Source organism: Gouania willdenowi, chromosome 9 (genome assembly GCF_900634775.1).
Source record: "Gouania willdenowi chromosome 9, fGouWil2.1, whole genome shotgun sequence".
Taxonomy (NCBI): Eukaryota; Metazoa; Chordata; class Actinopteri; order Blenniiformes; family Gobiesocidae; genus Gouania; species Gouania willdenowi.
Genome location: NC_041052.1, coordinates 4,814,043 through 4,920,020, shown reverse-complemented (window position 1 = coordinate 4,920,020; position 105,978 = coordinate 4,814,043). Strand labels below are relative to the sequence as shown.

At 37.6% G+C, this 105,978-nt stretch overlaps 5 protein-coding genes and 1 long non-coding RNA gene across 15 annotated transcripts; 3 read left to right on the top strand and 3 right to left on the bottom strand.

Moving 5' to 3' along the window:
• The first annotated feature begins 6,687 nt into the window (after positions 1–6,687).
• On the top strand, positions 6,688–43,370 carry loxhd1b (lipoxygenase homology PLAT domains 1b). 4 transcript variants are annotated; one of them, XM_028458274.1, is made up of 44 exons: positions 6,688–7,074; positions 9,549–9,663; positions 9,840–9,851; positions 10,895–10,975; positions 11,058–11,242; positions 11,340–11,438; positions 11,522–11,670; positions 13,461–13,584; positions 14,389–14,498; positions 14,666–14,806; positions 14,924–15,059; positions 16,434–16,594; positions 16,680–16,766; positions 17,950–18,085; positions 18,176–18,330; positions 18,966–19,126; positions 20,456–20,532; positions 20,611–20,807; positions 22,059–22,251; positions 22,701–22,861; positions 22,935–23,256; positions 26,530–26,681; positions 27,228–27,361; positions 27,492–27,640; positions 28,303–28,407; positions 28,487–28,615; positions 28,700–28,864; positions 30,007–30,188; positions 30,261–30,377; positions 30,505–30,667; positions 33,092–33,246; positions 33,339–33,548; positions 33,619–33,745; positions 35,195–35,403; positions 35,614–35,707; positions 35,937–36,045; positions 37,002–37,119; positions 38,101–38,278; positions 38,381–38,566; positions 40,297–40,467; positions 40,546–40,678; positions 40,802–40,834; positions 40,926–41,081; positions 42,476–43,370. In XM_028458274.1, exons 1-44 carry the CDS (start codon positions 6,837–6,839, stop codon positions 42,954–42,956), a joined length of 6,696 nt encoding a protein of 2,231 aa, XP_028314075.1. In that variant the 5' UTR covers positions 6,688–6,836; the 3' UTR covers positions 42,957–43,370. The 4 variants fall into 4 exon arrangements, with proteins under 4 accessions (XP_028314075.1, XP_028314073.1, XP_028314076.1 ...); XM_028458272.1 differs by having other exon boundaries at positions 35,614–35,799; positions 35,918–36,045; XM_028458275.1 differs by having other exon boundaries at positions 35,614–35,799; positions 35,918–36,045; positions 40,776–40,834; positions 42,476–42,616.
• Positions 43,371–49,606: 6,236 nt separating this feature from the next.
• ark2cb (arkadia (RNF111) C-terminal like ring finger ubiquitin ligase 2Cb) lies at positions 49,607–64,319 on the bottom strand. Of its 4 annotated transcripts, none has more exons than XM_028456596.1 (8): positions 64,079–64,319; positions 58,144–58,468; positions 57,127–57,255; positions 56,317–56,446; positions 56,088–56,192; positions 54,709–54,804; positions 54,186–54,289; positions 49,607–50,604 (listed from the first exon to the last, which is right to left on the bottom strand). In XM_028456596.1, exons 1-8 carry the CDS (start codon positions 64,137–64,139, stop codon positions 50,487–50,489), a joined length of 1,068 nt encoding a protein of 355 aa, XP_028312397.1. In that variant the 5' UTR covers positions 64,140–64,319; the 3' UTR covers positions 49,607–50,486. The 4 variants fall into 4 exon arrangements, 3 of the variants coding, with proteins under 3 accessions (XP_028312397.1, XP_028312398.1, XP_028312399.1); XM_028456597.1 differs by having other exon boundaries at positions 54,709–54,792; XM_028456598.1 differs by lacking the exon at positions 64,079–64,319 and adding an exon at positions 58,599–59,232.
• Positions 52,664–54,544, top strand: LOC114469272 (uncharacterized). The gene is made up of 3 exons (XR_003674748.1): positions 52,664–52,765; positions 52,865–52,928; positions 54,209–54,544. It is a non-coding gene; the product is annotated as an uncharacterized LOC114469272 (long non-coding RNA).
• A 3,295-nt stretch (positions 64,320–67,614) lies between the features above and the next one.
• Positions 67,615–76,213, top strand: LOC114469270 (ATP synthase subunit alpha, mitochondrial-like). Its single transcript, XM_028456595.1, has 11 exons — positions 67,615–67,770; positions 68,208–68,283; positions 69,185–69,354; positions 70,183–70,356; positions 70,439–70,605; positions 71,679–71,979; positions 73,047–73,271; positions 73,351–73,458; positions 74,865–75,009; positions 75,753–75,903; positions 75,993–76,213. Exons 1-11 carry the CDS (start codon positions 67,711–67,713, stop codon positions 76,069–76,071), a joined length of 1,656 nt encoding a protein of 551 aa, XP_028312396.1. The 5' UTR covers positions 67,615–67,710; the 3' UTR covers positions 76,072–76,213.
• Positions 76,214–79,241: 3,028 nt separating this feature from the next.
• On the bottom strand, positions 79,242–86,327 carry LOC114469772 (phospholipid phosphatase 1-like). Its single transcript, XM_028457573.1, has 6 exons — positions 85,893–86,327; positions 83,161–83,312; positions 82,601–82,881; positions 82,455–82,512; positions 81,441–81,617; positions 79,242–80,289 (listed from the first exon to the last, which is right to left on the bottom strand). The coding sequence occupies exons 1-6, from the start codon at positions 85,948–85,950 to the stop codon at positions 80,164–80,166; spliced, it is 852 nt and encodes a 283-aa protein (XP_028313374.1). The 5' UTR covers positions 85,951–86,327; the 3' UTR covers positions 79,242–80,163.
• A 6,290-nt stretch (positions 86,328–92,617) lies between these two features.
• On the bottom strand, positions 92,618–104,471 carry LOC114469759 (chondroitin sulfate N-acetylgalactosaminyltransferase 1-like). Of its 4 annotated transcripts, XM_028457550.1 has the most exons (11): positions 104,137–104,471; positions 103,880–103,928; positions 100,877–101,482; positions 100,130–100,230; positions 98,434–98,612; positions 97,254–97,470; positions 97,083–97,184; positions 95,690–95,871; positions 95,495–95,589; positions 94,277–94,358; positions 92,618–92,901 (listed from the first exon to the last, which is right to left on the bottom strand). In XM_028457550.1, the coding sequence occupies exons 3-11, from the start codon at positions 101,237–101,239 to the stop codon at positions 92,618–92,620; spliced, it is 1,605 nt and encodes a 534-aa protein (XP_028313351.1). In that variant the 5' UTR covers positions 101,240–101,482; positions 103,880–103,928; positions 104,137–104,471. The 4 variants fall into 4 exon arrangements, with proteins under 4 accessions (XP_028313351.1, XP_028313353.1, XP_028313355.1 ...); XM_028457552.1 differs by lacking the exon at positions 103,880–103,928 and having other exon boundaries at positions 104,137–104,187; XM_028457554.1 differs by lacking the exons at positions 103,880–103,928; positions 104,137–104,471 and adding an exon at positions 103,546–103,640.
• Between the last annotated feature and the right edge of the window lie 1,507 nt (positions 104,472–105,978).

Below are 105,978 nucleotides of genomic sequence, written 5' to 3'. Positions count from 1 at the left end.
GATATGCTTTGATCTGTATCTTATACAACAAGTATATAGGAAAAATCTAACTATATGAGATGACCATTAATAACTGATGTGTGTGTTTGTGTACATGTGAGTGCGTGTGTGCGTGTGTGTGTGTGAGGGTCATATTTAGCACAGAATTTTCCAGTCCACCCAGGGTCATTTCTGCTGGTTCCCTGGGTTCACTGAGTCACTTTTAACCATTCATTTACAGTTATTAGCACTCATAGACCACCCAGGGAAGTTATCATTGCTTATACAAATCACACTTCCTGAGGAAATGGGCTGTAGAGGGTCAAAATGTAACTTCTTTCATTCATTTTGTTAAACTCGTAATGATCCCACCAGCCTCACAGACATTCATTCTTACACTGAAAGGTATCACCCATCAGGATAACCATTAGAGTAGACATGGGCAACTGGCGGCCCAGGGGCCACATGCGGCCCTCAGCCTAATTTTATGCGGCCTCCAAAGTGAAATTCCAACTTGACAAAAAAAAATACACAAAACAAAAGCAAGAATTCATAAAAAAAAAATACAAAGAATTACAGCATTGCATGAAAATACAGTAAGAGATGAGAAAAACACAGAAAATACTCCAAAAACACAAAAATAAACAAAACACAAATACACAAAACTACTCAAAACAACAGTAATAAATGAAATTACTCTAAATAACACCAAATGACAACAAAAATACACAAAATAACTAAAAAAAATACAAAATTACAAAAGGTAAGAAGACAAGAAAAACTCATAAAATGACCGCAAACCCACAGTACTAACAAACAAGCAACAAGCAAAAATATTTAAAGCTGCCGGCAATGATCCAATCACATCTGTTAACACAAATAAAGACAGTGTAGGCCTTAAAGATCAATAAATCACAGGTTTTTCTTCTGCTAAATGGGAGAATTAACTCACAAACAAATGTTGAAGGTTGAAATTGTTGCTCTAAGATAGTTTTTTGCCTTCATCACAAACATTGGCTTCTAAATATCACACTAGCATACTACTCATACTAAGTAGTATGTAGTGTGTTCACATTAGATAGTATGAAAAGATTGAGTAGGTGAGAAATACCCGGATGTATACAATATGGGGTCATTTTTTAAGTATACACGGTGAGCACATTAGTCATACTCAACAGCCCCATGATGCATTGCGAGTGATCTGATCTGCTTCTGACCAATGACAAACACTATTACAGAATAAATCAATTGTATAAAACTAGAAGCTGGTAAATTGGAAAATATTTGTCTTTGCACTTTATTGCTTTTCTACTACGAAACAGATTTTGTGTAAAACTTTGATTTTCCCTTAAAACAATATAATGTACTTTGTGCTCTCATCAAAAACATCAACAAACTCTTGTATTCAGGGTAAGAACATGGACTTGGAGAGTTCTTGTTTTCATAAAAACAATGCAGACTTTTTTTCCTGTGCTGCTGTGTAGAAAGTAGCTTTAATTATCAGCATAAAAATAACAGGAAGCCTGTGGAAAATTGAAAGTATGAAAAATATACTGATGCTTACGTAACTCTGGGCTGAGGCTTTTTTTTTTTCACATTTTCACCAGTGTGAACCTAAAACCATCTACATTATGGTGTTACAGTGACAACAAAGTGACTCTGTGAGGGTGGAATATGGAAGGATTTAAAGTGAACATTCTCACAAAAGAAAAACAATACAAACTGATGTTGTGTTTTTATGAAGAAACTGGAATATTACAACAGAGAGAGTTTCAACTCATCATAAACAATATAAATCAGTCCTTTACAGCAGTTTTATTGCTTTGTTTTTCTCATTATACAATTCAATTATACATAAAACCTTAAATAATTGTACTTAAAACATTATTTTGCACTTCTACTGGATTCCATGCAAAACATGAGGGTGTTTCTCTAGTAGGGAGTAATTAAAGGTTTCATAAATAATGTTTTTGAACCATATCACACTATTTTCCTGTAATTTTTCATCTTAAAAGATAGGCTGAGGGTTAGCAGTGAGGCTGATGTCGCTCTAGCAACGCAATCTCACGTGATTTAGTGTAACATTACCTTTTTATAAATCATCTGAGGAGTTGAAAATGTAAACTTATTATTGAGTATTTGACCCTATTAATCATATTATTTACCATGTTTGGTACGATTTGATGAAGTTTACTAGTCTGTAAAGTCATGTAAACAGGGAAAGATGATGAAACAGGAAACAAAAGGGAAAAGAGTAAACTAAAAGTGATGTAAAATGACTTTTTAGAAATGTACCTTTATTTTTTGAAGGCTTTACTTTGATGTTAAACTGTAATAGACATGATGGGTGAGTCGTAAACCAAACCAGTTAAGATCCCATAATGTAGCCCATTCATATCTTTGAGAAGTGGGAAAAGGGAAGATACTTTCCTCCAACAGTTCAAGCGTTTACTACAGTCCAAAACATAAGTAATTGATGAATTAAAGTCTAATTTTTTATGTAATGGAAGGAGCAACAGCCTGTCTAGGGCGTGGCAGGTCTGTATACTGATGGGAGTAGTGGTTCCTCTCATGATTCATGTGTTTAGTAGAGTTTATTAGAGAAAGAATGGGCCCAACTATTCAAATCCAGTTTCTAATAGAATTTTTTTTTATTATACTTTATTTTTGCATCAGTGAGGACTCAGGACTCAGATGTTCTTGGTCACATGACCTTCTGAGCCAATTTGTGTCCTTGTATTTCCTTCCTGCCTGAACTGTCAGGTCCTTCCATGTGTTTGTTTGGTGTGTCTTCACTGAGTGTCTTCATGCCATGAATCCACAGAGTTCCTCCCCTGGGACAAGATAGAAAATAAACAGTTGTCGTGTGAGAAGCCAATTATGCTTCCATAGGGAGGGATCTGAAGTCAGCATCTCACAACTTTAGTCCTTAATCTTTCATCTCCAGGTCAATGAGTTCAAGTCTAAAGTATTATGTCATATTTAGTCCACATATGAAAAAGAACTCTTCAAAATTTTATGTAACTACTGATATTAGATTATTCTGGTCTATTAGGCAATAAATTATTCAAATTTTGGTAACATTTTTGAAGTCATTTTGTGTATTTTTGTTGCCGTTTTGTGTGTCAATGGAGTTGTTTTGTGTTTATTGTTGTTCAGTTTATTTTTCTACCATTTTTGTGTGTCTCTCAGAGTTTATTTCAACAAACAACTCTCTAGTGTTGAGAGATATAGGAATAGTTCTATACAGTCCTCAATGTATACCCACGAAATGACAAAGAAAACGCTCAAAATTACAACAAAAACATATAAAATGAGAGGAAAATTAACAAAATGTCCAAAAACACGCAAATTACTCCAAAAAACAAAAAATTACAACAAAAAATATGCTATAGGATAAAAGAAAACCTCACACAAAAACACACAACATCATACTAAGAAAGATTTCTTCCTGTTAGAAGGGAGTTGTTTCTTCCTTTTTATTACAATTTTATATTTTTTTATATTTTGATAGCACTTTGAGATAACTTTTGTTGTAATTAGCGCTACATAAATAAAGTTGAATTGAATTTAAAATGAATGTAAAACACATGGAAGTAAAAATTTACAAATTGCAACAAAAACCACACAAACTATTTCAAGAATGAAAATTTTGACAAAAATACACAATAGGACAACAAAAAAACAACATGACACACAAATAAACTCCAAAAACACACAAAGCCACACGCTAATGCAAATCTGTCAGCATGTGTGTATTTTTGTTGCTGTTTTGTGTGTTTATAGAGTTGTTTTGTGTATGTTTCTGTCATTTCTTTGTGTTTTTGGGGTCAGTTCAGATATTTCAGATGCATGTGGCCCCCGCGCCATCAGTTGCCCATGTCTTATTCACGACATCTGTAAACTGTTAATTCAACTTTCATTGACTTCAGGATCCGTTTGACTTCAAATCATTAAAGCTTCCAACAGAAACTTTGATCATTTGCTTTTGTGATTTCAGAATAATTTGTGATAATGTGTTGAACTGCAGCTTTGGGGACTCTTTGAATCTATGTTCAAAGAAAGTCTAGATAAAGTCAACCGTCTGATCTCTACAGTATAAACTCACTCCCTCTCTAACAGAACTTCACTGATGTACAGCAAACTTCTACAAAAGAACAGATTGTATCACTTTAATATCACACAAATCAAGTTATGTAACAACAGTTTCTGATAATCAACCCAGACATTGCTCGTATTCTTTGATTCTATATTTGTTTTTAATATTCAACATTCATCCATATTTGCATGTGAATTACAACGTCTGCTGTCCAAGCAAAGCTTATGACAGTATCAACAGACAGGACCTTTCAAAGTGGCTTTAGCAGAATATAATCTTATATTGTGTCTTATTTGTTGTGTATGTAACATGATGTTAATTTACCTCTTTGTTAAACACAAGGAAGTTTAAAGCCACTGATCTCAACCTAACTTTAGTTCAGGAGGCCACAAACAGCTCGGTTAAAATAATCACATTTTAATAGGAAAAAACTTATTTGGCCCAGTTTAAAAACTTTAATTTGTTAACATATGTATGTATATTACTTAGGATTTTTGCATGTATCAAACATTCAGTGACATATATCTAGAACTCAAAAAACAGTATGGTGACAGTATGGTGATTATTTATTCTAATGATTGAAAATCACAGATATGATTTTTAACTCCAAAATGAGAAGATGGGCCATCGGCTGGACCAACGAAACACACACATGAACGAACGACAGCGAAGCGAGCTAGCGAGCGAGCGATGCGAGCGATCGAGCTAGCGAGCGACGCGAGGCGAGAGAGACACACACACCCACACACACACACACAACACACCACACACACACACACACACACACACAACACAACAATGAACTAACAACAACACTATCTATCTATCTATCTATCTATCTCTATAAAACACACACACACACACACACACCACACACAATGAACTAACAAACATCTATTCTATCTATCTATCTATCTATCTATCGATATCATCTATATAGATATATATATATATATATATATTATATATATAATGTAAATATGAAAAAAAAAAAAAACAAAAAAAAACACGTACTGTATTTGCGTCGGTCACTCAATCAATGATGTCATAAAACGAGCAGCGGGAAAGTGTCATGGAGGCCGAGCGGAGCCAGAACCGGTAAGAATGTGTTTGTTGAGAGGATGTATACAGATAACGCCTTGAAAAAACTTGCTTCGTCTGGAAATAATTTCCGCCTGAGGAGAGTGACAAAGTTTTTATAAACTTTCTGGGTATTTCAACCAGACTGAACCTCATTAAACAGCAGAGTGGTCACTGTTAGCATGCTAATGTTAGCTTCGCTTTTACATTGGGTGTCGATTTTGTTAATTCGATCAGTTCAATTCAATTCAGCTTTGTGGCCACGAAATACTAAATTGTGGCATTAATATCTATATATATATATATATATATATATATTATATATATATATATATTAACCATGTCATGTCTAGAGCTCCGTACATATTGATGTCAAGGCAGACAGACAGATAAACAAACAATGTATTTACAATAGTTCTCTTTAATATTCTTGTTAATTATGGTCACATTCATACAATTCAATGTGGAAGTAATCAAAGAAATCAGATTACAGTGCTCAGATTGATTAATGTAAGGGATTACATTACAAATTACATTTTCGGGCATTTGACCTGTAACTGATTACATTTTGAAAGTAACCTTCCCTAACATTGTATGCACTGCATTGTCACAGCTCTACTTTATATTTATATTGTGAATTATTTCATGTTACTTTTGACCAGATTTACAGCAATATTTGTGAAATTTGTGATTTTGTTTTCCTCGTAAAAATATGTCAATGTTAAATGTAAATCTTAAATGTTAAATCTAAATAGCTAAATTTTTGCTTTCAACCCGTGATATTTAGATTTAACATGTAACATTTAGATTTCAATTTAACATTTAGATTTAACATTGACATTATGTTTTTACGAGAGAGAAAAAAATCACAAATATTGCTGTAAATCTGGTCAAAAGTAACATTAAAAAAAATCACATAAATTTTTTAAACATGGTTTGTTGCTAAAATGTTGCGAAAAGTTGCTTTTTATTTTAACGTGGAACTTTACAACCAGCGCCCCATATCAATCTTTTCTTTCCACCATCCTTTTTGTTTTACTTCTTTTTTTTTTTTCTCACCAATCTTCTTCACACATAATGTTGCAGGTCTCTTGATGGTTTCCCCCTCGAGTCATGTGACAGATCCTAATTGCACTCTAAGGTTTAGCAGAGGAGGGCATTCCCATGCCCCCATCATCAGTATGTCAGCTGTGAATATAAACCTGTCCTGTGCTGCCAGCAGGTCACTCCTGCACAGTCGTGGGTCACATTAATCAAGTGTCACTGGAACTGCAGCAGTCGGTTACAGTTACAGGGCTGGGAATGAATTAAAGATGCCAACAAAGAAGAAAAAAAGCAGCAGAAGCCAAAGAGGTTGATGAGGAGGAGTCTGAGGATCAGGAATCAAAGATCGAGAAGAAGAAAAGAAGAAGAAGAAAGAATCAGGAGAGTGGGACAGGTGAGGCTGGTAGATTAAAGAATCTGAGAGAAGACAGCGATGAAGAGGAGGAATATTCTGACACTTCATCGCCTAATGTGAGGAGCGTCAAGAAAAGGGTGAGACGTCGACACAAGGTCAAAGGACGGAGGGATTAAGACAAAGAGGAGAGTGGGGGATGAGAGTGAAGATAACAATAATGAGCTGAAGGCTGAACATGTGATTGACACCAGCTCACAGAAGGTTTCAGTCAAAAGCAAAATGGGAAAAAAGGATAAAACATCCAAAAAGGACTCGGAGGATGAAGAGGAAGGGAAAAAGAAGAAGAAAGAAAAGAAAAAGAAAAGTTCAGTGAGGAGAGGAAGTGATGAAGATACCAAGAAGACAAAAGGCAAAAAGAAGAAAATCGAGAACTACGTAGAAATTTATGAGAACGAGCTTCGAAACTATGAGCCGGAGAAAGTGGAAAACTACGAGGACGAGTACCACAAAAAGAAAGGTGAGTTAAACACAGAAATATAAAGTGAGAGTGAAAATTATTGGGAAAGAATAATAATTATAGGACAACAAAATACACAAAATGACTCCAAAAACATAATACATTTGAGAAAATTAAACAAAATGACAACAAAAATATAAATTGAGAACAAAACTACTCAAAAGACATACACAAAATGACTCCAAATACACACAATATTGGAGAAAAATACACAAAACAACAACAAACTATAGACAAAATGACTCAAAAACACAAAACATCAACAGAATTACACTACATTAAGAACGCAAAAAATGTATTCCAAAAACACACAAACATTGTTTCAAAAGTATAAAACAACACAAAATACATAAATGAACAACAAACTATACAAAATTACAACAAAAATTGTTAAAAAAACAAAAAAAGTATCAAAAATACACAAAATGACTCCAAAATCATATTATATTTGAGAAAATTATACAAAATGACAACAAAAATACTTAAAATGTGAGACGAAATATACAAATTTACAACAAAAATGCACAAAACAAAATATATACAACAAAAGCACACAAAATGATAAAAAAAAAATACAAAAACCTCTTTTTCTTTTTTCCCCCTGCAGTGTATTAACACTCAGAGTGGTCATTTTTCTAAATGCTGACATCAATGTTGATAATGTGGCCCTCAGATTAGACTATCACATTTTTGTGGGCCTCGCTGTGATAAAAGTTGACCATCAAATACAGATAATTCAAAGTGCTTTAAATGTTTTAAAAATCCTACAATAAACTGAAATTTTAGAATCAAGAACAACAACAACAGTAACTAATGATTAAGTATCGACGATGAGGAACTCCTTCATAGAGCTGTGGTAGTTATGTTACAGTAACTGGGTCTGAGTGAGTGACAGGTTTCATATAACTGTAGGAAAACTCATGGTACATGGATAGCAGCTCCTCAGTGTAACGTTACTGTGAGCATTAAACTAACACATGACTGCGTGACTGCACAGTAACTGTTCAGTGTCCTCCATCAGCGCTTAAACACCACGTTACTCTGTGTTTTAATTACAAAGAGGAAAAAACAACTCAATGAGTTCTTTAGTTATTTTTAGGCCGGGCTACCGGACTCAAAACGCCACTCACTTCTTGTTGTGTACACTAGTTAAAATCACTACTCCTCTGTTATTCCTAAATGGATCGGGTTGAAATTTGTTAGGTATAATCTATGGATGTGTACGCAACAACGCTCTGAGCCCAATTTTTAATTTAGGGCCCCAAAAGGAAAAAAAAAACGAAACTCAAATATTACGACGGTTGGTGGTACTAAATCATTGGCACATACCAATATATAAATGTGGCCCATTACCCCATACATGTCACGGGGGCACCAGAGGGCAGTTTGATATAAATACTCTATGAATGAATATGATGAGACGCTCTGAGCACTTTTTTTTATTGGGGCCCGGGGTTCCACTCCCCATTTCTGGTAATTTCCAAATTTATGCGAACATAATCGTGTGATATATCGTTATTAAGGTATTCAACGTAGATTACGATTATGCCTCGCACAATTCAATTAGGGAATTAGGGACCCCCCCCCTTTTTTTGGTAATTTCCATCAAAGTCATTTTCTCATTTATTTGTGAGTCAAATATTGTGACAGTTGGTGGCACCAAATCATTGACACATACCAATATTTGAATGGGGCTAATTTCTCCGTAACAGCCTCAAGGAGACCTTTTCTGGTAATTTCTAAATTTATCATAACATTGTTGTGTGATATATGGTTTCAAATGCAATTGAACGTAGATTCCGATTTTACGTTGCACAATTTCATTTGTTTTACTCGGTGGAACCAAGTCATTTCACTGAATTCCCAGGAGCGTAATACATGCTAATCAGCACGGGCCGCGGGCCAGGCTGTAGTTCAGTAGTAGTTTTTTACTTGGATTTTGTTTTAAATGGAAATAAAATGCACAAAGGCATGAATTAAATCATAGTTATTTAAAGATATGTTTGTTTTTTCTGATATTCAAATTCAATAATGAAAATAAACAGCAATTTATTTTGGTTCATGACCAAAAAGTTGAAAAAGCTTTGTTTTCACCATCAATTCATCCATCTTCTATAGGATCAGAATCTCGTGCAGAGATGGGCAAAGAGTTGAATGTTTTTGTGTATTTATGAAAACATGTATTGTGTTTTTGGACTGATTTTGTCTTTTTGTTATTATTTGGTGTATTTTTATTGTCCGTTAGTGTGTTTTTCTGTTGTTTTGTGGGATTTTTTGAGTAAATTGTGGAGCTTTTTTAAACTAATTTGTGTTTTTTTTGTTGTTTTTTGGTGTATCTTTGTTGAGTTTTTTTCCCCCTGAGGTTTTATGTATTTTTACAAAGTTTTATGAAATCATTTTGTGTGGTTCTCTTTTATTATTGTGTGTATTTTGTTGTCGTTATCATTAGATTTTATATTTTTTTCATCTGTCAGTGTTTGAAGTGGTGACCATCACAGGTGATGAGAGAGGAGCAGGAACTGATGCCAACGTGTTTATCACCATGTTCGGGGACTACGGCATCACACCTAAAGTCCACCTGACCAGCAAGTGAGTCCAATTATAAAGGTCCCCAAAAAAATCTTTAAACTTCATTTAACAGAAAAAAAGAAACTCCTAAAATGTACCTTGTTTACAGTCAAAAGCCTGAGTTATAATAAAATCAGGCCAAACTTATGTCGCTTTTGAAATCAAACTGAAAACATGTTTTTTCTCCATTTTCACAGCACCGAGAAGAGGTACGTTTATTAATTTACTCGTGTTGTTGACCAGCATGGTGTTTCTGAAATTTTCATACTTTATTTTAAAAAAGAAAATTGTGTAACTTTGAGGATTTTTTGTTTCTTTTTCAAGGCTTTAAAAATATAATAGTGAAAGAAGGATTGAATTAACTTTATATTTCTTAACATGTATAGAAAATATAAGAAAGAAAAGATAATGTAAACAAATATTAACAAATCACAAGTTCGAAAAAGGAGTAGGGCGAAGTATACACGTAATAGTATGAGATTAAACTTGTAATATTACAAGAATAAAATAGTAACTTATGATAATATGAGAATAAAGTCGTAATATTAATTCAATTCCATTAAACTTTATTTATATGGTGCAAATTACAACAATAGTCATTTCGAAGCACTTATCAAAATGTAAAATTCTTTAGAAAAAAACCAACAAATCCAAAGTAACATGCATCAGCTATAGTAGGGAGAACAATTACAACAGAATTACTAAAATTCTAAAATTACTGAAATTCTGTTGTAATTATAAAAAGCTCCAAGTCTGTGCAGTTCTTCCTTCCTATAGACACTTTTTCCCATGCCTTCTTATTAAAGTTCTGATACTGATGATAATGTGATGCTGATCGGCCAAAAGATTAAGTATTTTCTTATTAGTAAAACTTTTACTAAAGTTTACAATTTACTGGATGTCTTATAAAATCATGACTTTATTTTCAGAAAATTTGGATTATCTTCTTGTAGTATTATTACCTTATTCTTCTAATAATATGGCTTTAATCTCATAATATTATAACTGTATCTTTGTAATATTGCCAGGTTTTTCTTCCCCATAAAATTATGACTTCTTCATTGTAGTATTATGATTTTTTTTTCTTGTGACTGGAGGACATTATGAATATTTTTAACAATAAATTTAGACATTATTGTTGAAGTCAACTTTCATTTTTTTTCTCAATGTGAGTTTGACGATAATAACCTGCTTGTTTTGATGAGGATCTTCATCTGTGTATGACTAATTAATTTTTATTATCCTTCTATAGGAGCCGCACAGCCTTTGAGCGAGCCAAAACTGATGTGTTTAGGATCAGAACGCACAACGTTGGACCTCTGAAAAAAATCAGGTATGTTGGTCTCCAACGTTACCACATCCTACCTGATAGGTCCCTTTGAAAACTTCCTTTTTCTCTTTTTCTGTCACTCCAGGATTGAACATGACAACACAGGTCTGAGTGCCAGCTGGTTTCTGGACAGGGTGGTGGTGACGGATGTGATCCGGCCTCACCTGAGGTATTATTTTGCTTGTAATAACTGGCTGAGTAAAGTGGAGGGAGACGGGCTTTATGTCAGGGACCTGCTGGGCTCCCTGGACGCCATGGAAATCCCTAAATGTAGGTTTTTATGTGTCCAGGGGATAAAAGCTGTGATTCAAAGGGCTGTAACACATTCACATTTCTTTTAAACTAACTTCCAACTCTTGTTTTTCAGATAATAAGTATGTTGTGAGTGTTTTCACTGCAGATGTAAAAGGCAGTGGAACCGATGCAGATGTGTTTATTAATTTATTTGGAGAGTTTGGAGATACAGGTGAATACAGAAGAGCTCGGCTATGTTGTCGGATTCACGGTATCATAGTGTATAATGTGAGATTATTTTTGTACTAATTCCAGCGGAGAGGCGCCTCGAAAGTGATAAAAACAATTTTGAAAAGGGCACAGAGGATAAGTTCACCCTGGACGCTCCAAACCTGGGAAAAATCAGGAAAATCACCATCGGCCATAATAACAAAGGCTCCTCAGCAGGATGGTTTGCAGACAAGGTGAGAGAGAGAAGCTTAAACTATGCTGAGGTCAGCAACACTATCACTGCAAGTTTGAATTACAACTGATTCAAAAAGTAAGTATAAGAAAAAATGATTATGGACGATGCACAGGCTTCATCCTTTTCTGCATTAGATCAGCGATGAGCCACTCTTATCATGGTGTGATTGTCTGTTCAGAGGGCCACATTTTTAGATTCCATTTCAGAATTTAGAATAATCACCAATCTTAGCATTAATATACGAAAAATACAATGAGTTTTGTGTATTCTGTTTGTTGTTTTGTGTTTTCTTGGCGTCATTTTGTGTCATTTTCTTGTAATTTTGTGTGTATTTATTTGCATTTGCATTTGTTTTTGGAGTCTATTTTGTTGTCTTTTTGTTTATTTTTTTCTGATTTTGTGTGTTTATGGAATCATTTTGTCTATTTTTGTTGCTTTGTATATTTTTTTTTGTGTTCTGGAGTCATTTTGTTCTCATTTCATTTATTTTTCTCTATGTTTGTAGTCGTCCTGTGTATTTTTTGAGTAAATGTATGTATTTCTGTTGTCGCTTCGGGCAATTCCTGTAATTTTGTTATTATTTTTTAATATTATTATTGTCTTTTTGTGTGTTTGTAGTCGTCATATGTGTTTTTTTTTAGTAGATTTGTATATTTCTGTTGTCCCTTTGTGCAATTTTGTCTGTTTTTGTTTTGTGGAATAATTTTGTAAACGTTTGCTGTCTTTTTTTAAGTCATTTTGTCTATTTTTTATTTTATGTTCTGGCATCATTTTGTTCTTATTTTATTATTTTTCCGTTTTGTACATGTTTGTACAATTTCTTTATTATTATTAAAATTGATTTTGTATGTTTACTGTCTTTTTTATGTCATTTTGTGTTTTTTTGAATTTGTTTTATTAGTTTAATTTGGGGGCACACAAAATTAGACCAAAGGCCACAAGTGGCCCCCAGGCTGCCAGTTTCCCATGTCTGCATTAGAGGACAAAATGGTGTTGACTTTATGATGTCATACTCTATGTTCCCTCGAATGTTACTGTCATGCTGAAACCAAACCCTGTTGCGTCCCGCCTTAGTTACTTGGTTAGTTAAGACATGTGAGCCTCTTCTCATCTCGTCACTTTACCCTAGATGTAAAGGAAAACCTTTGCCTCATTAAGGGATTAGTTTACAACAGACGGAGAACCTGTTGGATTTGTACAAAGAAAGAAGTAGCGACAGAAGTAATGAATTGTGCTGCTGTCAAAGATCTCATGAAACAAGAGAATTCTGAACTTTTATCTGCAGGATGGAACCCAATTAATGCATTTGAATGGGTTTCTTTCTTTTATTAATGAAATCAGATGATATGAATATTTCAGGAAGAAAATGTCACGTGAAATTAAGTTTTACAGTAAAAACAGGTTCATACAGAGTTTATAGAACAAGTTCAAGTAGCAGAAATTCATAAAAGTAAAGCGACGGCTTCCTCAATGCCTCAGGCTCCAGAGTTTCTGTTTCTGCCGATTTCTCCTGAAACTTCTTTTTTTAACCCTCCTAAACATTTGTGTTACATTATACGCTGCAATTCTCAAAAAAACAACAAATCATTTTTGTTCTGCACTGAAACAAAATCAAAACAAATGATAAGAGATGCATTTTAAACCCGTTGAACTGCTCAAAAAGCCATTCAGCATTCTGTTTGATGACCAACCTGCACACTTTAAACTTAAATCCAGGCAGGGAATAAACACAAAAAGCCTTTGTTTGTTCTTTTCCTTTTGTAAGTCGTGTTGTTGTTTTTCATGCAGGTGGTTGTGGAGGATCTAGGAAACAAAACAGTCTACGACTTTCCCATCAATCGCTGGTTTGCCATTGATGAAGATGATGGAAAGATCCAGAGAGATGTTTTGGTGGGCGGGAATCAGCCAACAGGTGAGAAACAAGATTAGAAATTATATCAATTACGCTTTGCAGCTATTACACCGTCTCACACATCAGTCAAAAACTCAAGTCATACAATTACACTCGCAGGGTTTAATGATATGGACATGTATCCCTCGGTCTAATTTTGTGCTCCCTCCAAGCTAAGAACAAAACATTACTTTAAAAAATATAAAAAACATCAAGAAAATACACAAAATGAAACAGAAAAGGCATAAAATAACTAGATACACAAAATTTCTCCCAACACACATTTTAATAACAAAATAATAAAAATGATTTTAAAAACACACAAAATGACAATAAGAACACACACAAAACAACTCCAAAAACACACAAAATGACAAAAAGGACACAAAAAAACAGCAAAATAAGAGAAACATACAAAAAAATAGTAAAAAAGAAAAAAAAGAAAGAACAATACACAAAACAACAATGAAAATATGCAAAATGACTTCAAAAATACACCAATTGCCAGGCAGAAAATCACCAAATAAATCCAAAATCAAAACAACACAGCAACATCACACAAAAAGAGAGAATAATATACAAAATTGAAACTTAAATACATTAAATGACTCCATAAGAACACAAAACAACAATAAACCTCTGTTCTTTTCTGTGTTAATGCTCAGATTGGTTATTACTAAATGCTGACATAAAAATGGTGAAATACAATATTGTGTCCCTTGGATCAGATACAATCACATTTTTGTGGCCCGTTATGACAAAAGTTGTTCATCTTTGATCTAGTTCCACCTTTGTCTCTCTCTAACACCCTACGTTATTTATCAGGTATTGTGTACAACGTCCATGTTGTGACAGGAAACGTTCCAGGTGCAGGAACCAATTCTAAAATTCACATTGTGATGCACGGTACGAAAGGCCTGAAGAACAGTGGAAAGGTAACGAAGTGACACATTCAGCAGCTCATCAGCTGCTGTTTGTGTGCAGCTGTGATGATAAACCCAGTCCTTTGATTGATTTCATCATCAGTCGCTCACAAATTAAATCTGTCCAAGTAAACAAATCTTCTAAATTGTCACGGGGACTGTTAATTTTGCGTGATCAGGTGTTTTTGGAGGGAGGGCATTTCGAGCGAGGCCTCACCGACATCTTTAAAGTGGAGATCGCAGCCCTCCTCAGTCCTCTCAGCAGAGTCACCATCGGACACGATAACGGAGGCCTCAGTGCCGGATGGTTCTGTGAAAAGGTACATTAGTATTCAGCGACAGAAGCATCCCAAAGTGCTGCAGCCTGCTCATTTTCTGAGAAATGTTGTGGCTGAATGGATGTTTTTTATTTCATTTTATATTTTTATTCTGTGCAGGTGGTTGTGTATTGTCCATTCACGGGGATAGAGCAGAGTTTCCCCTGCAGTAAATGGATGGATGAGAAAGAGGGAGATGGTCTGGTTGAGAGAGAACTCTTTGAGATGGTGTCGCTTCGACAGAAGAGACAGAAAAGTGAGCGGAAAATTACGAGGACAAGATAATTATTGACAGCCGGAGGTGTAGAGAGTACTGATATATCCTACTCAAGTAGAAGCATAGGCAGAGTTTGAGATTCTTGCCAGGGGGGCAAAAGAAAAAATAGAATTAAATATATAGACCCCTATTGAGATTCGCTCAAATCCACAATGTGTGTGACATATACAACAATGCAAAAAGAATGAGTAATATAATTGATATTGTTGACTGCAAAAATGTGCGTCAACGCATTGTTTAGTGTTGTAAATTTATGACAAAATTGCAGAAAACGTATACTACACACCTGAGGTAGAACTAACAGTAATATGTTAGAATCAAAGCAGCAGAAAACTATTTTATAAAAAAAAATTCTTTACCTCTAAGGGGGGGGGGTATAATTACCTATAGCCTTCCTCTGATTTTTGGTGTTTTTCATTACTATAGACTTACCGTTAAAAAAAAAGCAATGCAAAATGTTAGAATTGCATGTCTTACTATAGCCTTACCTGGATTTGTTGGGTTTTATTCCTTTTTATTACAGATTTTATATTTTGAAAGCGCTTTGCGATGACTTTTGTTGTAATTGGCGTTACATAAATAAAGTTGAATTTAATTGAATTACCTTTAAAAAAATATATTTTTTTCAAAATGTTTCAATTTTTATGCCTTACTTTGTAGCCTTTCCTCCTATTTTTGTCATATTTTTGCAATTTTTATGCATTACTATCAAGCGGGTCTGAAAATGGATGTCTGATGCCTTACTATAGCCTCAAAAAAAAATCTTCTGTGGCACCTGTAATTCTCAGTTGTCTCCCATTGAAGTACTAACCAGCCCTGGCCCTGATCAGCTTCTGAGATCTGATGAGATCAGGCAATGACAGGCAGGTATGGCCACTTATGGCTATACAGTATGTCAGAAATTTGGGTGTTTTTCACATTTTTCATGCCTTAATGCATTTTCACCGCAGTTTAAGTGTGCTCATCATATTTGAATTAGTTTTAGGGTCTTTTCATAGCCTTATCTCAGAAAAAAACTACCATATTTTTTGCCATTTTTATGCGTTACTGTAGCCTTATCTCAAAAAATTAATTCTAAATGTTTCCATTTTTATGCCTTACTTACTATATACTGTAGCTTACTTCTGATTTTTGGTGGTTGTCATTAAAAGCCATTCAAAGCAGCATGAAAAGAATGTGGAAATCGTGTTGGATCCTATGAAACAATATATTAATAATAGTGACGTGTGTCCATGCTGACTATATGGAAGACATGCATACTGTATATGGTTTAAAGTGTTTGCATTTGCACTGTGTATGCTGGTGATAATGTCCCAAAGCAGATATTTTAAGTCTTCTTCTGGTTGTCTTTAGAGTACCCCTGGTCCCTTTGGATCTGGACGTCAGACATTCCCAGCGCAGGAACCGACGCAGCAATCTTCTTCCAGGTGTACGGAGAAAAGGGAAAGTCTGACGAGATAAAGCTGGACAACAGATCCGATAACTTTGAGCAGGGTCAGATCGACAGGTTTGTGGTACGTGTCTCACAGCGCTGTACCATCAGTCATAGGTACATGTTCATAATATAGCAGCTCTGTTTCTACTGCGCTCATCTTTCAGGTTGAGTTACCAGATTTTGGAACTTTAACCAAACTTCGTATCTGGCATGAGAAGAGGAGTCCTTTCGCAGGATGGCACCTCAGCAAGGTGAAAACTAAATGACAGAAAAACAATTACTGCTATAATCATGTTTAATTAAAATTCAACAATAATTTGAACAATGCATTAAATATTGTCTTTTCAACCCACTGATTTAATGCAAAATATTTTTCTATTTTTTTGCCAAGGATGTGATATTTTCACCTGCATTTATTCATTTGTTTGCAGTATTACTTTAAAAATCCCACATAGATTTTATCAAAATTTTAACCAAAGATAAATGTTACGCCACCTAAAATTCCATAAAATTTTGGAGAAGATCCAGATCAGTATACTGATTCTGTATTCAATTCAATTCAGAATACTCAAATTCAGTTTCAGTTACATCCAAGAAAACATTAAAAGACAATCACAAATAACATGGAAGTACAGGAGCGGGAGTACTGTGGGTCACAAGCCACAAGTCAGGTCCCAAACTATGCTTTTAGTGAGGGGGCACAGTGTGGGATTGGGAAAAAAATACTCCCCAGCATATAGAAGCACAGAAAAACACAATTACAACAAAATTCGAAGACATAGCACATATGGGTGGAGGGGGGAGAGGATTGTGGATAGCAGGATTGCAGCCAGCTGCTGGGGGGGCGGGCAAGCAGCTGAGGCGCATCGCCTCACCCCTCCTGCTGTCATTACGTGGGAGGGAGGGGGAGTGGGGGGCCAAAGAAGGCGTTGAGTCGTGATCCCGTTCGCTCTGCACAGTTCTCACAGTCCGTCGTCTGTATCAATTCAAAAAATCCCTATCACCCGTTCTTCATGAAAGAAACTTAATGTCTCGATTTGTAATTGACTGATTTTTATTTAACCCAATTATGTTGGGTTGGTTCCTCAATTACTCCACCAAGTTTCTTATGGATTGGATCCGGATTGCACATCTAGATTTTTCTCAAAAAAAATGGAATTGCCCATACATTTGGACCTACTGTGTGGTTATTAATGGGATATGCATTTCTTCCAAGATTTTGATGTGAATGATCATGGTACCATGATCATGATCATTGATCCAGATAACTGTTGTGATGTATTAAGTGCTGCATATTGTGCTATTAAAAGTTATATACTCTTTTGAATGAAGAGTGCTTTTGTTAATTCATATCACTTCTCAGAATAAATGGTTAAATGACACATTTTAGATCTTATTGATCCATTTCAGTCACATTCTCCTTCAAACACGTAGGTCACAATGCTGAAGACTTTGACAAAGGACAAGTATAAGTTTCACTGTGGGCGGTGGCTGGATACCAATGAAGATGACAACGAGGTTGTGAGGGAGCTTCCAGCTTCTGGGGATCTCATCTCTGAGCCTCTGCTTTGTATGTTCTCATGTTTAATTTCACTAAATAGAAACAAATCCAAACCTGAAGACCAAATACCAAAGACCCTTTTTTTCTGTGTCTCTGCAGTGGTAAAATACAGAGTGACCATCTGCACAGGGACCGTCGGCGGCAGCGGCACTGATGCATCAGTGTTTTTAAATCTGATCGGAGACCTTGGAGACACCGGGGACCGGCAGCTGGTCAATTGTAAAAACAATGCCAACAAGTTTGAGAAAGGAAATGTGGGTACATCTGGGCACCTAATTCATAATAAAATATATGTGTGAAACTCAAGGCCTGGGGGCAAAACCCGGCCCTTTAGAGCATCCAATTCGGCCTGCAAAAGAAAGTAAAAGTGACAGAGAAAACATGAATTATTGTGTAAATTACCAAATTCAACAATTTAATGAAACTCTACATAACAGTATTTATAGGGGCATGCATTTTTCCTTTGTTTCCTTAATTGCAAATTGTGAAAAGAACTCTAATTTTTTCCACAAATCTTGCAATTTCTCACAAACAATTCAACAAAATTCCTCTAATTACACAACAAATTGGTAACAAAATCAAGAATCCCTACTAAAACAAGCAGAGCATCATCAAAAGCAGTATTTTGCTTTAAGACACTCATGTGAACCTCCAATGTGTTATGTTTATTGATTCATATATAATTGATTGTTGTACAAAATTGAAGGTTCAACTTTCAAATATACATAGATATAATAATATAATTTTATTATATATTAATATAATTATTAATAGTCATTTGAAAATAATTGGGTTTAAATAAAAACATACATTGAAAGATTTTAAAATGTGAATAAATGTGTTTTCTTGTTCTGACAGTTTGTTTAATTGAGTTTTTTCCTATTTCCAGTTGGATGAGTTCATAATCGAGGCTGTGAACATTGGACGCATCCGCAGGGTGAGAATCGGACACAACGGTAAAGGAGGAGGCTGTGGATGGTTCCTGGATAAGGTCTTGGTCAGGGAGGAGGGACAGGCTGAGATTCAGGCCTACGAGTTCCCCTGCGGCAGGTAACTTAAACAAAGAAAGGTCTTGTGTTCTCAAACAACTAAGAAAATCTTTACATTTCCCTTTCTGAGAATAAACAAGGGATGTCCTATGTGTTGAGAAGCTTTAATTCAAAGCATCAGTAAATACCTAAAGTAATTGCAAAGAAAGGTGTCTGCTGTAAAATACATATTTTCAATCATATTTTGATGTAGACTTGTATTTGTATCCACCTAATTCACAGGAATGCTCATTTCTGATGATGGTGCAATCTTCTATGGCAGGGGTGTTCAAACTCATTTTAGTTCAGGGGCCAAATGCGGAACAGTTTGATCTCAAGTGTTCCACAGATTTTATGCAGGAAAACTAGTAATTTCAACATTATTGTGCTCTAGTTTGCACTTCTACATATACATACAATGCTAAATATGTAAGAAACCGACAATATCCAAACAAATAAGTAACAGATATCGGTCCCAACTGGATCTTCATTTTAAATTTCCTAGATTTTGTGACAAATTTCTATTCAATTAAGGAAATTATTTTCTCAAAATTTAAGGAAAGTTTAAGGATTTTGTAAGAATTTTAAGGTTTTTTAACAGTTTCACATAAAAAATAACAGCAATCATGTGATATAAGCACCGGGAAAACTGAGCACCTGCAAATATTGTGGAGTTTCATTTAATTAATGATTCATGTTTTCTTTGTCATTTTTTCTTTCACCCGTGAGCCAAATAGGATGCCTCAAAGGGCCGGATTTGGCCCCCTGGCCATGAGTTTGGCACAAGTTCTATGGGAAAGTGTGTTGCACCTAAAACATCCAGCATTTCACAATTACAGTCTTGTCTCCGACTATAATGAATTAATATTTTATTATTTATTTTCTATATATTTCTTTCAACTCAAACCCCTTCTCTTTTATTTTTTGAAATAATCACATTCATTATTATTTAGCCAGTTGCCAGCAGTTAATGTGTCTATAATCATTAGTATGGTAACCCTAAAGGGATAAGGCAGTACTGAAAGGCTTTTATATCTTTAATGCAATTAACATTTGGCAGCCTTTCTGTAGTTCTATAGAGGACACACTCTGGTTGTAACTATTATGAGTAAAAATTAGAAGAATCACAAATAGTTCAATGCAACATTCAGTTATTTTATAGTTTTCCCAAAACCGGTAAAGCTTGAAAGAAATAAAAGATTGAAAGGAATTAAATGTAATGAATGTAAAGTTAAAGAATTTCACGATAAGACATTTAAACAGCATGATCGTGTACTTTAAACTACTGCTTCATGACTAGCTGATGAGGTAAAAATGACAAATGCGTGTTTCACTCACTGTGTTTTTTCAGGTGGTTGGACCGAAACGAGGATGATGGACAGATTGTTCGAGAGTTAGTGCCATTTGTAGAAGGACAACGTCTCTACAGTGAGTCAGAGGAAGATTTCGTTATCACTGCTTTCATATTAACACCATTTCATGTCTGCATCTGTGTGTGTGTGCCAGACGTGAACTATCACATCGCAGTGAAAACCGGAAACATCTCTGGGGGCAGCTCAGACTCCAACGTGTTTGTCAAGCTCTACGGTGAGAAAGGCGACACCGGCAAGATGATGCTGCTGGTCTCTGCCAACAACTTGGGAAACTACTTTGAGACGGGACGCATTGACATCTTTACTGTGGATACCTTTGATATTGGACAGGTTGGTGCTGTGCTGGTGGATCAGCAGCTTTAAAGTGTTATGGCCTGATGTCAATTTAATTCCAGGAAGATTGGTAATCAAAGATATAGTCTAATTAGAAATGCACGATAATGGATTTTTGGCCAAAAACCGACACCGATATTTCCCCTTCACATTAATTGCAGAGATGATCTAGTTTCTGTAGTAGAATTTACATACAGAACTATGCTGTAAACTCTTTTATCATGTTGGCAAACACAGACATAAGACAATGTAATCATTCCATGTGCAAAATAAGAAAAACACTTTTTTATAAACTTCATATTTATTCATCACAATTGTTTTTAAACAAAACAGTAAAGACAGTTTCAAAGACTGTCTCTTGTTTTGAAGTTAACCGGAAGTTTTGTCAGTAGCACAATGGAGGGTCTGCGAAAATCTCTGAAATGTCAGAATGTAATGTGTTTCTGCGAGTTTTATGAGCACATGTTGATATTCTACTTGGTCACTTTCTCTCTAAAAATGTTTTCAGAACTTTCAAAGGTGGAGAATCAACAGAGATATTTATCCTCAGTGTGAATCTGGTTTTTGTCGTTGTAGGTTCCAAATGCATCTTGGGAAACTTGGAAGTATACTTCAGTGGGAACGCTCATCATCCTAATCATACTTATAGTATATAGTAGACAGTGTATACACTTGAGTTTGAAGTGTGTAGTACGTTTGTGTGCAATTTCCAACACAGCCATAGTGTTGGCCTCTTAGATCACTAAATCAAAGATCATTCGCTTAACAAAAAATAGATGTAAAATGATGAAATTGCCTCTCAAAATTTTTTTTTGATCTATTCAATCTATAATTCTACTTTTATGTTGAGGCAATATACAGTATATGATGTCTACGAGTTGATCAAGGAAGCAAAGCCTGTTATTTTGTCGGTATATCGGCCCATGTCTAATACTAATTAGACTAATAACGTGCCTATAATATCGTGCATCACTAATTCTGATATGATGTTTTTATACTGAATTATCCAAAGGTATATGATAAATAAAATTTACAAGACAAGGCAATTCAATGTGCTTTACATGATTAAAAAGTGTAACAGAAAACATTGAGCAGAATAAAACATTTATTACAGGAATTTACAGGAAGAAGTGGGTTCATGAAATTAAAGTAAAGTCTTTTACTCACAAATCTGTTGCGAAATAATGTTTCGAATGTGTTTAGTAATAATTGATAACTGTCAACATTAACACCTCTGTTTTGATCCAGATCAACCGCCTGATGATTGGACACACAAACGAAGGCATGCGAGCTGGTTGGTTCTTGGACAGCGTTCAGATTACGGTTCCTCTTCAAGGGAAGCAATACATGTTCCCCAGTCATCGTTGGCTGGATGAAGACGAGGCTGACGGAAAGACAGAAGTGGAGATTTACCCCAGTGAGATCCTGGACACTGAACAATGTAGGCGGCACTTCCAGGGATGGATGGATGTATCAATAGATGTAATCAGGGCCAGTTGTAGGCAGGCATATATGAGGGGGCAGTCAGAAATGTGAAGGGGGCATCATATGTACACATCATGTTCCAGCACTTTGTTTCCCCTGTGCTTATAGTAACAGTGTTTTCTACATTGAATTGGGTTGTAAGCTACAGTATGTGTCCAACCCCAACTTAGAGAAGTGGATTGGACTTTGTCAGGCCTCTCCCTTTAGACTTGCTAATACACGTGTAAAAACGAGCAAGAACAGAGTGTAATAGATGCGTCGCTTGTGAAAACTGAGCATGGAGTGAGGAATCATAATCTTTGATTTGAGGGGACACTGCCCCCTCTTGCCCCTGCATAGAGCCGGCCCTGGATGTAATGCCGCCTCTGGTGATTTAATTTATTGTATTAATCTCCTTTCATTCAGTGGTCAACTATGAGATTACCGTGGTGACCGGAGATTTGGCCTTTGCCGGAACCAATGCCAGAGTTTTCATCCAGATTTATGGGGACAATGGGAAGACGGAGGTCATTACACTCGAGAGCCGATCCAACAACTTTGAGCGAGACACCATTGAAGTGTTTAAGGTACCAATGAGAAAGTTTTACCTGAAAATGTTCCAATAATGTTTTACTTCAATTTACTGCCACTGTTTACCAGATAGAGGTCAAAGATGTGGGGAAAATCTTCAAGATACGCATCGGTCACGACGGTTCTGGCCTGGCATCTGGCTGGTTCCTGGAGACGGTAGATGTCAAACGCCTGATTATGGCCTGGGTGCCCAAGGAAAATAAAAAGGTCGACAAGAAGAAGAAGAAGAAAAAGAAGAAAGATGAGGAGGAGGAAGAGGAGGAGGAAGGAGAGGTGATGCAGGAGGTGGTGCTGACGTACCATTTTCCTTGTTCGCGCTGGTTGGCTAGTGGAGAGGAGGATGGGGAGCTGGTGGTGGAGCTACTGCCTGAGGGCGCAGAAGAACTGGAAGGTAAAATAGAGATTTTACCAAAACTCACACCAACACTCTGGGTGATCAATCGACACACAACAAAGTCACGGTTTTTTTAACGATACTAAGGCCTAGATTTTCTGTGATCACAGAAAACGGAATTCACTTTCAAAAAAATCAATCTGACCTATCCTTTCTCTCTTTCTTTAAAATTTGGCCCCCAACATGACACAGAATTGCCTCACATGCAAGTTCTGGGACAATATCCCACATTTATATGCTTTTTTTCATCAGAAAATTGATTGAATGTCTAGAAAGTGTGTCAAAACAAACTAATGTGTCCAATTCCGCACATGATCACGTTCAAATCTCGAAACATATATTACAGTTAATCTTGTGATCATGTTATCCTGTGATTGACAATTTTTTTAAAGCTTCATCTGAAGTGTTTTTTTTAATGTGCTGTGATGAAGAAGCATTTCAGATTATTATGACTGCATTCAAATCTGAAAAGGCTCGGGTTTAGCTGTTGGTGTATTAGCTGAACTTGTGATCATTTTACCTGGTGACACGTCACAGTAGAAGCATCTACAATCACGCGGCTGCGCGGGGTTTCATGAAAAACACGAGGGTGATTCGTAAATAAAGATTTCACAAATAATGTTTTGGGACCAAATCACGCATTTCCATGCTAAATGCTTCCTGTTAAATGGGTGGCTGAGGGATTAGCGGTGTTGCTAGTGTCGCTCTTGTGGCGTAATCCCATTATTTCAGTGTTAATAAACTGGCTCCCGTAAATAATCCCATTTTACGTTAATGACAGTAGTTGACTCTATTAACATGTTTGTTATTAGCCAGTTAAGTCTTCGAAACAGGGAAAGATGATGAAACGGCAACTAAACGGAAAAGTGTAAAACCTGACATGAAATTTGTGAAATTTTGAAACAGAAAAATACTTATTTTTACCAAGACATTGTAACTGGGGGGAAAATCTAATAGAAAAAGACACATGCGCACTTTAAGCCATTTGTAATGCTATAAACTATTCATCAATACAACTATATAGTTATATTAAAACAGCTTTGTATGAGATAAATGTAATTGTAATTTGGATTCCATTTTTTTCTTTCTATGAAATGTAAATATGTTTTAATGATATGACTTATCAATAAACCGGTGTATTTTCCTCCTCTTAGTTACTCTACACTTCTTTTTATGTTCTATTACAAAACCAGCAACAATATCTCTGATAAAATTTACTCAAAGAAAGTAAACAATGGTCACACCTCTGACCAGCCTCACTCCAACACCTTCACCCCCCACATCAAAGCTACAGTTTCACCCCAGCTGCCTACGGAGGCTCTCTCCCCTATCTTCCCCCCCTCCTCCCCCCCCTCCTACAGAGACACCTTTCTCCATCAAAGAGAGAGATGTGAATAGACTTTTCAGGAGACAAAACCCCCGTAAGGCTTGTGGACCGGACTCTGTCTCTCCCTCTACCTTGAAGCACTGTGCTGATCAGCTGTCTCCAGTGTTCACAGACATTTTTAACACCTCACTGGAGACATGCACCGTACCAGCCTGTTTTAAGGCCTCCACCATCGTTCCTGTCCCTAAAAAGCTGAGGATCACAGGACTTAATGACTACAGACCCATCGCTCTGACATCTGTGGTCATGAAGTCCTTTGAACGCCTCATGCTCTCCCACATCAAGGACATCACCGACCCCCACCTGGACCCCCTGCAGTTTGCCTATAGATCCAACAGGTCAGTAGACGATGCTGTAAACCTGGCTCTCCACTTCATCCTCCAGCACCTGGACTCCCCAGGCTCCTACGCCAGGATCCTGTTTGTGGACTTCAGCTCTGCTTTTAATACAATAATCCCAGCTCTCCTTCAGGACAAGCTTTCCCAGCTGAACGTGCCAGACTCCACCTGCAGGTGGATCACAGACTTCCTGTCTGACAGGAAGCAGCACGTGAAGCTGGGAAAAACCATCTCTGCTCCCCGGACCATCAGCACTGGATCTCCTCAGGGCTGTGTTCTTTCTCCTCTGCTCTTCTCCCTGTACACCAACAGCTGCACCTCCTCTCACCAGTCGGTCAAACTCCTGAAGTTTGCAGACGACACGACCATCATCGGTCTCATCGCTGATGGAGACGAGTCCGACTACAGGTGGGAGACAGACCGGCTGGTGTCCTGGTGCAGCCAGAACAACCTGGAGCTCGATGCTTTAAAGACAGTGGAGATGATAGCAGACTTCAGGAAGAACCCAGCCCCCCTCACCCCCCTCACCCTGGGAGACTCTACAGTGAGCTCTGTAGAGTACTTCTGCTTCCTGGGGACCATCATCACTCAGGACCTCAAGTGGGAGCTGAACATCAGCTCCCTTATCAAAAAAGCTCAGCAGAGGATGTACTTTTTGCGGCAGCTGAAGAAGTTCAGTCTGCCAACAAAGATGATGGTGAACTTCTACAGCTCCATCATCCAGTCCATCCTCTGCTCCTCCATCACCATCTGGTACGCTGCAGCTACGGCCAAGGACAAGGCCAGACTGCAGCGTATCATCCACTCTGCAGAGAAGGTCATCGGCTGCAATCTGCCCTCCCTCCAGGACCTGTACGCCTCCAGGATTTTGAGGCGTGCAGGAAAGATTGTGGCCGACCCCTCCCACCCCGGTCATAAACTGTTTCAATCTCTCCCTTCTGGTAGGAGGTTTCGGTCCATCAGGACCAGAACCTCCAGACACAAAAACAGCTTCTTTCCCTCTGCCACCATCCACATGAACACACCCCAAGTCACCCACTGAACCCCCCCCCCCCCCCCCACCCGATCACCACCTCCACCAGCTTGATACCTGCTGCACTGTATATATATATATTTATATTTATATTTATCCTATTTATCCTTTATTCTCTATCTATCCTTTATTTATCCCTCATCCTTTATATTTATCATTATTATTATTATTATTGTTGCTGGGTTGTGCTTTGTTGTTCTGTTTTTATTTCTTTTATTTCTTTTTGTTGCTTGTTTTGTGCACCAACCACCAAGTCAAATTCCTTGTACTGTCCTCAAAACTGTACATGGCAAATAAAACATTTCTGATTCTGATTCTGATTCAATCTAACACTTTTTACCTAAAGATTATTCACTCACTCTGACCATTTATTCATGATTCATGTTAACAGTTGGGTTATCTCGATAGATATTGTTGCTTATTCAATGGGACTGTGTCATGCTTTGTTTAAATTGATACATGCAACAAGTTAAAGAGTTGTTGGTAATTGATCCTTCTGTGTTGTCTGACAGTCAACACCTACGAAGTGTGCGTCTTCACTGGTCAGATGGCTGGAGCTGGAACTGACGCCAAAGTCTTCATTAATATTTATGGTGAAAACGGAGACACGGGCGAGCGATACCTGAAGAACTCAGACAACGTCAACAAATTTGAGCAGGGGCAGGTGGGACCAAAAGCCCCAAAGCACCGTCATCTTAGATTCAAGCAAAGAGGAAGACTTTTATTCTATTTTATCAAAAATAAGTGAAATATTTGTGTCACAGGATTCAGGCACCTGAGTTAAATGCTCAAATGCATGTAACATCCAAACACTTAACATGACTATTGTGTTTTTATCATAGACGTTTTTGTCTATAGGCAGACTATGCAGTTGCATAGGGTTGCTATTGGCTGAGAACGAGATTCTTGGAACATCTTGCATCACAAACAAGCACTGTTGGCACCGCCAGCTGCACTATGCATAGCATACTGTATATTTTTCTTTGGTGATTGTCTTAATTGCTCCAGAAGCCCCGCCCATAATCAAGGTATTTTTTTTTTTATTTCCCCTAGTGGCAGGTCAGCAGAAATCAGGGGGTTTAGTTCTTTTTTACCAGGATTTCTTGTGTTTCTTTGTCAGTCAGAGAACACAGTGATTGGATTATTCAGGTTTGTTTTTTGGTTTTCCCAGTGATATCGTTAGGGTCTCCAATGACTGTGTGTGTTGCAGGAGGATGTTTTCACAGTGACGGCCGTTGATCTCGGCCCGCTGAAGAAGCTACGGATCCGTCATGACAACAGCAATTCGCACTCAACCTGGTACCTTGATCGTGTGGAGATTGTGGACATAAAGGAGGATATGACGTAAGTTAAAAAAACAAGACTTTTAAGGCTTTGCTCTACTGTTCAACCTAAAGAAAGTCTTCAATCTACACCACATGAAATAATTGCGGAGTACAGAGCTTATTGATTTGTGATGTAATTGTTTCGCTAGGTACTACTTCCCTTGTAACCGCTGGTTGGCAGTGGATGAGGACGATGGGCAGATAGCCAGAGAGTTGGTTCCTGTGGACGAGGCCTTCATGAAGAAAGATGAAGAGGATGAGGAGGGGGCGGGACCTACTTTAGGACTTGAACAAAAATGTAACGTCTCTCTTTATCTGTGGAGCAAGATGGACATTTTAGACTATCCTTAGGTCTCATAGTGAGATATCAGGTATCAGGAAAACCTCTGTAATTTCTCAGACCAAACGCCATCAAATGAAACGTCTTCAGGCTTCAAATAAAAGTCATCAGACTAAATGCCCTCAAGTATAACCGCCTCAACACAACATGGCATATATTGAAGAAACCGGAAATACACGTGACGTCATCAATATGTGCCGCTTCGGATACAAGAGTAAAGTTGAAAGCTGTTATTTTCTATTTTTTTTTCTAATCAGCTTTTTATTGAACTATGTATTTATGTATTTATCAAACAGTACGTTGATATATTCTAACTTAAAAAATAAAACGAAACAACAGCTTTTCAACTTCTGATAAATTTCTACTTCTTCGTTGAGTCTGATGACTTTTATTTTGAAGCCTGAGGAAGTTTCATTTAACAGTGTTTAGTTTGAAAAGTGATGTTTCATTTGACTGACGTTTTGCTGAGTCATGAGTCAGTTTGGTCTGACAAATGACAGAGGTTTTTCTGATACCTCACTCTGATACTTTAAGGATGTCCTAAAATGTACAATGTAGTGGAGGATTGGGGTTGCGACGGTAAAGGTGTTAAAATGTGACCTGTTTAATGTATCTTGCAGCCATGTCGACTACGTACAACCTGAAAATTAAAACAGGAGAGAAAAAGAACGCGGGGACCGACGCCAACGTGTTTGCCATCTTGTTTGGTGAAAATGACGACACAGGTGTGAAAAGTCACAGATAATCCTACCCATACCCCACCTGTCTTTTTCTGATAGAAAACCTAAAATTGTGAATCATTAGGGCTCATCAACCTAAAGGCTTGTAAGACGCACAAGAACAAATTTGAGCAAGGAATGATCAATGAGTTCACTGTGGAAGCCGTGGATTTGGGCGACCTGGAGAAGCTCCGGATTGGCCACGACAACTCGGGTAGGATGAAGAACGACCAAACATCAACATGAGCAAAGCATTAAACTGACTGATATTGACTGATTATCGTCCACGCGCTGTAAGGTGGAGCCCCCGGCTGGTTCTTGGACTGGGTTGAGATTGACGCTCCATCACAGGGTCAAAGAATTACTTTTCCTTGTGGCCGATGGCTTGACAAAGCCGAGGATGACGGTGCGATTGTGAGAAACCTTTACCCCGCTGAGCTACAGACTGAATTCTACATGCCATGTGAGTAGAAACCATGGAAAGTGACAACCACCTGTACAGACATGTAAATGAACTAAGAAGCTACTCAACAAATTATGTGAAGGAAAAGTGGCAAAAGGAATTGGTAACCGCTGAAGAGAATGTGGTAACAATATGGCAGACCAACATTTTGGGCTTTGCCCAGTTATTAGACCCTTTTGGGATGATGTCCATAATACAGTTACAAGTATTTTGGCAACAATTTTGTATTCTCCTTCATAAATTTTTACTTACTTACTAGACTAAAAACACAGAATTTGCAGAGGGAATGGGGGGGCATTGCCCCCCGTAGTGGTCAAGTTTTCATTACAGTTTTCCCAAATTCATTTAAGAAAATACAATTCTCATTATTTTATTATTCTTGCCGGGGGGGGACAAAATAAAAAAAACTGAATTAAATATATAGATCATCTTGAGATTTGCTACAACCACAATGTGTGTAACATATAGAATAATGCAAAAATGATTAGTAACATTAATAATGTTGACTCCAAAAGCTTGTGTTGGCGCATCGTTAAATGTTATAAATTCAAGATAAAATCAGGCCAGCGGCCGCTTCCTGTTTCATTTATGCTGCAGTACCATACATGAACTGCTGGGTGCAGTGTCGTTTCAGCATTTACATTGTGAAGAAGAATTGCGCAACAGAAGAAGAACCAACCTAAAGTCTCAAAAGTTTCACTGAAAACTTATAATACACACCTGAGGTAGAACTAACATCTGTGTCATGAAACTAACAGTAATATGTTCAAATCAAAGCAGCAGAAAACTATGTTATGAAAACAAATCTTTTTTCAATGAATTTGGGAAAACTGTAATGAGAACTTTTAACCACTTGGGATGGTGGGGGGGGCAATGCTGCCTCTGCCCCCTGCAAAATAATATTTGTGAAGTAGAGCGTGTGCATTTCAGAATTTATATTACAAATTTGCATAAAATATATATTTACGAAACAGATTATGTGCATTTGTGAATTTGAAATACAACTGCGAAACAAAGCATGTGAAAAACGTGTAAAAGCACGTGAAAAACCCTGCAAGAGTTCATTCATTACGATACGATTCTGATTCTATACATAAATGATGGTGTAAACATATCGTGCTAATTTCACCTAATTTTTGCAGTCGTGCCCTATGAAATAAAGATCTACACCAGTGACGAGTTTGGCGCTGGGACGGACGCAGACGTGTTCATTGTGTTGTATGGATGTAAAGGTGTGTGCACACAGCAGAAACACCTGTGTGTCAACAAGCGAGAGCGACGTCTGTACTTTGAAAGAGGTGCTGAGGACATGTTTATAGTGGAGGTAAGTGTGTGTTTACTGCACATCCTACAGAAGTGTAGCTGCTGATGTGGAAAGAGTGAGTTTTCTCCCCAGCTAGAGGACATCGGGGACATTATTGAAAAAATCCGAATAGGGCATGACAACAAGGGCATCAACCCAGGCTGGCACCTTGACAGAGTGGAGATCAGGCGACAGCTCAGGAACGGAAAGGTAACCAACATCTAAGACTCTCTGTGCTGTAGTGAAATGAGAAGATGAACAATTAAACATCCTTTGGCTCACACCCCTCCTCTGTGAGCTGAGCCAGGCTCATGATTGGTTTGTGTTTTCACGCTAGGGTTCGGAAACCACTATTTTCCCATGTGAGTGTTGGCTGGCTAAGTCTGAAGATGATGGCGAGACGGTGAGGGAGCTGGTCCCCTCAGACATTATCACACAGAAACTCCTCAGGGGAGGGACGCTGAAAACCACAGAGACTGAGGTGGAGGATGCTTTGGAAAGTAGGTTCGCAATGATTTACAGTATGTGGGGGATTGTAAGCACGAGCATGCCTTTATTTATTCTGCAGATATCACTTTATAGAGTTCAACTGAGAGCCAGTACGAAAATAATACTTTCATTTTTCAAACAACGGTTATTCTAAAAGATAACTTCACACTAGGGATGGGTACCTTTCATTTGAACCGATACTCTATACCTGTGAATCGGTATCGGTACTCAACAGTACCAATTTTGAGTACTTTTGTTTGGTAATAAAATTTTAAATAATGAAATCTTAAACTGTTCCAATTTATCATTTTTTTTGTCATGATGATAATAATAACTAAATAAACATTAACAAATATATCAAACCAACATCCATTTGTTTGTATTGCAGCAATATTTGTTTCACAAATTTATTCATCATGAAAACCCTTAGCTACAACTACAGAGTGTTTTAAAATTACACAAAAAAACTATTGCAATGCAAAATTAAAAAAGTACTGTTTACATACCTGTCAAAATAAGACATTTATTACTAAAGAGAAACTCTGGTAAACCAACTCACCACTTCAGTTTACCAGTTCACCAGCAGAACCTTGACCTCCCAGCCAAGGTGGATAAAAGGAGAAGCTTCAGTTCTCCTTCAGTAATTCAATTTAAAAAGTGACACAGACATATAAGGAATAGATGTATAGATTTGTTACAGATGTATAAAGAATATATCTGGTTCTGTCATTTTTCACAGACGTATAAAGAAGCTTCATACATTATTATTATTATTTCACATTGTGATAAACTACCTACATGTTTGATCCGTCAATACCAAGATCACATTGTAGTTGAACGTTGCACATTGTTACTTTTGTACTTCATAGTCGGGACTAATGTAACACTATGAAACGCACTGTAATTTTAAATAAACTAAATAAACATATTTTTAGTTAAAGAAAAAAAAAGTCTTGGCTAATAAACCTTGCACTCTTTTTCATTGCTTCAAACATTAAAAAAGTAGCAACAAAGTATGAACTTGTTTTTTATAATTTTGTTTCATTTATTCATTCATTTATTTATTAATTATTTTTTAACATCCTTCACAACAGGAAATTATTTTTAACTTTTAAAACATTTCAGGAAGACTTTTATTTTTGTCCCGACAGTCACGTAAGACAATGATAACAGGATTGTTTCCAAACTGAAAGATTCAAACTTCGGGATGTGTTAAATCATCATGAATATGATACATCGCACTCTGGACATGCGGGTTCACCAAGCAGGACGTTTGTGGCTGGATATGCACTTGACCCTTGGAACAAGTGCCGAGTTGTTTGTCTGTCGATTCTTTCCGTGGAAGACGTGGAGGACATCTACATAATTGGAATAATGGTAGGAGGCATGCTGCTGATCAGAGCTGGTGGCTTCCTAAGTTGGAGGCCTGGCTTGGAAGTTAGGCCACTCATTGGATTACAGCAGAGAGACCCAGGACAGAAGGCTATTGAAAATTGACATAGCCTGTATCAAAAACACATTGCTTATCTCCTTTTCGGCTCCCCAGCCAGCCATGGCTAAAGCCAAGGTTGACTCATCTCTTACCGCCAGGATGTTTCTGCAGAGCTCTTACCCCCCACTCCCTCCCCCTGCTCCTTCACTACATTCCCACCTGGAACTGTTGATGCTGAACTGTTGCCACACGTCATCTGGCTGTTGTCAGTAGCGCAGCTACAGGTCTTCAATTTCAGATGCCTTCATTGGCCATCTTCCCGCCACCCCCCCTCCCATCCGTGCTACATGGAGGCGTGGTAGCAGCGCCCATCGGCAGCACGCCCATGTCCCCAAATGGCTAGAATCTTTTCTTCTTCCCACCCGACCCCCTCCCCCAGCCCACCTCCTACCCAACCCTACCCACGTGCCTTGTCTTGTGTTCTTTGACTGTGTCCTGCTTAAATTTATGTTTGCAGAGGCGTTTTTTTTCCTGGTTTTACACTGCCTTCTCTGTTTAGGGAAACCATTCTCAAACTGGCTGTTTTCCCCTCACCTCTCCTCCTGTTGTTTATCCCTTTTTCACCTAAATATGTGGGCACCGCAAATGGCTGCTCCGGTGTGTTGATGTGTGGTCTTTCGCTGCAACTACCAAGTCAAATTCCTAGCATTGTTCTAAACTGTACCTAAAGCATTCTGAATCTGAATCTGAACATTTTTCGTGTTGATCAGTAAGTTATTTGCCATTCATTCAAACCTATTGATGACACACAAAGTTGCACAGTTTGAGTTCCAATTGTTCCAGCCCACACTAGATTATAGAATATGCAGTAACATCTAGCAACTATGTTAAAATTACAAATGCAAATGCACCAAACTACTGCACACCCAGATAAGAGGTCTAACTTTTTCATGTGTGCATACTTTATACTTGTATTCACTTTAGTGTCTTTCTTCTCTCACAGTTCACACGTACAAAGTGTCTGTGCGTACAGGTGATATGAACGGAGCAGGAACCGATGCCAATGTCTTTCTCACTATCTATGGAGACCTGGGAGACACCGGAGAGCGCAAGCTTTCCAAATCTGAGAAAAACAAGAACAAGTTTAGTCGAGGGCAAGTAAGTGTGTCAAAGCGTGACTGCATCGACTGCCAAACTTGTGTCTTTTTCCTCCTGCTATTTAAAACTATTTAAGACTATGTTCTCTTTAGGTGGATAAATTCACTGTTGAGGCCGTGGACTTGGGCCAGGTGTTCAAGATCCGTCTCCGTCATGATAACTCGTTGATGGGAGCTGACTGGTACTTGGACCAGGTGGAGGTGATGGATGTGGACACAGATGAGGTTTACATGTTCCTATGTGAACGCTGGCTGTCAATGAAGAAGGAGGACAGGCGGATAGAAAGGACTTTCTATGTCAAGGTGAAGCCTGGTTAAGTTATTATTTTTCACATTTCACCTCCATATTTTCAAAATCCGTTTTTGATTTTAGGGTTATGAGGGCGAAAGAAATCTAGATCCCTATTCCAAGAAGATGGCTCAGGCCAAACTGGGATTGGACCGGAATGCCAACAAGAAGAAGAAAAAGAAAAAGGCGGCAGTGGTAGAAGAAGGTCCAAGTAAGGCTACAATTATAAATATGAATAAGATAATCCAGACATGGGACACTTTAATCAAGTGTTTCTCAAAGTGCGTGGTGTGCCCCCACTGGTGGGGAGCGGAGACATGACAGGTGGGGTGTGACAAACAGGAGGACATTTTCTTTTTCGTGCCAATCTTCTTAAATGCCTTTCTTCATTGAAAATAAAGATCATTAACACTAAACCAAATGCCTACACTCAAAGAAAGTAATAATAAGAAGCCTAAAAATGTAGCAGAAATTAGAAGATGATTAAACTATTAGACTGCATTAGATATAGACCGGGAACAAAATGTAATGTGGAACTAACGTGCAAAAATAATGATTTACGTCGACATGTACTTCACATGAAGTGGAAAAATAAACAAACTTTTAATAGCTGACTTAAGAAAATGTATTTAATTTATTGTTTTTTTAAAGGTATTGTGGACGATGTTATTTTGGCTTCAACTTCCGGGTGGATCATCTTAACTATTGGTCCTCCTAATTTTCAATCATTCTGTTAATATGTTTACATAAGGCAGACGTACGTGCTCGTGCCCAGTGAGCATTGGGTCCTTTGAAAATTGATTTTCACTGACTGGTGGCGAGTCTGACATAGTGGGAAAAGTGCAAGGTAAGCTGAACCGGCAGCTTGTATGAGCGATGCCGACTCCAACTTGTAAACAGAGCTGTGCACGCTCTCTCGCACACGTAGGCATTTCCTCTTGGAAGCAGGTTGAGGGTTGTGCATGTGCAGAGGGCGTTTCTTTTCTAAACTTTGGGAAAATCATCCTTTATACCTTTAAGCTTTTAGGCACAGATTATAAATAGGTTTTTGAGTTTTGATTTATTTATAAAACATGATATTACTCGATCCCTGTTAGTTCATTTCATTCGCATTCACATTCTTAAGCTTTTTGGCACAGTTTGCAAGCAATGTGTCATTATGACCTGTATATGTTACTACTGCATTTTTAAGTTCGTTTTTATGCTGGTGATTAGTTTTATTTTGTTCAATTCATTTGAAAGTGTGTTATTTGTCAGGATTATTTGGGGCAATGGGCACAGGTAGGGCTTGTAAGTTTGTGAACCACTGCTTTAATCACAGCAAGTTAGAAAAATGACCAATGAGCGTCATTTTGCCTTTTCTTTCTATCATTTATTCCCTGTTTTTGGAGTCTTGTGCAACTTTTGGTTGATTTTGTGTATTTCGGTTGTTTGATGTTTTGTTTATATTTCTTTAAGATTTGTCATTTTGTTTGTAAACTTTTGGAGCTGCACAAAATCCGACCGAGAGCCACATTGACCTTTAGCTAATTTAGGATGAATGGTGATAAAATGCAATAGACAGTCGGGAATCTTGACAGTCTATCATTGCCCTGAAATAGAATCAGATTAAACCGTAATCAAAAATCTGATCTTTACTTGGTCTCTGTCCTTTTCTCAGTCATCCCCTATCACTTCACCCTGTCCACGGGGGTGGACCGTGAAGCCAGCACAACAGCCAGAGCCTACGTCATCATCATCGGTCCCAACGATGTGGAGACAGACCGGTTGTGGCTGGACTTGCCGGATGGGAAGAAATCCTTTGCAGTCGGATCCATGGAGCACTTTGTGTGTTATGGAACTGACGTAGGAGAGATGAAGAGGGTGGAAGTGAGAATCAGAGAGAGATTGCCTGACATAAATCTGTGAAAGTGTCTTCCCTCTTCAGAATCCTTTGATTGCACTCACTATAACGCACTGAAGTTAGAAATTCAAATTAAGCAACTCCAGCTCTGTAATATTTCATTTGAGTTGAATTTTTGGTATAACATGAATTTAAAAAAAAATGTCCAAACACATATCCACTCCCTGTTCTCTCAGCTCGGCCATAATGGTGCCACCCCAGAGAGCTGCTGGTTGGTGGATGAACTGTCGGTTGCCGTGCCAACCAAAGGCATCAAGTACATCTTTCCATGTAAGTGCTGGCTGGCTAAAGACCGGGGAGACGGTCTGACGGCCAGACTCTTCAACGTGCTGGACTCCAGCACCATCGGCATTAACCGCAAAGTGAGTGACCATGTGACCACGTGGTAGAGTGACGTGTTGGACAACCTTCACTACTGTTTTAGTGAGAGTCAGAATTCTCCCTCACTCTATTTTTAGATGACATGCTTTGCTTTTTAAGGTTGTTTACTCCGTCACAGTTGCCACAGGTGACACTCAGTCAGCGGGAACGGACACCAACATCTTCCTCACAGTGTTTGGAGCCAATGGGAGCACAGAGGAAATGCTGCTGCAGAAAAATGAGGACAGGTTTGTTGCTCAGAAACCAGTTCAGTCAACATCCGTGAAAACACCAAACACTGAATGGTAGGGATGTAATGATTAATCGTAAGGCAGTTAAAAATTGATTCATAGGTATCACGGTTCACATCGATGCTCTGAAAATTGAATCGCAGTACTTATTTTTTTACAGCAGAGGGCGCTATATATCCTCGTTCAAAAGTGTAGGCGGGAGGCATCTGCTACTACTTTCTTTCTGATTGCCTTCTACGCTTGAACATGTTCATAAATGATTAATTACCACTTTAGCACCAAAAGAATATCTGTAATATTACGTGAATATCTGTAAAAGTCACGTTTTTCTATTAGGTCTGTCTGCTAGCATAGCATCTCTTCTTCATGCCAACCGACCACTGGGTTACCAGCGCCCTCTGCTGGTCCAAACAAATATCTGACGTAAATACAGTGCAGACCGGTTTTTTGTTTTTTTTTTAAGTCCAATTGTTAAGACACAAAATACATTTTCTGTTTTACTTTTAAAAAGATAAGGAACTATTATGTAGTTTTGCATTGTTTACTATAGAACCAGAATTTAAATTAGTAGGCTTCTTCTTCATTTGTGTTATTCCTTTTCTTATTTCATTCAAGATTTATTTTTAGTTAAATTGCATTGTTTTGATTAGTTTATCAAGGGATTCTTTTGACAATGAAAAATAAAATGAAAATAGTACAGTATTTTCTAGTTTTTTTTCCTCAAAAAAATAAAAGAATATTTTTTCAGTCATCATTTGTCTACACTCCCATTTCGTAAAATAAATCGTGAAAGAATTGTACCGTGAATCAAATCGTATCGAGTTGAGTGAATCGTTACATCCCTACTGAATGGACAGAATATGAATTTTTCATTGGAGTTTCCAATGGTTATGTTTTCAACCTGGCCAGAGAGGTAAACTCAAACTAATACAGATTAACTTTGTTCACTCTAGATTTGAAAGAGGGCAAGAAGACACTTTTAGTCTGGAGATTGATGACATTGCTCCCCTCAAGAAGATCCGACTTCGAATTGATGGCAGCGGATGTCGACCTGACTGGTTTCTTGATAGGGTAACATAACTAGTGCTGTCAAGAGATCAAGAAAATTTGTGTGATCAATTAATTATGCTCTGTAATTACTTCATCTAATTAATCTCGTTTTTAATCTTACCTAAAATTGCTTAGAAAAGCCCTCAGCTTGAGGTATTTTACATTATTGTGGCAGATCAAAAGATTGATATATAACAAAGTGGTTTTATAAAGTCATTTATTGTTTTTAACAGATATTTCAACAACATTGTGCAGTGTGTGAGACTAGTCCCAAAGACTGCTGCCACCTTTAGTTTCGACCATCAATGGGATATATTGTTGTGTACTGTTGTCAAATAATGGAAAATATAAATGAAATAAAACATCAGGTCCATGTGTAGTGCTATAAGTTAGCACATCATAAACATTAAAAACACTATTCTGAGCCATACAGTTATTGAACACCAAACGTGTTGCTTTTTCTCACCTTCAGATAATAATAGTTATCCAGTTACTTTGTTCATTTGTCACTCATGAACTTGTTCATTTTGGCTCTGAACCCTGTAATCTTGTCCAGTGTGGATTGGGGACACGACATGCTCACAGCATGTTGCAGCTAGTATTGTCCGGCTGTCCGTGCTAGCTGCTACGTGTTTAGCATTGAGGTGGTAGCGGAGGCTGCAAAAGCTCCGGTGATCCACAAACTCGTTTTGCTAAATTTGCACACAACTGGGCTTTTGTTCTTTATCCAGTGTTTTTATTTAAGCCAAAATTAACTCCAACAAAGCTGAGAAGCTCCGCAGTCTCCTGTCTTGTTATTGTATCTTGTTTTTTTCCCTATAATTAATTAATCTTAAATTAATGCGTTAAAGTGACAGCCCTAAACACAAGAACCGCAGAAAACACAATCCAATTTGTACAAACAGATGATTTAAGTTCTTTCTGGAGCACAGAATAACTTTATCATTTCTGATAACTACGATCAAGAACATCCACTAAAAAAAGACCACTAATTACTTTCAGATGATAATGCGAAACCTAAACACAGACGAGGTGTTCGAGTTCTCCTATGAGGACTGGCTGTCCAGGACCAAGGGGACGAGGAGGACTATGAAATGTGAGCTGGCAGCTGTGGTGGATGAAGAAGAGATGGTGGAGAAAACCACCTACATCATCCAAGTCAAGACCAGCGATGTTGGAGGTGTGTATAATTCAAAAATGCAAGGAAGGAAGAACATGTTTGTGTTTAAACTGTTTTATTTTATTGACGCTGGCACTGCACATAAATGTGATGATATTACAGGTGGTGGAACCGATGCCAACGTGTTTCTGATCCTGTTTGGGGAGTTTGGGGACACGGGGTCGCTGTCTTTGAAGGAGAGCACCAACAGGAACAAGTTTGAGCGCAATATGAAAGACGTGTTCCGTTTTCCTGACATGCTCAGTCTGGGCGAGCTGTCTAAAGTCAGAGTGTGGCACGACAACAAAGGTCTGTTGCATCTTCACTCGATTCAAATGTTGCGGCTTCTTATGTTAGGTCTGTTTAAGCAGAGGTGTAAAGAGTACTGCTATATCCTACTCAAGTACAAGTACTGTTACCTGATTGAAATTGTACTCAAGTACAAGTATGTTAAGTTGGAGTTTTTCTGGAAATTTCATTATTCAGGGGTAGATAAAAATTTCTTGAAAAACTATCTGGAGTTTCTGAGAAATCTGTTTATATATAATTTTTTTTGAAGTTTTAAAAAATAGCTAACTAGTCTTTTTCTATGGTCTACTGTAGGTAGTCATTCATATACAGTAGTCTCTCGTTTATCGCGGGGGTTACGTTCTAAAAATAGGCAAAATCCGCGAAGTAGTCAGCTTTATCTTTTTACAATTATTATACATGTTTTAAGGGTGTAAAACCCCTCATCACACACTTTACACACTTTTCTCAGACAGGAATTAACATTTCTCTCTTGTTTAAACACTCAAAGTTCAAACCTTCGTAGATTTTATAACGTAAACCTGTTTTCAAACATACAGCGCTTCAGAGTCACACTGCTAGTGATCAGACATTGATGCCGAACGCATTCAGTCTTTGTTGACGATGACGTCAGGTCGTCAACACAGACACAGGTCTGTCCACCCATTCAACCATGGAATAGAAGCTTTGTGTGACCACCTGGAGCTGTATGATATGGCCTTTATAACCAGGACCGGACTAGGAAGGATTAGGCGAGGAGGAGGTTGTAGCAGGTAAAAGTTCTCTCTGTAGCACTGAGCTAGGATAGCATTAGCCGCTAATCACACCGGCTTTTTTCACCGGTGGTTTATGTTTATGAGAGAAGAAAAAGGTGTGCAGCTTCTCGCTTCAGCAGGCAGTGAAACTCACCGAGTTGGATGTGTCGCTGGTGGGTGAAAGCAGCATTTGCCAATCAGGACACAAAACAAAATGCGCGTTCATACACTGTAAAAAAATGCATTCAAATTTGCACTGTAAAAAAATCAGCGAAACACTGAGGCTGCAAAAGAACCCCGTTATAGTGAGGGACTACTGTACATCAATGTATACAAGACCCACCTTCATCCTATAGACCCCTATAAAATCCCTATAAATGGAAACGAGCGCCTAGTTTGCCCAGCTAACAGGCTTCGACTTCCTGGAGCGGACTCTGTCAATCAAAGGGAATGTGTGTGTAAACTGTGCACGGAAATGAGGACGCATGTCACAACAGCAAACATATATCACTGAGCAGCATAGTGTCATGGAGGAGCGCTCCCAAGCTCTTCCCTCAGAAATGTCCATCGCCACGATGACCCATAGACCTATATCAATGCGTCCCGATGCGACCGTGTGTTTCGCGAAGCACGTGCACAAACGTAGAGGTGGGGCTTCTGGTAGATTGCAGAGGCAGGGGGAGGAAGAGGAGCTGTTGAGTGCGGGACATCGAGACGTACTCTCAGAAACTCTGGATTTCAGCTTTAATATACTGTTAAAAAAAAAGACAAAATTAATCTTGCTGGAACAAGTACAAGTAAGTAATACATAAAATGTTCAAGTAAAAGTAAAAAGTAGCTCAATTAAATAGCACTCAAGGTCAAAGTTACAAGTTACTTTCAAAAGCTACTCAATTGCAGTGTTGTGAGTACTTGTAATTAGTTACTTTCACCTCTGTGTTTAAGGCTGTCGGAATGCTTTTCTTTCTGAAAGCAAAGAGTACTCTTTCTAAACAGGTCCGGCCCCTGGTTGGCACCTGGAGTACATCGAGGTAAAAGACGAGATCATGGATGAGACCTTCAAGTTCCCCTGTGACCGTTGGTTAGCTAAAAATGAGGATGACAGGCAGATCATTAGGGAGCTGGCTTGTGCCAACAATGACAATATCGACCTCAGTGAAAAAACTAGTGAGTAGCAAAGAAAGACTTTACACACTCAGTCGATTGCAGCGGGTGTGAAACATCTGTCTCTCTGTTGCGGTACAGAATACGACATTGCCATAACAACTGCAAACACAGACAATGCCTCAACATCGGAAAATGTCTGGATCGTGTTAGAAGGAAGGAAAGCTCGATCTAAAGAGTTTCTTCTTGAGAATAAGAAAAAGAAGTTCCTCTGGTAGGTCTTTGAAGAGACTCTCTACGCCCCGTGGCTCATTGTTAACCATAGTGCTATGGTCCTAGAAATTCTCTGCCCCACATGTTTTGTTTTTCAGTCTCTTCTATCATATCTTTCTTCAAGTCTCTGCTCTCCTGAGAGAGATTCCCACGAGACGTACGATAGGAAACACTCTGAGGCAGACAAATGATTTCAACCCTATACTGTTCAGAATCTAAACACTATGACAAACTGCCTGTTTTTGCAGTGGTGCAACCGATTCCTTTGAGTTCTCGTCCAAACACTTGGGAGAGATTGCCGGCATCTGCATTGGTCACATCACGAAAGACGGCAAAAAGGTTAAGGGTAAATCTTTCTGGCACGTTATGGAGGTAGTGGTGACAGAAAAGGAACTAGGAAACAAGTGAGTAGAATCTGTTGTAAGCTACATGTCATTTAACCAGAGGTGTAAAGAGTACTGATACATCCTACCCAAGTAGAAGTACTGTTACTTGATTTAAATTGTACACAAGTACAAGTAAGTCATACATAAAAGGTAGTGGCTATCCATACGGTTGTCATATCGATATACCGACATTCTGTCGTACGCAGCGCCCCTCATTGACCAGTTTAGGTCATGTGACTAAGACTAAACCTAACTGTAAACCTACCCCTAAAAAATGTTGCAATAGAGGGTTGTAACCTAACCCTAAGAGGCTACGTACGTGTACTTTGGTAAACGTACCAGTAGCACCAGAGGTTGTCCGTACGACAACCGTACGAATAGACACTTTCTACATAAAATACTGAAGTACAAGTAAAAAGTAGCTCAATTAAATAGTACTCAAAGTAAAAGTTACGAGTTACTTTTACCTCCCACGTTTATTTTTGGTATTAAATCTTGCCACTGTGCCCTTGCATACAGTAAACATCTCATGTATAAACTTAAAACTTTAAAAATTCATGTATTTTTCTTAACGACATCTGTATAAAATAAAAGGTTTGGCAAAATGTAAAATTCTTTTTAAAATAAAATAACACCAATGAATGAATTTGAAAATCATACTTAGGAGAAAAAAAACAATTTGTCAAAATACAGATTCTTATTCTTTCATTTAAATTGTCAAGATTTTTCAACTAATGTATTTTCTTCTTATAACCTTCTTACAAATTGTTTGAACTGTTTGAGCTCTGTATTTTCTTCAGAGGTGCAAAGATTACGGATATATCCTACTCAAGTAGTACTTTTACTTCATTGAAATTTCACTCAAGTACAAGTACATGTAAGTCATGCATAAAATACTCAAGTACAGGTAAAAAGTAGCTCAATTAAATACTAACCAAAGTAAAAGTTACTAGTTACGTTCACCCCCCCCCCCCCCCCCCATGTTTATTTTTGCTAATAAATCTTGCCACGGTTCCCTTGCATACAGTAAACATCTCGTGTATAAACTTAAAAAGGAAGACACCAAATCTTGCACAATTGGAACTTAATTTCTTTTCCACAAAGGCATCTGTATAAAATAAGGGTTTGTCAAAATGTACAATTCTATTAAAAATAAGATAATATCAATGAATTGAATTGAAAATGAAAAAATATCAGGCTCTATGTATAAATAAATTTATTAAATTAAAAAAATGGTGTAGTGCATTACGTTTGCTCTGGTTGGTCGCCTATGATGCGATGCATTTGTTGTCTGGTCATTTAATTTTTTGTAGTTTCACAATGTCCGTTGATCATTTTAAAACAACAAATAATAATTTACTCAGTAACTGTTGGGTGTAGGAATGTAACAAAATCTTTCTCATCCTGTCCAGGTATTTTTTCAACTGCAATGCACAAATCCCCCTGGCAGCCAAAAAAGATCAGTTCTCAACATTTGAGTGCTACAAGTCAGTGGAGAGTTTTGCCAGCAAAGTTCGCAACTTGGTTCCCATCAAATATGAAATCATCATCATCACGGGAGACGTCAAAGGAGGCGGTACGGACGCAAACGTTTTCATCACCATTTACGGCGTCAACGGGGACTCCGGAAAGCGACACCTGCAGCAAAGGTTTCGCAATCTTTTCGAGCGGGGGCAGACAGACCGCTTCGTGGTGGAGATGCTGGACCTGGGGGAGCTGCTAAAGGTCAAAGTGGAGCACGACGCCAGCAGCTCAAGCTCTGGGTGGTTCCTGGAGTTCGTGGAGGTAACGAACACGGCCAACTCAGTGACCACCATCTTCCACTGTGGGAAGTGGTTGGACAAATGTAAAGCTGATGGACAGATTTACAGAGTCCTTTACCCCAGATACTAAGAGGACACATTAACCCCCTGTGTCGGTGAGCATGAGGTTCTCCTTTCGAACACTTGTTTTTCTACCATGTATAATTTATACAGAAAATGTTACAGAACAAAACTGAATGAAAAGTTGTCAGTTTTACAGGTAAAATTGTGTTTTTTAAGTTTGTGCCATCGGTTTATTCTGCTTCAGTTTAAGATCCAGAGTGGAAATCCAGGCGTCTGTATCTTGTAAACGTTTAAAGAGTGACTAAACCTAGAAGTTTATGTTGATTTTAGTCTAGGCTGAAAAATTAAAAATGCCTTGATTATGGGCGGGGCTCCTGGAGCAGTTAAAACATGCGTAGTCTTTACAATAGAATCTCCAATAGAACAATCTATGCTATGCTAACAAGTAAGGGTGTAAGAAAAAATCAATTTGGTAATATATTGCGACATTTCACCGCGTAATTATTATTGCGATTGAAAAAATGTCCAAAAAACATTTAACTTGAATTACAGTTAGTTACCTTTTACTTGTTCTTGTAAGTATAAAAAAATAAATAAATAAATTGCATTCCCTACCGATATGTACTTGTACAGGTGAAATTTGTAATTATTTATATTGCGATGTATCGCTGTGTATATTGTATTGTTTAGTATCTGGAAATATTGTATCGTGACATGCAAATTGTGTATCGTATTGTCAGATTCATGTGCACACCTCTACTGCTCAGTACTCACTATTCCTCTCTATTCACAATTCTCTCACTCCATTCAACTCGCTCCGGATTAGTCGACAGATGCTTGTTTTTATTGAAGGGGCGGGGCCAACAGTGGTCACCAAAACATGACAAACCACCATTCTCAGCCAATAGTGAAATTCAATTGTAATAGCCGGGATTCAACCCATAGAGGGCAGTCACTTTTATAATGCGCAAAATAGAAATACTTTGACTAAAATGTCAAGAGTTGGACAATAATTCATCAGCAACACTACTTCATACTAAATACATTTGTTTTTAGCAGACTTGTTAAAGTGACGGCAGAACTTTTTATTCTACGAAGTTTTATGAATCCATAAATTCTCATCCTTCGTAAAGTTTTTTATTTGATTTCTTTGATTTCCGATAGAAACCACAAATATGTTGGGTTTTTTTCTCAGCATTTTAGGCGGTTTATTTGAAAAACACATACAAAAAGATCATATACAAGACAATAAATAAAAAAGAGACAGAACAGTTTGGGTTAAGCTATGCAAATTTTTGCATCATCATTAGTAATAAATACAGTACAAAATCCACCCAGAGTGAATCTAAAGATTTTCCACAATATTCACTGATCATTGTTATTCTTCATTATGATTTAGCTATTGCTTTCATATTATTGATACATACTTCTACTTTTCTATAAAATACTCAAGATCATAAAACATTGCGCGGTTACAGCAAAACAGCAGTGTGTTGTACAAAGATGGCCACTTCCCTTTTTCACTGGCAGGTTAATAATATTTTTTTTTTTCAGCAGCAAAGAAACATCTGAAATATTCAAGAAGGTACAGCATCATATTAAACACATCTACAGAGCTACTCCCACATACACATAGGAAAACCTGAGAAGGACATGCATTAAAAAGCTTGTGCTTTAAGTTCTACTGTTCATTCCGGTTCATCAGCTTGAGTTAATACTATGGCTACTGTCCAGTTCGCTCTGGAGTTATGGGGGTTTACACTGTGAGGGCCAGTGAGAGCACGAAATAAAATCAGAATAGGAGTAAGACCAGCCAGCTTTGTTTCAATCCAGTACATGTTATAGTAAGAATTTGCAGGATTAGTAGAGTATTAAGAAGAAATGCACACCGAAAACGTAGTTAGCTTATTATACCCAGGTGTAAAACATCTATATTGTAGAACCACAGTACACCAGAAGTTTGCTCAATAAAGATCAATGGCTCAAGTTAGCATGTTAGATACGTCCCGATTTCCCCACACAAAAGCAAATGCCAGCAGTACATTAAGAACAAATAATATTAATAATACAGCTCGTCAAGCGGGTCCTAGTACGTACGTACGCGCACAAATTCAGATTCAGATACGGTGGATAATCGTAAAAGATGTGATCACACGTGGAGAAAAATGAACCCAAACGTGACTGGGTATGTTTTAGTTTTTATGTTCAGAAATGGAAATCCAAAAACAAAAAAACAGTGGTTATTTGATTTTTGTTTTCAAATTGAAAAACTAAAATTGGAAATCAAGGCGTATTTCTTTATCAGGGTCAAGAAGGGATAAATAAACATTTAAAAATCAGTTGATTTTTTTTGAAAAACAGAAATACCTGAGGACAGAAACAAAAAAATGCCCGTTTTTCTTTATGGTGAGAACGGAAGTTGTTCTTTTCAAAATAAGAGCACACATATGAGGACGCTGCTATTTTTCTGGCCTCAAAATATATGAAGTTAACTCTATATTTTCCCTGCTGTTTAAAATGTCTTTGGAACCGTACTCCGAAATTATTTTTGAAATGACAAAACAAGGCTCGTCATTTGCAGAAATCGCTGCAAATATATCGCACCAAAGTGGGAGTGGCAGAGGTTTTTCAGCAAGATTTTGCACAGAAATAGGTTCAACGCGACTCACTGATGCACATTTGGAGTTCGATGTGGCAAAATCCATAAATGAGGTATGAACCTGAATCTCCATTTTGCTAAGTGTGTGTTTTCATAGGAAGACAAGGAATCTTTAGCAACTTTAACTCGTAACTATGTGCATTAATGACAATTATCAATTATAATTTAACAAAATCTGTATTTCTAGTGGCCATTTCAAACCTCACTATAAAGACAAATCCCATATTTCAACACAATGCATATATATGCGTGTGTGTGTATATATATATATATATCAGTGAGTCACATTAAACTATTTTCTGTGTAAAATCTCCCACTTTGATGCAATATATTTGCAGCGATTTCTGCAGATGACAAGCCGTGTTTTGCCATTACAAAAATGATTTCAGAGTATGGGAAAATATAAAGATAAAAGTCCTCATATGTGCTCTTTTGAAAATAATAACTTTCAGTCTTCAGCGTTTTTTTGTTTTTCTCCTCTGGTATTTCTGTTTTGTTTTTTTTGTTTTAGAAACAAAAATTGAAAATCAAACAATTTTTAAACGTTTGTTTATCCCTTCTTAACCCTGATAAATAAATACGCCAACGAAAATCAAATAACCACTGGTTTTTTTGTTTTTGGATTTCCATTCCTGAACGTAAAATTCAATGACCAAAACATGCACTGACCAGAAAGTAAGGGTTGTGCCCACAAATCTGCTTTTTAGGACAAAGTGGGAGGATGTTTGAAAGCGTAATGAAGTCAAACGAAGGAGACGACATAAGTGGAATGTGATCAAATCCACAGCACCATGCTGGCTAGAAATGTATTAGGAGAGACACTCCCAGTCAAATTCTCAACAAGAATCATTTTTTCTTCTTCTTTGTAAAAGAAAACACAGACGCATGCACAAGCATCCCCACCTACCAATGCATAATGAGGTATCATTTTTTTGTAATATTTTGTCTTATTTTAAATAAATATATTGATTAAATTGCAAAGTTATGAGATAGACACATTGAATATTCCACCACAATAGCTAGCTAGCTACAGTTAGTAATAAATAATGATTGTTAAATACTTAAGGCATCTTTAAATCACAGCATTCTATGTGAACTAGCAAGCCTCCATTTTTCATCCATCGGTAGTTTTTTGGATGGAGGATTCATACAAACAAACAAACAAAAAGAAAAAAAAGAAATAAAATGCAACACAAACAGTCAAGTTACCCTCCAATAGTACACAAGGAAGCATGGGAATACTTAGAAATGAGTAAGAAAAACACAAAACCAAGGACAAGAACCCACACCACCAAACCAAAAATAAAAATAAAATCAGGCAACTCCATATTATAGTGCATTTACAAAACACAAGCTACATTAGAACGACAATAAATACGTTTTTTTGCAGCACTGCAGCTTTTTCTTCACCATGGTTTGAAACGGACAAGGACTGGGCATATTAGTACCACGTCCAGATTGGCAAATGAGCAGAAAAACAACAAACAAACATTTAATTTAAATAAAGAACACAAATGTATAGGAAAGGGGAGGGTGGGGGTCAAACAAAACAAAAAACCTGGTGAAATCAATTAAATGTTGACAACAATTGTTTGGTATTTTTCAAATGGATGGCTTTTTCTCCCTTTCACCCTCCTTCAAGTGAACTAACGCCAACATGGTTTCATGCATGATATAGAGAAAACAGCTTCTACCACTGAAAAGCATCACAGTTGTTCTAGCAATACCATACACGGGCTAACCATGGGAGAGACAATCATACACATTCTAGCACTTATCACAGGCAAACTAGTTTGGGTTCTCCCTGTTCAAAAACAAGACAGTCATATATTTATCTTCTTTTTTTTTTTTTTCCACCTGTGGGGAGCAAACGTGAAATGATATGAACCCGATAACACGACGGAGGCGATTTATAGAGTAATACGGGAAATCGCGTGTGCTTGTTCAGATAGGCAATAAGGTTCTGGTTAAAAAGTAAATACAAATGTCAGGTTTGTATTTGCTCGGATGGCATGACTCAGGCACTGCGTCCTGGAGCCCATGCTTGGCCGCTCACCGTCGCCATCATGCCACGAGCGCGAGGCCACAGAGGAGGAGGAGGAGGAGTTGCTGTTAGACATGAACCCCGTGTTGGGAATCGTGAAATGCTACACGGTGTTTGAGATTGATGTCTAAGGACAACTTTGGTCGACAGGAGATGAGTGGGTTAAGTGCGTTCTCATCTAGGGCTGGGCAACATATCGAGACTCAAAATAGCTTGTTTAGTATTAAAATACTTTTTAGGAGTTTCACTTCTTGCATGAAAAGCACAGTTAGATGGATTTCTGAGTGTGTCCTAACCCATAACTTCCTCTAAACAAGCCACACTACAGAACTCACTCACACGTGCTGTCCCTTATAGAGAAATAAAGCCAAAGGTGGCATTTTGCATCAGCAAATTTAACCCAGAATTTTTTCAAATTGTTCATTTGAATTAAAAATATCAATATTTATATCGTATTGGCAGCATTTTGAGAAAAAAATATTGAGATATGAGTTTTGGTCCATATCGCCCAGCCCTATTGCGTTCTCATCTCGGGCTGGGCAATATATCGAGATTCAAGATATATCGAGTTTTCTATTTAGGCGATACAAAAATTTACAATGTCGCCTATATCGATATTTTTTTTATAGTTAATTTAGTAGTAAAATACTCGTTTTACTTCTTGCATGAAAAGCACAGTTAGATGTTTCTGTGTGCGTCCTAACCCATAACTTCCTCTAAACAAGCCACACTACAGAACTCACTCACACATGCTGTCCCTTAGAGGGAAAAAAAAGCCAAAAGTGGCACATGTACAGCTGTGTGGCATTTTGCATCAGCAAATTTAACCCTGAATTGTTATTCTGGTCTGACTTTTTTTTAATTAAAAATATGGAGATTTATATCGTACTTCTGCATTTTTTGAAAAAATATCAAGATTTTGGTCCATATTGCCCAGCCCTATTCTCATCTGCGTTATAATAATAACGCTCCACATGCACAGACACACAACAGTCCCTGTTTCTACGGTTCCATAACAGTAACGACACAGCCCAAGCCTGCAACACAGCATGCACATCTGAGGCCTCGGCTCTAGATCGCAGAGGCCCCACTACGACACTAGTACACACATCACTGGAAGCCATGCCTGCAGCTAGCGAGGGCAGTAACTAAAACCCCATGGCATCTACGCACTCACTGCAAACCCAAAAACCATGTTAGACACACGAGAGCAATTTTTGGCCTTTTGTTTTTCAAAGTAGCACTTTCTCTGGTCACCTATGACAGGGGTTCTCAACCTTTTTAGCCCATGACCCCCAAAATAAAGGTTCCAGAGACTGGGGACCCCCACTGTACCTGAAGGTGGTTGAACACAGACATGAACATTGAAGAGCAGTCATGTGGAGACAGGACCATCTATAAGGGGGAATAAAGGGGAGATATTTTTGGGGTCCATCCATAAAGTCAGCAAAATGATGGTCCTTTGTTCTATGAATCTGTGATAACCACATTTATTTATTTATCTGAATAATATCTACTGTTATCCAGAAGATTTTGAATTATTTGGGTCATAATATATCGTCATCTTAAAGATCTAAAGCCTTGTTTTAATCAGAAATAAAATGGGTTAGACGTGACCAAAAATGGTGGAAACGGTGGTGAAATTGGATTTCAAAAACCACAGAAATTGGTTAAAAGATGCAAATTAGAGTGGCCAAAAAACAGACAGAAAAAAGGGTTCAAAGCGTCAATATTGGAACAATTGATAGGATCGATTAGTTTAAACTGGCAAATGAATGTGATTAAATTGGCAAAACTAAGCATGAAATATGGTGAAAAGAGGTTAAATAACAATAACGGGTCAATATGTGTGGAAAGTGTTGGAAAGGGTTTATAAGTGCCAAAAGTGTTTTGAAAATGGAAAAAAAAGTGCAGAAATGGAATTGAAATTTGATGAAGTAGTGGCAGAAATGGGAGTAATGTAGTAAAAATATGACCAGAAATAGTGATGAAAACAGGTTAAAAATATGGCAAGTTGGGTGCAGAAATAAACAAAAATGTCCTTACATTGTCCAAAAAATATTCTTAGCTTGTTGAAGGAATCTGGCGACCCCCCCTCCCAGTGTCTCATGGCCCCAAGGTTGAGAACCCCTGACCTATGATCACACACATGGACCGTTAAAGAGCTTCCGTCTCCCTCTGCGTGGGGGACGATTTTCACACAAACATATTCTCAAAAAGGCGTCTGCTTTGCTACACAACACTGTTACTCTTTTAAATACTCGAGCACTAACACTCCATCACACCACAAGCGTTCAGCTACGAGAGTTCACAGCAAACAGCCTCATGCTAATCGTTTTCATAATGTTCTGTACAGATGTGCTGAGGGCTCGGGCAGAGTGCAGCTGGGAGGTTTTTCACAGGCCTGGGGGGGGATGAGGGGTTGGTTTGCACATGGTAGCAGAGGACCGTAGTGCATTACACTGAGCTGTGAGGGCGGGGGTGGGGGGAGGAGGAGGGTTAGGGGGTGTCTACTCCTCGCTCTTATTAGTCGACGTATGGAGAAATGCACACAAAGAGGTGTGAAGCCTTCATCACATCTGTCCATACACGCCCACGCTTTAACGTTTACATCCAACAAAAGTCCGATCACGCCTAGCTGCAGTCCAACCACCTGTTTGGTGCATCCGATCCCCCCCCCCCCCATCCCTCGTCGTGTTGTAGGAGTGTGTGCTTTTGTTGTTCCCTCTGTCACAGTTGTCTCAGAAGGCAGGCAGGCTCGTGGGGTGGTGCAGAGGAGAAAAAGGGTGTTTGGCAGAGACCCTCCCCCACCCCCCCAGTACCAAAGGGAGGCGGAGGAGGAGAAGAAGTAACGAGACCAGATCCAGAAGCTGCAGGAGTGACAGAAGGCGCTATCAACTGTCTGTGGTTAGCTGGGTCTCAATGTCCACTCTGCAGATGGGGCACTTCCTGCTGGTGGCCAACCACTGGTCCACACACGCCTGATGGAAGAGGTGCATGCAGGGTAATCTCCTGGAAACACACACGAGAGAAAAGTCAGAATCTGAGGGATGAATTTTGTGCATTTTCTCAAGAATTCAGTAGAGTCGCATCGTCACAAGCAGCTTAATCAGATTTAGTTTACATGTTAAAAGCTGGAGACAAAGATTTTTTTTATCAGATAAAGACATTGTGTCAAACTTAAAGTTCAGAGGTAGGCAACTTTTATTACACCAGGGCCGAAAAAAATGTGTTGTTTGATCAGAGGGTCACATTATCAACATCAGTGATCTGAGCATTAATACAGGAAAGAACAAAGAGTTTCTATAGTAAATCTGTGTGTTTTTCTTTCATTCTGTGTATGTTTGTTTTTTTTTGTGTATTTTTCCTGTAAAGTATATGTTTTATGGAGTCATATTGTGTATTTGTGTGTGTGTCATTTTGTGTGTTTTTTTTTTTTTGAGTATTTCTGTTGTTTTGCTTATTTGTTAGTAGTGTGGGTTTGCTGTCATTTTTTGCATTTTTCTTGTCTTTTTGTATACTTTTGTTGTCATTTTCTGTAATTTTGTATATTTTTTGGAGTAATTTTGTGTATTTCTGTTGTCGTTTTGTTCATTTCTGTAGTAGTTTTGTGTGGTTTTGGAGTGTTTTTATCTTGTCCTTTACTGTATTTTCCTGCAACGTTGTAATTCTTTGTATTTTTTAATGTATTCTTGCTCATGTTTTGTGTATATTTCTGTCATTTTGTACATTTACTTTGGGGCCGCATGTGGCCCCCGGGTCGCCAGTTGCCTATGTCTGTTATAGATCAATAAATCCAAGATCGTTTGCTTAAAAAATGATATGAGGTTAAAATTGTAGCTCAAATGTTTGTTTTGCTCTCCACTGTAAACATTCCCTTGTTGACATTTTCTGAAAGTTTTGAGCATTGCATTGTGGGATGTGGAGTCCTGTAGGCGAACATTTGTAAATGTGTTTAGATTTAAAGATGAGAAGATTGTCTGAGAAGGACACTTTACAGTTTACACTAATGAGCAGCATTTCTCCAGATTACAGCATTGTTGAGGCTTACAGTAAAAAAAAAACAACAACAAAACTAAGACAAGAGATCAGACAAGTTTTTGCGGCCCCAGATGCAAAGGCACAAAATTATTCCAAAAAAACAGAAAATGACAACAAAAAAATAACAATGCAGAAAAACACAAAATCACTGCAAAAACATTTAAAGGGGCAGTATTATGAAAAATTCAATTTATAATGGTTTTGCTACAGTGATATGCATTCCTTTAGCCTCATTCAGAGGGCCAAAGTTGAAAAAGTTCTGTTTCCTCCCATTTTACATGTTATAACCAAATACCTTCTTTAGTAACATTTATATTAGAATTATACTGTACCACAAAAACATCCATAACATAACTACGACATCTACTATTTGATTTTGATGATTGTTTTTTAGGATTGAATGTCACACTCAGTCTGTTGATTTTCACAGTTACAGTTTTTTTTTTTGAAATTATTTTTGCAACATTGGTCAGAATCTGTTTAAACACAATCGCAGTGACAGTCTGCAGGTGACCAAAGCTTAAAAACCCCCCTAACACTTGTCGAGATGCTGGATGTGCTGCGTGTGCTTTAACGCTAACACTACAGCAATCGTGTCAACCTCAAGTGCTATGGGGCCAAATTTGGCATTAAAACATTCATCATTGTATTAATGAGCAAATAATTTAGTTGTAGATATTTCAGTCTCTCCTAATTCATGACTGAATCTCCACAATGTTTGTACAGGATTGAAATTTCCCTGTGCTTTAATGATAATCCCATAGCTTTAGTCATTTATTATCGCAAATTGTGGAAGAACTTTTTCTGCAAATTCTCACAAAGAATCCCACCAAATACCGCTGATGATTACACAAAAATTAAGGAACTTAAAAATGGAGATCCTGTATGGATCTGACAACAGAATTACACAAAATGACAGGATAGTAAACAAAATGTTTGTAACATGTAACCCGCATTTACTGCAGGTGCTTTATTTTGGCGGGTCCACTTCCTGTCTTGCTGCCCGCATTTACCATTTCCTTTAAAATCACGTAATTGACATCCTCACCGGTCTCAGCTGTGGCACGTTGTTGGCTTCTAAATCAAACCACGGAAAATGACTAACAAAACACTTTTGGACCATCATATTTCGGTAAGTGTTCTGCTATAATATCGACACGTTACCGATCAAGTGTCAACCGTATACGTAGAAGCTATAAAGTATTATTTACTCTTGCAAACCTCCATACAGATTCCTTACACTTCTACCATCGGGCCGTGCGTGAGAAGTAGAACTGCTAAACTTCAACTTCAAGGTAATGAATTTAAGTTGTTTTTAAAGAATGACGCCGAATGGTAGGCAACAGTTTATTTTAAACTAATGCTCATTTTTTTTACCATTGGTTTTCGTTTTGACCAACTTTGAGCACGTTTTTTGGCTAACGCTAAAATGCTAATGAGGTTCGGTTGGTATTGATGTTTAAAACGTAGCTAAATGTTTGTTTTTTGTTTTGCGACCGTGGCTCAGGTGGTAGTGGGTCGTCTTCTGATCGAGAGGTTGGGGGTTCGATCCCAGTACCTGACTATGTGTCGAAGTGTCCTTGGGCAAGACACTGAACCCTAAGTTGCTCCCAGTGGTCGACTAGCGCCTTGCATGGCAGTCCTGTCCCACTGGTGTGTGAATGTGAGAGTGATTGGGTGAATGAGCTGATATGTAAAGCGCTTTGAGACTGTTTCAGTGGTGATAAAGCGCTATATAAAATCAAGTCCATTTACCATTTCCCAAACAAAATCTGTTGGATTATTTTTTATTTTTCCTCTCCCTCCTTCATGAAGTTTGGGGGTATCAGAACGAACCTGTGCACATCTGCACATCCTGTTGGATTGCGTTTTTTTTTTAAGGATTTTTGTTCACAAACGCTGTGTGTGAGCTAATTATTTAAGTTTAATTAAATATTTTTTGTTTTAATTTATATATATATATTCTTTACTTATAACAATACAAACATAACTATACTTCTGGTGTTTTTAATTCACGTTGCGGGCTCCTGCAATTTCTCACGAATAATCCCACCAAATTCCCCTGAAAACCACACAAAAATTGGCAGCAAAATTAAAGAATTTAGAAATGTTGAATCTGCATGGACTGAGGTCAGTCATTTAATGCTTGGTTATTGTAAGTGTTTTCTATTTGGTCCTTGACATGCTCCTTTTTCCTGTATTTATAATTTACATGTGGAAAATTGCTTTTTTTCACCATCTAAAATCTGCGCCCCATTTCAGATCAAACTGGTCTGTGTTTGGGCCCTGAACCAAAATGAGTTTGACAGCCCTGCACAACAGTATCACTGAGAGTCCTTTTCATTTCATGCAGAAATACTCTTTAGAGCTGCTTTTAGTCATGTTTGTTACTTCGTGCACGATTCAATGATGGCAACAATTGTAAGTGTTGATAGAATCCCCCCAGGTGTTGACTCAGGACTCGTAAAAAACCAAAGGCACGAGCTGTAGCTCAGGCCTGTTGTTAAAGCAGGAATGGAACGGTGTGTGTAAAAACAAGCTCTTAGCTGCACCTGACGTCCTCTCCATCCTCCAGCATCGACAGGCAGATGGTGCACTTCTCATCGGTGTCCAGCTCCTCATCATCCAGACACATCTTCAGGTCCTGGGGTATTCTCTGCACAGAGCACACACGCTTTCATTAAGTGCTCCAGCCGTCGCTCGCTGTGACTCAAGTAAAGCCTGGGATAAAAATACTCTTCCCTGTGAGAAATAAGAAGTAGACGTCAGATGGAAAAGCATGAGCCAAATGATCCAACAGTCTACACAGAGCTGTAAGTCATATTCAATCCAGACATTTCTATAAATTCATTCCACACACGTATCTGCTGGATGAGTCATCCTCGCCTTGAACTGAGTGAACACACTGCACCCTCCCACTGATCTGCAAACCAAACTGGTCAGATTTTTCAGCCAAAATGTCTCCTCTCTTCACCTTCTGAGCTTCATGACCAGGCTGTGAACTCCTCCTCCTCCTCCTCCTCCATTATCTTTCATGCATCCTCCACATCACAAAGAAGCCCCCTCCTGTCTTACCTTTTTGTATTTATGGGGGAAGGTGAATCGCTCTATGGTAATTTGAACTGCTCCTCGGTTTACACTGCCCAGCCTGTCCTCCAGCTGCAGAAGCTCCTGCAAAGGAGCATGTGATTTAGGGGTGTCAAGTTACACCTGAAAGACCACCGTTTGTCTGTGTTAGCTTGTAATTAATTAGAAAACATCAAAGTGGGGCAGTTTTTACTGGCTTTCAGTGAATTCTTGCTGCACATTGGGAGAAAGCATTAAAAAAAAACTCAATGAACTAGAAATTAATTTTGAGAATAAAAAGGCAGCTTAATTATTCGAAGCCCCTAAAGCGAGGTACACACAAAGACAATCAGGCTGTTTTTGTCCAATTTCCCCCTTCCCAACCAAGGATGGCAAATGTCAGATTATTTTATGTTTTTTAGGCTTCAGGTGGCATTCCAAGCACCTGCCCACCCATTTTAATACACCCAGATGCTGTTCATCCAATAACATAATATATCTAATAATTTGTCTGACGTCTCATAACAATGATGGCACCGTGCAGAGCCACATGTCAGCGGTAAAACAGTGATTAAAAGCGTTTTAATGCTAAAAACTTTGCAAATAATATATAAAATTTCACTACGTTCACAAATTATTTACTTTATTTGTTTACTTATGTTACTTCCTTTAGATTTAAAATAAGCTGTTTTTTTATGATTTTAAAAAGAAATTAAAATGCTTTTTTACTTGGGCCCTTAAAGTATTATATGAATCACTTTTGAATGCCTTTTTGCTGAAATATGCAACATAATGTTGCCTTGTGTTTTTGGGCCAATAAAACATTTCCATTCTGAATAATGATAGCTTTAATCACAGGAACATTATTGCCTTTATTAGAATTTCTCTGAATTTTCAACTGAGAAACACATAGTTCAGAGTTGCCTTGAATGCAGCGTCAATGTCACAGAAAAGCACTGGAACAGACTTTTTTTTTTATTGTTTTTAATATTAACTATTATTAACTGGCCCGTCCAGTTTTCTCGGGGCCCACCCACAATTAAAATCCTGGCGGCGCTACTGGTTCCAAGTCATTTTTTCCAAGTATGAGGTCAGAAAATTCCGAGTAGTTTCGAGGGCAGGATTAGATCCTGTTGTTGGATCTTGTTTTATCACGTAAGATTTCTTGGAGGCAGATCATTGGTGGGACAGAATTGGATTTTTTTTTATCTTCATTTGTGGGGTCTGTAACAGATAAAACATCTCTGCAAATTTAGAAAAATCCTGATTAGTGTACCAGGTTAAAAGCTCAGATAATTAAAGACCCGTTAGTCACATAGATAACAGTAAGAAATGAGGGCAGGCTGCTGCATCTGCTGAGGAGACAGAGAGGATGTCGTCACACTAACCTCGTAGCTCTCTCTGACTGCAGATGCATGGCGGGAGGGGTTGAGACTCTGCAGAGCCAGCAAGTGCAACTGGGGATACGGGTAGTTTCTGATCTCATGGACAACCTAGAGATGAAAAAAAAAAAGAAGCTCAGGCTTTAGCTCTGCTGCAGAAACTTACAGAGCCCCCAACACATTAGATTGATCTGAGACACCCAGAGGGGAGTCAGGAGGAAAGGAAAGGGCTCACCACTTGTGTTGAGGCGTTGTTTCTGGGGAAGTGGTGCATCCTTGGAGAGGTCAAGTAGTGCTGATAGTGCTGTGGCAGCGGGTGGATGTGATACTGGTGTGGAGGAAGACCAGCATCTACACTTAGATCCCTGAACAGAGACCAATAAAGAGTTAAGTTTAATAAAATATTCATCCCCCAAGGGACCATTCACAATAATAAATGTTACACATGACAAAAAATGTAAAAAATGCTGGTCAGTCAGAAACACTGTGTAGTTATAGGTTCAGGTTCTTCAGAAGAGCATCAGCTAAATATCAAATGCATTAATCTGTCCTTTGGACCAGGACTTCTCAACTTTGGGGTTGTGAGACACTGGGAGGGGGTTGCCAGATGCCTTTAAGAAACTATGAATATTTTTTGAACAATTTAAGCCCATTTTTGCTACTTTTTCCCTTTATCTGCAACTACACCAAACTTGCCATATTTTAACATATTTTCATCACTTTTTCTTGCCATATTTTTGCTCCTTTTAATGCATTTTTGCTACATGACTCCCATTTCTGCCACTTCTCCATCAAATTTCCTCCACTTTCAGCACTTATAAACCCTCTCCACCACTTTTCCCACCTAATGTTACATATATTGACCCATTATTGTCACTTTTCACCATATTTCATGGCTTTTTTTTTGGGTTTTTTTTACCAATTCAACCACATTCACACTTTTTCATGCCCATTATTTGCCAGTTTTAACTGTTCCTTATTTTTAAACTACATTTCTGGCCCTAATTGAGTAAATTCATATCAATCACGTCAGATGTGTTCTCACCAGTCTGTGCCCTCAGCCAGGTAACGAGGCTGCTGCACCACAGGCTGAGGAGGAACATGTAGAGGAGGGCCGAACTCGTACCCCGGCCGCAGTCTGTGGGGCTGGTGAGGAACGCGTTCTGGTGTTCGTCTATTGGAACAAAACAAGTGTTCAAAAACAACATTCTGAGAAACCCAGTGTTTAAAATATGTAAATCTTGCATTACAATAAACAACTATTTCCATTTGAAACCTTAGCCATTGAAATTAGTCCTATGGCACTGGGAAACCTTTAAATGATTTCATCCACATGGTAGCCACCATTGTGCCACCTGCTGGTATGGAGTATGTCATTACATTATCTACAAATGTTAAGCGCAACGACTGCATTTTCTGGCAAATTAACAGCAAATATATGTTAAATAATATTATATTTAATAAGGCGGTTTATTCATTTGTTTGTCTGTTAAAAGATTACGTCAAAAGTACTGAACGCACGTTTTCCAACCTTGGGGTCAGAACCACTGATTTAATGGATTTTGACAAACATTTAACCAAAGGCAGATGTTACAACATGGAAGATCTATTCAATTTTGGATGGGATCCGAATCAATATACTGATTCTGGACATCATTGGCAAAATTGGAAAATTTCCTTTCTTGGTGCGTGATTGATCGATCTTTATGAAGTTTGACGCAGTTGTGTTGGGTTGCTTCGTCAATATCTTCAGAGTTTTATCCAGATAGCACCTTTCATCGCGATTTTTCCAAAGAAAAAATGAGTGTGTCCACACATTTGGACATACTGTTTCGGTATTAATGGGGACAAAAAATGTTTTCCATCCCTTTAAAGAATGAATGATCATGGCAAAATGATCAGGGTCAATGATCCAGATCATGGACAATATCTGGGGGTGACTATTTGGTGCTTGCCGTAGGTTTACACTCTCCAGGTGATCTTGTTTGGTCATGTAACACTTTAAGAATTCTAGCGTTTAAATGCACAATTGATGACTTCTAGTGATGTACAGCATGGCTACCTGGAGGGTGGCAGGATGTGTCGGTGCTGGGCCTCGAGGATCTGCTGCTGAAGGAGGTATTGCTGGTGTAATGCCTGAGGTAGGAAGGGAGGGGCCGGGATGTCCTGGAACTGGGGCGCTGGCAGGGGGTTGAGGGGCGGGTGGAGCGGGGGGCCATGCTGGTGGGCGGGTGGGGCCAGGTGGGGGTTCATGCCTGACTGTGGCTGCCCTGGGTGGGGCATGGGGAAGTCCATGGGCAGCGGGGCCTGAGGACCTAACTGGAAGTGCCGGCAAGAGGTAGCATGGCTGTGCTGCTGCTGCTGCTGTTGCCGGTTGAAATGGGATCCTGTGGAGGAGAAGCAACAAGTCGTCATTGCTCCTGTGGAAGAAGATTAGCTGGAATTTAATAGTGGATGAAATGTGTTGTCACTGTGTGCGAGTGTGATATAGCATGTTAATGAAGCCCTACCTCTTACCTAGGGGAGAAAATTACTTCAGTGGGGTGGGAGAATGATGGTTACCACATGTGCCATGAAAATGAAAACCGTTTTGGATGCTGCACGTGACGAGTCATGAGCTTTGAATTCTTTAACTGTAAGTCCGACCTCCCGGAGCGACTCCCGGTCTTCTGACACTGGATCAGATCAGACGAGCTCTACCAGTATTCATGTTTGGTCTTCAGTGAGGCTCACTCGCTGTAATTTTCTGCAGCTTGACAGCAGGCCGGTGCACACTAGGTAAAGCCATTAGCACCTGGCTGTCTGCAGGACATAAACTGAGCTGGTGCCGTGCATAGACTATAGATATCTACAACCACTCAGCATTTATGGGAAATCAAACCCTGGCAATAAATGAGCATTATGCATCTGTGCTTCACTGGCCTTGACTGTGTCTTGCAGTCGGAGCAGCTCTACCATTCTTTTTAAAGGGATCCTCCGCTGTTTTTACAAGTTTGGCCTAAAATCTTTGAAATGTTCAATAACACTTTACTTGAAGTTTTATGCATAAAGGTGACATTACACCTGTCATTAACCTGAATAAGGTGTCATGAAGGCTGTCAATAAAAGCTGTTACCCTACCTAACTCAGCTAGATCCCTCCACCTAACCCAAAAATGCCAACATTGCTCCAAAGGTGTCACAATTTAGCGAAAGATGTCATAATTTAGCAAACGACACTTAATGAAGGCCTTCATGACACCTTATTCATGCTAATGACGGATAATGACAGTGTAATGTCAGCCTTGTGTACACGACTTTAAGTAAAGTGTTACCAAATGTTCTTATTAGTAGATCTATGTTTAACAAAACACATATTTTGCACCTTATTTATTTTATTGCCTTTTTAAAATGGGACTACCTTACAGTTTAAGAGCCTCTGTTCCTCCATCTTGAAATCACGTGATTGATGATGTCACCTGTAAACATCCCATTGTTTTCTATTGGAGTGAAACATTCAGCCTGATTTTTAGATCATTTAGCAGCTTTTTAGATCAAAATGAGAACTTGTGCTGCAGGGGGCGACGGTTCCAACATGAGGTTTGGCAGTAGACAAAGAAGCAGAGAAGAAGAGCTCTCCAAAGGTACATTTACTCTCCCTTAAACAGTGTGCGGCTGACACTCTGATTGCTGAAGTTAGCAAAACCAGAGTTGGAACTGTTGACAGATGGTTTTTTCGGGTCACAACTAGGGCTGAGCAATACATCGAGATTCAAGATGTTGGGAGTTTTCCATTTTGGCAATATAGAAAATATCACCTATATCAATTTATATGTATTAAGTTTATTTTGTATTAAAATACTCTTTAGGAGTTGCTGCTTTCACTACATCTCAGAGCAGCATGAAAAACTCAGATGTATTTCTGAGTACGTTCTAACCCAGACCTTCCCCTAAACTACAAAACTCACTCACACGTGCTGTCCCTTATAGGAGAAAAAGGCAAAAAGTGCCACATACTGTGCAGCTGTTTGTTAATAAATGTGCCTGTGTGATATTTTGCATCAGAAAATTTTACCCAGAATTGTCTTTCTAGCAAGACATTGAATCAAAAATGTCTAGATTCATATCGTATATTGCCATTTTGAGAAAAAATATTCAGATCATTGTTGGCCCATATCGCTCAGCCCTAGTCAATACAGTTTTTATCCTCTTTCGGTAATGAGGTTTACATCGGCATCTTTTACTTTTCATGATTGATTTAGAGCAACCAAAAACAGCACACATTGTCATTTTGACTGAAAAAGCTGCTAAATGATGTAAAAATCAGGCTGAATGCTTCACCCCAATAAAAAACAATGGGATGTTTACAGACAGTGGGGCAGTGTGACATCATCAATCACGTGATTTAAAAAATGGAGGAACACAGGCTCTTAAACTGTAAAGTAGTCCTGATTTTAAAAGGCAATTAAATAAATATGGTGCATAATCATGCATAGATCTTCTAATAAAAACATTTTAAAGGTTTTAGGCCAAACTTGTAAAAACAGTGGAGGATCCCTTTAATATTTAAACATTCAGGAGTTTAAAGGAAATAGCTCGAGTGCTTCTGTTTTTTCTTTTAACTTTCTCCAACCACAGCTATTTGGCAACCTCAGAGAAGAGGCCGCCGTCAAAACTCAACAGCGAGTAGAAGTCAGAACACTTTGTACTGTGGTGGTGCAATGTGGTTTTAATTCTGTTTAAAACCAGACAGTTATTTAAATCAAAGATTGTTGTGATAGCTTAGCTTTGATGAGGACTTCAAAATTTGCTAAACTTTGTCAAGATTACAGGAAATAAACCTAGCTTGCTTAAACCACATAAAATCTAAGGTTGGCTTTTTTATGGTGCACAGCAAACATCCTTTAACAAATCATAATAATAATAATAGGCAAAGTCTACATTGCATTTACTAGGAGCGCACTTGAAAACAGCAGCACAGCTTTTCTTAAATCTGAGCCAGAGGAGGATAAGCTGTTTGCCTTAGAAGTAGATGTGTTTTTTTTTCCAGCTTGACATGAGGCCAGGCCAGGCTTGGCTGGAGCAGACAAGAGGTGACCTTGCTGCTGCGGGTCAAAAGCTCGCGTCTAGACTGCAAGAAGTAGAAGCACGCTGCGTTTTCAAGCGTCTCAGTGAGTACGATAACCATGAATGACAGCAGATAGACTCATTCGAGGCCCTGTGATGGAGGAAGCGTGGAAATCATCTATCTTTGTCACAGTGGGAGGAGGAGGGGTGGGAGGGAAGGAAGGTGGAGGGGAGGACGGGTGAAGGAGGTGGGAAGAGGATGGGAAGGGCAGGTAGGGACAAGGGTGGGGGGAGAGGAGGACAATAAATGGAAATCAGCAAGAAGCACACTGAAGGTTAGGAAAAACACTATATTCTTTATTGAAAAATTATTAGTATCTGTGAAATTTGTTTGTTTTTTCTCCTTTTTCTCGTAATAAATAGTATAAATCCATGCAACAAAAATAAACAACATAGACTGAAGGCAAGGCCCACCATGCTCCATATAGGGTTAAAAAAGAACAAAAAGCAGCATCCAATGAGCAGACGTGTTGGCTACAGCACATGATTTCAGTACAGCAGGGTACATCTTTGCTACAGAAAGATTACATTGGATTTTTTTTTCACTATAGTCAATGTAGAAAAAACAAAACGAAAAAATTATGAATCATAAAATGTGACCATGCATTGAAAATACTATTACCAGAACAAAAGGTAAAGAGAGACCACAACCAAACAATAAAGAAGTTATTACTAATAGAGGATCTCTTTTAGCAGTGCAGGAAAATAGGCATCCCTGTGAAATGGATAGCATTTTGGCCTCATGTTAGTGGGGTAAATTGGGGAAAGTGATGAACCACCAGTGAGCAGCAGTTTTCCTACGGAAATGTTTAGATTATTTCAGATTGTCTGTTAAAACGAGAATTCAGTGTGATTCCAAGCTTTTTTTTCTTCTTTTTTTGCAAAGGGGAACAAAAGGATTACACAAAAAAATGGAGACAGTTATGGCAGGTCGTCGAGGGTAGGTGCAGTGTACCATCAGGGTCATCTACAGTGATCACATGACATCAGCGTTCACTGACAATTGCAATGGCGTGCATGCATGTGGAGCTCCAATCAGCATGCTTTTTTTTTTTTTTCTCTGTTCATTTTGAAGGTCACTTTGGTCACGTACATTGCACCTTTTTTTGTGTGAAGAGAGAAGGAAGATGAGCCGAATTCTGGTGTTCAAAGGATGCAGTGCAAAAAAATTTGAGTTCATGCAAAATGTATCCACTTTACAGGAATTTACAGCATGTTGTCTAATAAAAGACTGGATGGGAGGTACAGAATGACATTCAACTGATATCTAATAAAGAATGAGCTAAAAAAAAATAAAAAAATACTCAGTGCTACAGCAATTTGACAGGAAAAAAGACAAAAAAAAAATGTGCTCTGGATTATGTGTTAGCAACTGTTTGGTTTTTTTAGTCCGTTTAACATGGAAAAGTCTACAGCTCAACACAGTCTTGGAAAAAAAGGGGGGTGCGTTTAATACCAATGTCGTCTTCTGATGGAAAGAGGAAATGAAGAAGGGGGATCACAATACAGCTAAATGCAGAGAACAGGCAGAGGCCACGCCACACCACACAGCAGCAGATGATCATTAGCTACACAATGGGGGGGACGACAAAGATCTGATAAATGCAGAATGTAGAGCCAGCCTCCATACTATGAAACAGGGAAATAAGAACAGAAATAAAAGCACAATGAAATCACTGATGCCACTGTTGTCAAGTTAATGTTACACTGTAGCTTGATTATCATTCGTCTGTTTAGCTGTGACCGCGGAGCTCGCGTTAAGAAAGCCTGTCCGTCTGCCTTCTTTCCTTCAAACTAAACAGCTGCTAAGTTGCTTTTTACGCCACCAAAACAGACTCGACATAAATACATAAACTGATTCGCTGATGATTTATTTTGGTAGTAATTTGGCAGCATTGCGTTGGTGAAAATTAATGCAAACGTTAGCACAAGCGGATGATCTTCAAATGACATCATACAGGCACGGATACGATAGCTGATGTAGCGCGTCTAATGGAGACCGAACTGACTAGTGACCTACTTCCGACTGCGCCACGAGCAACGACGGATGTTTAAACCGATACGGGGGGCGATTTCTGCAATTAATGAAGTTTAAAACTTACCATAAATGACTTTTGACACACATTTCAGCTCACCTTCGACCATTTTAATAAAAGCGTTAAAGCAGCACACCTACATTGACGCCAAACGACGCCGGTAAATATTGATACAGCTAGAGCAGCTCAGACACATTCAACTTTTATCTGAATAGTAGTTTCCTGAACTAATCGCCTGCGTTTATAAGATTTTACGTTCCACTGTCGACAGCTGTCGTTTTTATTAGCGACCGAGGGAAACGTCGGAAGTCGGTCACCGATAATAACGTTCACCAGTTGAACCGAAACACGAGCAAGAGCGGCTTACGTCTATTTTGCAGTATTTTACAACGCAACTACAAAGTAACCACGATTAAATTAAGCAATATCGTCTATTTTAAAATGAGGTTGGTGAGTCATACCAGCCGGATTTGATTGATAAACAGGAATACGGTTTTTGAGTATCTGTAGCGGTTCGCACTAAGGAGTTTGCGATCCAGCACGTAGACCGACCCGATCAGTCAGCTAGCTTCTCTGTAGCAGCGGCGTTAGCTTTAACATCGGGCGTGTTAACACCGGAGACACATAGCACACGGTTTATTTTGAGATTTTTTTTTACCCTCTTTTTTTTTTTTTTTTTTTTTTGCTATGAAAACATATAGATCGAAGGTAATACGGAAATGATCGTAAATGCTAGGTTAGCTCACAGGAGCCGAGCCAGCGGCTAAGCTCTAGCTAGCTAGCCTGCAGCTGCAGTGAATATTAAGATAAACAGGGCACATGTTTGGGGATCGATGTAGGGGATCAAAGACCGTACCTCTGTTTCTGACTGAGCCGAACACGGGAAGAACCAGATATCCGACATGCACTAACACCATCCTGGGATCCTTGTGTTATGATTCCGCCGGGTTTTTCAGAGAGTCGGAGTGGCAGCAGCCCATGCGGGTCTACATTCAGGCGGCGGCTGCTGCTAACACCGAAGCTGGGCTCAGTCTGTCTGAGTCTCTGACCGACGATGACAAAAGCACGCATGTTGTTGCCTGTCTACACCGACAGGGGGTGCTGCTGTAGCGCTACATGCCAGAGGTATTTCTAGGTTATCCTGCTCAGCTGTGATGGAGCGGGATTTAACCAATAAACAGCCTGGTGTTTCATTCTTTAACTTAAAGCCAAATAAGGTCGACCACTGTGGAAAATCAATGTCCTCTTTTGAACTCCTGAATGCGGCACTTCAGAGAAAAAAACCCCAGTATTTAGACTCAGTCTGGAACCAGGGGTTGGAATATTTTGCCCGTCACAATCCATAGATTTAATTTATCTAAAAAGTAATGACTAATTTTATATACTAATTTAAAACACCACACCTGTACCCTAGACCAGGGGTTCTCAATCTTGGGTTCATGAACCCATTCAAGGTCGCGTGACACTAGGAGGGGGTCATCAGATGCCATTAAGAAACTAAAAGTATTTTCTGAACAATTTTAGCCCATTTTTACTAATTTTTACAGTTTTTCAGCAACTACACCAAACTTGGCATATTTTGACCTATTTTCACAACTTTTTCTTGTCATATTTTTGCTTCTAATAATGCGTTTTTGCTACATTACTCCCATTTCTGCCACTTTTTTTTTCCACGTTCAAGATTCGGCACATATAAACCAATTACAGTACAGTGGGGGTCCCCAGGGATCCCCAATGTACCTGAAGGTGGTTAAACACAGTCATGGACATGGAAAAACAGTCATGTGGAGACAGGGCCATCTATAAGGAGGAATAAAGGGGAGAGATTTTTTGGGTCCATCCATAAAGTCATAATGATGGTCCATTGTTCTATGAATCTGTGATAAAGACTTATTTATTGATCTGATTTTCTATCCACTGTTATCCATGAAGTTTATTATTGTGTGTGCCATAGTATATAATCATCTTAAAGATGACTATATACAGTATTTATATATATAACAAGTTAAAAGTGACCAAAAATGGTGGAAAATGTGGTGAAATGGTGTTTTTAAAACCACAGAAATTAGTTAAAAGTTGCAAATTAGGGTGGCCTAAAAGAAGAAAAAGTGCCAATATTGGCTTAAAAGTGGCAGAGATGGGGGAGGGGAGTTAGGGTAATGTAATTTAAAAAGTAGGAACAGTTAGTGTAAACTGGCAAATAATGGGCATGACAAATCTTGAATGTGGTGAAATTGGCAAAAATAAGCATTAAATATTGTGAAAAGAGGTTAAAAGTGACAATAATGGGTCAACGTGTGAAATTGGGAAAAGTGGTGAAAAGGGTTTATAAGTGTCGAAAATGTCTTGAAAATGGAAAAAATGTGAAGAAAAGGCATTGAGATTTAATGGAGAAGTGTCAGAAATAAGAGTAATGTAGCAAAAATACATTAAAATGTGACAAGAAAAAGTCATGTGAAAAGCGCTTACGACCTATGCATATGTTAGAAACATGATGAAAATCTATGTGGACATTTTTTGGATTGATATGGTAATCAAACGGTGAAATATTGTGATATATAGCCAAATCATTTTTTTCATACATCTTTAGCTGGTGACTAAAACCAGGCGACTAGAGGGGGAAAAGAAACAATACAACAATGTTTTTCACTCTAGTAAAATCTCTTGTCTGTCCACAACGCTTTTGAAACTTCAGACTAGACTTTTGTGGTCTAGTGCAGATATGTACCAATATGCGGGAAGAGACAGAGAGTTTTCTGTTATAGATTATATTTATTTAATGTGAATTTCATTTAAGTGTTGCTGCATCAATCAGACATGAATTCATGCATTTCTTTATTTCGTTTATATCAATAAAAAAAAAAAAAAGGAAAAGCGGCATCCATTCTTCTTGAAACCCCATTTATATAGACTGGCTTCTTAATGTTTTTGCTGTGGGTGTGGCTAATAACCCTTAATAATAAAAGTTTTTCAGTCACTGTTAGTATTGTGAGTGATTGTCTTTGTCCAGGGATACCTGGGACTTTTCTATATGGACTTTGCATGTTCTCTCTGTGCTTACGTGCATTTTCCTCATTCAAAATTCTTTAATGTGTATGTAAGTAGGGATGTCCTGATACAACTTTTTCACTTCCGATATGATACCGATATTGAGCCGATATGATATCAGCACAAATCATACATACATTTATTACTTATTTTGTAGTGTGGAATGTTAGAAAAGGACTGATTAAGTGATGTTACTCAAACATAGAACAATAGTCAGCAACAGTAGGTTTCTTTGTTGGAGTGTGAACCACAGTCACCGATGGATGGAAGTGTTGGAGCGGAAAATTTTATCGGAGAGCTTATATCGGTGATTTTAGATGCAGGCCGATGAATTCCAATATTCATCTTCTCGGGACACTTCTATATATAACTGTCTAAATTAGCAGAGAATGGGTTGGTAAACATGTTGGTCCCTCTCCATGTGTTGGCATTCTGTCCAAGGTGAAGCTACCCTAATTTATATAAGCAGGTGAAGAAGATGCATTTACGAACAATTGTTCTGATGAGGTTTATGGAGCGCTCATTGTAAAGTAAGTTGCACATGCTAAAATAAACTGGTACCTTTTGCAATATTTAGCAACAAACCACTCTGTGGATAGCGCTTGTTCGTTCAGGTCAATGAGGTTTTATTTAGATACTTCCGGTGAATTTGCACATTAACTAAATATATACAGTAGTTCCACCTGTGACATTTAGATTTAACAATTGAGATTTAGATTTAACATATAGATTTAACATTTAGATTTAAATTTAGCATTTAGATGTAATATTTAGATGATTTAAAAAAAAAAAGATTTTTTTTTTTAACCAATTTGTATTTAATTTGTGTAATAATTTGAGAAAAATTGCAGGATTTTGGAAAATTTTTGAGTTCTTTCACCAACAATTTAAAACTGAATTATTTGCAGGCCGGAAAGGATGCTCAGAAGGGCTGGATTTGGCCCCCGGACCTTGAGTTTGACACATGTGCTTTATATTGGATCAATTTTTACTCTTCCTACACAAAGACAGCCTCAAGAATTACGTGTTATCATGTTCTTAATAACACAAAGATTATGTAAAATGATTCAAGATGATTAAAAAAAATATTACTTTACTTTATTCACCTGACAACTGTAACAATACACTCTTTAAACAAAAACTAAAACAAAATTAAAGGAACATTTAATTGAAACTGTTAAATATATCTATATATATATATAATTTTATTTATTTTTTTTTTTTTAAAGCAAACAGTAATATGTAGTTAAAATATTTTATTTTTTCTTTAAGTTTTTTTGTGTGTGGTTCATCTGCTTGCCTGCAGGGGGCGCTAGTTTCGCGATGCCACCGGTGAATCGTCCTCCGAGCGGTGGAGGTAAAAGAAGAGTCATTCAGCCATTACATTCACAGGCAGGTCGGAGCAGCTTCTGCTAAGGACAGGTCATTAACAGCCGCACTATGTTATCTGTGAGAGTTGCAGCAGCTTTGGCAAGAAGCCTGCCCAGGAGGGCTAGCTTTGTAAGTACTTCTACTGCATCATCCACTTTTATAGAGGAAAGCTGTTTATTTTAAAATTATTCTTCAAATGTGAAAGGTGACGTTGAGGCTGCAGGCCGCTAGCTCAGCTATGCTATGCTAAGCTAGGCTGTCACCGAGAGCACGAAGCTGTACGCAGACATACATTCCACGCCTATAATGATTGGCTGTGTTTAACAAATGCATTGTTTTCAGTGTGTTCTAGATGCCCTTGTCGTTGACAGCCGTCCTATAATTAGCAGCTATGCTAACGCTAGCTTAGTTGGAGCTAATGGCTCATTGAGCCACGCTGTGAAGGTCAGGAAGCCTGACGGAGCGTTTGCTCTCAGCTGCACCGCCGCAGCCGGTGCACACTGCAGTGTTCAGCCACACATTGTCTTTTTCTGCACAATAATACTACATTTGTGTGTTTCTTTAAGGTGTCCAAGGCTGTTCCGGCCGCCTGCGTTGGGGTCAACCACCTCCACACACACAGACCATGGCTGCAGAAGACAGGTGAGAAAGTCACAACATGAATACATGTTGACCTCCAGAGAGACACAAAGCTGCAAAAATCAAATCTCTCTATTTTAGTGATTCCTTTCAGTTTTTCTCTATCGGTGTCAGTAGTGATGAAAGCAATGGATTACAATTACTCATGTTACTGTAATTGAGATGTTTGTATGGGTGCTAGTATGTTTCTAAATCAGTAATTGTACTTGTACTTGAGTACGTTGTAAAAGTAGTTCCATCCCTACATCCTGTTTTTTGTTATAAAATGAATAACTGACTTTGTGAAACTACAAAAAATGAAATGATGTAATGCGTTGCACCAAAACAGCATTGAATGCTGGTTATTTTCTCAGTTTTAGAGTTTATAAATGTAGCTATACTTAAAGCCTGATTTATTTATTTATTCTTTTAATTGAATTCCTTTGTGATGTATTTTTTTTTTTTTTTTTTAAATGGTTCATTTTGACAAACTTTATTTTATACAGTTGCCTTTGTGAAAAATAAATTAAGTTTTAATTGTATGAGATTGTCTCATAAGTTTATACATGAGATGTTAACTGTATGCAAGGGAACCGTGGCAAGGTTTATTCTCTAAAATAAATGTGGGGGGTGAAAGTAACTGGTAACATTTAGTTTTAGTACTATTTAATTGAGCTACTTTTTACTTATACTTGAGTATTTTATGTATGATATACTTGTATTTGAGTACATTTTCAATCAAGTAACAGTACTACTACTTGAGTATAGGATATATCAGAACTCTTTACAACTCTGAGTGCCAGCTATTATTACACGACATGCAGCATTTCTTTAATTTCAACATGGTTTTAATATTACACTAAACATATAACAAATATACATTTGTAAGGTTTTGTTAAATTAAAGTCACGCAATTTCCTCTCAGGCACAGCCGAAGTATCCTCTATCCTAGAGGAGAAGATACTGGGTGCCGACACTTCTGCTGATCTGGAGGAGACGGGGCGCGTCCTGTCCATCGGTGATGGTATTGCCAGAGTGTACGGGCTGAGGAATGTACAGGCAGAAGAGATGGTGGAATTCTCCTCTGGTCTGAAAGTAGGTTAATCTCATTTTCCTCTAAATTCATTTTTTTAATCTTCTCCTTCTCTCTCTTTTTTTTTTTTTTAAAACTTTAAACCATGCATTTAATGCATATTATAGCCAAATTAAACAAATCAGAATACTATGAGATAAAAGTTGTAATATTTCGAGAATAAAGTTTTATCTTAATAAAATTGTAATTTTATTAGATTAAAGGTGAAAATCCCAAGATTAAAATCTTAATATTAGTCATAATTTTTTGAGAATAAAGCCATATTTTGAAACTAGTAATGGTGTTGCTCTCAGAATTCCCTGTTGAAGTGAACACAACTAACACCGATAGCCCTGAGCTCAACCACTCACAGCCAGTTCTTCTCCACAAAAGTTTGCTCCAAATCAGTCTGGTTCAAACATCTACAAAGTGGCTTTTTAGTGATAACAGTGTGGTGATGAATGGCCAAAAGGCTCTGAATTTTTCCATGTTAAACCTAAAGAAAAAAATAATTTCTAAATGTTCACATTCTCCATAACGCACAAGTGACCACAACACAGTCAAGATCCTGTTTGTATTTCAATTTTATTCTCATAAAATCATGACTCTGTTCTTAAAATATTATGACTTAAATCTTTTGTGCTTAGATTTTTAATTTCATATTAATGTGGACCAAATATGCCGTCGTACATTTCAGATATTTAGCATTTAACAAATGATGAAAATTTCCCTTTAGGAATAATGAAGTATACGTTGATCAAACTGTAATGTTTTGATTTTTATATATATATATATATATATATAGTTTAATTTGTTGCATCTTATGTTACAAACTCGTCTCTTTCCCTTAGGGTATGTCTCTGAACTTGGAGCCCGACAACGTTGGTGTTGTGGTGTTTGGTAACGACAAACTGATCAAGGAGGGCGACATCGTGAAGAGAACTGGAGCCATTGTGGATGTTCCTGTGGGTGTAGAGCTGCTGGGCCGTGTGGTGGACGCTCTGGGAAACGCCATCGATGGAAAGGTCAGTATTAGATCCTGATCTACAGATGTTAAAGTAAAATGAGCAGCTGAGATTTAAATGAAGTGGGTGTTTCGCTCTACAGGGACCCCTGGGCTCACAGACCCGTAGACGTGTGGGTCTGAAGGCCCCTGGTATCATCCCCCGTATCTCTGTGAGGGAGCCCATGCAGACTGGAATCAAGGCTGTGGACAGTCTGGTGCCCATTGGCCGAGGCCAGCGTGAGCTGATCATTGGCGACAGGCAGACCGGGTAAGGCCAATATGTCACATCTGTGCCAAACTCGAGGCCTGGGGACCAAATCTGGCATCAAATTCGGCCTGCTCGAGAATGTAAAAATGATAATAGAAACATTTTGTAAATGACCAAATAATTCAGTTGTAAATATATAAACTCCTCAAAATACAAAAAACAAATAAATTAAAATCTACAATATTTGCAGAGCTCAGTTTTCTAGTTCTTATATCACAGGACAACAGTCATTTTTAATCTCAAATTGTTGAAAGAACTTTCAATTTTTCCCTAAATCTGGCAAATTTTCCTCAAATTATTGCACGATATTTCCCCAATCAGGGAAATTTAAGTGAAGATCCTGCAGGCACTGATATACTCGCATACTTTATCATTTATATATAATTTATACGTGGAAGTGCAAACCAGGGCACATCAATGTTGAATCTTTTTTTTCCCCACCTAAAATCTGTGGCTCACTTAAGGTCAAACTGGTCAGTATTTGGCCCCTGAACTAAAATTAATTTGACACCCCTGCACTAGAGCATTGATTGCGTTAGACTTGTAAAGATGTTTTTTTAATTTTGATCCTGAAGGCAACAGGCAGAGGTGGGTGCAGGGGTGTCAAACATTTTAGTTCAAGGGCCAAATAAGGACCAGTTTGTCTGCAAACTGGGGGCTGCAAATTTTTGGCAGGAAAGTAATGGAAGTTAGACAAAATCGATCTTTAAATTTCCACGAGTTTGTGATCAATTTTGGAAAAATCCGATGAATAAGTTTAGTAAAATTGCAGAATTTTGGAAAAGAGAATTTTTTTTGTAATTAAAAATGACTGTCATCATGTAAAAAATGCGTGGGAAAACTGTAAGCCTTTGTGAATATTTTTGAATTTGTGTTTGGAAGGGCTGAGATATCAACAACTGAATTACTTTGTATTTTTACACAAATTTTTTATTTTTTTTTTCCTTTCTGCGTGCTGAATCTGATGCTCTAAAGGTCTGGATTTGGCCCCCGGACCTTAAGTTTGATGCATGTGCACTAGAGCATTGATACCTTTGGATTTGTAAGTTACATTTTTCTATTTGATCCTTCAGAAAAACCGCCATTGCCATCGACACCATCATTAACCAGAAGCGTTTCAACGAAGGAACCGATGAGAAGAAGAAGCTTTACTGCATCTACGTTGCCATTGGACAGAAGAGGTCCACCGTGGCTCAGCTGGTGAAGAGGCTGACTGACGCAGACGCCATGAAGTATACCATCGTTGTGTCTGCTACAGCCTCTGATGCAGCCCCTCTGCAGTACCTGGCCCCCTACTCTGGCTGCTCCATGGGAGAGTACTTCAGGGACAACGGCAAACACGCCCTCATCATCTACGATGATTTGTCCAAGCAGGTGTGTGTGAAAATCATTCAGTGATCAAAGATTTAAAGCAGTAGTCCTCAAAATTTTTGGGGTGTTCCCCACTTTAAAGGAAGGTGAACTTTCACGCCCATTGCCCCTCCCCAAAATAATCCTGACAAATGACACATTTTCATATTTATTGAGCTAACAGGGAACATCATATTTCATAATTGATCAAAACTAAAACTCGTCACCTGCATAAAAAAACCATAGTAAAAGTGCAGTTGTCAAAAATCCTGGTAATAAAACAAAGGTAATTCAGTGCCCGTGTTAACTTAAATAACAAGAACATTTTATAAATAAATGTAAATTCAAAAACTGAATGAAACACCTGCATAAAAAACAAATGTAAGTTTGTTTCCAATCAGTGCCAAAAAGCTTAAAAAAACACAAAAAATAAATCATTGCACACGTGAAAGAAACAAAGGACTAGTAACATCATGTTTTATAATGCAAAAAAACATGTCATTAATAAAAAAAAAACTTTACATCAGTGCTTCTCAATGTGTCATGGCCAGGTCTGTTACATTACATCTTCAGTTGTCCATCTACAATTACAGATAATCACAATTAGAGCCTTTAATAAAATAAGACATTAAAACCTGACCATCCTTGTGTTAGCTTTCTGTTAGCATCTCTTATGATAACTGGTCAGTTTGTACCATGTCTTAAATTAGCTGTAAAATACAGTTTTAATATTTTTGGTGTGGGCATCTAAAGCTTTTTTCTGTCGGTGTAAATGATCCTGAAGAAAACTGACAGGTTTGTAGGGAAAGTTGATATAAACATATGTTGATATTTAACTGTGTAAGCCATAGAACTGTAACATGGTTTCGCAGTTTTTGTGTAAATTATTTACAGTTTTTATAGAAATTCCATGCCAATAACAACTAAAAAGTGAATTATCTAAATGTGATTACATCAGCAACATTTTTTTAATTAAAATTATAAGTACTGCATAATTATGAATTGTATAAATACAATTCTAACCCTGGTCATGGCTGATGTTGATGACATTGACACCCTGTACTGACCTTGTGGGGGTGTGTGGTTGCCAGGCTGTGGCCTACCGTCAGATGTCTCTGCTGCTGCGTCGTCCTCCTGGTCGTGAGGCTTATCCTGGTGACGTGTTCTACCTTCACTCTCGTCTTCTGGAGAGAGCGGCCAAGATGAACGACAACTTTGGTGGCGGTTCCCTCACCGCTCTGCCCGTCATCGAGACCCAGGCCGGAGACGTGTCTGCCTACATCCCCACCAACGTCATCTCCATCACAGACGGACAGGTTTGGCTTTTAATGGTGGGGTGGTTGTGGTCAAGTTGCCATTTAATAGAAACGTTAACACTCTGTTTGTCTGATGCAGATCTTCTTGGAGACTGAGCTGTTCTACAAAGGAATCCGCCCAGCCATCAACGTGGGTCTGTCCGTGTCCAGGGTGGGCTCTGCCGCCCAGACCAGAGCCATGAAGCAGGTCAGAGCCTCATTTAAATTGCAATTAATAATTTTCCTTTCAAGTTAATTACATTCTCATATGTCAAGGTTTCATTTATTCAGACAGCTTTTTTCAGGAAATTTACTTTGGTAGTGGACGGTTAAACATGTCAGGAGATCAGTCGTCTTCAGAGGCGTCTGCTGATCACTTTGATGTTTTTTTGAACATCCACGTAATAATTCCAGCAAGTTAATTTTTACTTTTTGCTAGAATTATTACGCGGAACTCAATGTCATGTAATTTAGTTCAGATAATTTACTATTGAGCATTGTATAAAAACTTCTCATTTACAATTTAAACACAAAACTGGGGAGACATGTTACAGTTTTATGGGTTACTCATATGTTGTTAATTATTAAAACATGTCTTAACTAGGGATGTAACAATTCACTCAACTCCCTATACGATTCGGTTCACGATACAAATCTCTCATGATTTATTTTGCAAAATGGGACTGTAGACAAATGATGACTGAAAAATATTCCTTTATTTTTTGGGGGAAAATACTGTACTAATTTCCTTTTATTTTTCATTGTCAAAAGAATCCCTTGATAAACTATTCAAAACAATGCAATTTTACTAAAAATAAATCTTGAATGAAATAAATAAAGGAATAATACAAATGAAGAAGCCTATTATTTTAAATTCTGGTTCTATAGTAAACAATACAAAACTACATAATAATTATTTTTCTTTTTAAAAGTGCAACCAAAAATGTATTTTGTGCCTTAACAATTGGACTTAAAAAAAAAAACCAGTCTGCACTGTATTTACGTCAGATATTTGTTTGAACCAGCAGAGGGTGCTGGTAACCCAGTGGTCGGTTGGCATGCAGTTATCTTGCAGTGAAGAAGAGATGCTACAATAGCAGACAGAGCTAATAGAAAAACGTGACTTTTACAGATGTTCTCGTAATATTACAGATATTCTTTCAGTGCCAAAGGGGTAAAGAATCATTTATGAACTTGTTTAAGAGTAGAAGGCGGCCAGAAAGAGAATAGTAGCAGATTCCGCCCGCCGCCAAAACATCTGGATAAAAAAAGTACTGCGATTCAATTTTTACAGCATCAATGTGAACCGTGATACCTATGAATCGATTTTTAACTGCCTTACGATTAATCGTTACATCCCTACTCTTAACCGGTTGACCTGCTGGTTCTCTTGAGGATCGGTTTACCATTTAAAACATTTTAATCGAGGGCTATACTGACAGAAAAAAGGCTCAGACGCCCTCACCAAAATTATTTATACCACTCTTTTCATTGATTAGGAAGCCCAATATGATAACCAATAATGAGAAACAAATGGGATGATAGATCATATTTTTTAGTATATTTGTTTGTAATAATTTTTGTGGTTAACGTTGAGTATAATTTTGTGTGCAGGTCGCTGGAACCATGAAGCTGGAGCTGGCCCAGTACCGTGAGGTCGCTGCCTTTGCCCAGTTTGGTTCTGACCTGGACGCTGCCACCCAGCAGCTCCTGAACCGTGGTGTCAGGCTCACGGAGCTGCTGAAGCAGGGACAGTACTGTGAGTCTCCACTGGTTTTAAATGTCTAGTAATAATAATAAAATGTCAAAAATTACTGATTAAATTAACAGTTTTATATCTTTTTTTATTTTTTACATGTATTCTTTTTCCTTTAATTTGCACAGATAATGAAAACGAAATATAATGAGAGGATTCCAGTATTTTTATTTGTCATTATGTGGATGAACATGCAATAAAATCCCTAAGTTTCCTGTTAAGCCCTTAAAGAATAGAGTAAAACAATAGTATAAAAGTAAAAACACAAGTAATGTAAATATAATATATACCATGACATCCAAAACAATAGTGACAATATCACAGAAATAGATATAATGTACAGAAGAGGTTATGTTTATGATTAAGGCAGTGTTTTTCAACCTTGTGATCGCCTGAAATGTTGAGTAAGAATAAAATCAAAAAAATTATTGATTAAAATAAAATTTAGATTTTTTTTATTTATACATACAGTACAGGAAAAGGCAGAAAGCTCAGTGCTTTACATTCTCTAACCACTGTTTTCTCTACCTTCTCAAATATAAATCTAGTTAAAAAAAATGCTTTATAAAAATATCTGAGCTGGTGCGTATTGTAACTTTGTATTTACAAAAGTATAACAAAACTTGATTAAAATGCCTAAGAGAAAGTCTTTATGATATGAAAATAAATTTACAAGAAGAAAAAGGTTTGGGAACTTCTGCATTGTAGCGTTATCCATAACCTAAATATTAATATTAATTCTACAGGTCCCATGGCCATCGAGGAGCAGGTAACGGTGATCTACGCTGGGGTCAGAGGTCATCTGGATAAAATGGAGCCCAGCAAGATCACAAAGTTTGAGAAAGCTTTCCTTCAGCACATCCTGAGTCAGCAGCAGGAGCTGCTTTCTGCTATCAGGTCAGAACTCAACACCTTTCCTCTAAACATGCAACATTCTGTTTAAACTGGGTTTAATGTCATTTATTTCTTTTTTTATTATCTTTTAGGGCCGACGGCAAAATCTCAGAAGCATCAGACGCTAAACTCAAGCAGGTTGTTCTCACCTTCTTGTCTAGTTTTGAGTAATGAAAAGTCTCCTCTGCATCTTCAGTGATCGACCTGTTTTTGTCCAGTCATGCTTCTATTCTATATGTGAATACACTGAAGGCCCAAACCTCCATGTACAGACTTCTACAAATCCAAAATAAATAAAACAATACAAAACAAACCTGCTAGAGGAAGTGTTATGTTTGGTTGTGGTCATGTGAGCTAGCGTCCAGAAAAGACAAATTTTACGTATATATTGCAGCAAACCTTGTTTAGCATCACCATAGTCTGGCTGTTGTATGTTTTACGCATCAGAACACATGAAGAGTTGAGATTAAATTGACACAAGGCTGATTGTTTACTAGTTTCAGGTTGTATAAAAGTCATAATTCCAGTTTCTCAGCTGTGGTTCATCTGTTTGATACTACAGTAATAAACGCAGTGACAATGTCACCGATCCCTAACCTTCGTCCTGTTTTTGTGTAATAAATGTACGACTTAAAATTATTTAAACTGCAAGATGTAAATAAAAAATGTAAATCCCCAAATTAATAGTTAAGCAATAGAGTAGAAAATCTAAAAGCAGTAGTTGCATGAAAATGTATTTACATTGACTTTATCTGCATTAAACCTGTCTGTGAGGTTGGTTTTCTGCTAGCTTAGCTTTTTTGCTACTATGGTTCACACTACAGCTTTTATAGGTTCTGACAAACTTTTTTGAAATAAATAAATCCAAATTGTCATTTTAAAACCTGTCTAAGGAGAGAAATGCAACCTTTGTGTTCATTTGACCTTAATAGAGCTCCTGTATCTTACATGTCCAGCAGGTTATATATATATATATATACTGTATATACTTTAGTTCAACAGCTACAATCCACCCAGTTTGATTTTCAATCAAAGCATTAATGTAAAAGAAAATTGTGTAATGTAAATAATATAGTAACCTAGGTGAGTATTTGCTAATTGTAAATACAACTTACACTAACAAAGAGAATCTGTACCAGTCTAATTATTTACTGAAAGTTTAAGGACTGAAAACACCACTCATTCTCTTCTTGTTGTTGTTTACACTATAGTTAAAATCTCTACTCTGTTATTCATGAACGGATCATGCTGTAATCTGGATCTGTACGATATATCGTTTTGAAGGTAATTCAACATTATGATTATGCCTCGCACAATTCAATTAGGGGCCCGGGGGCCCCACCCCCTTTTTTGCCAATTTCCATTATCGTGGTTTTCTCATTTATTTGAGTCAAATATTGCAACAGTTGGTGTTACCAAATCATTGACACGTACCAATATATGAATGGGGCAAACTAATCCGTCTATGCCACGGGGGCCCCATTTTTCAACTACTCCTCCATTAATGCGGATGTCAAGGGCCTCTCCGAGACCTTTTTGTAACAAAATCGGGGCCCACCCCTTTTTCTAATTTCTAATTTTATTGGACCATAGTCGTGTGATAGATCTTTTCAAAGGCAATTCAACGTAGATTACCATCTTACGTCGCACAATTTCATATGTTTTACTTGGTGGAACCGAGTCGTTTCACTGAATTCTCAAGAACGTGGTACATGCTATTCGGCGCTGAGACGTTCCGCAGACTGGGCCGTAGATCATTCGAACTTGTTTCTTCAGTGAATGCCAACGAAGTGGCAAGAAATGAATCATTCAACCCCATGATTAAGAAAAATTAGGAGGAATTCAGCACTGCTGCTCATACAGCACGGAACAAATTGATTTTCAACATCCCAAATGTACCCCTTATTAAAATACCTTAACCTCATTAACCAGTAGTATTTTTACTGTTGTCATAATTCACATTTTAAATCCCATGCAGTAAAAACATTTCAACAATACATCATTTATCTTTAAATACCAGTTTGTGCAGCACTTTATTATTTCCTCTGTCCAACAACAACAACAATGCAGTGCTCTTGTTTGTTCAGTGCTTTATTTTAATCTAATCTCATTTCTAAAGGTTATTCTGCTCCTTGTTCTCCTTTTCTCTTCTACTTCTCCTTTTCTTTGTGTTGTAACGGGAACACTTTGTTCTCTTTTAAATCCAGATTAAGTAGCAAGTCTCATTCTTTGGTCCTGTTTTATGAAGATCAGTTCTGTGCTCCTCGTTAAACTGTGTGTTATTGGCTAAAAATAGTGACTTCACAGTGTGAGTCTAGTGTTAAATTGTTGCAGGAGCATCACTGGTGTCAGACATGTGACAGTGAACGTATCTGTTCTCATTAGGGCTATTGTGAGATCAACAATAGAAAGCTCTGTAGTGACACCACGACGACACTGACGGAGAACGTCCCCAGTTATCACGAGTTCTCCATGATTGCATTTAAAACTAGCAGTGAAGTCTATAACAAACAGAGGTTACTCATTTTGTGGGAGATTTTCTGGGATTAATACAATGTCACAAATCATCAAATTCCTTTAAATTGTTATTTTGAGGGATTTAAAATTGTGAAAAAACGAGTGATTAAAACAAAACAGTAACTGAACCAAACATGACTCAGGTTTTCATGCTTCCCTCAAGCATTATTCTGTCTTTTACTGGATGTGGTTTACATGAGTAAGTGCTGAGTCAGTGTTTTTGCTCTTTTCGTCCATTTTGCTGTTCCATGTGTTTTTGTATACATTTTTCAGTTGTGTCTTTTTAGAGTCATTTTCCAGTATTTCTTGTAGGTTAGTATTCATTTTTCTTGCAATTTTGAATTTTTTTTTTTTTTTTGCTCGTGGTTTTTTTTTGTTTTTTATTGTTTGTCTCTTTTTGGAGCACGTTTTGTTGTAGTTTTGCATATTTTTCTGCCATTCTGTATATTTTTGTCATTTCGTGTTATACAGATAATTTTGTTTTTGTTTTGTGTATTTTCCAATTATTTGTTTATAGTCGTGTGGTTTTTTTTTCTCGTGTGTGTATTGTTGTCCTATTTATGTGTAATTTTGCATGTTTTTAGGAGTCCTTTTGTGTATTTTTTCAGTTTTTTTTTAACTTCAGGGGCCGCAGAAAATTAGACTTAGAACAAAAATGTAGAGCAATCACACAATAAATATTAATTTGCCTTTTATATCAAACAAACATAATTGCTTCTTTATTTATTGTCTCATTCCTTGTAAAACAATCATACAAAAAAATTTTTTTACATGCACTTATAGCAGAACGTGACAGCAAGCAGCAAAGGTCAAAGGTGAAAACAAACATGATTATTCTTGAGTTCAGTCTCTTTGTAAAGGATACCTGCAGTGGATTTTAAATGCAAGCATTATTATATGTATATATATACATATATATAAATTAGGTATATTATATTAGGTTTTGGTACCCAGAAGATGATTTAGGAAGCCATTTGGAAGAAAAAGGAGAAGTGTCTTGTGCAACCTCTAAAGATACATTTTTTGCATAAAATTTGGACCCAAATAATATGGCCAGATATCAAATGCAGGGTTGTAATGTACAGAATCTAAAAAGACCCTAATATATATATATAATATATGTGTATATATAAGCACAACAAGCTCATACATGCCCAAAGTAGCTCCAACACAAATCTTTATGTTTTTCCGTATTAATAAATAAAACAATATTAAAGAAAATGTGGAAAAAAAAAAAACCAAAAAAAAAAATTAAAAAAAGAATCAGAGAATTCCTTTATGAGTCATTGTAAACACTGCATAGGAAACCATGACTTTACATCTGCCCCTCGTGGATTGTATTTTAGGGTATAAAATCATGCAAAATAATATTTTTCTTAAATAAATGCACATATTTTGTGAAATTAAACACATTTTTATGTGTTTCCACTATGAGTCACATGTTTCTTATTTACAGATGTCAGGTTTCTGCATTATCATTATAAACTGGGACGTGGGGGGAGGGGGTCTTTCAGTCATGATGGCAACACACTAAACTGTATAAAAAGGTTTTCAAAATTAAGCCACGCCTGCTCCTTTAGTTTCATCCCTCTGAAGTAAATCTGTTTCTTTTTTGGAATGAAACTAAAGTTAGTGTTGATCAGACTCTCAGTCGTCTGTAGTGCACTTCATGTCCTGTAAAGAACATTTAGCAAAGGCAGCAGCTACAACCTGCAGCGCTAAGTTCATGGCCAGTTCACAGACTCATCAGTCCGTGCTGCCGTAGTGGTTCCCATTAGAAGGGTTGTCCTGTAAACTGGTGTGGGAGGCTCCTTCTTCCTGGGACACAACTGGCTCTACAGGCTGCTCAAAGAAGTTGGAGACACTAAACACCTGCAGAATAGAGCAGTGAAACGTTAGCATGTTCATCTGTTTTTATATCATTACAGTGTCAAACTGGTACATTCTGTCTCTATTTTTGATCAGGCATACTCAGCACTTTGTCTTATTTTAATGTATTCATTTTTTTTGGCATTTTTTAAACCTGTAAGACCCGGGTGACCAAAGCTGGTACTGGAGGGCCACAGTTATGCACGTTTTAGATTAGTTTCTCCAGTGTTTTTACGACCTTTTCTGAAACAAGGTACTGTATATATTAGAGAAAACCCACCACCACCAACTGAAAATGTTAAAAAATGAAACTTTGTAGCCTATATTAACATTATACGGTAAGTTTTAGGTTTAGTTTTTTGAATAGGAATAAAAAATTTTAAAAAATGTGAAAATTATTTTGCATACTTGATATACATACTTGCATACTTGATACATGAGGGATAAAAGTACGATAAAAAACAAAACAAAACGATTTGAACTTTATTTGGTTAAATATTGTTTTGTTTTATATAATGTATATATATTGTATATATATAAATATATATATGAATGATGATGGTTATTATTATTATTAATAATAATAATAATAAATAATTATACAGTACAGTTTTACATTTCAATTGTATTCTGTATTAAACGTTGTGTCACATATGAAGTGATGATCAGAAATGAACTGAATCTAGTTTATTAACAAACTATTCTTTTTTATTATTTTTCATTTTCAATGGCTGTGTTTCACACAAGCTGCTAAAGCACAGCAAAGTACACATGCACGTGTTTATAGCGAGCAAATATCACCATGGCATTTTTTTAAGTGTGTATTTTTACACAATTTTCATGAATATCACAAGTTAAGTTAGCTTTATTTACATACACCCACAGAGGTGGGGGGTCTCCTCTCCACTCTGAGCTGCAGCTGAGGTCGGGAGCTGATGTGAAACTGACTTTTGGGATGGGGGAGGGGCTTACGGCAGTAATTAATTCGTTTTCAAAAATGTTTTTTAAGCCAATTGGGTGAAATTGAATAATTTCCCGCGGTGCACACACACAGTGTGGTTGAAAAACCCTGATGTATACGTCATACTGCAATGACAGGACTGTTAGAGCACATCTGGACTCCACTGTCTGTGATTATTAAATAAAGTCCTCACCGTGAACACGGCCACTATAGCACCCTGCAGCAGACCAGCCAGCACATCTGTCCAGTGGTGTTTATAGTCGGACACACGGGACAGACCCACATACAGAGCAGTGGAAACCAGGAAGAACTGGATAGTGGGACGTAGCACCCTCACCCACTCTGACCTCAGTCTGGCCTGAATGTAAAGCTGCAGGAAACACATAGAAATACATGAATACACAGACAGCACAGCAGGTTGGTTTATACACTGTAGACCCCTCAATGGAAGGCAAGAACAGGAAGAACAAAGGGTTTATTCTGTGTGGGGTTTATTCTTGTGTCCTTTCTGTGCTCTTTGTGTATTTTCCAGTCTTTTTGTGTGCGTTTAGAGTCACTTTTATGTATTCCAGATGTTGTTTTGGGATATTCAGTCATCTTAATTGTACTTTTATGTATTTATTTTTGATTTTGTGTGTTCTAAAGTCATATTTGTGTGTTTTGTTGTGCTCTAATCTATTTTTTTTTTTTTTTCTGTCATTGTGTGTTTTTAGCATCATTTCTGTGTTTTTGTGTATTTTTCTGCCTTTGTGAGTGCTTTTAGAGTCATTTTTGTGTATTTCTGAAGTTGTTAGTCATTTTGTCAGTTGAGTCAGTTGTTGAGTCATTTTGTGTCATTTTTCTTAAATTTAGTTTGTTTTGGAGTCATATTTGTGTGTTTTTTTGTGCTCTAATGCATTTTCACTTCAGTCGTTTTGTGTGTTTTTAGCGTATTTTCTGTTTTTTTGTAGTGTGTGTTTTTGGATTCATTTTTGTGTATTTCTAAAGTTGTTTTGGGTTTTAAGGCCCTTTTGATGAACTTTTTGTGTATTTTCCTTTCATTTCGGGTGTTTAGAAGTCGAAATGACTGAAAAAAAAAAAAAACACAAATACGGGCTTTATGGAGTCATTTATGTGCATATTAGTTGTCCTTTTGTGTATTTTTGGAGTCATTTATTTTTCTTTACATGAATTCTTACATTTTAAGCTGTGATGAAAAAGCACTTACTGCGAGGAACAGCATACAGTACATGGAGAAAGATGAATGACCAGAGTAGAAGGACAGCCTACAGAGAGATAAAAATCTAATTAATATTGTCAATAAACATTTAATAGATAATATATACAGTATATATAGTATATAAGGGCCTTTACCTGGCCTCATCAACCAGGAACTTGTCGCCAGTGCAGGTAAAGTTCTCAATGTAACCTACAGATTTACAGTGGATGTGATCCCAGGCTGGTTTACAGACAGACAGGAAGTTTGGCCTCAGTCGGCCGATGGAATACTTAGCGATGTCCGTCAGAGACTGACTGACAGCAGCTCCAAACACGTAGCTGCCCACGGCTTTGTAGACGCACGACACGTACTTGGTCCCCACAGACTGGTTGTTAATGCGGGACATGTAGACGGAAAGGCACTCGCCACAGACGATCTGAGACAAATTATCAATATTAGGAAATATCTAGGTGCGATGATCAATATCAGGAAATATCTAGGTGCAATGATCAATATCAGGAAATATGTAGGTGCAATGATCAATATTAGGAAATATCTAGGTGCGATGATCAATATCAGGAAATATCTAGGTGCAATGATCAATATTAGGAAATATCTAGGTGCAATGATCAATATCAGGAAATATGTAGGTGCAATGATCAATATTAGGAAATATGTAGGTGCACAATGAAAGCTTTTTCACACGAGGACTCACTGAGATCAGAGTGAAGGGGATCATGACTCCTCCCAGTAGCTGGTAGGAGATGGTGTCCTCTTTCACCGGGTAGTGAATGGACTCATCGTTACAGAAGAAACCTCGTTTAAAAGGGTTGTGTCGAGGTGTGAGGATTAAGAACGGGAGTCCAACTGAAACACAGAGGAAGAATAAAAGTAAGGTTTAAACATTTAAGAACATCAAAGTCAGAGATGGAAACTTTCATCACCACGGGGGCCATTGATCTGAGGGTCACATATGAACATTCATGTTAGCATTCAGAGTAAAGACTGATATGAACATTTTGTCTGTTTTGTATTTTTTATGCCGTTTTGTGCGTTTTTGGAGTCATTTTTGTTTCTGGAGTTATTTTGTGGATTTTTATTTTCCGTTATTTTATTTTTTTGTTGTTAAGTTGTCTTTTTGTGTATTCTTGTTGTCGATTTGTTAATTTTTCTATAATTTCGCAGGTTTTTAGATGGATTTTGTGTATTTTTGTTGTCGTTTTGTGTGTTTTGAGTAATTTAATGTATTTTTGTTGTCATTTTATATACTTTTCTGTTATTTTTCTGTACATTTGTAATTGTCTTATGAGTATTAGGAGTGCAATTCTGTATTTTTGTTGTCCTTTGGTGAAACTTTTTGCTATTTTGAAAGTTTTCTTCTGCTTTTTGAGTAATTTTGAGAAATGTTGTTGTTCTTTTGTATATTCTTCTGTGAATTTAGTGTATATTTGTAATCATCTTATGTGCATTAGGCTTACATTTCTGTATTTTTACTCTTTTTTATTTTTTATAGCTTTTTTGCATTATTGAATATTTTTGTGTATTTTTCTATACTTTTGTGGATTTTAAGAGTGGTTTTGTGTAATTTTGTGTGTTTGGAGTCCATTTATTTATTTTTGTTGTCTTTTGGTCCAATTTTTAAGTAATTTTGAGTAGTTTTGTTGATGTTTTGTAGATTTTTCTGTTATTTTTGTGTATATTTGTAATCATAATCTGCATTTCTGTATTTTTGTTGCCCTTTGGTAACATTTTTTGTTATTTTTAATGGGTTTTTTTTCATGTGTGAGTAATTTTGTGTATTTCTGCTGTTGTTTTGAGGTATTATTCTGTCATTGTGTGTGTTTACTTTGGGCCCCGGACCACCAGTTTCCCATCATGTCGTATCTAAACGTACACTGTGTTCAACCAGCGGTGCTGGGCCCTCACACTGAGGAGCTGCTGTAACTGTTGCTCAAAGCTTATTGTGTGAGTCCCAGGAAACGTGATCAGGTTAATGGATTTTCATCAGTTTTTACTGGAACATGGATGATTACAATCATCTGGGGAATGTCATCAATGAGTGCACAGGGAGCAGCACAACAAGCATGAACACACTCCATCTGATTACACAATCACAACTGAACCCATGTGGAATCATGACCGTTGGCTGCAGACAGTAACACACAATCAGGAAAATGAGTGAGATCTCTTTCATTAGAGCCTCCAGAAACAGGAATTATCCAGACTGACCTACGGTAACTCTGTTTGTGTTCCCCAAGGCAAATAAATGAATAAAATGACTTTTAAAACAGCACAAAATGACACAAAATGACTCTAAAACACACACAATGAATGAAAACTACACCAAAAGTATTCCCAAAATGCACAAAATGACAGAAAAATACACAAAATGACTCCAACAACACAAAAAATGACAGAAAAACTGACAGAAACACAAACATAACAAAAACCCACAAAAATGAATCCAAAAACAAAAAAATTAAAACAAAATGACGCAAAAAAGCAACAAAGATAAAGGAAAACAGAAACCCACAGAAAACACGAAGTGACAACAAAAACACACAAACCTCAGTTCTTTCTTATATTAATGCTCTGATTAGTCTTTATTCTTAATGCCGACATGAATGTTGATAACTTGGCCTTCAGATTGGACAGTTTTGTGGCTCTAAATGTGATAAAAGTTTCTCATCTCACAAAACAAACCCTAACTGTGCTTTTGTTTTACCTCAGAGGAAAAAAAGGGTTTTTTTTTTTTTAAAACCTTTGCAGAGGTTGCATTTAAATAGGAAACACGTTACACAACAACATCCTATTGTTACTGTTACACTGTCATTATTCCTCCTTTTAGAGGCATGGACCGCATTGACTTCAGTTGAGTGAAAACGCATTGAAACTTGATTAAAAAGTGTCAGAAATGGGAGTAATGTGGCAAAAATACATTAAAATCAGCAAAACAATGAAGAAAAAGTGATAAAAGAGGTTAAAATGTGGCAGGTTTGATGTAAAAACAAGCAAAAATGGGCAGACATTGTTTAAAAAAGTTTCTTGAAGCATCTGGCGACCCACTCCCAGTGTCTCGCGACCGCAAACGGGGTCCTGACCCCAAGGTTGAGAACCCCTTAGAAAACAGTGATGCTTGTGGGCAGTTTTGAAGTGTAAATGCTGTATTTGCAGGTTCTCTGTGTGATTGAGGTCCATCATAGGTTCACTACTGTAAGCTGTGATTATACAAACCAAACACTGAGCTAAATATAACCTGAAGGAAAACTTACTTTACTGCTCCTTTTTTCCATCTTCCTGCCCTGATTCACCACATTATAAACCATGACTTCACTGAACATACTTTAGTCATCTCAGAGAGTCTATGGTTTAACATTTGGGTTGATTTGATTTTGAAATGATGTAAATAAAGTGATAGAAATAAGGGATGAGGTGTGGTTTACATACCGAGGATAAGGCAGGTGAGGTCCAGTAGAACCAGGGGCATCCCGGAGGGTTCAAACATGTTTAACACACACACACACACACACACACACACACACACACACACACACACACACACACACACACACACACACACACACACACACACACACACACACACACACACACACACACACACACACACACACACACACTATGAGCAGCACGTAGTGTTAGAGATGCAGCAGCAGGTCGTAGGAAAAGCACAGCAGCGTCATTATGTCCAGGCAGGGTTGGTTTATTCTCTTAAAATGTTCTTTTAAAAGATCCTAATCTGAGTCTAAAACTGCCAACTAGATCTAAACTAACCTCCAAACATTAGGAGAGAGGTTCTCACCCTCTAAACTGTTTATTAATCCTCATATCTTCAGCTGACGGCGCAGTGGTGCGTTCACTGACGGTCCTCTGCTATGATTAACGATGCCTTCAGGGACAGCTGGGAAAAAAACACGAAAACTGCGACGGTTGTCAAAGTTATGAAAACTTATAATGGGACATTTTTTTATTATATGAAGTATTAAAGAAATGTTGTTGCGTAACTTCCCCTGAGTTGTCTTTTTATTTGTTAAACTTTACATTAATAATAATTTTTTGATCATGAGTAGCTCAGATATTTTTTTATAGTGAATTTTAGACTAGATTTATATTTAACAATGTGAACGTATAGAACACAGTTGTTTAAGATTGTGTGTCATGTTTTCATTAGAAAAATAAATTAATGATCATAATTTAATAATAATAAAAAAATAGAATACATTTATTTTTTAATCAATAATTAATTTTGTATGTTTTCTTGATGGATTTTGTGTATTTTTGTTGTCAATTCATACATTACTTTGTTGTTTCTGTGTATTTTTTGTCGTTTTGTTGAATTTTGGGTAATCATGTGTATTTCTGTTCATATTTCTAGATTTATGTTGTGTTATTCGTGTGTTTGTTTGTTGTTCTTTAATGTATTTTTCTGTACTTTTATGTTTTTTCAGTGATTTAGTGTATTGTTGTAATTTTGTAAACTTCTATAATACATCAGCAGTGGTATTATACTTGTATGCAACTACATTAACAATATATACAAAGACTGATCAAACACTAATAACAAAAAAAATCTTGAGATCACAAATTTCTAAAATAATTTCTAAATAAATAAATAAATGCTAAACAGCCTCACAATGAATGCCACAAATAGAACATTTACACACATCCACATTAAATTTTTGTTATTAAAAAACACACAAAAAAACCACGAGTTGATATTATGTAACACTTTAAAATGACTTTCTTTAGCCCTTTGATTGATTTGCAGCTCTATTATTTATGCAACTTTTTCCTTTCCTGAGGCTGCCTAGGATCTTAAATTGATTCCGAGGGACACTTGAACGCACCATATAACGGACCTATTGCGTGCCTGCGTCGTGGGCGCACGAGCTGTGGGCTGATATGGCTCCTCCCACCCTGAGGTAATGCGGTTTAAAGCAAAGCTGAAAACCAACAACAGTCAGCAGATAACTGTAATAAACTCAGCAGATTTTAATTTACAACACATTATTATGCAGCTGTATTAATGTTTGTGTATTTTTTATGAAAATACTTGTCTTTGTATACGTTTATTTTTTTGTATTTTATGGAGGTAGATTTTTGTCTTTATTATTCAATCAAGAAACAACTTTTTAATAATAAAAAAAATAAATAAATAAATTACTATAATAATTTAAAAAATGCTTTTCAATTAAAAAAAGTTCACTTTTAATACAATTGAAGTGGCTTGGAATATGTTACAAAATTTAAACTTTAAAATGTGACCCCACTCTGATTTGTTTTTTTTATTTTTATTGTTTTTTTAAGTTTTTTTTTACATACAAATAAACATTTCTTTTACCTTTATTTATGGTTAGTCTAAAGGGTTCAAATGCAAAAAATGAAAATATTTGAGACCCAAATAACTGCATTTGTGATGATGGGTATACAACAAGGTTCAGAAGTGGTGGGTTGGCTAAAACCCAGCACAACGGTGTCTGACTGGACTTCACACATTGCATCCTAATTTATTTTCCACAAAGGCATCTGTATAAAATAAAACAATTAAAAAATAAAATAACACCAATTAATTCATTTAAAGATAAAAAAAAAAGATTCTCAGGTTCTAAGTAAAGCTACATTTATGAACTCTAAAACTGAGAAAATAACCGGCATTGAAATGTGATGCATTTGATCGTTGTCTGGCGTTTTTTCTTCATTGTTTTGAGTAATTTTGTATATTGTCTTCTGTATATTTTTCTTATTGTGTGTCATATGACTCATTTTAAAAAACCTATATATTTTTGTTGTCATTTTGTGTATTTTTATTTATGTAATTTGTATATTTTCAGTGTCTTTTTTTTGTATATTTGTTATGTTTTACTGTTTTTGTTCTTCTATCGTGTGTTTGTGGAGTAATTTTGCATATTTTTGTCATCATTTTGTGTATTTTGGTAGTGGTTTTGTGTGTTTTTTGAGTAATTTTGTAGTCATTTTATATATTCTTCTCTCATTCTGTATATTCTTCTTAATATTGGGATTGGGGTTGGGCTCTTTGATCTGGGGGTGAATGCACCACAGAGGCTTGGAGCAGGGGTGAGTGAAGCTCTACATAAGAAGCTCACTAAAAAAACCAAAGATTTCCCTTTAATAGTCTGGCTGCTATGATCAGAGACTTTGGGGAAACTATACAGACTTTTTGTCTCAATCCCTCTTTTTGGTGCCATAACCTGTCACTATTTTCCGTCTTCAATGGAAACATTTGAAAGTGCCACAAAGGCTGCTTCCTCCCATTTTTATTTCTGCTCTATTTTACCACACACAGGATTGTCTTTCTTACATAATACAGTTATGAAAACAGCCTTAATGTACATTATGCAATTCATCTAACACATCATTAAAACAAAGGTGGTGCCCTGTTTAGGGTGTACCCCCACATTGAGAGCTGCAGATAGGCACCAGCAGACTCTGTGACCATGAAAGAAGGAGCAAGAGGGTCAGAAAATGGATGGATGGATGCTAAATGCAAATATATATTTATGGTAAATGGACTTGATTTATATAGTGCTTCATCCCTACACTGAAGTAGTTTCAAAGCACTTTACAATATCAGCTCATTCACCCATTCACACACCAATGGGACTGAGCTGCCATGCTGGGTGCTGCTCAACCACTGGAAACGATTTAGAGGTCAGTGTCTTGCCCAAGGACACTTCGACATATAAACCGTTATAGAACCCCCAACCTCTTGCTTAGAAAACAACCCCCTCTACCACCTGAGCCATGATCATTGCCTCACCTGTAATTATGTATAAATATATATACTTTTTTTCTATTTATATATAGCCTCTATTATTTTATTGTTTATTTTATCTTCATTGCACTTTTTTTCGGGTGTCATTTGGGTTTTCTGTGTGTTGCCTTATGTTGTCTTTTTTTTTTATTATTGTTGCACTTTATCTTATCTGACCTGTAATGACAATGTAATTTTTCCACTGCAGGATCAATAAAGATACTCTAATCTAATCTAATCTAATCTTTAGTATCACCCAATTTTTGACGCGCTTCAAAGGCAGATTTCCGAGTGTCCTTGAATGCAGCATGAGAGTGAGTAGATTGCGCTCTTCCCATTGGTTCACCTGTCACAGGTGAAGCTCATTCCCTTGATTGGCCAAACATATTTAAGGTGTGGCTTCCAGTCACTCACTCTTTCTGAGCTTCAATGGCAGCTGTGCACGTGGGTCACCTGTGCACGTGGGTCACCTGTGCACGTGGGTCGACACTGCATCGGCTCACTCTGCAGTGAGTCAACTTTGCATGTCGTTAACGCTGCACGTTGGCCGACTTTGCACGTGGGCCAACACTGCCCCACGTTGGCCAAATCTGCCGTCGGCCCACTCTGCCACTCGTGGCTCATCGCTGGGCGTGGCTCATCGCTGGGCGTGGCTCATCGCTGGGCGTGGCTCATCGCTGTGGGTCGACCCTGGACATCGGTCGATTGAAGACATCGCATAGTACGAGAACCGTTTTTTTTATATTAGATCAAGGGTGTCAAACTAATTCCACATAAAATAACGTATTACTAATATTTATGCTAACTGCTAAATGTTTGACACTCTTGGTTTAACGGGTTGAAACACTAACACATGGTGTTGTAGTGTTTAGCACGCACACCCTAGTTTAGTCACTACAGCTGATGATATTATTTAATGTTTAGGTTATTTTACTCTTAGTGTAATCACCACAGAGTACCTTAATGTTGAATATAATAGATGGTTTGTGGCTTGTGTTGTTGCTGGGTCATGATTTGATCTGCAAATCAAACCCAATCATTGTCATAGTTCCAGTAGTAGTGGCAGTCTGAGTTTAACGTTTGACAAATTTTACCACCAAAACTTGATGAATTTTTATTGCGTGCCTACTTGCGGAGTCAAGATTTGTTTGTTACAAGTCTTTGAGTCTTCGTAAACTGGACTTTATGAAAATTGATTAATCAAAGTAACATTAAAATGTGTTTAACATAAATGCCACACAGATAAAAATCCATAAGGGCCGACTCCAAATTTTAGTAGCGTGTACATGTTTATGCTCTAAAGTGATCCCTTAAATTTTTATTACATTTTCAATGATTCATGATGATGTGAAACAGTCTATTTTGAGAATAATTGCAAATTTTTAGAAATGGAACTGTTAATTTTCAGAATAATTGTGAAATTTCTGAAGAAACGGAACCGTTCATTTTCAGAAGAATTGAAAATTTTCAGAAGAAACAAAACCGTTCATTTTCAGAAGAATTGCATATTTTCAGAAGAAATGGAGCTCTTCATTTTCAGAAGATTTGTGAATTTTAAGAAGAACTGCAGATTAAAGATGTTTAAGTGCATCCAGATAAGTGATGGGAGGACACGCCCACATCGACTCGAAGACTGAAACTCACCTACATTCTGAGAAGGACCAGGACCAGCCTTTTCAGGACCTTTGTCACATGGGATGTGAATTCAAGTTTTATTATATTGTGTATATGTTAAATATTGACTGTATGTCAAAATGTATATGTTGAAAAATCTCCTGTATTGTAATGTGAAATATCTGCTGTATTGTATTTGTAGAAATATCTGTATGTTAAAATAACTATTTACTGTACTTTGCTAAAACAATTTAATGCATTCTCTCCCAGCTAAGGTTAAATATTTCTATTGTGGAAAAATCTGCTGCAGCTAATGTTTAATATTTGTATCATGGTGTTAAATTTTAAATCTGTCCCAGCTAATGTTTAATATTTCTACTGTTTATGCTAATGTTGAAAACTGTCCTCCCAGCTAAGGTTAAATATTTTGTTTGCTAATGTTAATGCTGGTTTATTTGCCAGATACTATTTTTAAATCTGTTTCCCCAGATAAATTTAAATATTTTTAATCTGCTGGCTAATATTTTTAACCTGCCAGCTAATGTTGAAATTTGTCCCCCAGCTAAATTTAAATATTTTTATTCTGTCCCCAGCAACATTTAAAAAAATTTTAATTTTAATTTGCTAGCTAATGTTTGTCCTTCCAGCTAATGTTTAATCTTTTTAATCTGCTGGCTAATGTTTGAATCTGCCCCAAAGCTAAATTTAAATATTTTTAACCTGCCAGCTAATGTTGAAATTTGTCCCCCCAGCTAAGGTCAAATATTTTATATCTGGTGGCTAATGCTGTTTATTTGGCGGCTAATATTTAAAATCTGCAGACTAATTTTTTTTATCTGTCCCTTCAGCTAAATTTAAATATTTTTAATCTACCGGCTAATGTTAAAATTTGTCTCCCCCCCAGCTAAGGTTATGGTAAATATTTTTGATCAGCTGGCTAATGTTTAAATCTGTTCGTTGTCTGAGTTTCTCTTTGCAGGCGATTGCGTTACTTAAAGGTTAGGGTCTTGCTTTGATGGTGTCGGCCATAATGACTCTGCTGGTCTTGAACAAGGACCTTCATCCCTCTTTGATCTCAAGGTGACTTTCAAACCAGTGACAGAGTCGACACCACCGTCAGAGGCCCCACCATGTGCTAGCACACCCAGAGGTAGGTGCTGCCCCCTCCCTTGTAGTTTGTTTTTGGCAATACCACTAGAACCACAGAAATGTTGATTGAAAGAAACCCAAGCCCCCAAAGTAAGTGTTTTAATAAAAACTTTTTGTTTTTCAATCAAGAAGGAGGATAACCTCGTCATGGTGATGTGGACAACAGTGGATTATGCTTTTGATCCATTTTTAGATTGTTCTGTTTAATTATGTTCTTGCTTTTTTTAACCAACCCAGGTTTTTGAATTGTTTTGACTAACCCAGGTTCCTTTTGCAATGTCCCGATGACTGACTGTTTGATTGTATTACGGTAACTAAAATTCTTTTTCCAATTAACCCAGGTAACCATTAATAGCCTCTATAAAAAAAATAACAGTCAAGTCTTTTTTTAAAGCTATAGGGAGCCATTGCAAAAAGCCACATTAGGCTCCAGAGCCGCAGGTTGCAGACCCCTGTCCTGGGAGAACCACAGCTGAACATCAAAGGAAAAAACATTAGTTGTTTATTTGTCATAAAAAAGAAATAAAACACATTTAGTTTGTTTTTTTAAATCATCTTTACTGCCATCATGCCAGTAATAATATTTTGTTTTGCAAACATAGCATCTTCATTATTTTTCTCAGGATCTTTTGTTCGTGTGTCTCTGGGAGTTTAAATGCTTCTCAATCTGTGGTTTGAACAACAGCGCCCCCAGCTGGTCGTGGGAGGCTTCACTCATGGCTTTGGTCTGCATACACATCTTATATTTATCCTGAGGAAGCTCGTCTGCGCAGCTCTTCTCGTGCCACAGGTGAAAAAGTCCTCGAGACGGAGCCCGGATCACCATGAGCTTACTGTGAAGGTACTTCCGGTACAGGTGGACGTCCTCGAGCCCCCAGCCTTTAATACTGCGATCAAACCCACCTGTGAGCAGTCAGGGAGAGTAGAGTTTAACCTCAGTTGTCATGGTGATTATTGTGAAATAGATCAACCATCAGTGAGGAAATGTAAAGAAACGAAAGGATTGTTCAGTGAAAGCTCATCATAAATGTAAAAAACAAAGATAATAGCCAAGAAAAATGATCTAAAACACCAAAATAACACCAAGTCTGTGTGATTGTAAACTCACTCATATTATGACCTAAATATGTTCACCTGTTTTTACAGGGAGTTACATTTCCAGAAGAAAACACTTCAGTTGTCATTATTGCTTTAAATGTAATCATATTTATTATTATATTAAGAGATTCATTTTATTCTTCGTGATAACTCCAAATATCATCATGTTTGTATTATTATTATCTATCCTACTTTATTTTCTACTCTAATGTGTGTATCTGATCCCTATTTTTAACAGTCTTTTACTTAATTATACACTTATTTATTGTTTATTCTTTATTTCATCTTTGTTAACATTTTTATTCTTTTATTTGTGATTTTTTTTTTTTTAATAATAAAGGGATTCTGATGTTTGAAACATTTTGCATAACAAATCTTTAAATAAAATCTGTATATTTAACTACTTTTTGATTTAAAAATAATATATATATATAATTATTATACCCTATGTAAGATCCCAACTAGGACAAGAGTTGAAAATTAACAGTAGCTTGCATTCATTGTTTTAGAACTTTGTATAATTGTATTGTCCTTATTTGAATGAAAGTCTGTTTTATTCTATTAAATTATATAAATTTTCAGGTTTTAGGTCATTTTTTTATCATTTGTACATTTAAAAAAAAAGAAATAATGCTAATTTTAAAAAGACCCACACACACGCCTGTATTCATTGCATTGAGAATACAGGGTTTGTCTTTCAATTGTTTTGTCTTTTTGTTGTCATTTTGTACATTTTTTTTACTTATACTTTTGTTAGTTTTATGTAATTTTGTATGTTTTCAAAGTTATTTTTGTGTGTTTTGGGAAATATTTTGTGTATCTTGGCCATTTTGTGTGTTTTTATTCTTTTCAACATTTATGTTGGGGCCAGGGGTCGAACAAAATGAAACCAGGGGCTCTATGTGGCCCCCCTGTTGCCCGTATCTGCGTTGTCCAAATAGAATTTAGCTTGAAATTTGTTCAATTTGGGGTTTTTTTAAATGAGATTTTTCTGCAAAACTAACACAACAACACAAGGATCCCTCAAATATATTGAAACACCAGCTAATATAAGTTAAACAGTGCAAATAATAAGTACAGTACATGTTTCTTTACTAAAATTATAAAGAAAATGATGACGTAAAATTGTCAGTGTTATGGATTTATTTAATTTAAATGAAGACAGGCTGATAGTTATTACCGATGTTGATGAAGTCTGACCTGTACTGACAAGTCATTCCAAAGCCAAAGTCTCTCCAGAAGCCATTTTCCCTCCTGATGACCTGAAACAGCACAAAAACATGAATGTGGATTTTCAAAGGTTGAAAAGTTGTTTGTTTTAGTTCAAGGGGCCAAATACAGACCAGTTTAATTCCAAGTGGGCTGCAAATTTTAGGTGGGAAAAATGAGCAATTTGAACAGTTTTCTGCTCTCTGAATATATGTAAAGTAATGGAAGTTAATCTTCAAATTTCCCTAGTTTGTGACCAATTTTTATTCAATTTGGGAAACATTTGCGGAAATATTTTAATAAAAGTGCAGAATTTTAGAAAAGATAAACATTTCTTTTTCAACAATTTACGATAAAAAATGGGATAAAAGTGTGGGAAAACTGTGAGCCCTGGCTAATGTAATGAATATTCATTGAATTTAAATATTTGGAAGGGTTGAGATATCTACAAGTGAATTACTTGGTATTTAAAATTTTACACGATAATTAATGTTTTCTGGAATTCCGACTTTATCCTGTGAGCTTATAGTGATGCTCTGAAGCAGGGACTCTATCACAGCGAGGGCCACAAAATGTGATTGTATCTGTTCCGAGGGTCACATGATCAACATTCATTAACAATAAAGACCAATCGGAGCAAAAATACATTTCATTTTTTTGTCTTTGTCTGTGGTTTTGTTGTTTTATCAGTTTTTAGTCATTTTGTGTGTTTTTGTTATTTGTTGTTATAATCATTTTTGTTGATTTGTGCATTTTTTGGGGTTTTCTGTATTTTCCTGTCATTTTGTGTAATTTGTTTAACAGTTTGTGTGTCTTTGGAGCTATTTTGTAATGTGTTTTGTGTGTTTTCGTAGTCATTTTGTCTCTTGTTGTCTGTCATTTTATATTTTGTGTATTTCTTTTGAATTTTTTGTGTACTTTTTTGCATTTTGCTGCCGATTTGTGTGTTTTGGGAGGAATTTTTTTGTAATTATGTGTATTTTTCTGTCATTTTCTGTATTTTTGTTGTTTTTCTGCCATTTTGTGGACAGTTTGTGTGTCTTTGGAGCTACTCTGTAATGTGGGATTCACAACCTTTTCAACTTTTTGAATTACAATTTTGGGGTGCCACATGTGCCCATGTCTGCTCTAAAGGGCCGGATTTGGCCCCCAGGCCTTGACTTTGACACGTGGTCTAAGCAATACAAACCATTTGCTGCTGGAGAGACGGAGGCAGCGTGTGATTGCTGTAGATGATTGAAGGGTTGTACTGGCTGAAGAGAACAGGGTAGTAAACCTTTTTACCTGCAATGAGTGACATGTGTTCAAAGCTTTATTAAACTCATTGTTCAACCAACGTATCTGCTACCAGATTATGATGACGACAAGGCGTCCTGCCTCCTACCAGGCTCTGCGTTCAGACGACAGGACGTGAGGAAGTCGGCGGTGAAGTGAATGTCAACATCACAGAAGAACAGGAGGACGTTGTGGCTCCGCCTCCAGGCTCTGGCCCCCACATCCAAACCTCGTCCTCGAGAAAACTCCTCATTGAGCTGGATCAACGTGAAGCCCCTGAAACGCGTCTCCCTGACAGAGAAAGAGAGTCAGAAAGGTGAGTAAACAGTCTTTGTAGATTCAGTTAGAGCGCTCTATGAAGAAATATCTTTAAGGCAGAGGTTCCAAACCTTTTTTTGGGTCGTGACCCCATTTTTATGTCACAAATGTCCGGCGACCCCAGAGACATTTTTTTTTTTTCTAGAATTAGTTTTTGATCATGTTAATTAAAGTGTGTTCCAAATACAGAGTAGCCAGGATTAGTGCACAAAGTGACAAGTGCTATACTGTACCCTATTTAGGTAGTGGATACAGCTATTTGTTATTTATTGTGTGGTGTGTATTTCAATTATAATAAAGATAATTAAAACAATATATAAAAAAAAATGTAATCATTTTTACCTGAGTTATTTAATTAATTTTTTTTCTCCCTAGAAATTTCCAGGCGACCCCTCATGGGGTCCTGATCCCAAGTTTGAAAAAAACTGTCAAACAGAACCGATGGACTTTGTTTATTGTTAAACAGAAGAATGGGGAAATTCACTTTTATCCCTAACATGACCTTATTTTAGACAAAACTATTTTTTATATCATTTTAATCTATTTATTCTACTTTTAAAAATACTTCAGTCCAATTCTGAGCATGCACCTGAAATTGTTTGTTTTACGACAATAATTAATCCAAAATCTTGAATTTTGAACTTAAAGATGAGGATATAAAATGACTAGGGACAAAATATATATATATATGTATGTGTATATATATATATGTATTGTGATGATATTGCTCCACATAATAGATTTCCCATCATTTTCTAACCATGTTTGGAACTGGGACTCATATTGTTTTCTAGAAGTGTATGATTCAAATTAGATTTTTGCATACGGAAAATATGGAAATATGAAATTGGAATATTCGTCAAATCGTAATACTTAATAAATCAGAATCATGATATAAATTGAATCCACACCTAAGTATTGTGATTAAAATGAATCTCCTTCTATTGTCCCACCCTAACTCTCTCTCTCCTGTTGCTCTCATGTCACCCCTTCAGCTTTCACCTGTAAGGATTTCTGGCTGAAGGTTCTAACTCATTCTTGGCTTTTGAAATACAAAGACTTGGAATCCCACCTTCTAGGTTAGCTTACATGACCTTCATATGGAGCTGTCATCATGTAGAATGACCCTGACTGAATGGTAGCACTCCGTTAGATCCTGACTTAATTTAATAGAATAACTTTACCTGGTGGTTTGATCCATCGCAGCTTTCACCTGCTCAATCTGATCTCGACCAAAGTAAACCACGGTGAGATGAACCCTGCTGTCCTGATGGATGCACACCTCCCTGAACCACAAGCATCACATTAAAGCTAATGAACAGTGATTGGGTTTTCATCACAGATTTCAGCATCACCTGAAGTTCTTGATGAACTGCCAGAAGGCGTCGGCCCTCTTAGACAGAGGAACGATGATGTTGATGATCATACTGCGTGTGCTCACGCTCTTACTGGTCACCTTCACGATGGGGCCGAAGGGCCTGAAGAGAACCAGCTGGGTGAAATCCTGGGGGCCGGAGCCTTTAAACGTGAGCTCATACACACTCCCTCTGTCACGCTCAGTACGAGTCAACCCTGTGGAATAAAGGTTTAACAGATTATTAGCTAGTTTAAAGCTAACACAGTGTCTATGATCTGGAATCAATGACTGTTTTTTATTTGAAGAAACCAAAACTGCTTCAATTAATTAATTAGAAGAACTTTCTCGTTTCCTGTTTGTGATGAAAGCAGCTCATTAGTCTTGTTTGATTTTATTGCAGGAAAAAAAGAAACACCTATTAAGTTTTTATGGAATATCGCACAATTTTCAAAAATTAAGTTTTAAATAAAATAAATTTAGGTACCCCATTTATTCGTTACATGATGAAAAATATAGTTACTGTTTAATGGCCCCAAGTTTGCTCTTTGACGTAATAACTGACAGATGTCAGTGCCTTTGTCTTTTAAATGTTATTGATTTTGTGAACAATTTTTGTTTAATTTGGCAAAATTATGTAAAATAATTGAGTTATTTGAATAATTTGAGATTTAAAATGACTGCAGTCATGTGATAAAAGCGTGGGGAATATTGCAATCCTCGAAATATTGTGATATTCATTGAATTTGTGTTTTTTTACTTTCTGTTGCAAAAGCTCCCTGAATTGGATGGTCTAAAGGTCTGGATTTGGCCCCCGGGCCTTATGTTTGACACAAGATAAAGAGTCTGCAGAATAATTCTGTTTATATAAGTGTCTATTTTGTCTAATTTTCAACATCCTCTTTTACAGCCAGTTTAGAGACTCAAGAGAAGAAAAAAAATGGTTAGTGAATGACTGAATGAAGCCCTGAGTCAATGAATGTATGTATATTTAATTATTTATTTATTTTAAACCAAACAAATAAAAAAATAGATGAAAATACACGTTTTTTTGTAGTCCGAGCATACTGTTGTTTCAAGTTTAGTTTCCCTCTAAAGTTATAAGAACAGTTTAGTCTGTGAACAGTTTTTATATGTTTACAGGTATGAATGTATGAATGAGCTGAGTTATCATCAGTCACCTTGTATGAAGTCTGAAGGAGAGTATGTGCGTTTGCCCCGTGTGATGTCGGTGTGTGGCTGGGGTCCATTGAGGATGTGCAGAGCGGTTTCCACGGTAACCAGCAGCTCGTCTCTGTGGTCTTTCCTCACAGGACGTTCTGCTGGGTGCCTCGACAGACCTGTCTCCAGCTGATAAACCCTAGAAAATAAAGTCCTTCTCCATTATTGGGCAGTAGCAGTGCCGGTAATACACCAACAGCACAGTTGCGCACATAAAGTAACACAGACGGGCAACTTTTATTACAACGTGGGCGACATTATCAACATTCATGTCAGAATTTAGAATAACTAATCTGTGCATTAATATAGGAAAGAAAAGAGGGTTCAGGTACCGTTTAATGGTTGCTTTGTGTGTTTTTGGAGTCATATTTTCTGTTTTTTGTTTGTACATAACCTCTGCCATAGAGCTTATGCTTTTGCTGGCATTATTTATTAATTTGTCCCTGAACTCAAAACCTAATAAATCTTAAATTTCCAAATTGGGATAGTAAACAAGTGATTAAATTTTAGGGATGATCTGGTCCAATGTCATGAATCTGGATCAGTTTTTAATAGAAAAAAAAAAAATCCTGATGTTCAGCTGTTTGTGCTGGTTCTACAACAAATGTCATCCTAACGTACTCAAAATGAGTATGTAGTGTTCACATTAGATGGTATGAAAAGACTGAATACATGAGAAATACCTGGATGTATACTATATTAAGACATTTTTATATGCACGGTGGGCACAGTAGTCATACTCAACCCCACATTGAGAGCGAAATGTAAAATGGTCCTGGGACTGGCTTCAAGCTAAAAATCAACATCCCTTTTTCAAAATAAAAGCATCTCTTCTTGTCATCCATTAGTTTTTTTAACACTTAAAATAGGGCTCTTGTTTTGAAGTTAACCGTAAGTTTCGTCTGTAGCACATTATAGGGTCTCAAAAAGTCTCTGAAATGTCGGCATAAAAATGTGTTTACGTGAGTTTTATAGATCAAATGAGCACATGTTGATATTCTACTTGGTCACTTTCTCACTTATAATGTTTTCAGAACTTTCAAAGGTGGAGAATCAACAGAGATATTTAGCCTCAGTGTGATTCAGGTTTTTGTCGTCGTAGGTTCCAAATGCATCTTGGGAAACTTGGAAATGTACTTCAGTGGGAACGCTCATCATTCTAATCATATTTATAGTATAAAGTAGACAGTGTATACTCATTGAGATTGTAGTGTGTAGTACGGAGTGTGACATTTTGAACACATCTGTTTTGATCTTACAACAGCACAGAGATATGCTAGACATTTTCTTACAGTCCTTTAAAGTGTGACTGATCAATGATCATCATAATACCATGATTATTGATCACTGATCCAGATAACTGCCAGTAAATATCTGGCAAAGAGGAGATTTGGAGCTTGGAGGAGGTTTGCACTTTATCAGTTTTCTTGTTTGTAGTTTTTTTGGGGGTAGTTTGTGTAATTTTGTTGTCCTTTTCTGTATTTTCCTTTAATATTGTGTACTTTTAGGAGTAATTTTTGAGTATTTTTTTTTTGGTTGTTTTGTGTCATTTTGTAAGTTTTTGGAGTCATTTTGTGTGTATTTGTGTGAGACCACACAACATTAGATTGTGACCGCATTTGGTCCCCGTTCCGTCAGTTGCTCAATCACACTCACCTCTGCAGAGTGAACGTGTCGAAGGGAATGAGTGCGTATTCACTGGGCAGCTTCACACCTGAGTTCACCTCTGCTTGTTTCAGCTGTGAGCGGAAGAACTCCTGCAAAAAAGGAGAGACAGCCTTTTAGTATATACCATGATTCCACTCTAAATGTATCACTACTGGGTCATTCCATGTCATTATAAAACATTTCAGGACATGCTTCAGTCTCATGTTTACTGTATAATCGTAGTTTGATCTGATGAATACTTTTTGAGCGATGGACAGTTGAGTGAGGGGGGTATGTGTAGCTTTTCTTGCATCCTTATTTTTCCAGTATCTTAGGAACTACACCACATAGGAAACTGAAATTTGGTATAGTAACACAGCTCCACCTACTCTCTCAGAATATGCAAAAAGATCTGCTATACATCCTATTTGGATGTGGCAGCTGCTTAAATTTGGAAAAAAGTTTGTTGGGGTTTTGGTTCAAGAACATGTTTGGGCCTTCAGTAAACTACTTTACATATGCCTCAGCTCCCTGTAATTAGATCAGCTTTGAGCTATGAACATAGACTGATTATATCACTCATGATTAGTCACATATACTGTATGCATTGGTTCTTGGGTGACAGTCTCCTGAAATCTGAAAAAGTGCTTTTTTGTTTCTATTTTCATTGGCCCATAACTGCATGCGGGAATGTAATGTTTTAATTGATAGTATAAACTAAGATGACATTGTCTGCTGTGTTTTACTGGTTCCTACCTTGAGGTCAGACTGGGTGGAGGACTTGTGCAGGCTCTCTAAGCCCTGAGGCAGAATCCCTTTGGTTTTGGCTTTATGAAGTGAATCCTCCAGCTGCTGCGTCCTCTCCTGCAGAGCCTCCTTTAGCTGGGCGATCTGCTTGCTCAGGCTGTTGATATAATGTCGGTGTGAGTCCTCTCTTTCTTGTAACAAAGCCAAGTATCCCTCCTTGGTGGAGGCAGCTCCAGACCACAGCAGAGACTGATGGCTGCCCTTAGATGTTGGTTTACAGGCCAGGAGGTAAACCAATGCAAGGCAGCAGCACAAAGCCAGCACGAAGAGACCGACCCGTCCCAGCAGGGCCATTAGCCAGCGGAGCAACATTGATGGACTGTTTCTAAACTATCCTATAATTTACTGATTAGAATTCACCTTAAATGTGGATATGACTCATGGTCTACTCATTGTTTCTATCAGTAGATTACAGATTCAATAAAACTTTACAGTGCTTCCATTTTTACATAGAGTGATCGTCTGTAAGCAGCGAGCATCCTCTGCTAGTATTCATTTCTGCTTAGCTTATGACAGCAATGTGTGTTGAAGTCACTCCTGTGGTGCTTTAGATTCCTGTAAAACAGAAAGTCAATTTTTAAATTCAAAGCCTTTTTAAACACCATCCATCCATCCCTCTTCGACTGTTTATCCGTAGTCTGGTCGCGGGGGCAGCATCCCCAAACTTTCCTCTCCCTGGCCACTTTATTCAGCATTTCCCAGAGATCCCGAGGCATTCCCAGGCCAGCTGAGAGACATAGTCCCTCCAGCGTGTCCTGGGTCTTCAAGGTCTAATTACAGAGGGACGTGCCCTGAATACCTAACCAGGGAGGGGCATCCTAGTTAGGGGCGTGACCCACCTTATGTGGTTCTGCTCAAGCTCCTCCCTGATGACTGAGCTTCTCACCGTATCTCTAAGGGAGAGCCCAGTGTAAACTCATTTCGGCCACTTCAATCAATCAATCAATCAATCTTTATTTGTATAGCGCCAAATCATAACCAATGGTATCTCAAGGCACTTTACAGTAGAGCAGTCTTAAGGACGGACTCTTCATTTTATGGATACACACATGCATATATACGTATATACACATACATATGTATCCCACACCCAACATGAATTCATCATGGCGGCAAGGAAAACCTTCTGTTAAGCAGCAGGAACCTTGTGTGGATCCCATTCCTATGATGAACAGCCATCCACGTTATGCTGTGTTGGGTGTGGGCAGAGAAAAGGGTGGAGACAGAGCCGCTGAGTCTCTGTAACTCCACACTGAGGATCCCACGGACCTGCAAGACAAAAACTTGTACCCGAGATCTTGTTCTTTCGGTTCATGACCAAAGGTGAGAGTATTAATGTAGATCGACCGATAAATTCACCACAACGGATTGGTGTGGACGCTGCACCAATCCGCCTGTCGATCTCTCGCTCCATCCTTCCCTCACTCGTGAACAAGACCCCGAGGTACGTAAACTCCTCCACTTGGAGCAGGACCTCATCTCCAACCTAGAGAAGGCACTCCACCTTTTTCCAGTCGAGAACCATGGACTCGGATTTGGAGGTGCTGATTCTCATCCCGGCTGCTTCACACTCAGCTGCGAATCGATCTAGTGAGAGTTGAAGTTAACGGCCTGATGGAGCCAACATTATCACATCATCTGCAAAAAGCAGTGACTCAATACTGAGGCCACCAAACCGGACCCCTCAACGCCTTGGCTGCACCTAGAAATTCTGTCCATAAAAGTTCTGAACAGAATCTGTGAGAAAGGGCAGCCCTGGCGTGGTCCAACCCTCACTGGAAACGAGTTCGATTTATTGCCCACAATGCAAACCAAGCTCTGACTCCGGTTGTACAGGGAACTGACAGACCTTATCAGGGGGTCTGATACCCCTCTCAGGAATCCCTGAGGAACACAGTCAATGCTTTCTCCAAGTCCACAAAGCATATGTGGACTGGTTGGGCAAACTCCCATGCCCCCTCAAGAACTCTGCTGAATTGTAGAGCTGGTCCACAGTTCAGCAACCAGGACGAAAACCACATTGTTCCTCCTGGATCTGAGATTCAACAATCCTGTGGACCCTCCTCTCCAGGACCCCTGAATAGACCTTACCAGGGAGGCTGAGGAGTGTGATCCATCTATAGTTGGAACACACCCTCTGATCCCCCTTCTTAAAAGGGGGACCACCATCTCGCTCACCCCCCCGGTCCAACCTAATCACGGTTCAACTTGCATTCATTGGTTTGCAATTGGCGCATGGTGGTTTAGTGGTTTGCATGTCTGCCTCACAGCAAGAAGGTCCTGGGTTTAAGCCCTAGGGTGGACACTTGGTTCCTATCTGTGTGGAGTTTGCATGTTCTCCCCAAGCTGTGTGGGTTTCCACTGGGTACTCTGGCTTCCTCCCACAATCCAAAAACATGACTTTTAGGTTGATTGGAGTCTCTAAAATTGGAGTGTGTTTCCCTGTGATGGACTGGCACCCTGTCCAGCGTGTACCCCTTCCTAACACCCATTGAGAGCTGGAGGTGGGCACTAGCCTAGCAGACCCCTGTGATCCTGTAAAAAGGAGCAAGCGGGTCAGAAGATGGATGAATGGATGAATTGGTTATGATTAAAGTGATAAAAACCCATGGACATACATTGGTTTGCAATTGGTTCCAAACAGCTTGACGCAAATTTGTGCAGCACAAACATAAATTGTGGACAAAAACATCGGCAAACAAAATTGTTCCCCGCAGCACGAAAAATACAAGGAAATTGTGCTGCCACGCACAAATAATTACATCAAGTTGTTTTTATAACAGCTTAACGATCCTCGTGCAACAACTAAAAATGCTGAAAAAGAAACGTATCATGACCTTATGTTCACTCTGAATGCCTCGACAGTGAAGGTAGATGGGGTGAGCAACAAGCAAAGGTCTGTGTGTGTGTGTGTGTGTTTATTCACAGCACAGTCGACTCTTTATGACTCACCTAGAGGTTGATTTTTATGAAAGAGCTGCTTATGTTTGCAGCTCCTCTGCTGTGCGTGTAGATGTTTGGACGAAGAGAAAATGCATAAATGATGAGTTCAAACCATGTGGACTTAAAAACACAACAAACAGGAAATGTCTTAAAGCTTAAATTTGTTTGGGAAGTTAACAGTATTTTTTTTTTTTTTTTTTTTTTACAACTTTGGACTGAAATGTGACCAAAGGAAGCAGACTTTACATTTAATAAATGACACTCACCCACTGATGCTCCTTATTCGTGTTGTAGAGGAAAAAAAGCCAAACTCTGTTGTATCCTGTTCAAATTGAAGTGTGCATTGGGTTTGCATGAGTAGACCAAACTGTCCAGGACTTCATCTCGCCTTCATCCTCATCCTCCAACTATTACAGCGTCCTCCCTCTTTCTTTTCCATCCCTCGCTTTACTCTTTCTTTTAGATCTCCCACCATCTGCCTTCATCACTCCTTTGGTTTTTAGCCTCTGTGAGGCTCCTTTCTGCCCTAAAGTCTCATAAAAAAATAAAAAAGTAATAGAAGAGAGGAATGTCCTTCAGACTTCGATGCTCTGCCACCTGCGATCTGTCGTAGGGGAAAAGGCTCCAGTCAGTGTCAGCCAATAGGACGAGGTCTTACACATTTAATGAGGCAGCGTACAGATGGTCCTTGTTTTAATTCAGATGTTGGCCTCATGAGTTCTGACTCCTCAAATACTGACGCTGTGTTACTTTGCTTCATTTTTACATGGATATAAAAACATTTAAAAAGAAAGAATGAAGAGAATAGCAAATTAAAATTATTAATTTTGCTGTGGGTGACACATAAATGTCTGCACTCCTCACACATTAAAGGAAATTATTATTTTTATCTAATTGAAGCAAGTTGTTGATTTATTTCATTGAATATCTCAAATCACAAACTACTATTGAGATGAAACCAGTAATAAATGTTTTTTTTTTTTTTTTTTTTTTTGTCTTAGATGGAAAGCCAAAACAGCATTAAAAAAAATAAAAATAAAAATAGGGGTGGGATGATAGAATTCACAATGACAATACGATACAATATCTTTAAAAAAGGAAAAAAGTCCCTCAAAAAATTGCTTTTGTTTGACTTTACCTCTGGTCATGGTCACTCTGGGTGTGACCTTTTCAACTCAATAAAAATATAAAAAATAAACAATAAACAAAAGTGCCACTGTTACTGTATTAGAACAAAAAATACACTGACAATTAACCAACTACAATAAACTAGTGATGCACGATATTATCGCCACATTAGCGCTATTGGCTAACATTGGCTTTAAAGTTAAGTATTTTGCATTTGCTAGTCCGCCGATATAATTTAGCGATATTGTGAATATTGAATTGTGGAGGGCTGAGATTTCTACAACTGAATTATTTGCTAATTTCACAATAATTCATCTTTTTTTTTTTCTCTTTCTCTTTTACTTTCTCCTGCGGCCCAAATTGGATGGTGTAAAAAGGGCCCTATAAAATCCACGTTAACGGAATTGCGAACGGAATCACGGAATCGACCAATGAAAACAGAATTCACTGCTAAATTGACAGAATCGGGATAAAACGCTGTCGCAGTGATTAAACATTGAAGATTATTGATAACTTTTAATACTGTAAAATATTCTGGTCCCTAGTGGTGAAATAACTGATGCTTCCTTGTGTCCATTTATTTTTGTTAATCATTATGGTCTGGAATGATGTCATCAGGATAATTTAAATTAGGTTAATTTAAACAAAGTTGATCAAAACTTACTCAATAAACCTGATCAGATTCAGTAAACTATTGATCCCTGAGGGGAAATTGTGACATTTAATGCTGTTCTCATACATCTTTATAGGACATGAATAATTAAAAAGGAGCAGTCAGAATAATCCATGTCACTATAACTTACTATATCTATCTTTTAATTGTATCTTACTCATTATTTTGAACAAATTTTTTTTTAATTTTGACATATTTTTGGATAATTGTGGTTTTATTTTTATTTTGTTTCCTCACAGGAGTTAAAAACTAATATTTTCAGAAAAAATGTGTTAATATTTCTAAAAAAAAACAAAGTAAAAAAAAT

Coding starts and splice junctions, on each gene's coding strand:
- loxhd1b (XM_028458272.1), top strand. CDS start 6,837: ATGGGAAAAAAGGATAAAACATCCAAAAAGGACTCGGAGGATGAAGAG. Junction 27,362..27,491: donor GACATAAAGGAGGATATGAC/GTAAGTTAAAAA, acceptor TTGTTTCGCTAG/GTACTACTTCCCTTGTAACC. Junction 38,279..38,380: donor CAAGACCAGCGATGTTGGAG/GTGTGTATAATT, acceptor ATGATATTACAG/GTGGTGGAACCGATGCCAAC.
- ark2cb (XM_028456596.1), bottom strand. CDS start 64,139: ATGGTGTTAGTGCATGTCGGATATCTGGTTCTTCCCGTGTTCGGCTCA. Junction 57,256..58,143: donor CACATCCTGCCACCCTCCAG/GTAGCCATGCTG, acceptor TTGTTCCAATAG/ACGAACACCAGAACGCGTTC. Junction 50,605..54,185: donor GAGGATGGAGAGGACGTCAG/GTGCAGCTAAGA, acceptor GTGTGTTTCCAG/GAGATTACCCTGCATGCACC.
- LOC114469270 (XM_028456595.1), top strand. CDS start 67,711: ATGTTATCTGTGAGAGTTGCAGCAGCTTTGGCAAGAAGCCTGCCCAGG. Junction 73,459..74,864: donor AGACCAGAGCCATGAAGCAG/GTCAGAGCCTCA, acceptor TTTTGTGTGCAG/GTCGCTGGAACCATGAAGCT. Junction 75,010..75,752: donor GCTGAAGCAGGGACAGTACT/GTGAGTCTCCAC, acceptor TTAATTCTACAG/GTCCCATGGCCATCGAGGAG.
- LOC114469772 (XM_028457573.1), bottom strand. CDS start 85,950: ATGTTTGAACCCTCCGGGATGCCCCTGGTTCTACTGGACCTCACCTGC. Junction 82,882..83,160: donor TCCCCTTCACTCTGATCTCA/GTGAGTCCTCGT, acceptor AATTTGTCTCAG/ATCGTCTGTGGCGAGTGCCT. Junction 82,513..82,600: donor TTCCTGGTTGATGAGGCCAG/GTAAAGGCCCTT, acceptor ATCTCTCTGTAG/GCTGTCCTTCTACTCTGGTC.
- LOC114469759 (XM_028457550.1), bottom strand. CDS start 101,239: ATGTTGCTCCGCTGGCTAATGGCCCTGCTGGGACGGGTCGGTCTCTTC. Junction 97,471..98,433: donor TCCTTCAGACTTCATACAAG/GTGACTGATGAT, acceptor TTTATTCCACAG/GGTTGACTCGTACTGAGCGT. Junction 97,185..97,253: donor CAGTTCATCAAGAACTTCAG/GTGATGCTGAAA, acceptor CTTGTGGTTCAG/GGAGGTGTGCATCCATCAGG.